This window comes from the organism of the source record quoted next, unplaced genomic scaffold (assembly GCF_019419815.1).
Source record: "Pyrus x bretschneideri cultivar Hongxiangsu unplaced genomic scaffold, Pyrus_bretschneideri_v1 Contig13, whole genome shotgun sequence".
NCBI classification, from domain to species: Eukaryota; Viridiplantae; Streptophyta; class Magnoliopsida; order Rosales; family Rosaceae; genus Pyrus; species Pyrus x bretschneideri.
The window spans coordinates 1,524,763-1,646,658 of record NW_025999424.1 but is presented as its reverse complement, the minus strand read 5'-3'; the positions used below and the strand labels follow the sequence as shown (position 1 = coordinate 1,646,658).

The following is a 121,896-nucleotide window of genomic DNA, read 5'->3' as shown; positions in this document are numbered from 1 at the left end:
CTCTTCATTTGTAACTAAGAGATTTTAGATTTGATTCTCACCAAAAGAGAATTTGAACCCACGTTATTGCTAGGTCATTGTAAGACTTTGTCCACTCTTCCACCACCTTATTGTAGATAATATCATTTGTTAAAAAAAAAAAAAGGAAAACTAGTAACAAACCACAGTTATCCACCCCTTCCGTGCCCAGAGGAAGCTAGTTCGAAATTACATCCTAGCTATACCTGGCTACAATGAAGCAGATTCACAGCTTACAAACTTTTAAATATCTACCTTTTTTTCCCTGCTACGGTATAGTTTGCACTAATAGTGAGGTTAAAACATTAACTCCTGTCAAAATTGTTTCCCACTTTATTTAATTTTTTTAAACTAATGTATTCAAGTCTTTGACTCAACTAATCATTAGAAACCCCCCGCGCCTAACCCCATAATATTGGAAACAAGAATGCTCTTAACAATTGCTATGTGGGTCGATACCCAGACCACTTGAGAGCAAACCAAGAGCCTGACCGCTAGACCAACAACTCTTAGGTTTCCCCCCTCATATCAATGTCAAGGACGAGATATGGTGTAACCAGCAAGACATATGATGACTTCCAGGGTATCGGAAAACTCACATCAAGACTCAATCAATTATATAGAACATTCAGGCACAGTTACTGAAACACATCCGAATCGAAACATATAAATACTAACTGAGATTTTACAAATACAAGTTGAATGTGCGTTGTGTTCTGAAAAGGTGGTAACAGATCAACAGAAGCACATTACTGAAATTATTCTACTTTACTACTAATTATCCAACTATCATCGAACTTCCTTAAGCAGAAGTTTTGGCAACAGCTCCGGCTTGAGTCAGCAGAGGGACCAATTTTCCTTCCTTGTGCAACGCCGTTGTTTCTGCACAACGACATCAAATAATATTATTCAATAAGATAAGATAAGATAACAAAGTAATGTCAAAGACATACAATTCCAATAGCCATGGTTAAGGCGGGATTTGGCTCTGTTATGGGGTATATCCTCGGTTGTATGTAAGAATCTATTGTGATTAAGGGATTCAAAATCTTACTGTCACATCCACCGATGTGGTTTCCACCAATGAAAACATTGGGCACAGTCCGCTGGCCAGTCCACTCTCCCAAAGCTGATTGTATCTGAGCTCCGTCACCTTCAAAATGCAAGAACAAAACCGGCGTCAATAAAACTCGGATAAAATTTATACTTCAAAAATAACACATGCTGCATTAGATTGAGAAGGGAGATGTCCATCTCATTTCACAAAATATAACGTGAGCAATCGGTACTTAAAAGTGACATAATCAAGAGTTAGTCCCAACTTTTTTCAGTTGAGCGATTTTCTAATCTAGTCTAAACTACGTGAGGGGAAATATGAACTTGGGTGCAAAGGGTGCGAAATTGTCCCATTAAACACAAAGAAAATGGAACTCGTAAAACCACCAATTTCCAGTTAACAATTTGACTTCTTCCAACAACACGTACATTTGGGAGGTAGCTCAAAAACAAACTTTACATCGAAATATCGAATACAGATTAGCAACAGCGAGTGATAGTTTTGACCGGCTATCATATGTAATTAGCAAACAAAAGAAAAATTCACCCCGTAATGGAATACCGAAAGATACAAAGGGACATGTTTATAATTCTTCAAATGACAAATCCAAAACAACCAAACAAGGAGGACTTTTATATGTATGTATGTAAACCAATTATATGATATGCATACAGAGCCGGCACTGAGGGTAGCCGGGGTAGGTGGCTCCCAATGTATAAGACCTTCTTCAACCTTGGGCTAAAACTTAAATTTCCACTTCTATTCGCCCGTGCCCACCCCCCCCCCCCCCCCCCTCTTCTCTTCAACCCAATGCTAAAATGTGGCATAATACCTAAAACTCAAATGGAAGCTAAATTTAACCTAGGATTAGTAGGGTTGCCCACTATATATATATTTTATATTTATAAATACATTAAATCTAACGGTTAAGATTTAATTTGATGAAATTCAACGATAAAAAAAAATAATTTAACGATCCAAATTTAAATTTAACGGCCGAATAATTAAAAAAAAATCTTCCATTTGTTTCATATTTTTTCATAGTGTTTAACGAGTTTCATAGTATCGATTAGTGATTTTTCAGTATTTGTCAGAATCTAAATATTTTTAGGTTAAAATATTCATAAAATTAAATTATGATAGTCTACATAATTTTTATTTTAACAAAGTTACTTTTAAGAAAAAAAATTAGTTTAAATTCATTCTTTACTAATAATGAGGCTAAAATTTCAGAGCAGAAAGGTTGGAGACGGTCTAAAGGGTCCGCCCCACTTCGAAGTCTCGCCAAGGGCCGCAAACTCTCAGAGCTGGTCCTGTATGCATATCATACATGCATAGATATGTATATACACATACGGATACGAACAATATGTTATTACAGCTAAAAATAGTTAGAGAGAAAGAGAAACTGACTTTCTTTGTCCAACTCAATGGCCTTGTAGGTGGCTCCCAATTGAGTCAAGAGCTGCTTCACGTTCACGCAGAACGGGCAATACGTCTTGCTGCAATTACAGATCCATATATATATAACAATTAGCATTTCTTAAATGCGAGATTTACTAACCAGTAATCGTGATTAAATTACAATGAGAAAAATTAAGAACCTGAAGACGACGACCGAGTCGGAGGACACGAGCTCCTGCGCCTTTGTCAATGCCATAACGCTATCTCTAAATCCCAATTCGCAAACCCTAAATTCTGACTTCCTAACAATCTTCTTCTCTCAACTCTCTCTCTCTCTGAAAAATGCAGAGAGTGTGTATATATGCATGTGTTGTGGGTGGCGCCACGTCGTACTTCGATTTTTCCATTGGTTCTCGTTGGACACGTTATGGCCTTTTGTTGTCTTTTTTTTCGAACCACAAGATTGACGTTCATTGCTGTCGCAAAGTTTTATCTAATACCACTCTGCCGACGTCATGGCGTCCGTCAATGACTGTTTGCCAAACCATCATGCTTAGGAGTGCAAATTTTTTTATTTTTTTTTAATAAATGAGATTATCTACTTTACAAGGATAGAGGTAATTTAAATTTTACATTGGGATGCAATAATATAATTTAAATTCATCTTTGGAAAGAATTAAATTTAAAACCTCTCATTTACAATTGAAGAAGAATACCAATAGATCGTAATACTAAGTTGAATAGGAATCTTCAATTCCGACCAATTCAAAGTCGAAATATTTTGTCCGGTTCAAATTAGAAACGAAATTCCAACATCTGAAAAAGTCCGAAAAAATATGGATAGAACTTGAAATGTATTTAATATTTTGAATCCGATCTGAAATTCTGAAACCTACATAACTCTATTACATACAAAATATGTACTCAAATGTGTAACTATTTTTATAATTACATATAAAAAATGAGAACTTGAGACTAAATTTTATATTATGCACAGAGAGTCATGAAGATGACATTCTTTTATATTGGTATTGATAAAGTCATACAACTCCCAGAATTTTAAAATCCTGAAATAATCTAATCTGAAAATACCGAATTCGGCTTGAGCTTATGAATACCCCAATTCCGATTCCAAATTGGATTGGAATTGGAATTGGAATTGGAAACATGTATTTCCAATTTGATCCGACCAAAAATTAAGTCTATACTCACGGGCGTTGATAAAAGAATGAGGATCCTCTTTGTAAGGATTCCGAAAATCCTTAAATCACGTCCGTTCATCATACATCATGCAATCATAAATCATTGAAAAAAATCCAAATTAAAGCGTTAAGTGAAGTGTGCACGCTTCGTGTATCTCGGCTAGCAAAAGCAAAATCTACCTTGTGTAAGCTGGTATGGTATTAGTTGGAACCAAATCCCCTCCAAATTCAATAAAACTGAGCCTACTGAGCAGACCATCCGGACCGTTGACAATTGATCCAACAACTACAAACATGAAGCTCTCTAAAAGTTATAATAATTGTAACCGTTTGATCAAATTTCAATTGTCCGAATCGTTTGCTTAACAGACTCAGTATATATGGATCCGGAGGGGATCTGTTTCGTATTAGTTTACTAGCAAAAGCAAAATCTCGTTTTTGTCACGGGAAATAGTGGTCACACAAAATTAATCATCGTTGGGCAATGAAAATGCACACACCATTGTAATCGTTCTTGTTAATTGATGAAATATTTCTATCGTTTCTTGCCAAAAAAAAAAGAGGAGTCAACTTTATGCATCATGTGTACGAAAAATAACTTGTCTGAAACAAACAAAAAAAAAACTGCAAAAAAGGATGAAAATATTCAGTTTAGTTGAAATATATGTTCTGCTCGCTAACCCAATGATTAAGGGAAGGAAAAATTCCTTGTCGAACAGGTTCTCTTATTTCCATGTACCGGGTCACAACCACAAAACTGCAGCTATTCATGCCAAAGAACTTTTCCGACATGGTCATCTTGTAGATTAGCATCGATCTAGTTAAACTGCTACAGGTTCCAGAAGCTTTTTCTTAACATTCTTTGCGACAGCGTCAATGAATTCTTCGGTGTTCAAGTAATACTCCCTCGATACCCTGCAGGTAACACAAGCATCTTAGTTTAGTCCCCCAAGAACAATCCCGTCTGGCAAATTCCGTCACCACCATCAGATGAACTGATACAGTTCCAAAAAGAAAACTAAGGAAGAACAGTGGTATTTCATTTTCCCTTTTTATTGCACAATCCAACTGAATGTAAGTAACCTTGTTAAACAGAGCCAAGAATCGACTTACTTGGGGCCATGGATCAAAAGGGCGAGATCCTTGGTCATCTTTCCACCCTCCACGGTCTCAATGCACGCAGCCTCCAACTTGCGAACAAAATCCAGCAACCTATCATTTTTATCTAATTTTGCCCTGGAAGCAGTAAATATAGTCAGGTTATCTGGCGCTAAGAAAAAATGCAGGCCAAAATGATTTATCTGACAGTTAAATAACGAAATGTCATTCTTACAAAAGGCAGATTGCCACTGTAAAGCACGTTGTCACACTTCATTATTCCGAAAAGTAACCATAGAACACTAAGATACAGTGAACTTTGGCTTGCAAAGTGTACCTGTGTTCTAGGCCTCGTGTCCATGCAAATATTGAAGCAATACTATTTGTACTTGTTTCTTGTCCTTTCTGATGTAACCGAAAATGACGAGTTACTGTCCCATGAGCTGCTTCAGCTTCTATTGTCTTGCCATCTGAGGACAACTGCACAAACTGTGGTTAGTTTTTGTAGCATACAAATGAGGAAAGTTAATGGTGATACGTACCAACACAGAAGTCATGAGGCCCAAAGACCCAAATCCTGCAAAAACCAAAACAAACTATTTAACTTCAGAAAGAGAGAGAGAGAGAGAGAGAGAGAGAGAGAGAGAGCAATTCAACCTCACCTTGAGCAAGCAAATCACTCATAACATCTCCATCATAATTTTTGCAAGCCCAAACATATCCACCCTCACTTTTGAGTGCATAAGCCACCATGTCATCTATTAGCCGGTGTTCATACCTAAATGCCAATACAATCATCAATAAACAATTTCAAAATATGCCACACAACATTGGATGAATCAGTATTTACGATAAACAATACAAACCATATAGAATTTTCTTCAAACTTCTGCTTCCATTTCTCAACATAAACCTCCTCAAATATGTCCTTAAACCTGTGGCAGTCCGAGAACTCAACATTTTGTATAATTTCTACAAAATAATAAATTAATATAGAATTGATAGTTGGATGTTGACAGATTCTTCCAACAAATGTAAATTTACCTGCCATCGTATTTTTTAAGAATAGTGTTTTTAGTGCTCAAGTATAGCGGCCACTTCTTGGAAAGAGCCAACGACATTGACGAGTCAGCAAAAGCTCGAATAGACTACCAAATAAAACAAGGTTTTGTTAGCAGAGTTTATCAGCCTAAATGCACAAAAAAGGTATGTTATGCCCAACGTGGTAACACAAACCTCATCAACATTATACATAGAAAGGGCCACACCAGGCCCTTTGAAATTATAAACATCAAGTTCCACAGGGGCATCTCCTCCTTCTGGGACTGAGCATTAGAAACAGATAGATGTCAAGCAAAAACCATATCCAATGGAAAATTACTTCACCAGAACAATCATATGAGCTAGAATGTTGAAATCAACTTACCGAAAACCATTTTAAGTTTTCCTGGTCCTTTAATAACCGTATCAGTGGCTCGATACTGATCGCCAAAGGCATGCCTACCAATACATATGGGTTTCTTCCAACCTGTAAATCAGACATGTATTCAGCACTTCCCACAACATTTTACTCACAGTCAAGTTTAGAAATGAGTTCAAGCCATTACCAGGAACTATTCTAGGGATGTTTTTACATAGGATAGGTTCACGGAAAACAGTACCTACAAATAAAGCATTGCATTTCAATTAGAAACTGTTCAAACAGTAAGGTAACCTTTCAGATGCTCACTCAAATATTTGCAAGTTGTAACTCATTAACAAAATGAATGAATAACGAACTATGAGCATTATAAATTCCGTTTCATTTTCAAACGAGAGAACTTTATTTATTCGATACAAACCGTCTAGAATGTTTCTAATTGTGCCATTGGGACTCCTCCACATTGATTTCAGCCCAAATTCCTTCACTCTGGTCTCATCTGCAAGGTATATGATAAATTGAAATTAGATGAAATACAACTATTCTTTCCATAAGATAACAGTTAAATGTCCAGGCAGAGCAGCTAGATCATCTGATCGCTAAGGAAAGTATCCAAGTAGCCAGAATGTCTGTTATAAAGGGTTTAAGGTCCTCGTGATTGTACATACAAAACCAGCATTGTATAAAAGTAAAAACAACTAACCAGGAGTAATAGTAGCGCATTTCACAGCAACGTTATACCTGCAAGGCATTAAATGTTAAAATTAAACAAATAGAAGAAGCAAATACCAACGATTCAAGGTTCATTTGGAAGTGCTTTTAAAATAACTGATGCTTCTTGCAGGAAGAACTTCAAGTGTTTTTCTAGGATTCACTTGCATTTTTACTAAGGATTGGTTCCAAAAATATGTTTACCAAAAAGCGCTTTTAGTCGTTTAAAAGCACTTCCAAACGAGGGTAAGAAACAAAAATGCACCAAATAAATTCTGAATTAAACTACTTACTTAAGAGCTGCTTCAGCACTCTCTACTGTAACTCTGTCATCGGTAGCATCACGGTTCAAAATCCCTAAATCGTAATACTTTATATCCAAATCCAGATAGGGAAAAATAAGCTGCAAGAGCACACGACCGAAAAAACTCGGATTAAATCAAATCAAATTCGACATAAAATAGCATCAGTAAACTGAAATTCACACCGAAATGAATCTTCACACTTTGTCTTTAATCGTTTTCCATATGATCCTCGTCATTTCATCACCTATTGACAAAATAATACCATAATTAATACAGTACACAATCACAACGTCAACAATTAAGCTCAAGAATTCGCTTCATCCTACTCCTACAAGTTATGATCCGTTTGGTTGCTGCTAAAATTCATGAAAATATGAAAGAACAATACGGATTTTCACACAAGTTTCCATCATCTTATGATTTTAACTCTGTTCATTATCTCAGTGCTTTCTCATTAATCAAACAGAGCATCGGTTAGGAAACTGACCGTCCATTTCGACAATCGGATTCTGCACCCGAACTTTATCGAAGCCGGCGGAAGAAGCGAAGCACCGCAGCGAAGTGCGGCTGCAGCGGGCGGCGAAGGAGACGCGGTTCCCGACAGGCACTCCATTGAAGAGCCTCGGTGACGAAGAAGAGGACAATCTGGGGTCTCTCATGGCCGCGGACGACGTAGCCGACGATGACGACATCATTGCAGTGCCCGACATGGCGCTCAGTCGCGGCCGCGCTCTTAGCATTCAGTTTTTGTGGGGCGGGCGTAGCGAGTTTATTTTAGTTCGCGTGACGAGCCTGCGACCGCGACGAAGATTGTTCGATGTAGTTCTGGAATTTTGATCTTTGGGCTGCGTTTGTGTGAAATGAGTAGGGGTGGGCACGGTGTGGTTTGGTGCGGTTTCACCCCTAAACTGGAATCGGAACCGCAATATATTAACGGTTCGATTCGGTGCGGTTCCACTTAAATTTATTACTAGAACCTTACGGTTCGGTCTACACCGGTTCCGATTCGGTTCTCGCCGGTTTACGGTTCCTAATAATAAATTATTTGAACACCAAATCATTATGCATTCAAATTTCAACTTGCTGCCACATTTCAACTTGCTGCAAATTGAAGAAATGTGTCTAGTGTAGTTTAATGTTTTGGTTTCTAGGTTTGCTGCAAATTTGATGTAATATGATAAAGATGTCTGCTTGATTCCAGCTGAACATGTTGAAATGAATTGTTGCCCTGTTATATGAGTATTTATTATACGATTCAATCTGTAGGCCGAGACCCCTATTTCCGGGGTGTGTGTTTATAAAGTGTGTATTGGACAAGGAGATACATGACTTCATAAGAGAGTGCCACCAAATCATTATGCATTCAAATTTCAACTTGCTGCCACATTTCAACTTGCTGCCACATATTTAAACAGAATATGCTGACAAATTTCAACTTGCTGCCACACACAAATTTAAACAAAATCTTATGCATTTTTACTGCCATTGATTGAAAGAGTAAATTATAAATTCCACTAACTATCAATAGATTCAATACTAACAAAAGGGAAAATATAAAAGTGAAAGATTAAGGAGAAAAGGTGATAAGGAAGGTGCTAAAAAAATTAAAGTTACATACATACCATCACTAGTAAAAGGTGATAAGTTAGGATTGAATAGTTTATGAATCCGCAATGCTATTGCTAGAAGTGCCACCATTCCTTTTTTCTAGAACATATAAAAATTAAGAACTCATTAGCAAATAAGAAAGTAAGCATGCAATAAAACAAGAGAAAAAACAAAAACAAAGTAATGAAAAATAAATATTCATACCTGTTTCAAGTGCTTCATAAAACTCTATATCTTCCAAGATTGTCTCATCGTCTAAAATTGAGATGTTATCTGACATCAACCAATTTTGAGTACCAATTTTGTGTAAGTGAAAATGAACCCTAATTGGGATAGGATTCTCTGCTTTGCAATTTAGTGAAACCAATTTTTTCAACTTATTATAGCACGACTTGTGTGTGTGTATATAATTTATTTATTTATTATTAATAAAACGGTTCGGTTCGGTTCGATCGGTTCTTGATTATTCGAAACCGGAACCGGAACCGGTTTGAACGGTTCGGTTCGGTTTTTCACTCAAAGTTGACTTTTCCGGTCAACACGGTTTTTTTCGATTTTTTTTCTTACGGTTTGATGCGGTTTTGCGGTTTGGCGGTTTTTATGCCCACCCCTAGAAATGAGCTCACAGCTTTCAGCGCTCAACTTTTTTGTTACCGTTTTCGGTCCACGGGCCGGGGGTTTGAGTGTTTTGAGTACTCTCATCGGACGGATGATATATTGGACGCGTTGGATCAATTAGAACGGTAGGATCATCAAGTTAGCCTGGGAGAAGTGACTGCCCAACTTTAAAGCACAAAGCCGTGAACTCATTTCATACGAACCTTGAGTGCTCCAATGTGCCAATGTCTTCGTACTTTCGGTTAATATATATGTTTTTGACATATATATTATAAGGTGATGCTATTTATACATTTATTTTTATTTCTTACATATTCTTCTTAATTTTTTATTGTCAGATCGAATGAACATAGTTGATGAAAAATACGTGAATATTCATGTACTAGCCCTTATTTGTCTTGAGGGACGAAGGAGGCTAGGTTAGCCGAAATATGGTTAAAGGTTCAAGGACTTGGGGACCATGGTTTTTCAGGATAAGAATAAATTAACAAGGGTGTGTGGAAGGTAAAAGGAGGTGTGTGAATAACATTATTCTATCTTATAACGTTCAGACAAGGATTGCCGTTAAATCGTGAGGTGACAGAAAATCCATAAAAGTTTCACTTTTGAAAGACTCCTCTTACCATTCCTCAAGTGAGAATGTTCAAATGTCAAATTAGTGAAAGGTTTTTTTAACCAAAATGTCTTTGAGATGGCATAACTCTTAAATTTTGGTCATTGGCATTGAAATTTGATAGAAGTGATCGCTGGTTTTGTCCACCGTGAATCATTTTGGTCACTCTATGAAAAATCTCCGTTAAATGGAAAAACAAGTAGAGGGGTTTATTTGACAAAACTACCTAAATTTAAAGGAGATTTTTCACAACAGACCAAAATGATGGACGGTAGATAAACTCAAGGACCACTTCTATCACTTTTAAATTTCAAAAATCAAAATACACAATTATACCACCGATTAAAAATCTAATTAGTGAAAAATTGCTATAGCATTTCTCAATAATCTAGTAGATTGAGTCGATGATATAGGGTGAGCTGGCATATGTAGTGGTGGTCCCCAAGTCCAGTCGTGGTCCCTGGTCCGTAGTCCCGAGTCCATGCCAACTTTACTGGGCTAAAAGGTCTCCCTGTAAGCCTTGGCCTTAACAATCACTATGCCCACACTAACCAATCCGGTGCCTGACTTACAGGGTCCAACCTATTTTCACCTATTATTTTTTTGTGGTAGGGCCTACAATTTTTTCAGGTTTTGTCTTTATATTTTTATTTTTTAAACAAACGACATGAACTACATTAAATAAGAGAAAGTTGGTTTAGCCTCATATGAATTATCAATAATTGGGTTCAAATTCGTTTTTGACGAGAATTAAATCTAAGACCTCTCACTACCTCAATCTATTGGGTTAGTTCATGTGGAAAGGGACTGGTGGGATAATAAACTAAGATTATGATAGATTTAGAGTTCGATTTTTTCTAATATAATTGAACAAAGCAATTGCTTATACACCAATCACGCATAAGTCCATAAGAGCAAACGGCTTGTTGGAGTTAAACTCCTAGTCTGTATTACAATTATTGCAGGGTTGCTTATAACTCAGTTAATTAAAATTATGATTTTAACTGGAAGGGTTAGAGTATCTAAATTATTGGTCTACCATATAGGTGATGCATCTCAACCTATTAAAGGGTTAGTTTATATACCTAAGTATTAAGTGCAAATATTAACAAATGACTTATTTGATGGTGTAGCAGACCAAACTTGTAGTGCTGTCTCACCACACCACTCATTAAGTCAAATACGTCACTCGATGGACCATATTTTTAAGTGTTTGTATTGAGTACGTGTTTGTAGTAAGACTGGTTAATTTTATCTCAATTAGATTTGACAATCTTTTAGCCCCACCTATAAATACACTTGAACATGCTTGTATATGCTTGTGTCTAGAGAGAGAGAGAGAGAGAGAGAGTTATGAGGTACACTAAATCAAAAATTGCAGTTCTCATTGTGTTTATGCTATTGGAAGGAACTTTGCTGCATTTTAGAACCAACGCGAAGGAGTATTCTGTAAGGTCGTCAGGCTCACCAGAAGGAAGGGTTTCCTTCAAAATACGGAACTTCAACTACAACAACACTAGTTCTCGGATTAATGGCAGAAACTACAAGTTCTTCAAGCACAGAAGATTTAGCAACCATGGCTGCCGACGACCAGCTGCTCCTAATCATGTTCCTGACGAAGAACAGAAGAGAATCACACCGTATGGTGCAAACCCGCTTCACAACAGGTGATCAAACATTCATTTTTTGACGATTCAAGCAGCTCATGTGCAGGGCTCCAGCTGGTCCTTCAAGCAGTTCAAGTTCGCCGTCCAGCATATGGTGTAGCTCACTGTATGGCTCCACTTTATTTACATATTGGTGTGGAGCGCTGTTGGTTTGAAGAACCTCCGGGATGAATTTATGATGTGCTCTATGCTGATATGTAATGTGGGGGCTCTCTTTTTCCTCATCTAGGGTTTTTTTTTCCACCGGGTTTTCTCCGAGAAAGGTTTTTTTCAGAGGCCATTTCAATTCCCAACCTTGTAATTCTTTCTATACAGTAATGGAGTTACAACCTATATGTGTTTCTCAAAAAAGTTATACTCTTTTTGTTTAAAATAGATTAGATGTCAATTAAAACATCGCTACAAAAATCCTTTTTTTTTTTAACAAATTAATTTCATCGCGCAAAACTCGTTGCTCAAATTTTTGTCCGTCGAAAATGAATTCATGGATTAAAGTACATCGACCAATTAACCCGACGAATAAAACTTGCCCGACAACAACTTTTCGTCCGGCAAATAGTATATTAGTGTAGTGATAGCTATTTTACTTCCAAGTTCATTTCTTTTTTCATATCATACGTAATTTTGTTGAGAAAGAAAAAGACACTGTGCATGGAGTCTGAAACGGAATATTTGAACCAAGGATGTCCTGTGAACCATCTTTCAAAAGCCCTGTTGACAACCAATCTTCATTCTTCCCGACTTTGACATATGATAAGAAAGAACCAAACCAAAGACAAACTAAATGAAAATTTTATAAAGAAAAGGTAAATTTTCTAGTACGCAAGTTTCCTTCCAATGAAAAATGAAATATATATCGTGTTCTTGTCTCATAAGGTAAAAACGCGGCACGACAAAAACTTGGGCGTTACCGGAATTAATATAACCTCATCATCTAGGTAGGGTTAGTGAGACAGATATGGTGATATATGGCAAAAAAAAACCTTCGGATGTAACCGATCGAGAATATATATAACTCCATGGTCTCTATCTCTCTAGCTAGGGTTAGTAAGATAGAAATGGCGATATATCTCTGGCTACACGTAAAAATCTCTAAGACTCGAACAGAAAAATCTGAAAAGTTGGGCAATAGGCAGCTGCCAAAAAAAAGAGTGACCTGTCACACCCAGCTGGAGATTTCAACTTGGTTAGAGAAGCCTTATAGGAATCGAAAAGGACATTAAACAACAAGATGCCAAGAAAAAAAGCTTCCTCTTTGGTCTGTTTCACAAGCAAAACAACAAATCCAAACCTCTCTTTTGTTCATCTGATTGTGTGAGATATCACAGCAGAGGAAATCTCCTTTTTTTTAATCTGATTTTCCCAACTGTGGCCCGTTGATATAATTACTGGGTACTGCAAGGGGCCGGCTTCTTACCCTCATAAAGCTTGGTTGATGAAAAACAGTATTTTTCTTTGCACCTGAGGTTTCGAGTTTGAATTATCCTTCCCATAATATTGCTTGTATCAAAAACTATGGATATATCATATATTTACTCTCTGTAACCGCCAGCTGAGAGGACAGTGACTGATTATATATACCACACGAAAACCCAGCAAATCAGTAAACCCAGCTGAAGAGTCAGTGTTATGGAATGTAATGGGACAAAGTGAATTCAGCAACAAAATGGGCTTTTAGGGTTTTGCTTTTTAGGGTTTTTTGGTGTTTAGCATGGTACGCTGAGAACCTAAGATTCCTTTTTTTATCCCCTTGTTACTTGTTTGAACCTTGAATGTGCATGGTGTGGACCATAGTCTAACTCCCAGATATAGCTTCTCACATTGTCAGCCTGTCAGCACGTGAAAGAATGATTTATATGAAACAAATCATTACAATGTCTCAAATCAATCATATTACAAATCTAAGAACGTAAATATTTATGTGACTCGTGTTAATATTGGTACGCAATGTTACACTAGCGTTTTGAAGTGCGTAGGGCAAGTCCTTATCCACCGCATATCCCTCACTTGTTTTTTCAATTGAGTAATACTAGAAAACCTACATATTTATCATATTAATGTATTATCTTATGTGGCAAGTGATCCGTACGACCAACATTCAATGAGATAAATTCACTACCTGACGTGACATATACATATCACTTGCCGCATTAGATGGTACACAAATGTTGTAAAAATTAAAATATAGTCTCCATATCATTTTTTTTTATATTTGGATTCGGTTTCTAACATAACCCAAATAGCATTGCTCATGTAGCAAATAGTCTAGTTATATCGATATCATCTCGAATAATAAGCAGATGGTCATAGCCAATTTTGATATGACGTAATTTGAACGTATGTGGAATTGTTCCTTGGGTTTACGTAATATGTAGCTACAAAAGTAACATTTTATTAATTTTACTAACGTATACAATTTAAGTTATATGAAATGCAAATAATATTCCGTAACCAACGTAAATAATTATTTAAAACAATAAGGTTCGTTTGCCAAAATCAGCGGGCTCATTCAATTGTCTCAGATCCATATTACTTTTGGGCCTTTTTCATAAAATACAGGCCCGTTTTCAATAGAAATCACTTCCATTTCGACAGCCCGTTCCGAAACATATCCAAACACAAAACCCTCTTCCCATTATTTTTGGTAAAGAATTTTCCACTCTCCACTTCTCACTCCTTCCGCCTTCGATCCCGCGCTAAAAACTCTTAAACCCTAAACCCTCGACACCTCTTCTCTCTCTCTCTCTCTCTCTCTCTCTCTCTCTCTCTCTCCTCATTTCCAGAACAGCCATGTCGTCCATGGCCAACCGCGCCAATCCGCTGCTCAACAACCTCCCTCACTTCCTCACTTGGCGAGCCTTAGGGTTCCGCACCATCTGCAGCGGCCGCATGGGATTCTCGTCTCAGTCCGAGCGGCAGCCCGATCCCCAAACCCCCGTCGCCGGTACCAAGGTGCTCGAGACTTTCAGAGAAGAATTTGAAGTCGGAGATCGGTTAATTACACTAGAAACGGGAAAGATCGCTCGCTTCGCTAACGGTGCCGTTGTTTTGGGCATGGAGGAGACCAAAGTATTATCCACCGTGGCCGCCGCCAAAGGCGACGCCGTTCGCGATTTTCTGCCCCTAACTGTATGTTTCTAATTCAACTTACATTTGGGTTTTTATTTCTTTCTGTTGATTGCACAAATTATTCGGTTGTTTGAATTTCCACTGATCGTATGAACTGAGCCATGTAAAGCAGTTAGTTGTTTGATAATTTAACCATTTAATGTGATCATAATTTTTAAGATAAGTAATTAATTAATTAATTATAAATTTGTAGCTGGTTCGAAATGAAATGTCGGAACTCTGGCAGAAAAAGATATGCTTGCTAATTGTTATGGGACATAAATGTGAGCATTGTATGCTTGTTTGTTGACTATTTTGTGTGTTCTTATTGGATTTTGGTATTTTACATGTAAGGTTGATTATCAAGAGAAGCAATTTGCCCAAGGAGTAATTCCGAACACATTCATGCGAAGGGAGGGTGCGCCGAAAGAGCGTGAACTCTTATGTGGTCGTATCATTGATCGACCAATACGTCCGCTATTTCCTGCTGGGTTTTTCCATGAAGTTCAGGTATGATGTTAATCTTTGGGTTGCCTTTTTGGTTTCTGATGGATACCCATTTGTAGCAATCATGCGCTTATAGTCTTATGGCCCTGAATATTTATTTCCTGATATTCATTTATAGGTAACAGCAAGTGTTCTTTCCTCTGATGGAAAGCAAGATCCAGATGTACTGGCAGCTAATGCTACATCTGCTGCGCTTATGTTATCAGATATTCCTTGGGGTGGCCCCATTGGCATGATTCGTATAGGCAGGATTGCTGGGAAGTTTATTGTTAATCCAACTATGGACGAGGTAATGCTTAATATCCATTCTTATTTGTCTTTCTTTTGCCCATATCGTTTTTATGTTTCTAAATCCTTTTGTTTCCTCACAGATTGTGGACATCTAATTGTTACTTATTGTGTGTAAATGCAGCTTAGCTTAAGTGATCTCAACTTAGTGTATGCCTGTACGAAAGACAAAACGTTAATGATTGATGTGCAGGCTCGTGAGATCTCAGAAAAAGATCTAGAAGCAGGGTTAAGATTAGCTCATCCCGAGGTAAGTCGTGAAACCTGCAACTATTTTGTGGAGTATCTTTATTTGTGGAATTCTACTAAGCAACTGGACTGTGATATCAGGCAGTTAAATATATTGAACCTCAAATCAAACTGGCTGCTAAAAGGGGTAAGCATAAGAAGGAATATAAATTGTCAATGATGCCAGATAGAACATTGGAGAAAGTCAGTCAATTGGCAGAAGCTCCAATAGAAGCTGTTTTCACTGATCCGTCATATGGAAAGGTGCGTGCCATTTATACGTGGATATTGATATTTTCTTTTTTCTTTTTTCGGATTTCTGTCTCCTCTCTGTGTCTCTATGGTGTCTTCTTTCGGGTCTCAAATTGTGGACTACTTCAACATCCAGTTTGAACGTGGAGAGGCCTTAGAGAATATTACACAAGACGTGAGAAAAGTACTTGAAGAAGAGTGTGATGAGGAAAGCTTGAAACTTTTACCAAAGGCAGTAGATACTGTGAGGAAAAAGGTAACCATACCAAAATGAAGCTAAACAGAATCCAGCATTTTAGCAATTTTTTTATTTTATTTTATTTATGTTTGATATGATACTGACTAGGAGATATCTTTTTATCTTTTTTTATAATTCTTAGTTTTTTTTTTTAAGGATAGATTTCATTGGTGGCTACATCTTGTTTTCTCCTCTTGGTTTTCTTTCATAGTTATACATCTGCGTGCATCCTTCACCTTAGTCAAAACTTTATCTTCGAGAACCTATACATTTTCCAATGTAGTCGGTTACTACCTATACATGATAAAAGGAATATGGGCACATGGAAAATTGATTTTGGGGGTCACATTATTCTGAATTGGGGAGTTAGGTTTTCTGTTAGGAGCTGCTGGCTTCCTCTCTTTATTTCTCAGCAGTATACTTCTGGCACACAACACATTATTCATAGGCTCTTATTTTATTTTGGTTCTCACTTATTTTAAAATGTTTCATAAAAAAATTAGGTTGTTCGTAAAAGAATTATTGCGGAAGGAGTCAGACTTGATGGGAGGCGTCTTGATGAAGTTAGGCCTTTGTATTGTGAAGCTGGTAATTTGCCTATGCTGCATGGATCATCACTTTTTTCTCGTGGAGACACACAGGTCAGTATTGAATATGGATTTAGAACACTGGAGTTGGCAGTATTTAAAACTTTTGCTTCAACTCATGGTACATATCTGGTGTCATAAACAGGTTCTTTGTACTGTAACACTTGGGGCGCCTGGTGATGCTCAACGATTGGATTCTCTGGTTGGGCCTCCAACAAAACGTTTCATGCTTCACTACAGCTTTCCCCCTTTCTGTATTAATGAAGTTGGTAAACGAGGTGGCTTGAATAGGCGTGAAGTTGGTCATGGTAATCATTGCCTACTCTTTAAATAGGACACATTAAAATTAGTGAAATATGATTTTATATGTTCACATAGATAAGTGGCTATGGTTTGTCTGGGATCATGAATGTGAGATAACATCATCCTTTCTTAAATTTTGAACTTGATTTATATTTTTTATATCTAGTCCCAGTATCTAAAGCTCAAAGTTTAAGCTTGATATGTAAACATGTTAATAATTATAACAATTTGTAGTGGGTTTTAAATGAATTGTAGGGACTCTGGCAGAAAAAGCTCTTCTTGCTGTATTACCTCCAGAAGATGATTTTCCATATACTGTTCGTATCAATTCTGAAGTAATGGCCTCTGACGGTTCAACATCAATGGCAACTGTCTGTGGAGGTATGCTTTTGAGTTTACTTTTCTATCAGCTATCATCAAACTAGTTTTCGTTACAGTTATATCCTTGCAAACTAGTTTTTTTGTACATTTTCTGGTGCTAAATAATTGACGTGATAGAAAATGATATTTTCGTCAAGTTTCAGGTTCATTTTGTGTATATGAACACCATAAGTCTCTTTCTTTAACCTTCAAAATTATGCATGATCCTGAATATAGTATCGGCATAGCTCTAAGTTATCATATGTTCTGTAGGCAGTATGGCTCTGATGGATGCTGGCATTCCATTGCGTGAACATGTAGCTGGTGTCTCGGTGGGTCTTGTTAGTGAAGTTGATCAATCAACTGGCTCAATAAAGGATTACCGTATATTGACTGATATTCTGGTGAGAGTTTTACTTGGCTTTATGTTGAGTTTTGCCTGTTGCATGGTGATCTTATGAAAATGCTCAATGGTTTCCTTTATTCTCGAAATGAATACATCTTTAAACCCCTAACGCAAACCTTCTCTTTGTCATCTTCTTTCTAAATTATGCATGTATTTTTATTTTATTTTTTTGCTTATTTTCTTCATTGTCCTTTAATTTGAACATTTTATAGCTACTACTTGTGGTTATGAGATTCCAGATTTTACGAAATGTACCAATATATTTATAAATTATTTACATTATTAGTCGTCTTAGAAAGATAATTTTTTCAGGGCCTGGAAGATCATTTGGGGGACATGGACTTTAAAATTGCTGGCACACAAAATGGAGTTACAGCAATTCAGTTGGATATAAAACCCGCTGGAATTCCTTTAGATATTGTCTGTGAAAGCTTAGAACCTGCACGCAAAGGTCGCATTCAAATTCTTGACCACATGGAGAGAGAGATCAGTACGCCACGCACTCAGGATGATAGAAATTCTCCTCGATTAGGTTGAGTTTTCAATTTATGTATTTTTGTCTTCTGTTTTTAATGAGTTGACATCACTTGGGCAATAATATATATGTGTATATTGAGCTTCCAAGTCTAAAATTGATGGTGCAGTTACCTTGAAGTACAGTAATGATGCACTTCGTCGCTTGCTTGGGCCTCTCGGTGCTCTAAAAAGAAAAATTGAAGATGAAACTGGTCCGTTTATTTTTTCTTTCCTTATCAACAAAGAACAACAACGATGTTCTGCACTTCTTTGTACAAAATGTTGTTTATTTAGAACTATATTTATTCTGTCTCTGATTGATACTTCTGTCAATCTCACTGCAGGTGCACGGATGTCTGTAAGTGATGGAACACTGACCATAGTTGCTAAGAATCAGTCTATAATGGAGAAAGTACTAGAAAAGGTATTTCTGCCACTCAATTCGCTGTTATATTTCTTGAGTTGATTATAATGTTGTTTTTCTATGCCTGGAATGGAAGCCTTATATATCTGATGGATCTTTGTTTATTCTGTCCTTCAGGTTGATTTTATACTTGGGCGTGAGATCGAAATTGGTGGGATCTATAAGGGAAGGGTAACTTCAATCAAGGAATATGGTGCATTTGTGGAGTTTAATGGTGGTCAGCAAGGCCTTCTGCACATTTCTGAGTTGTCGCATGCACCAGTATGTACAACAAATGCATTTTCCTTTAGAATACCAATTCCTCCCTGCGCCCGCTCTATATAAAATGTTTATGGAACAACTTTATACATATCACTGGAGATATCTAACCTCTCTTCTGTGATCGATATCTTTCTGACAGTTATAGCATTCCCTTTATCAGGTATCTCGGGTTTCAGATGTGGTAGCTGTTGGAGAACAGCTTTCCTTGATGTGCATAGGTCAGGATGTTCGCGGTAACATTAAACTATCCCTTAAAGCTACTTTTGCTCGATCTGGATCCAAGACAAATAATGCGGTTGAGGAATCCATTTCATCAACCCAAGAAGAACCTATTTGGGCAGCAGCTGGAGACCTTTCGTCTAATGGACAAGAAAAGCAGAGCTCGTCATCTGAGGAATTGCCAGCAAACAAATGTGAAGTTGGCGGGATAAATTCATCTGCTTCCTCTACTCCGATTCTAATTCGAAGTGCTGCAGAGTGCGATGAGGTGGAAAAAGCTGCTGGTTTGGTTCAGAACTCTGATACTACTAAGTCAAAAACTAGTAATGTGAAGACGTCAAAGTCTTTCTCACAGAAGGGGGGAGATAAGGAAGCTGAAGTTGGAGGCTCTGTAACTGAAAAAAGTCTGAAGATAGGAACAAAAGTGACTGCCAAGGTTTATCAGATCCGTACAGGAGGGTTGGTGCTTGACCTCGGTGGGGGACTTCGAGGAATGTATCGGTTTGAGGTACGTCTCGGCTTGTTTTTTATACATGACCATGAACTCAACCAAAAGAATGACTCCTTTTAATTTGTAAGCCCTGTATTCCCTAACACTGTTCTGTCATGCAGACAAATGGTAGGACGGACTTTGAAGTCAATGACGAGCTGCGAGTTGAATGTGTTAGTTTTTCAGTCAAGGGGATTCCAGTAATGTCTCCGGTGGATGATGAAGAGTAGCATTTAACAGGCCGTTAATTTTTTGACAATTTTGTCACGTTGATGACTCGTGGTAAATCATTTTGAGGTAGGTAATTCTGGTCTCAGTGGCGGGAGCTCACGCAGGTTTCATATAATCCGGTTGGAAGATTTTGTTACTTTCGAGTATCATATCTGGAAACGCCAGTGGCGGTAGCTGGGTTTCCGATCAGTCTCCGCCAAGCTTTTGAACTTATTGCCACATTTTTTGTTGCTTACACTTTCCTGCTCTAGGTTTATTTTTTCACTTATAGTGCCTCTACGGTTCGATGATGTGAGATGAAATTTGGGCCAGAACATGTAACTGTAGATTTGGGCCAAGCCCTGTATTCTGAAGCTTCAACGTGCCAAAGTGGATGGGCTGGCATGGTCCAACAAGGCTTCTCTAAAGGGGAGTGGGCTTTGCCTTATAATGGGCTAGTAATAATGTGATTCAATCAATTGTTTGTTAAATATTATTTTCTCTATTCTTAATATAAATTCAATAGACACCGATTTTATATGTGGATTCATCTACTTTAATTGATTTTATGAGGGGTTTCTTCTGGCATAATCTAAGATTATTTATTTACTTCAAATATTTGACTTTTCTTTTGTCAAATTACGCATATAAATACATTTAAAATGTGTAAGTCACGCGTAGCATGTCGTGATTTAAAAAATATCTTCTGCACGCGCGTGCATGAAGGCTAGTGAATCATAAACTAAACACAATAGTTTGGTTGTAGTTAGACGCGCGTGAGTGCTTGGTGAATCAAGAAACTTCATGGATTTGGGATACCCAACAATCAACACGCATACAATATAAGTTAAAAATGAAGACTATCGTATCAGTTGGTTATACCAAAAGATTTTTTGGCATCCGGAGGATTATTCTTCCATAGAAATTTCAAAAGATGAGAAAGTTGAACTAATCAAATTTCAACAAGTTTGAAAAATTAACCATTTATATGTACAAGGATCTTGATTGATGTGTTACATTGATTTGAAAAATGGTCTTGAAGTTATGGAGTGAGACATTCATTTAAAATTAACAAAAAATGTAATAATTAGAAAAATGGTTGTCTAAATGGTGGGGTATTGATTGACACATGACCTAAAATAGAGGAAAAATCGTACAGTACCAGAAATGTTTCGTTAAGACTTCCTAAAATTTTAAGTGTAACTTCTGGACTCTAACAATCAACTTCTAGGGTATGTTGCGGTGACGGATTTTCAAGACTCAAGAGATTGATGTTGTTTAACATTATAAGGAAGTATGTAAACATTGAGGGATTTTTCAGCGTACTTGCAAGATGGGGTGGTACATCATATGTAATACAAGTAGAGGGATTTCTTATAAAGTGTTCTTTCACTAATATAATGACATAAAACGTATATGTCTTTTTTGAGCACACTGAAAAATTTGTTGTAAACACTGGCCTTCGAATTTAATGAAATTTTCTATCGTTTGACGTAACGTGGGAGATGATATTTTATTGACAGCATAAAATCTTTGAAAGTCGGTGTTTTACTAACAGCTACGTGAGGGATGGTGTTTTACTAACAGCACAAAATCTTTGGAAGTCTGTTGAAATCCCACCAAATTAAGAGACGTTTCTTGTCACTGAATTAAACCTGATCCTGATCTGAATTGTGATTTTGAATCATAAAGCCTGAAAACGATGTGATAGAGAGAACCAATTTATAAATGTTTTTTTTTTTTGGAGGGTACCAATGTCATTTGACAAAGCTATTGCCTAGTGTAAATTTGCAATGATGAACGGAGTCATTTTTTTTGTCCCTTCTTCGGCGGTTTTTTTATTGTAATTATGCAAAACGAGGGTGCTAAAAATGTCAAATGGTTCAAGACTTTTGTACGCTAACTTTTTAAGCCATACATATGATTAGTAACAATTCCCTTTCCTAAGACGGCTGGATACCACATGATCATTTAGTCCAATATCTTAGGCCATCTCCACTTGGGGAGGCGAAATGTCCAAAAGTTGATAAATTGTCATATTTGTCAAGTGTAGCCTCCTTTTAGTTCCTTTTGGAAATTCATCTTTTCGATTGTAATAATTGATTTAAATTTAATGATTAGAGTTGAAAACAATCAATAGTAGTTTAACCTAATTAACTAATAAATTTAAAATATAAACTTAAAACTAATAAATTGTTGAAAGGGCTATGTTTAGCTCATATGGTTGGAGATGGTATATGAGTGACCTGACACTATTACTTTAAAAATAATTTTTTGTAAGGTTATAATTTTGATAGGACTATGTTTAGTCTTTTCAATTGGATGTGACCTTAGTGGATAAGGTATTGGGTTTCTGCTCATGCCTCACGTATTCAAAACTCCCTCTCTTCTATATTATTGCAATAGTTTTGGACCATTCTTCATTCCCTTACTAATAAATTTGGTGTATTCGTCACTTTATTTTTATTTTATTCAAAGAGATATTGAGTTTAAATCTCATGGGTTGCAGTTTATAACTAAAAACAAAATAATTTCCACATATTGTCAAGATTCTCTAAAAAAAAAACTCAGTAATGTTTAGATTTGAATTTGTAAATGACAGATTCAATACTATTTTTTTTCCACTCATATAAATATACTACTTTCAAAAGCCACTTTTGTCCTTTTATTTATTTTTTATTTGAAAACAGGTAATATATAGGTTGGCAACCCAAAAATTGTCTTGTAAAGGAAATAAATATTCAAGCTTTGATGATTCTACCGATATCTGCGGTTATCAATCCACGTGCATAGAGTCAACAACATAATTAAATTTCAAAAACAAAATATATAATAATAACACGAGTAAATTGATAACACTGATGTCGTTGAAAAACTATATGGTAGTCGCATAAGTCCAACACGACCTTTATGTGAAAAGAAAATTCAAATCAAACTCAAAGTGAAAAGGAGTTGGTATAATTCCAAAAACAAGCACAATCTCTATTACTAAATTCCACAATTGGGATGATTACATTTTTTATACACGTTTCTCAAAAGTTGTTGAATTCTCAAGTCCAGCCGTAAAAGACCTTTCTGCGTTCATACATGATTATAAAAAAAACTAATGAAATACCTTAAAAACTAATAAAAAAACTAAGAATTGATTTTTTAGTGTAAAAATGTGATTTTTCGTTAAAATAAACAGTACCGAGAACTTTTTGTTGAAACTCCCATGATTATATGCTTCAATGTCCATCTTTGTCCATCTACCAAAAGGACCATGACCATCCTTTCTGATATGGAATGTAAATTACAAGGTCATGACAGCGTGCTCGTCTTTTTACAGGTAAATGTTTTTATTTTTAACATCTTTTTTGTTCATTTTGTGCTTTTCTAATTGTTTATTTTCATTTGTTTGTTTAATTCAAAACTGTTACAAAAGAGGGTGTGGGGAGTGAAAATTACTACCCTATTTATATTTGAGCCAAATCTTCATCTGTGTATTGGAATAATGTCTGTGTATTGGAATAATTTTCTTTAGGGTGAATTTGTAACACTATTTTTTTTATACAACGTTTGACATAAGTTTTTTTGAGGTTCACTCCATAATATATTTCAACGATCTAAACTATCTAACTTTTAGGTCTTCTCTAAAAGATCATGTTTACCAATAAAATCACTAAAATCTGAAATCATTTGACCGTTGAAGTATTCGTTCATTTTCTTCACTACAAATGAATGTTTTAATGGTTTTGGATTTGTCTATTTAAAAAAATGATCTATGATGATGTTTTAAAAGAGAAACGATTCAGATCGTTGAGATATATTATGACTGAGAATAAAAAAAATGTGTGTAAAAAATTATGTAAAAAAAAATTGTGCCACAATCCACCCTTATTTTCTTTTTCTTTTTTTTTTTTTTTGTCAAGGGGAAGATGTTATTCCAACCAAACACACAGATACACAAACTTACAAACAGACATAGGCCCAACAACACCTACAAACAACCAAAAAGGCCTAAATAGAAAGAAAAAAACAACAAAAACAGAAAATGAGCCCAAAACGAAAGAACATCCGAGAAGCAACCACTGCATTCTCTATTGTTGATCCGAGGACCTTCCAGCCAGCTGATTCTCCGACCACCGCCGATCATCTCCTTCTCTGACGCTTCATGTGCACAGCCATAAGCAAGGGGTAATTGGCATCCAAGCGAAAGAAGCCAATCACCAGTTTGATGCTTAGAAAAATTCCCCAGCAACACAGCCGAAAACAGCAGACACAAAGGTGAACGTGGTGGTGTTGAAAACACCATTGCCAGTGAAAGCGCTGGAACTCTACACACGAACTCCACAAAGGACATGGCTGAAAATTGAAGCAAGAAAAAACCAGGAAAATGAATACCCACGGAGTTGGAGGAATTAGATAGACCGAATTGAAAATCGGGATAACCAACAATAGATGTAGGGAGAAAAGAAGGAAAAAATAGAGAAAATGACACAACAACCAACCCTAGCCTAAGCTAGAGCCGGTGCCATCGGAGATGCTGGAAATTGAAAGTCTCACATAAGCTCTCTCACTTTGAACAGAAAGAACTCTCACACCGAAGAGAAAGAAGAAAGTTTTTACCCTTCTTTTCTTTATGTAGCAAACACGTATGTGTAAATTAAAATTCGTAATCTAACAACTAAAATATTAAACATAATTTACATTTTAAATAAGTAAACATGCATTTTAAATACAATTTTACCCCATGAAAAAAAACAAGCCGCACCTTTTGGCTTTTACTCAAAGAAAGAATTTAGGCACCCAACAAACCCGGAGCACACGTGGCAATAATTATGACCGACCCGTAAAATAATACAGATGCAAGTCCAACAAATGGCCCCACCAAAGACGGTGCCTCCTCCGCAAAAGCTTTCAGTCTTTCAGACGAACACATCAAAATAAATTTGGTTTATTTATTTTATTAATATTTTGGACCCAAAAGTTGTAGCCCACGTGGCACTGGTGGGTGGGAGCGGCAGCCTCCATGCCTGCAACTACCGCCCTGGTCCAGCATTGAAAAGGAGGAGAGATTTTTATCGGCACAAAAGATGGTACGTTACATGTTATTATATGAATAATGAGATATGTGTGTTAAAAATTTAATAATTTAAAAAATAAAATTTTTCACTATTTACATAAAAACAAATGATGTACCACTTGTATTCTCGTCGCAATAAAAAATTTCTCAAAAAAAAGGAAGAAAAGTAAGATCTTATCCACTCACTTTCTTCCAGTAGTTACACCTCTTTATTTATTTATTGTACCCAACAAGTCTTACTCTCTCTCTCTCTCTCTCTCTCTAATGCAATCTTACGCTCTGCATCTTCCGATTCCGCATTGTTCTTCGAAGTTGGTCTTGTGAAATTCGACATATTTATCGTTAAATAAGTTTTGTTGCTGATAATTTGGCTCGTTTGAGTTCATCTACCAAGCTCCTCCGTCTTGTTGGCGGTGTTTGGTTGGTGATTTTTGTCACCAAAACGAGTCATGTGTACCAAAATCTTGACATGGGTCTTCTTCCTCCTCTCCATATTCTCCTCCGCCGTCTCCGATCCCAGAACGACCCAAGCTGACCTCTACTGCGGCAGCCGGAAACCGGGGCAGAACCCGAGCTTTATCCCAACTTTCGTCAAAGAAATGGAGAGTCTTTCTCAGCAGATATCGACCCACCGTTGGGGCACCCACTTTGTTAATTCCACGACACCCATGTACGGCCTGGCCCAATGCTTCAATGACCTCTCCCACACCGATTGCCTCCTCTGCTATGCCGCCAGCCGCACCAAAATCCCCCGCTGCCTCCCCTCCCTCTCCGCCACCATTTTTCTCGACGGGTGCTTCCTCCGTTACGATTCCTACAGATTTTACCGCCAATCCACCGACCCTTCTCGCGACACCGTGGTCTGCGGCCCGTCGAAACAGGACAAAATCGAAAAGGAGGAGTTTGGGAGGAATGTTGGGTTTGCGATCGGGAATGCGACGGCGGCGGCGGCGGGAAATGGCGGGTTTGGAGTGGCGGAGGTGAAGGGGTCGGTGTTTGCTCTGGCGCAGTGCTGGAAGACTGTGGGGAGTGCTGGGTGTCAAAGTTGCCTGGAGAAGGGAATTAAAGCGGCGATGGGGTGTGCACCCAGCAAGGAAGGGAGGGCTTTGAATGCTGGGTGTTACCTGAGATATTCGACTGAGAAATTTTATAACGATGCCGGAGGAGCAGAGCACGTTGCAGATCAAGGCCATGGTAATTATAGTTAAAGTTTTTATTTTTATTTATTTTAGTTTAAAGGGTTTTTTATTTCATGGGTTTGTGAATTAATTAAATATACTTGAGCTTTTTGATTGGAATTTTTTATTTTCATAAGTAAGGACTAAATAATTCCGCAATCCATAAGAACTTTTAACTTTTTCTGTTAAACGTAAATGCTTTTGGTACGGTTGTGTGAAAGCGTTTTTGACCTTCCTAAGCAATTTTAAAGGAAGTGTTATTTTCTCGCTTCTTTAGAAATTGAACCTCACTTTCTATTTTCTCACATTTTCTGGGAGACCAAACAGAATTTAAAAGATTAAACATTTTCAACTGACCTGTTATTTTATTATATTTTAATTTTATAATCCAATTGTCTTAAATTTCAATTTTCCATTTTTGTATTTGCAGGGCTGTCAGTAAGCAGAGGAATCATCATAGCAGTAATTCTGGCAGCAGCTGCCTTCCTGCTGCTCTCTCTCTCTGCTGCTTATGCAGGCTACGCAAAATTGGCAAGGATTAAACAAGGTACAATTTGGCGGGAGTTGAATTAACGATACAAACGATATTCTCTTCAAATTAATATTTAAGACGGGAGTTGAAAATTCAAACTCGGGTGCATAAAGGAACCGGATCTGCACTAGTCAATGCGGCTACGGCCACGTCTGCATATTTAGATTTAGATCTTAAGTTATGAGAATTACATACCAGATGTTTTAACATATGCCATTATTTATCCAGAGCGCAGCAATGCAGGCCTGGCTGCAACAAGCATCAACAAGTACTCTAGCTTGAAGTTCAAGTACGAAACGCTCGAAAAGGCCACTGATTATTTCGACTCCTCGAGAAAAATCGGGCAAGGGGGAGGCGGTTCTGTGTTCAAGGGGACGCTTCCGAATGGTGAAACAGTAGCTGTTAAAAGATTGATCTACAATACGAGGCAATGGGTCGATGAGTTCTTCAACGAGGTGAATTTGATCAGCGGAATCCAGCACAAACACCTCGTGAAGCTTTTGGGTTGCAGCATCGAAGGCCCCGAGAGCCTGCTGGTTTATGAGTACGTGCCTAACAGGAGCCTCGATCACTTCCTTTTCGGTAATTGTCATCTCTCTAGCTACATGATTTTTCTTCAATAGAACAAAGGAAGTCGAAAAATGTAGTTTGTGTAGCATTACTTGCGAGTCAAGTCAGAAAATGTGATTCGTCTAATTTATGCAGATAAGAACAAGGTGCAGATTCTGAACTGGAACGAGCGGTTTGATATTATTGTTGGAACAGCTGAAGGGCTTGCCTATCTTCACGAAGGATCCGCAGTAAGAATAATTCACAGGGACATAAAAAGCAGCAATGTTCTTCTAGATGAGAATCTCAGCCCGAAGATTGCAGACTTTGGCCTCGCTCGATGTTTTGCTTCCGAGCAGTCTCATATTAGTACCGGCATTGCTGGAACATTGTAAGTTTTTAGCACTTGATGAGAATTTGCAAATTCAGAACATTTTAGTACTCGAGTTACTGCAAGTCTTCCTGCCTTAAGGAGTAGAATGTGTTCCCAATTCTTAAAATTGTATCCAATTCTTTATCTCGTATCATGTTACAGTGGTTATATGGCGCCAGAATATCTTACTCAAGGGCAACTTACGGAGAAAGCAGATGTTTACAGCTTTGGAGTTCTAGTTCTTGAGATTGTGTCTGGCCAGAGGAACAACACCTTCAGATCGGAATCTGACCCAGATTCACTTTTACACAGGGTAAGTTTTGAACCATTTGAATTTTGAACCAAAGATCTCACCAGGTCTTCTTTCCGTCAGACAAAGATTGTTTAAAACTTTCATTTGATCTCAGGTTTGGAAACTCTACAGATCGAACGAACTAGCCAAAGTCGTTGATCCCTGCTTGGGAGAAGATTTTCCTGCAGGAGATGCTTCCAATGTCCTTCGCATCGGACTTCTTTGCACGCAGGCTTCGGTTGCTCTGAGACCATCCATGGCCGAAGTGGTCGAAATGCTAACCGATAGAGAAATTATGGCAGCAGTTCCGAGCCCAAAGCAGCCTCCTTTCCTGAACTCTACAACCCTAGAGCCAGTTAGCACTAGATTTAGATTGTACAGCGCAAACAGCTCCGTGTCAAATGCTCTAACAAAACCTGAAGCCTCCTACACCTCCACGGAGTCCTCTGGCACGCCAAGCTCGGATGGGAATTCAAGAACTCAAGAACTTTCGCAGAAGAAGTAATTTCCAAATTTCAAACCTGAGTACCCATTTTTCGTCACCAGCTTACTCCACAGCAACTTGTTCAGCTGATCTCTCTTGATCTGAATCGTGGAAGTCGCGTCAAATTGATAGACTAATCACGTGATGAGCGATGTAGAGAGACGAGATTGCCCGGTGACTTATAAGATTCTCCGGCAAGCCTGTTACGGCTAACTTTGGCAATGCAGATTGCGGCATGGTGTATTAGGCTGTGCATTCCTTCTTTAATTTCTAGCATTTTTCTGCCATGTAAGTTTGACAACGCCGATTGAAATCGCAGATATTCCGAATTTCGGATGCTACATTTTTGTTGTGACGAATGGACGATCCTCTCTGATGGGGGCGGACGTCAACATTTGTCTCACATCGAAAAGTAAACAAACACATATAACCCGATTAACCAAAAATATTACTCCTTAATTAGTTAGTAAATTAATACAGCGTCAGCCTACTTAGGCAAGGCTAGAACAGTTAAAAACAAAATAGAGCTTAACAATTAAAACAGTCTCTCCTATCGATCTGAGCGTAATTAGTAATTAACATGGTAATTAACAAACAAATAGATTAGAGCTTAATTAGTCACCAACATCTGCAACAACGGTGCTGATTTCACCTCGATCAAGCAAGTAGATCATAAAACTCTGGTCCTCCGCTGGTTATTCCCGTGGATCTTTTACCAAAGACATCCAACGGCCAGCCCAAGTCCTACCCCACATACTTTCTCCTTCACTGTACTTGGTAATGTCCGTCTAAATTCTGAATCGAGCTGTGTTGGCCGACACCAGGAATGTGACGAAGCCACAAAATGTGGTGATGTGTAAAATGTGAATAAATTTAAACCTGAAAATGACTAAATACAAAAGTGCGCATGTGAACGGAATTGAACTCATTTCACACGTGATGTTAGAATATACGTAAAGTATAGTAAAAGTAGAATAAGACTTATACCATTGGAAATAATCTCCTATATCACTTTTTGTTAGAAATCTTCATCAACACAAGAACTCTGTCACTAATTCTTGTAAGAGCGAAAAATAAGGGTAAGTGAACTTAAAACTAAAGTTTTAATAAAATTTTTTGAAAAACGCACAATCTCTCGCCGTAAAATAAGTATAGTTTATAAAGGATCTGGCGAGGATCCTTTTCTTGGGATCCAGGTCATTTATCGAATATCGTACGGTCAGAAATCATTTGAAATTTAAAATTTAAAATTAAATATAAATAGTACCTAACGAAAATTAATTGTACGATATACGATGAACGGTTTATATCACAGAATCTTCTTAATTCCTGTAAAAAGGATCCGACAATGATCTTTTTCCGTTTCCAAATATATACATAGACACCTTAATTTATTGGACGTAGACAGATAGATGAACAATGGGGAGGGAGAATGAAATTAAAGAGGACAAAGAAAGTACCTAGATTTGGCCAAGAGAGCATTGGAGGTGCAGGGTAATGCAATCAACGGTCCCGATATGATGAGTCTTAGTCTGATGCATTCAGCAGGGGATCCTAACCTTTATGGACTCCTACGTCAAGCACGTGATTCGGGTTTCAGAATTGCGCCACGTCGTTGCCATGTGTGGAACCACGTCGTCAGCCGTGACATAGCAAGTCCACGTCGTCATTTTTATAATATTAAACTTAACAACTCAAATTAACGCTCTTGATTGCTTGAGCTTTGTCGTTAGTTGGTGACATAACAAGTTGACACGTCGTCATTTCATACTTTTTATGTGGACTTATGGAGAATCATTACGGGGTTGTTTGGCGATGAAGATGAATTCTATTCACGTATGGCATACGTCACATTTTGTATTCAGTTTTTAACATTGATAAATGATAATAGTCACGAAAAATTGAAATATTTCTGTAAATTTTCTTAATCCATAAAAATAAACTGAATTTGTATAAAAAATATTGATTGACGGATAATCGAACTTGACACTTTGAGCTCAGTCGTCAATTCGTGACAATTTCTTTTGTATTTCTATGTTGACTTGTTGAGAAGGATAATCGAACCTTATACCTCAATGAGTGAGATGTAGGCCTGGTAAACTGGTATTGTCGTGTTTGTATTATTTTCATGTCATGCATATTATTTTAACGAATCGTGTTAAACCTATTATCTTAATGATACTTAACAAAAGAAGTAGCCCTGATAACAACCAGATTCGTTAAAGGATCTTATCTTTTTCGTGTATGCTTAACGGGTGCAAGAAATTATCATGTCAAATGTCTAGTTCTCGCAAATAATATCTTATTAGGTTCTTAACAAGTAACCTGATAACGATTCAATTTCAACTCGTTGATGGGTTCTCACCGATAATGCGATAAAGACACAACTCGATAAGAGGTTTATCCCAAATCTGTTATTTTGTATCATTTTAAGACGAATTCACGAGTCATTCAGAAAATTACCAGGCTAGTGAGTAGCCAAATCAACACAACAATCAAATAAGTGAAATGAAACCTTGTGAAAACTACAGGGACGAAAAACCTTGTGTCCTACATTGAATTAATAGCAAACTGATAACTTGCATTTTAAAAAAATTAAGAAAAAAAATGACAATTCCAAAACTAAAGATTAATACATTAGCTAATTAATCAAGGGACTAATCAAGATTAACAAACCACAATCACAAATTCACAATGGCATGGCCTAATGCTAATGGTGTTCTTCCTTGGGAACAGAGAACCTGCAAAGCGGGCAGGACGCTCGCCGGCACAGCCACGCTTCGATACAAGGCGAGTGAAACCTGTGCTTACAAGGCATTTCTCTGGCTTCACCGCCGATCTCCAAGTCCCCCATGCAGATGGCGCAGTCGGCGCCGACCTCCGTGACCGTCACTCTCGGCATGGCGTCTATGGACGCCTTGGATGCCGCCACCGCAGCAGACGACGGCTGACGAAAACGATTGCCAATGTTATGGTTGAAATAATTGAAATTGGCATGGATGAGATTGTCGTCTCTTGCTTCTAAATAGCGCCTTATGTGCCGTCGTGCTACCTCCATCTGCAAACGACGGAGATGAAGTGGGATCTCGAGGAGATCATCAAGGTGGTGGGAAGAGCTTGATCGGGGCATGCCTACCATTGGATCGAACGGTGCTTCCTCGTCACCGTCGCTCATCGTCTCTGAGACTGACTCCGAATCCCGATGCTTTTAGTAAAACTGCTTTTGCTTAAGTTGCTGGCTGTGCTGGTGGTCGTTGCTTAATGCTTAAGGGAAAAATAAGACATATGTTTGGCTACTCAACGCGAACTTCTATTCAAATCTCTTAGCATTTGAATCACAGAATTTTGTGTTTATAATCACAATCGTTCATTTATTTTTATACAATTCAAATGATTAAACGATCTTAGTTTTAATTGATTGTCTTTGTACAATGATATATAATATGGAATGTTCATATCATTAATACGAATTGACAACGAATAGTTTTGAGTTATAACTCCTATTTTTTCTTTGAGTAGGCATTTTTGCTCACCATTCTCAAATAGTGGTAATGCTGACGACCGTACCAATCACTATTAAATGAATTTGAATTTTGAAATTTATGTTTATCCACTACACGAATTTTGAAATTCAACTCATCTAATGACGATAAATAAGATGATGAGCATACATCATAATTTATGATGATACTCTCCTTAAAAAATAAAGAGCAATAAGTTCGTGGTGATTTCCACAACAGGGCCTTGTGTTCTAATGCATGCATCCCAAATGGATGTCCACACTCCACACCATTGGGATTAATTTGCGCATTTTTTTTTTTTTTCTCTTTCGGAATTTTGTTTTCCTTCTTAAAAGAAGGAAAAATATTTCCATAAAAAACGAAGAAGATAAAAAATACCCAGAAAATAGTAATAACAACCTACAGTTACAGACTTGAACGTATCTAAATTGGATGGCATATTTCGTGCATTTAAGTCTTTTTTGGTACGCCACACTGACTTTTTTGTCAGATACTACTAATTGTAGGACTTGGATCGTAGCCGGATCCCCTCTCTTGGGATCTTATAAATCAACGAACACGGATTGTTGATAAAAAATCATGCAGTCTCAATTAAATGCATTTTATATTTTAAAAAGTAAAGCACTATCGTTTTGCTTGAAAATAATAAAAAAGGAAAAAATTGTGGCCACATGATTTTTTATCAAAGGTCTGTGTTCGTTGATCCCTAGGATTCTCAGGGAGGGGATCCGGCGAGGATCCAAATCCCTAATTATATTGTCAAGTGGTCGGTGCTTGGTAGATTAATATGCATTTTATTGTTTATTGTGTATTATAATGTCCGAAATAAAAAATTTCAAATTGTATACACTAAAATATGTTATTTGCGCCACATTTACTAATCAATTATAAGTACGGTAGTGTTACACATACTATCTTTTGTATAGAAAATGATTTTCCCACCGCATTTTCTCTGCATGCACTTCTTTTATTTTATCTAACTTTAGAGAGAAACTAAAGGATAAAAACACTAGAAACTACGAATGTGAAAGTCACTTCTCATGCCAAAACATGTGACACAACTTCCATTTAGAGAATCTTGGCAAGGCAAAAGCTGCTACAACTCTTAAATTGTAGTTTGCAATCATCAGGCTCTAAATGCTATCAGAAATCAAGGCTGCGACTCGATGCTCGCGTTTTCATGTACCGGAAGAAGAAAAATGCTAAGGAGACTCTCTCAAAAGTAGAAATCGGCATGTACTCTCTGTCACCTCTTATTTTTTAAACAATTTTTTATAATGTTGACACGAGAATTAACGTCAAACTGTGAGATGATAAAGAGTAGATGAAGAGTTCCACCTTAAGAGAGCATCCTTAGCATTTCTCATCGGACGAAACATCATAGGAACGAAAATATACTCTCTCAAATCCAAGAAATGTGTCTACTCCCCTGGTTCCCGAATATGAGACGAGTGAAGTGTCTATCGGAACGGTATTTGACTTTGTTCCTACTAGCATGCCAGTAGTATCGACACTCAACTCAGGAGGATGTTCTTCTTTCTTGGTTGAATAACCAGAATCCGCCACCTTCGATTTATTGGTCACCGGAAAACTCTTAGCTTTTGTTCGAATGTGTAGAATTGTATTCTCTTGATTTCATTGATATCACAATAGTACAAATATATGCTAGTCAAGCGACTTATAGTACAAGTAAACTTAGGTCCACAAGGATTTACAAAACCTAGCCCAACAAAATCGTAACCGGATTCTCCTACTAACAACCCCCCTCAAACTTGGCCGTCTTAGAGTGACAAATTTGGACCTCAGAAGTTCGAAGCACGGCTTCAGAAGCTCTTTGGTGAGAACATGCGCAGGCTGGTCAACAGAAGGGATAAAACTGTACCTTGTGCTCAAATATTGTTCCTTCTCTTGAAGTTTTGAAAGTTCCATCTTCAGGTTCAAGAGGAAGACCAGCTTCTACATCCACTTTACATATATAAGGACTAAAGAGTGATAAGTATGTGTTTGAGTGTGTATTCGGGTAACGATCCTACCTCTGTCATCCATCAGGTTCGCGGTAGCTGATGAGCTTCTGGGAGTAGGGAGATTGTTCATGTTATGTTGCTTTTGTTCTGCCTCTTTGGGTTCTGAAGATGGATTCACCGCAGTCCGTCTTGGAATTTTTATTGCATTCCAACTCTTCCAGAACCTTGAATTCGCTATGGGGTTCGAGCTGCTTCTCACGAGCACGTTTTCTTGTCAAAACCAAGCGCTCTGAGGATGCAGAATGCACACCATTTGATGCCACCAAGACAAGGAAGTTCCCAAGTTCTTTGCCTTTTCACGTACGTGATCAAATACTGTTTGATGTGTGATGGTTTTGCTTTCATCCTCTTCAGCTTTGGCACCAACCTCATCTTCTCGAATGTTGGCAGCAACCTCGTCTTCAAATATTTGACGTTTGGTATTATCAATTAACCTCTACCTTCTTCAAACTCTTCATCAAGGAGAGATGATTTTCATACAGTGTTTTAACCTGTCACGTGCCTCTCTTTATTTTTTTCCATCAAACTAATAAATCAAACTGAAACGAAATTAAACGATGGTGGGTGAGAAGTTAAACAATGCAAACAAGAAATTGCATTATTGCTAGCCCATTATAAGGTTAAACTCATTTCCTCTTTTTTAATGTAGATAATATCGATTGTTCATAAAAAAAAATGTGTATAAAAATCTCCATCGTCAATCAAACCAACTTGTTCATACTAGAGTTGTATGTCTCCTTGTCAGCCCAGGAAAAACGAGTCGTTGGCTCAGTTCGCTGCACGTGGGTGGGGCCGGGATGTTGCTGCGCGACGTCATTGACGTCGTCAACCACTGTCGTCAGGCTCAAGGCCCAACAGCTTATGACTAGGCAACCCAATGGGCTTCTACACTACATTGTTGAGGCCTCGAGGGCAATTTAATCCAATTGCCCTGCTAATTGGGCTCCCACTGGACTTACTCTAATATGATGGTTAGAAAATAAGTGATATTTTATATTGCTACATGAAAATTATTCTGGCAAAAGAAAATGAACAAAAATTTAGATGTCAGGTGAGTTTTATAAAGGCTGTGCATTTAGGCCCAGAGGATTCTCTTTATGAGGATTCTGGGAATCATCTAATCACATTTGTTCATCGTACATCGTACTGTCAAAAATTATTGTAAATTTTTTATTTAAAGATGAATATAAAATAATACTTGACAAAAACTGACCGCACGATTTACGATAAATGGATGTGATTGGATGATCCCTAGAATCCTCACAAAGAGGATCCGGTTAGGATCTCTCTCCATTTAGGCAATAGGCATACAAAAGTTCAAGAAGAGATTCTTTTCGGATCTCTTCCACTAAGACCATCTCTAACCGAGGGCTGGCCAGATGGCTCGTTTTAGCTCTCTGGCCCTTCAAGAAATTAATATTTTAATGAATAGTACAAGGCCATATTTGCCTCCGTCTCCAACCGAGAGCCTAAGGGCCATAGGGCTCATTTTAGCCATGTCACAAAAAATCGTCTCCAACCGAGGGCCAAATAGTCATAGGGCTAAACATAATTTATTATTTAAATTTAAAAACCGCAACAACTTAAATTCAAATCCAACAACTTAAATTTAAAAATTACAACGATAATTGGCCCAAAAAACCAAAAAAATTAGAACTTAAATTTAATGAATGGTTTAGGTATTTGAGCACCTTGGTGAATTTGGACGAATTTGTGCAACAAATTGAATCAAAACACTTATAAACACAAACTAAGACACTTTATAACTAATTTGGACAATAAAGTAAAGGGGGATTGGTTTTGGATGAATTTGAAATTAAAATAGAAACTTGGAAACAAAACAGATTGTAAAACGAATTTGATGGAATAGAATGGATGGGATGGCTAGCTAAGGGGTTCATCTCCACACATGTTACACTTGCATATAAAACGATTTCCAATTGCTTTTCAATAAACCATGATGCTCAACACCCCAAGTTAACCGTGATGCACTAATTAACTCTCAAATTTTCCTTATGTTATTGAATTGGATGATGCATGCGACAATTCAAATCATTCTCCAATGGTTCTCAACATGAATGCATAGAAGAGATACAATGAGAGATCATTATGCTCTATGAAAATTATAAGTGTTGATGAGACAATTGTAACTATGAATGCATGATACTCTTGCCAAGAATTCATTTAATGCGATTGTTTATAAGCAACCTCTACTACTTGTGAATATAAGTTCATAACTATTAGGTGAAACTCACTTATATTCTAGCGTCATATTCATGCATGAAAATTAAGCGTGCACTCTCAATAAACATACATCAATAAGTTATCAATCAAACAGTTAAACAAATTGAATTCACAACTTATGAAACGTAATTAGAAGTAATCAAATCATATTGCAAGCATAAACATATATTTCGAATCCCCCTAGCCAAGGGGGGGTTTAGTTCCTCATACGTACAAAACAAAGAGAATTGAATTCAAACATTGAAATCAAGGAAAATAAACACCTAAACATTCCAACAACTCAAACTTGAATTGTATGAACGTTTAGGCCCTCTTCTCTTCCTCTTTGTTGCTGCACAAGGTCTAAGGAATGGTTGTGTGATGGTGTGAATGGTTTGGGGAGTGGTGGAAATGGAAGGATGGTGTTTGGATTGTAAGGGAGACACGACAATGAATTTCTGGTGTGTGAATTGTGTATGAATGGGAATGCCTTTTGTGGCTGCAATGGATGCTTATTTATAGGTGAATGAAGGAAGAAAAGAGGGAATATGACAGCTAGGTTGAATGATTAAAGGGGTGTTGCTAGGTTGGAAATGCATGTGGAATTGCAAGGAGGAAAGCTGGAAATATGGATGGGAGTGCACGGCATGGGCTTGTTGTTGGTGAAAATGTGGCTAAATGGTTGAATTAATTAATGGGAGTGCATGTGGCTTAAATGATTAAAGGGGGTGGAAGATGGCTGAATGATTTCTTGGTGAATGGTTGAAATATGGATGGAATGCATGGAATTAGGCACAGCACAAAAGGATTTGATTGCTGGAATGAAGTGTGTATACACGGGTTGGCTTTCTCCCTTTGGTGTTGAATGATTATGGGTGCATGTGGGTGAACATGTGGCTTAATGATTAAGTGGACAACCTGGAAAGTTGCAGCAAGGTGTGTGGAGGTGCTGGAATTGTGGAATGCACGACAATGATGGTGTGTTAGGTGATGGGTGCATGTGTTGGCTGAATTATAGTGCAATGATGAAGGAATAAGTGCATGTGGCTGAATTGGTGGTGCAAAGTGAATGAATAATGAAATGGGAAATGCATGTGGGTGAAATAATGAAGGAAATGCATGTGAAATGGCTGGAATGAACATGAAATGCACGGCTAGGTTGGTTGAATGATTATGGGTGCATGTGGGTGAATGTGTGGCTGCATGGTTGTGTTGGTGATGAATGTGAACTCTTTGTTCTTCATTTTCATTTCTTCATCCCTTTATTTATTCCTAGCCTCCTTTGGTCTTCAATTTCGTTTATCTACTTGGCTTTAAGCATATGCAATCCATTTAATGCCCCAAACTACTCCAAAATGCACCAAAATGCACTTTCTTGCTCCTTTAGCCCTTTGGACCTACAAACACACGAAAATAGCTTAAAGTACTAAAATAACTAAAGAAACACAACGTAAATGCACGAAAACAAGCAAACTAAGGCGCATAAATATGCTCCTATCAACATACATTCATATGAAGTCAAATTATACTATTGGATTGTGTATGATTTTGCCCGCAATTCATTTCACACTCTTTTTAATTTCTCACATACGCATATTTAATTCGAGCTATAAAATTAAATAAATTAAACAAAAAATAACAAAATTAAATAAAAATGTGTGAAAAAAAACTAAAATAGATGTGCTTTTATCATTTTCCAATGCATTTTTGCTCATCACCCTCATCAAGTGCTGATAATGCTCATCATTCTTAGGTGGTGGAGACATTTTTTAGTAAACATAAAAAACAGCTACACCAAGTGTCATGATACAAGTGGTTGAAAGTTTTTCTTTTCCAAATATCCAACCACTCGTATTATGATACTTAGTGTATCGGTCCATATTTCCATCATGCTGAAATTTTTTTCCAAGTGGTGATAATGTTCACCACTATACTTACCATTAGATGAGTTAGTAATTTAAGGGTGTGTTTGTTGCACCGGATTAAATTGGACTGGACTAGTTTCAGGGACTAAGCTGGACTGGCTTAGACTAGACTAAATTGGATTGATTTAATGAAGCATTTGATGTAGTGTTGGACTATAAATAAATAAGTACTTTATAATTTTTATTAAATTAAATTTCTTTTCTATCAAAATTCATTTCTTCCTACAATCCTTCTCCCAGCAAACTCTGGTCTTCCCCTTCTCAATTTCTTCAGCAAGCTCCTCCACTTGCCTTTTTTATCTCCACAATCTCACCATCTCTCTCACTTATTTTATAGTTATCTTAACTTTTAAAAACTAATTAATTTTCTCCTTCAATCTTATTAGCAACCAAATTACATGAAAAATGAACAGATCTCCCCAACCTGTAACCAAATAATCAAATTGCATAAAATTGAATAGATCTCCCCAACCTTCATCGTCAACTTCTTGTTAGCAACGCTCACCGATGGTAGCATTGCCAGGTCCTCCATCAACTCGCGATTTTGGCCTACAACAGCGCCGCTTTAGCTCTCCCAGGCTTGGGCCGCGGAAAAGAAAGCACCGCCGACGAGCTGGCCATAATGACGATGCAATAGAAGAAGAAGGTAGAGTGGATGTCAGGGTGTAGCAAGCATTGGCCTCATATTCCATTTTAGTCCCGCTTAATACCAAGCGAAAGCTCCGAACTAAATAACGTGCTTTAACAAAGCGCGTATGGACTGTTAGTCGAAGCGAGTCTCATTTATTCTAGTCCAGAAACATACCAAACGTAGGATTATAATCCTACTTAAATCAATCCAAGCCAATCCCTTCTAAAAAGATGTAACAAACGCATCCTAAAATTTATAATTTATATTCTACTAAGATTTCAAAATTTAAATCTATTCAACAGTAAATACTCCCAACTGGCATTCTATATTTGGGTTTATGGAGAATTGCAGACTAGACTGTCATTTCACAATTGAATTTTGTTTTTGCTTATTTTGTCATTTCGACAGCATAAAGTCTGGGCCGTGTGAATTAAATGCGACAAAAATAAAGTAATACGCGTTGGCTGGTTGTGGTCATCCCATTTTTGGCAGTACCTGCCATTTTTTTATTTGATTTCCATTTTTCTTTTACTTTTTTTGGCTTAATTTTAACTTGGACTACATATGCGGCAATTGAATCTCATCCGGATCAACTTTACGAAGATTTTAGGGATTTAGGATTTCCATATCTTAATCATTTATCATGTATTGTATGATCAGAAATTATTTAATTTTTTATTTAAAATTAAATATAAGTAGTAATCGACGAAAATTAACCTCATAATATATGATAAATAACTAAAATGTAGTAATGTTTATAATCCCCGTAAATCCAAAGATGATCCTCTTCCCAGATATGGCCAGTGAAAAATGCAAAAATAGTAGCCTCTGTTAAGTGCCATCAGATTCTCAGAAATATGTCAACTTCCTTTTCGCAAATTGCTTTATTTACTTTCCCCTTCTAGCTTTCTTTTATCTTTTTCTCCCTGCCGGCCAAAAATTTACAGGCATCAAGAAAGAAAGTAGAAAAAAATATGAACAAAGCTTGACCGCTCACAATTAACAGCATCTCCTGCTAAAGAACTAATGTGACTCTTCCTTAGTTTGACGCTTTGCCAATCGTTTGGTTTGCGGGAAAAGAAGATTTCGAAATGAGAAATTTTGTAAAAATGTGGTTTTTCGTTAAAATGAACAGTACTATGAACTTTTCGTTAAAGTTCTCTAAAACTTTTCATTTTCCATCTCCTAGGAGAAGACATATGAGAATTATTTCCCATAAATTTAATTTCTAGCCTAAAGGCAAATTTAGGATGTGATCAATTATACTTCTGTTGTTATTGTAATATAATATGTGGATTACCTATTTGAATGGTTTGTTACTATTCATCCAAAGAAAAAGCAAACTATTCATATGATGAAAGACGGATGAGTTACTATTCATGCACAGTATTTTTACTATTCATTTGAAGAAAATTTGTAAAGTAAATAGTGTTGCTACAGTAATCTTTTGCTTATAAAAATGAATAAGAAGAAGTAGAGCTGACACACACAGCTCTCCGCAGAGAAGAGAAACAGAAGGAAGAGAGAAAAGAGAGGAAGAATAGATAAAAAATAGAGAATTATTTTTGTACTTCTATTATTTCAGATTATAAATGAACACACCACTAATGTTCTGCATACTCCGTTCATTAACTATAGAGAAATCTCGTAAAAACTCAAAGAGAAGGTACCCAAAAATAAACGAAAAAGCATGAGTGTCAAGCCTTTGCCTTTCTTCCTGTAATGGCAAATACGAAATAACAAAATAGAAAGGGGTCATGTTTATCTTGAAAAGAAAAATAAAACTTGTTTAATTACCCTATAAAAAATAAAACTTGTTTAATTAATGTATAACTTCCATCACAAGGAAAGCAAAAGGCGTCAACTTTGGAATGTGCCTCTGCTTTTTCGGTACACAATACACACTTTTTCATCTCCCACTAAACCTTCATGCTTGTCAACCGGAGTTTTTCATTTGGTCTCTCTCTCTCTCTCTCTCTTCCTCTCACTACAGTCTTCCACTCAACCCCTCATTCCATTTGCGAACTTCCTGGTGAGCTATTGGGGGCCTTCGTTTCCTGGGTTTTAGCTGCTCAGACTTATGGGCTTTCTTTCAAATCTTGTTTTCTTCCTTCTTTCCGGGTTGGGTTTCTTCCTTCTTCATCTTTGAGCTTTTTCTGATGTGGGTTTTCAGTTTTGAGCTTTCTTCGATGTGGGTTTTTTGTTTGTGCTATTTTTCTACATTTGTTTTTTGTTTTTTAAGCGCTAAGCTATTATTTATCATGCGTTTTTAGCAACTCCCGTTTCATCTTCTTATTCATGCGTGCTTATTTTGTGTATCTTGAGCTGGGTTTTGATTATCTTTGGTTCTGCCTCATAGTCACTGCTGTCTCTCTGTGTATCCGTTTCATGGCCTTAGATTTTAGCAATGCAGCTCACAAAATTTATCTTGCTTGATTCTCTGGATTTTGGTTTTTTTTTTTTTGCTGGATGCTCTCTTTTCTGCATATATTACTCTCTTGCTGCGGTCATTGTTTGGCAATCTTCAATTTCATTGAGCATCACGTTGAAAGTAGTACTCCTCTCTTTAGTTGCATTAGAATTGTTGCAGCTGCTCATCCTCTCTTGGCACCGCCGTCGCTTCTTCTTTGCACTTTTTGTGCGCTTTTGGTTTGTTTGTAGGATATATGCATACATCTCTCACACATGTTTAATCAATATGATCCTAGTGAGAATTATTTGGGTTGAGTCATTTTGTGCTAGTTTTCTTCTCTATTGGGTCCTGGATTTCACTCTATTTGTTTTGGTTTGCAGATCAGAATGAGCACTTCAGAAATCATAGATTTATGCAGTGATGATGAATTGGGCGAGTCGGGTATGGAAAACTGCAGAAGGGAGGCTGAGCCTGGCTTTGAGTCTGCACCCTCAGACTCGGTATGTCCAACACCGATTTGTAAGCAATTTTGGAAAGCGGGAGACTACGAAGTAGGGAAGGGAAAGGGGAACCAAGCTGCAAATCAGTGTAAAATATTTGACTGCTTTTATTGTATCTATTCATTTTGTTTTCTCATCATTACTTTGTTTTGAACTTCTTGTATCACACCGCCTTCTTCAATTGTGTCCCTTGCTTCAATGGCATTCCGCCAGGGCAATCATCTCTTCACAATATACCGATTACTAGTATCCTTGAGGTATTTGCATTTAACCATGCTTGGGCATTTAAAGCTGTTAACTGGACTTTGAAGAGATTAAAAGTTGTAAAATTCATTGATGTATTGAATCCCAGTTTTGACTCCTCTTGAATGGTTGACATGGAGCTGTCGAATTTTTTACTAGGAAGAGTAATTATCTGGGCTGAAAAATTGAGAACTAAAACATTTGCTGTTTGTGAAATGGGCAAGAAATGATTACAAAAGAAAAATTGAAGAACCCATATATGAAAAATATAGTTGTTTGCATGCTCCCAACAATGTTCTACTTTTGTTGCAAAAAAAAAAAAAAAAAAAAAAAATTCTAAAATCTTCAGACCATTTTATTTACAAGTTTTGGTTTGCAGATGGAATAAACCGTATGCACATACATCCTAAGTTCCTTCACTCAAATGCCACTTCACATAAGTGGGCTTTTGGAGGTATTTTCAGTTTATATGTGTAGTTGGCTTCCCTTTTCTTGTTTCTCCATGTACCCCCTTCTTTGTGCTCTTTCTGATCACTTGTTTGCAGCCATGGCAGAGTTGCTCGACAATGCAGTTGATGAGGTAATTGCCCAAATCCCCTTTACCATTATTATTCTGATTTCTCTGTTTTTGCCTTTGCAATGTTCATCAGTTCCTTTCCATCTCATGATTCTCTTCTATATTCTGGTTGTGGGAAATAGACAGAGTAAATTGATTAGGGAATCACCCTTGCGTTCGTTATTTTCTTTACACAATGTATTGATTGCTAGTATTCTTGCATTTGAGTTTCAGTAGAAAGTTGAAATGATTTGTCTTGTTCACCTGTATTGTACTTCGATGAAAATTTGCTCTATTGCCTAAAAATATATATATATATATATATATATGTATATATTAATAACAAAAGATTCTTTGAGTGTGCTTATTTATGGTTCCTTTGATTTCTGTTTAACCGGGGAATACAATTATTTAGTAACAACCTTTGTTTGTGTGGATTAGATACATAATGGAGCTACTTTTGTTAGCATAGACAAGATGTCGATCCCACGGCATGGGAATACAGCTTTGGTAATTCAAGGTAGGCCTATGAATCCTTTTTACCTTTTTTCCATTAATATATGGACCAGAACAACATCTCATATGCAATATTGGATTATGATACTTAATGGCCAACAAAAAGATGATGGTGGCGGAATGGACCCTGAAGCTTTAAGGCGCTGCATAAGTTTTGGATTTTCAGATAAGAAATCAGAGTTCACCATTGGACAATGTATGTCTTGTACTTCGTTTTGTTCACTGAATCTTTTGCATGATGTATTGTCTCCTTTGTATTAATTGGGAACCCTTTCGCCTTTCAGATGGAAATGGCTTCAAGACCAGCTCTATGAGACTTGGAGCAGATGTTATTGTCTTCAGTCGCCACATGGAGTCAAGGTCTGGCCCAAGAACATATGTTTTCGCTTACTCTGTAGGACATTTTCGTTGTTATTAAATAACCATTGCTGGTATAAGTGAGAAAGAGAGAGAGACCGGTTTACAATTCAATAAGTAAGGTTCTGTTTTGATTGGTTTATGACCTTCGCAGGAAACTGACTCAAAGTGTTGGACTCCTTTCTTATACATTTTTGACTCGAATGGGCTACAACAAGATAGTTGTTCCAGTGGTGAGTTTGATTTCATAGCATCCCCTTATATGTTGACAAAATCTTCTGCAAGTTCACCCAAACTAAGATTGGTGATATTCATGCCAAACTGTGGAGTCTACAATGGGAGAAATATTTATATTTTTTTTGTTGGTTCATCCAAATGGAAGGCATTGATCAACTTTGATAGCATTTTCAGTTTCTCTAACAGACCATTATTGGAATCCCAATAACTATTTAACTCAGAACTCAGTGTGGTTCTTCCACTACTGCAGGTGGATTATGAGTTTGATTCATCAGCTGGAACATTTGGCCCCATAATTCTGCATGATGACGACCATTTTTATTCTAATCTGACCATGCTGTTGCAGTGGTCTCCTTATTCAACAGAAGAGGAGCTGCGGAAGCAAGTAAGCCTGTGAAAATAATTTGTCATTAATCTTAGCATTAGACAAAAATCTCATGACAAATACTGCTGCATTCCTATGTGTTGATTCCCTTAAAGTAGAGTGTTCTTTATTACAGAGGTTATTTAGACCCTACATCCTTGCATGTGTATACATGGATTCATGCAGACATGATATGCACTTAAGTCTATATATACGTGTGTGATTTATTAACCCAATTGTCAGTTTGATGATATAGGGGATCATGGAACAAAAATTGTCATTTACAATCTTTGGCTAAATGATGATGGGGATATGGAACTAGATTTTAATTCTGATCCTGAGGTTATGTTCATCCCTTTTCGTCATTTCATTTACTTTGAATCAAATTGGACGCATTGCTACTGTAGTCTTGTTCTTGTTCTTGCAGGATATTTGTATTAATGGCGACAAAGAACTTGGCAATTTGAAACGTCATGTTCAGCATGTTGCTCACCTGTATCGGCACTCTCTCCGTGTAAGTATGGTGTTCACATTTTTAAGTTGACCACACAAAGTTTGTCTTATTAATGATGGCCTGGTTTCATGCTCCACAGGCATATGCATCAGTCCTGTATAGGCAGCTACCACAGTACTTTCAGATAATTTTGCGTGGACAAGATGTTGAGCGCCGTAATGTTGCCTTTTATCTCAATTTTGTTGAGTTCATCAAGTATAGGCCGAAAACTGAAGGAACTATCAAGTATAGGCCGACAACTGATGGAAATCTGGAGGTTTGTGCTGTCTACAATACCTCCACACCTCCATGCTAATTTTTAGCTGCTACTAATTGCACCCTGTAATTTACCAGACGCATCTGAACTTATGCATCACGTCAGTTTCATTTTTCCGTTAGTTAAAGTGGTTGACTTGATACTTACCAATAGAGCAAGTTATACAGATTACATCTTTTCTTCTTACTACTAGAGACAACATGACCATACATAATTCTGTAACATCATGAGGAAGTTGGTTCACTTTTCTTCTTAATAAAACATGTCTGAAGAGTAGTTGTGGACTCGTGTCTTCTAGTCTATATGCGTAATGTGTATCCAACAGCTTCATGGTTCACAATTTTCTTAGGGTTTTAACCATTATACTGGTAGCTTATGGTTTGAGAGTTATAACTCAAAAAGTGGATCTGTATTAATAAAAATCTTTTGTGATCAGCAACTCTGTCTCAATCCTTTTCATCCCCACATGCGCTTGTGAGCATGCATTTTTTTGGTATCCAGTGGCTTTACCATGGGTAATTTCTTAAATTTTCAGCTTGAATATATTACCGCAATAGGATTTTGGAAGGAAGCTGCACGTGCTAATATTCATGGTTTCAATATCTACCATCGGAATCGCCTGATACTGGTACTTTTGCTCTCTTAAATTGTTCGTTACGCATGTTTTGGTAATAAGACTCACCAACCTATCTCTGATATTTTACATAGTGCAAAGAGTGTTGCTGATTTATAGTCAGTGAACTGCACTAACTATTTCTGCTACATGTGCTTTGTAACCTCCTTAGAACCCTCAATGTTCCATGTAAGGCTCTACTAGCCTTCAGTATGTAGTATAGAGTTCTAAATTATGTTTATGAAATGCCATGGGATGGATTGCTGTTTGCAGATTTTCGGGAAGGAATGATACTATAATTCGATATGGCATTTGTATAAATTTGAGTATTGCACTACAGGATTTATAACGACGGGGGATGTGTGCATGTAATCTTGTTCCTCATTCATTAATATTTTGCAGCCATTTTGGCGTGTACTTAAACAAATGACAGGCAATACCGGGAGAGGAGTTGTCGGTGAGAACTCCTGACTGCACTTATCTCGTTCTCAAGATTTTGTTTAAAGGTGTATTTAGTTCAAATCGTTGTATGTGTTTGTTGATTTATGTGATAATATTGTAGGTGTCCTGGAACCAAATTTTATTCAGCCTACTCACAATAAGCAAGATTTTGAAAAAACTTCCCTCTTCCACAAGCTTGAAGATCGTTTAAAGCAAATGACGGTGGAGTACTGGTGTGACATTAATCGGATTTTTCTTAGTTCTGTAAATATTGTCAGGCTCAAGTTTGTATTACTTCAACTTTAGAGGAAAATTTTGGTTCATAGAGCAGTTTATGAGCCTATAATTTAACTTTGCGAACTGTCATGTATGAACTCCGGTGTCTATACAATGACAAAGAATTGTAATTTCCTGTTTGATGCATTTTCTGTTTACCTTGGCAGGAAGAAATATTCCAAAGTCGCCGGTTATCAGACTGTGAAAAAAGTTCGTTCTAAGAGACTGCGTCGTCCAAAATCACCTTCTTCAAGAACTAGAAATTCTTTGCACCTAGCTTTGTTACTGAATCACGGTTCTCATGAAGCATCTTCTGGTGCAGCGGGATCCTTAGAAGATCCCCAAGTAGCCGTATCAGATGCTTCATCCAGTGGACTGCAAATAACAGCAGATATCTCCTCAGAAGGTGAAACTATGCAGTCAATAATTTTTGAACGATCGGAAATTGCATTAATTTCATATTTTGCTTGTCTACTAAATCCGTTTCCTGTGTTAGCAGGAAACGTCAAAAAGAGGAAGGATCTTGATACGCCATTGGAACCACAACTTGCGAAAAGGCACACAGGACATGATGGAACTGATGTCCAGTACATTACTCAACAGGTTTGCTGAACCAAAAACTCAGAATCAAACTTATTACTCTAACTAGCATATACTTAGTACCGGTCCTCGATGTATTTTGTTGGCAGTCTGAGAATAGCATCGAGAACACGAAGCAAATTTCACAGAAGATAATTTTGATTCGAGAAAACAGAAGGCTTCGGTCAGAGTAAGTAAAAAGCAAATACGGTAGTTCATCATATACGTAAACATTTCTAAGGATGGATTTAGGTGAGCTACTGGTGACTTTGGTTGCTGCATTTGTAACTTTAATCTGTAAACCACTTATGTTATTCCGACCTGGCTTCGCGGAAGACCAATTGTCATGTCGAAGAACAATTCTGATATGTGTACATTATAATTTGCGATTTCTCAGTTCTTTTGTCACTTGCAGGATGCTCGCGGCGGAAAAACGGATTGAAGAACTTAACTTGAAGGTAGTTCAAGTTATGTTGCATTTAGTAATTTGGTATTTCATGTAGTTATAAGTCTCTTAATTGACATGACATTGCAATTTGTGCAGATGCAACAACGTATGCGTGAACTCAAGGATGTACGTACTGCTCTCTCTCTCTCTCTAGATTTTTACCCGATTTGGGAGTTCATATATTTATGGTCGTTAATCGAGATGAAGTTATAATTGTTGCAGGAGCAGCGACGCGGAGGTGAACTGGAGAATGAACTTACTCAGTTTTTGATTCAATCATACGCATAGAGCAACATTTGTGCCAGATCGAGGCGAAGGAGGAGGACGGTGAAACACTTGTTTCTGTAGAGTTGACTGGAATTTACATAAACCCTAACCATACACACAAAGAATGCGGCAGTTTCTGTTCTTTTAGATTTGTATATTGCAGTAGAATCTCACCCCTAATGAAAGATATTTCCGGCTTGAATTAATCGGCGTTCAGTAGACGCTAGCGCACTTAAGGTATTTGGTAGATTCTCTTCTTCTTCACTCCTCGATAGCCAGCATTTCAACTCGTAGAAGTTGTAACAGATCGTAAATCGCCGCTAACTGACAGTGAGATGCTTCTTCTGAATAAAAACAGTGGACTTCATTTCTCACCTCAACCCAACTGCATCCACCGCTCGTCTTCAATCCTCTATCCCTCTAATCTCCTAATGTCCACAACATCGGTCCATTTTCCGGCCAAAGCGTAGATATTCGACAACATTATGCAGCCTGAAGAGTTTCTTTCTGCTAATTCTGAAAGCTTTTTGGCTGTCCGTTCCGCTATCTCCTCGTTTTTATATCTATTACACCCACTCAATAGAGCAGCCCATGCATTCCTCTCGGGTTGAAATGGCATGGATTTCAGAAGCTCTTCGGCTTCAACAAGTCGTCCTGAACGGGACAGCATATCGACCACGCAGGTGTAGTGCCTTCCCTTTGGCTTTATACCGTAAACAGCCTCCATCGAATTAAAGTACTGCAATCCTTCGTCGACTAAGCCGGTGTGAGAACAAGCGAAAAGAACAGATAAAAGCATGAGCTCGTTAGGAGCAACAATTGAAGTTCTTTTCATTTCCTCAAACAAAAACAGAGATTCCGCAGCAAAACCATTTTCTGCTAACCCCTGAATCATCACAGTCCAACTGATTTCATTCTTCTCGGGCATTCTATCGAACACACTCTTAGAACTCTCAATATCCCCAGATTTCGCATACATATCAGCTAGGGCCGTACCTACAAAAACATCATATTGAACTCCATGTTTAACTGCTTTCCCATGGAGGTTCTTTCCTTTCTCCAACGAGGCTATGCTCGCACAACCAGAGAGCACACTTGAGAAGGTGGATATGTTTGGAGTTTCACCACACAAAAGCATCTCATTAAACACTTCAAATACCTTGTCAAATTGTTTGTTCTCTAAGTAACCTCCGACCATAATATTCCACGATATATTGTTTGGTGCGGGTATGCTATAGAACAACACCTTAGCCTCTTCCATTTGTCCATTCAGACAATACCCGGCAACCATAGAATTCCATGAGACCACATTCTTCTCTGGAATCGAGTCAAATGCTGTACGTCCATCCTTAGTTTCTCCACACTTGCAGTACAAGTCGATAAGAGAGCTACTGATAAAGACATCTTTCTCGAATCCAATTTTCACAACGTGTGCATGGATGTTCATTCCCACTCTTAAAGCCTCAAGGGTGGCCAGCGTGCTAAGAATACTAGCCAAACAAGACCTATTTGGGATGAATCCACTTTGAATCATCTGAAGAAACAGTTTCAAGGCTTCTTCCGGATGTCCACTTTGACTGTACCTTGCAATCATTGCACTCCAAGAAACTTCGTTTCTCTCTGGCATCTCATCAAAGATTCGACGCGCTTCTCTCAAGTCTCCTGTCCCAACATACATATCTAGGATTGCGGTCCAAGATACAACATCTCTCTTTTCCATCTGATCAAATACTCTCCTAGCCAAGGCCTTTTCGCCCATCTTCAAACATAATGTAATTAAGGAATTAGAAACCGATAAATTGTGTTCATATCCAGTCTTAACAATCAACCCTAAAACACTCATCCCCAACCGATCTCACCAAACCCGGCACAAGCTCTAACAACAGAGGTAAATGTAACATCATTAGGCCTGACCCCAGAACCAAGCATCTTCAGGAAAAGCTTCAGTGCTTCAACATTCAACCCGTTCTGCACCAACCCGCTAATCCCAGCCTGTCCAAGAAACCACATTATGAAACGGGTTTCTCTCAAAGTACCACATTGACTCGTCCACCCTTCCGCATCTCATTAACCCCGATATCAACGCAGTCCACAAAACCTCGTTTCTTTCAGGCATTTCATCAAACAGGCGGCGTGCTTCGTTGAGATTTCCCCATTGAATGCTCGCATTGATCAAGCAATTATGCACCGTTGAATCAAACCCATCGAACCCCTTAACGATCTCACTAACTTCATCAGATTTTCTCGAATCCAAGTACATAATTAGAAGCCTGATGGCTATAAATCTCTCCGATGAAAGACCAATTTTGATCAGATGGCCGTGAAGGGCCATTCCGTCGGCGATGCGCCGGTTTTCGGTTAGGGTTTTGAGGAGGGAACCGCATGTTTGCAGGTCAGTTCTGAGATTTTTGATTGCGAGAGTGCCGAAGAGGGTTTTGAATTTGATGGCAGTTCTCATGCTGCGAGCGCGCGAGCCAACTTCAAATCAGCCGACTTATATAGTGAGTAGGCAAGACAGGAGAGAGAAACCTCAGACCATGGTTGACGTGTACTTGTGAAGTATCGACACGTGTCTCCAAGACACATGATTTCAAATTAGCTCGAGAAGAAATTTTTTATTTTGACAGGAATATAGATGGTATAACACATGTTATTATATAAGTGATGAGAAATTTTATTTTTTAAATTATTAATTTTTTAACACACATATCTCACCATTTGTAAAACAAAGTACGGTATACCACTTTGTATACCGATCACATTAAAAAATCTCTTTAGCTTGAGTTATTAAATAAAAAAGTTGTACGGTGATATGAGCTGAACCCTTAGACGAATTTCGGCAAAATATACCGAAAGGAAGAACAGGTTCGACGCATACATATCGAATTCATAGGGAAGACTTCGGCAGTATAACTAAGTCCCCACCTTACATCAACCCAATCTAAAACCAAGCAATATATTCACATCCAAACTCCAACCATTACATAATCGATTAAAGCAATATATCTATGTCCAACCCAATTTCAAACTAACTATTATGGGATGTCTCATTGATTGAAGATGAATTTCAAACTCGTATTCTACACGGCACGACTAGGGTTCGATTCATGACGCTGATGAATTACACGATATGGTTAGAAAAATGTTAAAATGTTTATGTGAGTCTTTCTCATTCAAAAAATATAAAATGTTGTGACGAATTAACAAACTAGCGTCGAATTTGTTTGCATTACACATGCTCGTTCTCTCTTGCTAGCTTCGCTAATTCTACCCTATAACACGACAAAGTTAGTTGTCGATCCCTACCAAGGTTCAATGATTTAAAGGGTGTTTTAGTCTTCTTAGTTAATTTTGTCGCTGTTATATGATGTGAGGAAATTTCCATTTACTGAAAAATCTCAGATCATAATTTGGACTCAAAGGGGGTGTCGCAAGAAAGGAAATGCCAAATAGTAATCTTTCCTCGTTGTATCATTCTTCTACACATATTTTATGTCGGCAACGACCACAAATCAATATCACTCGAATGTATCTTTTACTTTGATCAATCATGAGTAGGGGAAAACCGTGTTCATTTACCGTTTGTGAGAATAGTTATGAATTAATATCAAACGGTGAGTGATTAATTTTTTCTTAGCGTTTAGAGAACCGTTATAAATGATCAGTTATTGTTAGATTATGATTAAACAGTGAGTAACCAAGTTTTTCTTAGACCCTAGAGTATGAGAGAACAGTTATGAATCTCAAGAAGGTCGGGGTTCTATCATAAAACCAATTGGTAATATAGGGAGTGGTCAAATTACTTATGAGCACATGCAAGATCCCACATTTTCCTAATGTGAGAGTGATTCTCTCAACACACTCCTCACGTGTAACGAATTTTCCAGCCTAGCAAGTGCGACTATTAAACTTCACACATGAGACAAGTTGCTATGATACAATGAAGCATGGAGTTCCACCATAAAACCAATTGGTAATACGAGGAGTAGCTCAACTACTTATAAGCACATGCAAAATCCATATTTTCTTGATGTGGAATGATACTCTCAACAGAATCAATCATCTTACTTTCACTTAAGATATGATTTTTTTTTTTTTTTATGCAAAGAATTTTATGATTAAGAATCCTCAATTTACATCTTTATCATCTTTTACACAATCAATATGAGAGAAATCGAACTTAGAATCTTGATTACACAGATAAACGCTCCTTGCAAAAATTACAATGTCGTTGTGTCTTGTTTCTTTTTATGAAAAAACAATAAATCATAAATTGAAGGTGAAAGTGAAATTAAGAAAACAAGAGCAGTTGCAACCTTCCCGGAAGAAAAAAAAGACCACGAGCATGCCTTTATTCCAATTTGTATATAGAACCGTCCTGATTAGAAATCAAGGTCGAGACTGACCAAACAAAGTCAAAATTCTGTCACCAATTGAGAGGATAAAACGCGCTATTCAATACATGTTTGTCTCACAATAATCAATTCATCTTGGTTGTAAGCTTAAAACTGTTGTCTTGAAAAAATTCTTGTGTGTCCGATAGTCGGATTATGTAAAGTCTGATCCACTCACAATGGAATGAAAACTTTGCGTTGGGCTTTGTACTTATTTTCTTCCTTGAGAAAAGCTAAGGAGATTTTCTTAAAAGTGAAACTCTTCGTGAAATTTTTGTTACCTCATATTTTTTACACAATGTTTTATAATATTCGTACGAAAATTAACGTTAAACTATAAAATGCCAGAGAATTCACGAAGAATCCAAATTCAAGTGTCTCCGCAACATTTCTCTTCTTCCTTTGCATTGTGTTTTGTACTTCATTAAAATTAAGTGGTACCTAAACATAACTAATTTGTTTCTTTGTGTTTGATTTAATTGTCGGACGCATGAATTTCTCCTTCTTGTAAATTTGAAAGAAGAGATTTTAACAAAACACACTGATCTTTATACGATGGTTGGACAAACGTAATGATTATTGTTATTGGAAGTCAGTGGCCCCTTCTTATCTTGTCCTTGTCCTCATAATTCCAAGAGAACGAATTGAACACTTTGAAAGCAAAAGGTGGAACTAGTGAAAGCACATTAATTTGCAAATTCATACTTGAGAGATTGAAACAAGAAAGGCTTATATAGAACGAGTTCATTGTTATGGTGGTGTTCAATTTAATAATGTAATGGTACGTATAATTGTCCTTCTACATGTCATTGCATTATTAAACTAGAATGTCATGAGATGATAAACTCGTTACATATCAAAGTTGCTCTCGATATGAAAATGCATGTAACTTTGACTAAGGACTAATGTATAAAATAGTGTTATTCACACTTATTTTTACCAAACAGTCTTGTTAATCTTTACCATCGATCTTCTTTAATTTATTTGTACAAACAACCAAAAATTAAGAAGAGTGTGAAAATAAAATAGGTGTATGGATAGCGGAATATATAATTGTGATGAGTACAAGCAAAAGAAACAACATCTTGAAGCACCAAAAAAATATCAGACAGGTTTGCGTGCAATGCTTCTCGTTCTTTTTCTTTCTTTACCTCAATAATTAACAACCGCTGCCGCCACCGCAATGGAAGCTGAAGATGCTGACGAAGAACAAGTACTAAAAGATCATCGTAGTATGTTTGCATTACGAGTAGATGCTGATCAAAAGGCCACAGAGTTGAGGTTATTTCCAACTTCTCCATCCCTCCCCTTCTCGCCGTCATCCGCGACGACCTCAACCTCAACAACACCGACACCCCGGTCACGCAGGCACCGCTGCCTTTCTCGGCTCTATCTTCTCCCGCATTGCCATGGGCCCTATATGCGATCTCCTCGGTCCCCGTATCGCCATCGCCACTCTCTCCCTCCTCACCGGCCCCCGTAATCCTCTCCACATCCCTCGTCTCCTCCCCTAACTCCTTCATCGCCATCCGCTTCATCGCCGGCTTCTCCCTCGCCAACTTCGTCGCCAACCCGTTCTGGATGAGCTGCACGTTCTCGGGATGCGTAGTCGGCCTTGCCAACGGCTTCTCCGCTGGCAGGGCCAACATGGGCTCTGGCGTCACCCAGCTGATCATGCCACTCATTTATTCTCTCATCATGTCATTCAACGTGCCGTCCTTCGCAGCTTGGAGGCTGGCATTTATCGTACCGGCAGTTTTTCAAGTTGTGACGGCCATATTGGTCCTGACGTTTGGCCAGGACCTACCTTCTGGAAGCTACAAATGCTCTCAAAAGGTCAACAATAAGTCCAAAGAGAGCTTGTTAAGTGTTATTTCTAACGGGATCAAGAATTATAGAGCATGGATTTTGGCGTTGACTTATGCCTTCAGTTTTGGAGTGGAGTGTTGACGACTGATACTATCGTAGGTCAATATTTCTACGACAGATTTAACGTGAATCTTGAGGTGGCGGGGATCGTAGCGGCCAGCTTCGGAATGGCGAATTTATTTTCGAGGCCGAGCGGCGGGTTGGTTTCCGATACGCTGGCGAGGAGGTTCGGGATGAGGGGGAGGTTGTGGGGGTTGTGGGTGGCGCAGACGGTGGCGGGGTTGTTGTGTTTGTTACTCGGGAGGTTTTCGGTTAGGGTTTTGAGGAAGGAGCCACATGTTTGCAGGTAAGTTCTGAGATTTTTGCTTGCGAGAGTGCCGAAGAGGGTTTTGAATTTGATGGCACTTACTCATCCTGCGAGCGCGCGAGGCAACTTCAAATCAGCGGACTTATATAGTGAGTAGGCAAGACAGGAGAGAGAAACCTCGGATCATGGTTGACGTGTACTTTTGAAGTTTTGACACGTGTCTCCATGACACGTGGTTTCGAATTAGCTTGAGTTATTAAGATCCCTGATCCTCTCCTGATCCTCAAAAACTGAGCCTAATGATCAAATGATTCAGGCCGTTGAAATTTGATCAAACAGTTACAATTATTATAACTTTTAGAGGGACCCTCTTTGTAGCCATTGAATCAAATTTCAATGGCCTGAATCATTTGATCCTTAGACTCAGTTTTTTAGGATCATGAGAGATCTAGGTTCAGTTATTAAATAGAAAAGATTGTACGGTGATACGAGCTAAACCCTTTGACGAACTTCGGCAAAATATACCGAAATAGAGGAACAAGTTCGGCGCATACATATCGAATTTATCTGGAGGACGTCAACAGTAGAACCAAGTTCGCATGTTGCATCAACCCAATCTATAACCGAGCAATACATTCACATCCAACTCCAACCATTACATAATCGATTCAAGCAATATAGTCTATATCCAACCCAATTTCAAACTAACCACTACGGGGTATCTCATTGATTGAAGACGAATTTCAAACTCGTATTCTATACAGCACAACTAGGATTCAATTCTTAACGCTGGTGAATCACATGATATGGTTAGAAAAATATTGAAATATTTATGTGAGTCTTTCTCACTTAAAAACGTGATGAAGTGACTAACTAACCTCGATTGTTTGCATACACATGCTCGTCTACTCTTGCCACCTTCGCTAATTCTACTCTAACACGACAAAGTTAGTTGTCGATCCCTACCAAGGCTCAATGATTTAAAGGGTGTTTTAGTCTTCTTAGTTAATTTTGTCGCTGTTATATGATGTGATGAAATTTCCATTTACTGAAAAATCTCAGATCATAATTTGGACGCAATAGAGGTGTCGCAAGAAAGGAAATGCCAAACAGTAATCTTTCCGCGTTGTATCATTCTTCTACACATATTTTATGTCGGCAATGACCACAAATCAATATCACTCGAATGTATATTTTACTTTGATCAATCATAAGTCCCTACAAGACCGTGTTCATTTACCGTTTGAGAGAACAGTTATGAATTAATATCAAACAGGAGTGATTAAATTTTTCTTAGACCCTGGAAGACCGTTATAAATGATCAGCTATCGTTAAATTAAGATTGAACAGTGAGTGATCAAGTTTTTCGTAGACCTTAGAGTTTGAGAGAACATTTATGAATCTGAAGAAGATTGGGGTTTCACCATAAAACCAATTGGTAATATGGGGAGTAAGTTCAATTACTTATAAACACATGCAAGGTCCCTCATTTTCCTCATGTGAAAGTGATACTCTCAACACACCCCTCACGTGTAATGAATTTTTCAGCCTAACACGTGTGACTATTAAGCTTCACACGCGAGATAACTTGCTATGATACAATGAAGCATGAAATTCCACCATAAAACCAATTGGTAATATGGGAAGTCGCCTAACTACTTATAAGCACATGCAAGATTTCGCTTTTCCCGATGTGGAATGATACTCTCAACAGAATCAATCATCTTACTTTCACTTAAGATATGATTTTTTTATGCAAAGAATTTTATGATTATGAATCCTCAATTTACATCTTTTTCATCTTTTACACAATCAACATGAGAGAAATCGAACTTAAAATCTTGATTACACAGAAAAACGCTCTTTGCAAAAATTACAATGTTGTTATGTCTTGTTTCTTTTTATGAAAAAACAATAAATCATAAATTGAAAGTGAAATTAAGAAAACAAGAGCAGTTGCAACCTTCCCCGGAAGAAAAACAAGACCACAATCATGCCTTTATAAAAATTCCAATTTGTATATAGAACCGTCCTGATTAGAAATCAAGGTCGAGACTGACCAAACAAAGTCAAAATTCTGTCACCAATTGAGAGGATAAAACGCGCTATTCAATACATGTTTGTCTCACAGTAATCAATTCCTCTTGGTTGTGAGCTTAAAACTATCGTCTTGAAAAAATTCTTGCGTGTCCGATGGTCGGATTATGTAAAAGTCTGATCCACTCACAAGGGAATGAAAACTTTGCGTTGGGCTTTGTACTTATCTTCTTCCTCGATAAAAGTTAAGGAGATTTTTTTTAAAGTAAAACTCTTCATGAAATTTCTGTTGTCTTATGTTTTTTGCACAATTTTTTATAATATTGGCAGGAAAATTGACGTTAAATTGTAAGACATCAGAGAATTCACAAAGAATCCCAGTTCAAGTGTCTCCGCAGCATTTCTCTTCTTCCTTTGCATTGTGTTTTGTACCTGATTAAAATTAAGTGGTACCTAAACATAAATAATTTGTTTCTTTGTGTTTGATTTAATTGTCGGACGCAAGATTTTCTCCACCTCGTAAATTTGAAAAAAAAAAAGGATTTTAACAAGACACAACTGAACTTTATACGATGGTTGGACAAACGTAATGAATATTGTTATTGGAAGTGAGTGGCCCCTTCTTCTCTTGTCGTTGTACTCATAATTCCAAGGGAACGAATTGAACACTTTGAAAGCGTAGGGTGGAACCAGTGAAGGCAAATTAATTTGCAAATTCATACGTGAGGGGTTGAAAGTTTATCTTGCATTGCTAGTCTCAAGTCCGGATGAAGGAGGAGGGGAGGGACATTAGGTAGTCGACAGCCGTCATTCCTATGTTACGTTGAATCCTTAAGATGTGATCATACTAACTCACATGCACCGGATGTCATCTGAACTCCGAAGTTAAGTGAGCTTGGGCGAGAGTAGTACTAGGATGGATGACTTCCTGAAAAGTCCTTGTGTTGCATCTAGCCGACCTCACTTAGTAAGAAAAGACTTTGTTGTTGTTGTATACATGAGGGATTGAAACAAGAAAAATCTTATATAGAATGAGTTCACTGACATTCTGGTGTTCAAATTAATAATATAATGGTACGTGTAATTTTCCTTCTACATGTCACTTGTATTATTAAATTAGAATGTCATGAGGCGGTAAACTCGTTGCATGTAAAAGTTGCTCTTGATATAAAAATGTCTTTAACTTTAACTAAGGACTAATATATAAAATAGTGTTATTCACACTTATTTTTACCTCGCACACTCTTGTTAATCTATGGCCATCTATCTTCTTCAATCCATTACATCGAACAACCAAAAATTGAAAGAAGTGTGTGTAAAAGAAAAATGGGTGTGTGGATAACCCAATATATAACTGTGATAAGTACAAGCAAAAGACCCAACATCTTAAAGCACCCAAGAAATATCAGACAGGCTTGCGAGCAATGCTTCTGGCTCTTTTTTCTTCTTTGCCTTAATAATTAACAACCGCTGCGGCAATGGAAGCTGAAGATGCTGACGAAGAACAAATACTAAAAGATCATCGTGGTATGTTTGCATTACCAGTAGATGCTGATCAAAAGGCCACAGAGTTGAGGTTATTTTCAATAGCGCCACCCCACATGCTGGCCTTCCACCTTGCATGGCTCTCTCTCTTCTCCAACTTCTTCTCCACCTTCTCCATCCCTCCCCTCCTCGCCGTTATCCGCGACGACCTCAACCTCACCGACACTGACACTGGTCACGCCGGCACCGCTGCCTTCCTCGGCTCCATCTTCTCACGCATTGCCATGGGCCCTATATGCGACCTCCTCGGTCCCCGTATCGCCATCGCCACCCTCTCCCTCCTCACCGCCCCCGTCATCCTCTCCACATCCCTCGTCTCCTCCCCTAACTCCTTCATCGCCATCCGCTTCATCGCCGGCTTCTCCCTCGCCAACTTCGTCGCCAACCAGTTCTGGATGAGCTGCATGTTCTCGGGATGCGTAGTCGGCCTTGCCAACGGCTTCTCCGCCGGCTGGGCCAACATGGGCTCTGGCGTCACCCAGCTGCTCATGCCACTCATTTATTCTCTCATCATGTCATTCAACGTGCCGTCCTTCGCAGCTTGGAGGCTGGCATTTATCGTGCCAGCAGTTTTTCAGGTTGTGACGGCCATATTGGTTCTGACGTTTGGTCAGGACCTACCTTCTGGGAGCTACAAACGCTCTCAAAAGGTCAACAATAAGTCCAAAGAGAGCTTGTTAAGTGTTATTTCTAACGGGGTCAAGAATTATAGAGCATGGATTTTGGCGTTGACTTATGCCTTCAGTTTTGGAGTGGAGTTGACGACTGATAATATCATAGCTCAATATTTCTACGACAGATTTAACGTGAATCTTGACGTGGCTGGGATCATAGCGGCCAGCTTCGGAATGGCGAATTTCTTTTCGAGGCCGAGTGGCGGGTTGGTTTCCGATAAGCTGGCGCAGAGGTTTGGGATGAGGGGGAGGTTGTGGGGGTTGTGGGTGGCGCAGACGGTGGCCGGGTTGTTGTGTTTGTTACTCGGGCGAGTCACCTCGCTCTGGGGATCTATACTTGTCATGTGTGCGTTTTCTATCTTTGTACAAGCTGCTGCTGGCCTCACGTTTGCCGTGGTGCCGTTTGTGTCCAAAAGGTACGTAGCGATGGAACGACACTCCACATGTTGTCTAGTAATTAATTAGAATTTATGAGTCATATTCCCCTCTATGTGTTGGTCCCACTTCTACCGTTTGATTCTTGATGACGCGACGAGACGATGATTAGTCATTCCCGTAAGGGTTTTGTTAAGATCAATCGTCAATGCGTTTGGATGATTATTATTGGTGGTGTTGATGGGATCCGTCGGTGACACACGAGCACCAAACGGTCATCTCACCAATGGTCAAAAATCACTCACACTAAGATCAGTTGATAACGTACTTGAGTAGCCGTATGATTGTTGGTGCTGATGGGAACTGCTGGTGACATGCCCCGTCAACACCAACAATCATCTCACACCAATGGGCAAAAAAACACCCATAAACGCAAGTATCACGATTGACGTAGCACAACTCTATTGGAGTGACTAGCTAGATACTTCCCTAGAGAAACAATAATGACTAATTATAGTGCTTAGCACCATTACCATGTAAACATATCAGTTTAATGACTGAAAATCCAAACTTTAACGATGCAGGTCACTGGGAGTGGTATCAGGGATCACAGGCGGCGGAGGTACGATGGGGGCGGTGGTAACCCAGCTGCTGTTGTTTTCCGGCACGGAATTCTCCAAGCAGACGAGCATTTCTCTGATGGGTGTGATGATGATTGTGTGCACCCTCCCGGTCTCCCTCATCTACTTCCCTCAGTGGGGTGGAATGTTCTGCGGCCCTTCCTATAGCTATGGCGATCATCTCAGCGGACCAGAAACTGAAACAAACCATTATCACTTGCTCGAATAGAATTCTCGAATTGATATGAGCCTTGAGTTCCATGGAGAAAGCAAAAGTTTGTAAACAAGAAGCCCTGTAACATAAATTAGCCTTTCTGCAGAATATGACTGGCCTTCATTTATGGTTACATTGTTGTTCTAAAAGTACTGAATAAGACTACAAGTTGGCAGCTACTATACTATAGTTGGCATACCGCCTCTTTCGTTGCACTGAATTTTTCTATGCACTTGGGGGAGGGGGTGGAAGAAAACCAGAAAAATGTTGCAAGTGTGATCGACTGAGATCCCTGAAGCTCGATAAAATGACACTGAACTTACACGGTTTTCTTGCCTTTCAAATATATGCTTTAGTGACCGCTTTATGAGAACATACAAGATGATCCTTGATTGCGTCCAAAGTTGGCACAGACCACCAACCACCAAGAATTCCAACCAAAGTGAACTTCTGGTCTTGCACTTCAACTTTAGCAAGACATAGAAGCTTAAAGTCTTCAACTTCAACCTTATGCGCGTACAATGGCTGTAGAGGAAAGAAACAGAAGCTTTTAGAAGTAGGTTATACTTAAGTATTCTAGTTTTTCGTAACTGGTAATGGACACTTGCCTTGTTATGCAAGTAAGGATCTTTGCGCTTGAGCCGATGACATAACTGCAAAATATCAAGTTTCGAATAAGGTTTTCCTGACAAGAACTACTATTACCATCAACGCTAAAGCATTAACCAATATAATGCATTGGTCACTGTAAAAAATGTTGCAGTAATCATAAACCCATAAACAAAGTGACCACTCTGAGAATTCTAGTCACGGAACAATAGGAGATTCGTTAGTTCCTACCATCTAAACTACAACACACCCCAATCTGATTCTAAAAGAAAGCAGCTCCTGCAATTCTTCGATTACAAACAACAAGACATGGTTTGTCTTCGAATAGGCTAGCAGGTTGACAAACCCCAATTGATTAGGTGGTAAGAGATTAGTAAACACATAAAATTACCATGGGATGGTTCCTTACCTCTTCCACAAAAACATAAACTGACAAAGGATTAGGCTTGGTGCTCAGGAGGAAAAGAGCAAGCTTCAATCCAAGCGGTGTAATATGATGATCCCAGCACGCCAACACAGTAATACAGAAAAAGAAAGGCAGCCATAATTTCCTCATAAACTTCCTGAATTCCCGTCGATCTTCCTCCACATCCGAATCACCCGACGCTTCCAAATTATGATCATTCACCAACACATCCTGGCCTACATTATCGAAATTCAATTCAGGGAAGTTAGTAAAGAGGTATGCTTCGCCATCTAAAGAATTTACAACATCAAAATCGGGTGCTTGGTTTTTTTTTTTCCCTCACCTTCCATAGCATATGCAGCATTTGGCAAGAAGCTGACTGACCAAAACAAAACTGTCACACCAAGAATGCTTCCATATCTCAACTTACTTCCTGAGAGCAAAATATGGAAATTACCAATTAAACACCATGCAAGCTACAGAGAAAACACTTCAAGAGCTCAATTGGAGAAAAAGAAAAACACGATCATCTATCCACTTTCAACGCTCTAATTGATTCGTAGTACTGAAATATCGCCCCATTACAAAGTTAGCTTAGTTGTTTTTCCTCCTATATTTTCGGTTTGAAGTATTTTCTCTCAACCGTAATGTTGGTTTCCTTTTGGATTCGTTTCTGAATGCCATCAACGCATGTTCAAGTTTCAACAACCAAAACCGAAAATTGGCGCCATAAAAGATGATCAATTACCAAAAATTTACAGCTTCCGAATCGAATTTACGGTATGAAGTTCAATTCGAAGCAAAATCGAACCTGAAAACCAGAATTTCTGAAGAGAATTGTTTTGCAAATTCAAGGAACGATGAAACGTTGAGGCGCGAATCCGCAGTACCGGTTCAAACTTGGCATAATCTGAACAATTAATTACACCCAAATAATCAAATATTTGTAATTAAATACAAAATCGGACAAAATTTCATCCAAAAAATTACTTACAGAGTTGCCTGGAAGGAGAGATTGAGGAGCGGGAAGAGATTAGTGAACTTAGGGATTTCCGAAACGGAGAAAGAAGTTTTGTCGCGGACGCCATTTTTGCACTGCTACGAAGCTACTACCATCTCTGAGCGCTTTAGTGCAGGAGACGACGGCGGTTGGCTTGAAATTAATTTCCGCGCCGGCGCGGCGTCGCACTTTTCAAAGAAAAACTGGACGACATCTTCCGAAATAGAGTGACGACTTTGAGCAGGAAGGAAATGCTAAAAGCCAATAATGCCCTTATAGTTGTACGTGATCTCTAAGGGTGGAATCGACATTATGTATTCTTCGTATTCACTAATTTACCCCAAAGTCGTTTGTCTTGTCTAAACTTATTTTCTATTTGCGAATTGGTCCTTTTGCAGTTCAGGACAATTTTTTTTTTTATATCTATGAAAAAATAGACTGGTAGTTTTGCCATGGTATGCCCCTCTTCCGAGGACCAGAGTGACTCACAGATACAAGTATTCAATTGGGATTTTGAAAGATGATAATTTTTTTAATAAATTTAGGGGTATTCAATTAAGATTTTAAGTTTGAAATTCAATGTGTATTCAATTAGGATGTTAAGATAGTTCATTAAAATCCTTAGAAATCCGAGTTTATTCAATTAGAATTTTAAAGAAATTTATAACATTTCAGGTGTATTCAATTAGAACTTGAATTTAAAGAATTTGAAAAAGTTGAGGAATTAGAGGAAATTAGAGAGATTTGGTAGTATATTTTAAGCATCCACAAATCTCACATCTCTCATGAGATTTCGAGTGAATTGAATCAAAATTTTACATAGAATCTCTACAAATCAATTAAACTCTATAAAAACCCATGAATTTATAAATCTATTAAAATCTCTCAAATTTCCAATTAAATACACCCCCTTAGACTCTCGGACCTGGCTTCTCTGCCCTACCACTTCCCATACACTCTCATCCCCTCCTATTTGTACCGTCACAATTAAGCCACGTTAACATTTTATATTACTATTGTCTTTTGTGTTATTATTTCTATAACAAAATCAATATAAAATGTTAACGTGGCTTAAACGTGACCGCACAAAATATGAGGGGTTGAGAGTGTATGGGAAATGAGAGAACAGAGAAACCGGGTCCTAGACTTTCCTAGCCACTAATTTACCAGCGGCAAGCATCAAACCAAATACGTACTATGTGAAATATGGTCTTAAAATTTGTCTCAATCACTGAGTCATCTGGTGGAAAAATTCTTAATTGTAACGGGAACATAAGTGGTACACCATGTGTTTTTATGTACGTAGTGGAAAATTTTACTTTACCTTTTAGTTATTAACCTTTTAACACACAAATCCAACTATTTATATAATAACACGTGATATACCACATTGTGTAACGGTCACACTAAAAAAATATCTCCATCCGGTGGGGTTTAGCTCAGGACAGTATCTGAGAAAGACACTTATCAGTCCTGGGAGGACTCATGGATGGATGGTTAAGAAAATATCTGTCAGAATTTTTACTTACATTTTCATTGAAAATATTAGAAATTGGAGACTCAGGTTACAATCGGAAAATCCAACATGGCTGTCTGGGCAGTCTCCTCCGTTTCCAGATTTCCAGTACCAAAAGCTTTCCAAGTTCATGAGAACAAGAAGCCCATCTGGAGGTAATTAGTTTAATCTCATGCTAATCATAATTAACCTTACTTTGAAGTTTATTAAATCAAATTAAAAAGATTTTAAATTTTCTAACCAGTTGAAAGTTGCATAGTAATTTCTGATATTTTGAGGTTGGAATACTTGAATATTTAGCAGAATCCGATGTAAGAAAGAGGGAGCAGAGGAAATGGCAACGGGAAAGAAGTACAATTACTATGAATTGCTTGGTGTTTCTGCTGATTCAAATCCGAAGAAAATCAGACAAGCTTATAGGAAATTGCAGAAGAAATATCACCCAGATGTTGCAGGCCAAGAGGTAATAATCCCAATCCAATCAAGGGTCCGTTTGAGACTGCTTGTGTAGGAAGCACTTTTGCTCATAAGCATTTCTGTTATAAACACGTCAAAATTAAAATTAAAAACTGGAAGTGATTCCATTAAAAGTACATAGAAGTGATTCCTGGATTTATTCAGAAAGCGGATCTATGATCAAGAAACGCTTTTAAGTCTTTTATGCTAAGCAGGGCCACGAGTATACGCTAATGATTCCTATAAAAGTACTTAGAAGTGATTCCTAGGTTTATTCAGAAAGCGGTTCTATGATCAAGAAACGCTTTTAAGTCTTTTATGCCAAGCAAGCCCATGAGTATACGCTAGTGATTCTTATAAAAGTACTTAGAAGTGATTCCTGAGTTTATTCAGAAAGCGGTTCTATGATCAAGAAACGCTTTGAAGTCTTTTATACCAAGCAGGGCCACGAGTATACGCTAAAGTTGAATGAAGCGTATAAAGTTCTGATGAGAGAGAATCTGAGGAAGGAATACGATGCATCCATTGGTAAAGTCAGAGTAGCTGGATTCAGAGCAGGAAACACACCATCGTCAAGCTTGGGTTCTTCATGGAATGGACCTTTCAGACCCCAAGCTCTATTTGTTGACGAAAATGCCTGCATAGGTATTCAACTCGTATGTCTAATTCGCGTAAAAGTGTACCTAGATTCGCGTTAGTTTCTAAGTACATTGAATCGCAACTGAATTTCCGGCAGGTTGCAGAGAATGTGTACACCATGCAAGTAGCACCTTCATGTTCGATGATGCCCTCGGTTGTGCTAGGGTTAAAGTTCAATATGGCGACGATGAACAAAAGATTGAGGTAAACTACCTGTCAGTAGCGCGCTAATTACTCTATGATGGCCGATAGAGGATAAGTCGGAATTAAACTTACTGCAGGTATCAGTAGATTCGTGTCCTGTGAACTGCATTCATTGGGTGGAGAAGGAAGAGCTGCCGGTGCTCGAGTTCCTGAGTCAGCCTCAGCCGACGGAAGGGTATGGCATATTCGGAGGAGGGTGGGAAAGACCTGCAAATGTTTTCATGGCTGCTAAATCTTACAATAAACAACAACAAAGATGGCAGGAGGAAGCCGAAAACGAAAACAATCAAAGAAAATGTAAGAACTTTCTTGACTCTGATAAATTACCTGAACTTATGTTCCACCATTTTCTGAACACACAAAATAATGAATTGCAGCGCGTGCGACTGCTGAAGAAGAAACCCCTGCGCAAGCCAAGGCTCGGGAGGACGCGAGCAGGAAGATAAACATGGAAGGGTTCTCAAGATTCTGGCAATGGCAAAACAAGCCTTTCTGGGGCAAAAAGGGGGAATAAGAAGCAACCATTTTATACGTACAATTAGCAGCTAGTGAACATTTGTGCATATATATTGTATATACATCATAGAATTCATCATATTCACTGGTAATAGCAGCTACACAGTTTTCTTCTGTGACCTCACGGTCAGATTCAGCGTAACGTCTGGAGACGTTTTCTTTCTGTGATTGGATTGCAAGAAAATCTTTATACTGTTGAAATTACAAAAACGCAGCCTTCAACACATGCAGATTGACAAAATATATAGAAGGGATTCATAATTAAGGTCCTAAGATAACATCTGGAACATCTCTACATCGTTTTATGTTGCAAGATCATCGATCTTTCCATTTGATCCTTGATGAAAAAAATCGACTTGCCATCCATCAAAAAATCAATGGTCCAGAAAGCCTTGTTCCAACTATTTGGGAAGTGAGGAGTTTGTTAAGTGAACCCGGGTCCTCCAACGCAATGCCACGCCCTCAAAATCCCAGCCACAACAACTGCTTAGCTAAGTTATATGATTAGCCAAGTTGAGGAATCATTCTCCTGGTTTAAAGCTGAAATGGTCCCTTGATTGCGTGTGCCATCCTATTTTTTTGTTCGCTTTGCATGAATCAATGGAGCTGACATTTGTTTGTTCCAGCACAAACGGCGCACTCCTCTGCATCTCCAGCAACACGGCTTAAGCAGTGATTGATCCTATCATTCATAACATCCTGCAACCATAGAGTCAGAGACCTCATATTATATGGTGCAAAAGAAGTTCTGCGAAATATAACAAGCACAATCTCCCCTTAATGGACACTCTATACCGAAAAATCTATCTGTTTCTAAAACCACTGATTGATAGCCAAAGCTTCAGAATATTCCGTGACATTTACAAAAAGAAAAAAATTAAGGGAACTCCATAGTCATACCACAAGTAGCGGATGGAGGCCGAGGGGTGCAGTTACTATATACGAGACACCAGGATGCTCCTTTGCAGCTTCAGCTGTCAGGGATGGAATGTCCTGTGAAATAATACACCGATTTTATCATGTTTTCTTAATCATTCATAGAGACATTGTCGAAAACAAAATTCAACTGCGCCCAATAATTAATAATCACTAACCCCCCGTCGATAGGATATTACGTTGTTAGTTGAGCTACCTGGTTCCAATGTCTTCCCGGTAAGAGGAAGAACGGGCTCACAATTACACGATCAGCCCCTTGTTCAACACACGAATTGAATGCATCCCGAATTGATGGTTCCGCCAACTCCTAATCATCGAAAATTTACCAACACAATGAGGACTTCACCAACATAAGAGGATCAAGAAACGCATTGTGAACGACATTCAACTGAAACTATGGAAATCAATTGATAAAAATTAATTATTTATTGTACCATATGAGCAGGCTCCACAATTGGGTACCCAGTTCTCTCTCTAAACATGCTCACGAACTCAACTGAAAAAAGTTCATACATTAATCCAAACTTAAAATTCCAATTAACAAGCTTAAAAATCCAAACTTTCTACATTAATCATAAAAAAATTATAATAATTAAACATTAACAACCCATAATTTTAATTTTTTTATGAGCTTACTTAACATGAGATTTGATTCCTTGCGGCGCGAACCATGGTCGACGATGATGACGCCATCTTTGTCGCCGACCCCATGAGGGGTCTGTCCGAATCCTCCATTGCCGCTACCCATACACAACCTCAAGCTCAAATTTCGACTTCTTGAGGGACCTCTCCGCAAATTCGAGAAGTTGAGGACTGCGCAGCCAGGGCTTGCTCCGATTTCGCCCGCCGGCGAGCTTCGAAAACAAAATGTAAAAACACAAAATACGATGCGGATTGGAAGAAAATAATGGAGGGATTTGAGATTTGTACCTTTTGGCGGTAAATTGGGGGCGGATGGATAACGACCTAACCGACATGTTTTGGGGGCGAAGTGCCGAAGAACTTCAACGGTCCAGTGACAGGAAGACAGAGTTTACCAGTGAGCGGGGCGGCGTCGTTTTAAATTCGTAACCGAGAAGAACATTCCTGGACCTGGAGACTTCTCTCAGCCCATAAAGCCCAAGCCCGATTATTATTGGGCTCGTGGAAATAAGTGTCGATGGAAACAAAAAGGGACCACGTAATCTGTAATTTGAATGGTTTTATTTTTTATTTTTTATTTTAGACGTATTTGTCGGTTTTTTCCTTGAATTTGTATACAAGTGCCAATTTTTCCTTGAACTTTAATTTTAACAGATTACCTCTGAACTTTTATAATTAACCAATTTTCCTCCTGAACTTTTACTTTAGCCAATTATCCGCCTAAAATTTTATAAATAACCAATTCGTCCCCCTAGCGTTAAGATTTTAAATTTTCATCCATCCAATTTTTCATTCCTTTTGTACACATGCAGTTGTCATGTGTTCTCGGATCAAAATGGATAAAAAATAATGAAAATTTTAAAATCTAGCATTAGGGGGAAAATTGGTTATTTATAAAAAGTAAAAAGGGTAACAAGCTATTTTAAGTTGGTAAAGACCCATCCCTTGTTTCAGTCAGAATGAGTCCCCAGGACCTTGAGACATCGGCTTCTACTAATAGTGTACTATTAAGGATTCAGGGGGTAAATTAACTGCTCTATACAAGTTTAGGGAGCAAATCAACAAATATACCTTTATTTTATTATCTTATCAAGAATAAGAAGAAACTATTATTTAGCAGCTTAGTTGCTTACATTTACAAAATGCATTTTTTGACACTCAATACTATAATCTGGTGGTATTCCTTGTCACTTAGAAGCGAGAGATCTTAAGTTCGAATCTCGTGGATGGCGAATTTGATACCAAATTAGGCTACCCATTATGTGGCTTAGCCAAACTCCTTATCCCATAGCGTAAAAATATCGATGTACTAAAAAAAATAAAAAATAAAAAAAGCAATATGTGCGTAATATTAGTAAGAGAATATTTATAGGTCCATATTTGTTCACCACCCTATTTATCATCGTTTGATAACTTTAAATTTCGAGATCTGTATAGTAGATAAACACAATTATCAAAATTTAAACTCATCTAACGATGATAAATTGGGTGGTTAGCAGCACTACTACTTAAGGGTGGTGAGCAAAAATGCATGATATTTATTATCGTTAAATGATTTTAAATTTTAAGATTTGTACCTATCAACTACATGGATCTCGAAATTCACATTATCAATCAATGATTAACATCACCATTACAAAAGAAGGGTGGCAAAAATATTCTTCCATTACCCGTGCATATGATGAAGTCTCACCAAATAAATCATTATTGAAACTAACAACTTTTGGTTGGTGGTGTTATGTTTCTTTCACGGTCTCACTAGTCAATATTCATTTACACACAGACCCTAATAATATTATTGTATTTCCCACTTTCTTTGTCACCTTAAATTATTTTATTTTATTTTTTGTATATTTTCATGGATAATGTAAACAAAAGTAATCTCATTTCTTAATCGACACTTAATTTGTATCATCTTTTAACGTTGTTAGAAAAAAAAAAATAATACGAAAGAAATATTAAGTTTAAATCTTCACTACGTAATTGGTTATTTAGTATTACGATCTGATGATATTTATCTTCTCTTAAAAGTAAGAGGTCTTAAATTTAAATCTCGTGAATGACAAATTCGATACCAAATTAAATTGTCCTACTACATAATTTAACGTCGGTACAAGAAAGTATGACTTTTTTTTTTGTAAAGTGGAGCCTAAAAGGGGCTTAAAAATCATTGTCACCGACTCGCAGCCGTCGCCTTGCTATCGGTTGCAGCATATTCATAGTTGACTCATGTTTTAACTTATACTATAATTATTTTGGTATTAATTTGTTGCTTATGATAATGCTTTTATCGTATTAACTTAATGGTTTGGTGAAGTAGTATCTGAATTCAGATACAGTTTTTATTTTATCAAAATCAACTCCTTAACTTAAACTAATGATTTCTTCAATTTAACGGAAATTTTACACAGAAGTACTGAACTGATTGATGGTAGACAATCTCAATTATCACTTTTATCGATTTTAAATCTCAACGAGAAGTTATGACAATTTCTACCATTTTGTCTAAAAAGCGTTTTAGTTTTGGCAAACAACAAGACATTAATAAAGAAGATACTTGTTATTTGTAATCATATGAATCTTAACTAAATGTCAAACTTAGGTAGTAAACCGTCCCAGGAGACATGACAACAACAAGCTGCAATGAACTACGATTTAATATTAAACTCATTATAAACACAAATTGTTCTCGGCGTCTCACACATGTAACCAAGTAAATGCAAGGATTTCGTCAAACTGACTAATCACATGCAAATTCAGAGACAAATTCGATAAAAGAGTTCTTGCACATGTAACCAAGTGAAGACGAGAATTTCACCAAATCGACTAATCACATAGGAACTCAGACATAATTTTCAATGAAATAGTTCTCGCACATGTAACTAATGAAATAATTCTCGTAACAAGATGATCAAGTAAAGACGAGATATCGCTAAACCAACTCGTAATCCACAATTTAGGCAAAGAGAAAAGGAGAAAACACTATCTTTGGCAGAAATCAAACAAAAGTAAAAGGCACAATAAAGTGTTGCTATTCCATCCCACATCGCACGCAACCCTGTCAACTACCATTAACACTTCCCAACTTCATGACAACGACCTGCGTGCCAAGAATATCACAAAAGTGGAAGTCCCACCTTCCACTTGCAAACGCTGAAATCCCATTCACTCTCTTAATTCAGCTTAATCTCTACTTCTACTTCTTATGGGTCTCTAGAATTCTCTTCAAAGCTACGAGCTTTAAGCATTAAGCAGCTTAATTTAGCTTAATTACGTTGATAGTCCTCCACCGCTACGAAATCCCAGAATCCAGAGCTTGAAGGGAGTGGATCTGGATTCTGGGTTTCACGTGGAAGAACGAAAGATGAGAGCTTGAGCTACTTCTGAAGCTTTTCCTTTGGGAGCTGAGAAAGTGCTTGATGCAAAAACAGCTTGTTAGTTAAGTGATTAATGAAGCGGAAGGCGGGTCCGCAGAAAGCGCAGCACAAATGGAAGAGGAAGCTGTTCACTTTGATTCTGGTGGGGATCTGCTTCGGGACGTTGGTGCTGCTGATGCACACTCAGTACAGTCGGATTATGAAGCTCCCTTCGTTGCGAAATTCTCAGCAAAATCAACGGCCCAAGATCGCCTTCTTGTTCATCGCTCGCAATCGCATTCCGTTGGACATTCTTTGGGATGTTTTCTTTCAGGTATTTAATTTGTTTATCACTTGTTTTTTTTTAATCTAATTACGTGATTAGGAGTGTAATTAGTTTGGCATTTTGTATTAAAGATGGAGCTTTTGTTGTTTTTGTTTTTGGTTGCAGGGAGGGGAGAGTAGGTTTTCGATTTATGTTCACTCAAGGCCGGGGTTTCTGTTCAACAAGGCCACCACAAGATCGGTTTTTTTCCTGGATCGTCAAGTCAATGATAGTATACAGGTGGGAGTTACTATTCTATTTCCTAACTTGAATTCTTAATTTGGAAATGCAATGTCATATGTATCATAAGCGCTTTTTCTAGAAGTGCTTTTGTTAGATACAATGTCGTGTGTATCATAATTGCTTTTCTAAAAGCACTTTTATTAGAAACACTTGAAATTTTAATTGAAACTCCAAGTGGAAGTGCTTCTTGAAAAAGCACGAGGAAGTGCCTCTGTAGAAGCACCTCTCCTGGAAGTGCTTCTATGACCCTGACCCAAAAGCGCTTATAGTGTCTTTAGTTATTCCAGAAGCACAGTCCTAACCATGCTTGTTGTATGCCGGAAACGTTAGAATTTGTTTCTTGGCTTCTTATCGAATAACTGATAAATTACAGGGATTGAGATTAGATAGGTATGACTTTATGAACAATGTGAATTAAGGTGATTTCTTTTTTCGTGACTTTTATTGCGATTGTTATTTTTATTCATTCCATACCAGGTAGATTGGGGAGAAGCAAGCATGATTGAAGCAGAGCGCATATTACTAAGACATGCACTCGAGGATCCTCTTAATCAACGCTTTGCCTTTGTTTCTGATAGGTGAAGATTGTCTTGACGTTTTTTCCCCCTAGGTTGCGGTCGCATAAATTTTGGTCTGCTAGTTTCTTTCATAAATATGGTGATTTTTTATCGTCTAACAATATCTCAGTTACTTGATCTCTTTTCAGCTGCATTCCCCTTTACAATTTCAGCTATATATATGACTACATCATGTCAACGAGAACCAGTTTTGTAGACAGGTGAATAAACCAAGTCAAATATGTATTGTGTATGTTTGAAAGAATTGCTTGTCTGTGGTCTGCGGTTCTCAACCGAGATCTGCATTCTATATAATTGAAACTTGGGTTTCATCTTCAGAGTGTATTCATATTACAAGTGAGCTGCACTTCAATGTGAATCTATTTCGTAATGAATCATTTTTTGTTATCACCTAAAGATTTGTACGGTTCTTTATGTTTGTTTCTTACTTATGACGGAAAGTTTTGAAAGCGTATTTAACCTTTAACTTTTGGGAGCAGCTTTGCTGATACGAAAGAGGCCCGCTACAATCCAAAAATGCATCCTGTTATTCCTGCTCATAACTGGAGAAAAGGATCACAGGTACAGATCGTATGATGGATTAATTGCCTCTTGAATTTCAGTGCAACACTAAATAGAAAACCTAGTAAGTGCTTATTTCCGTTATGCAAGTTTCCTACAGTTCATCTTATTTTTGTCGTTTTATTTTTCCCACTGCAGTGGGTTGTCTTGACCAGGAAGCATGCACAGGTTGTAGTGAAAGACGAAACAGTCTTTCCTATGTTTCAATTGCATTGCAAGGTACTTCGTCTTTTAATTGTTGTATGACCATTTTCAGTTACAGCTTTCTTGGTTATTCCCGTAAACGTGGTATCATTGTGAGATAATCCATATATTAGATATATCATATACGATTATTGAATATAAATATCATAGAACGATGACTGCTTTTTATCAACTAGAAAAGTCGGTATATATTGTTAAACTTTCCATTAAGAACTTCAAATAAAGTCACCTACACGTGTGTTCCTAATGGACACGAAAGCTTTACTCCGTGTTGGAAAGACATTCTTCAATGAGCTTCTGCGTTACCAGTTGACACGTTACCCTATTTTTCCTTTCTTTGTAATCTTATCAAGTTCCTTTTAGACATTGATGCTTTTGTTTGTTTTTTTTTTTCTCGTATTTGACATGTTCTATGTGTGGAAATCATGCAGACAAAATCGCTACCTGAGTTTTGGCGGAATCGTCCCATTGTAAGTGCTCTTATTCATCTTGGAAACAATTAAACTTTTAATTCGACTACCACATCTGCTTCCTGGTCAAAGCAGTAAGGCACCAATACTCACTTCTTGAAATACCAAAAATTCTAACGTAAATTTGCAGACACTGCTTTCAAAAGATGAAGTTTGATTTTGTATTCTGATAATTTATGCAATTATGCAGCCTGCTGATACATCCAAGCAGCACAATTGTATCCCGGACGAGCATTATGTTCAGACATTACTGGCTGTAAGATAAATTTCTCACTCTTTCTTTTGGAGAGATAAAAAAGCGGTGATGGTAGCTCTTTTCATCGCCATAATAGTTTGGCTCTCTAAGAAAGCTATATTTTAAATTTCAGCAACAAGGCCTTGAGGGAGAACTCACACGTAGATCGCTGACACACACGTCGTGGGATTTATCATCCTCTAGAAACCGTGAGCGCCGTGGATGGCACCCTTTGACTTACAAATTTTCAGATGCTACTCCCATGCTTATTAAATCTATAAAGGTATATATCTGTTTTTCTTGTTCATTAGCATTTACATAGTAAAGGTTGGATAAACGACACAATGACGGATCTCATTCCTAACCATTATGTTAAACCATCCAAATCATTAAGAAACCTTTTAGCGGTAGTTATCAGGCACAAAGTTATTCTACTACCTGGCTTAATGGCAGGAAAATAATACAATCAAGTTGACGGAAAGGGACATGGTTGTCCGACAAAGTTTTTAACCTGTTCATTCACTAATTTTCACAAGAAATTATATGAGACTAACGGAATCCAAATGTTTCTCGCTCTTTCACAAGTTTTGAGACCATTAAACTCATGCAATGGTCTAAATGTATGCACATCTTTGATATCTGTAGAGATTTTTCCCCGATTGTCATTTGAATTTCATAGTAGCCTTGCAGCTGATTTGACGGATTTATGTTCAGGAGATAGATAATGTCTACTATGAGACTGAGCACCGGAGAGAATGGTGTAGCAGCAAGGGAAAACCATCTCAGTGCTTTCTTTTTGCTCGAAAATTTACCCGGCCTGCTGCTCTCAGGCTTCTTAACACGGTACGTTTCAGAATTAAGTCGTAGTGATCATGTTGGTTTTCTTCGACCTTACTTTGCCAATACTCATCCTCATCATCCTGATTATGTTTTCGATTTCAGACTGCACTGGAACTTAACCGGAGCAATGATTAAGTATAACCGTGCTTAAGTTATTTTCCGCTAAACCGTGTAGTGGATATACTACGAATATTGACTAGATTTGCAATGAGAGGAATAAAAGAAAGAGGAGGTGGTGTAAATTTTGTGGGGGTAAGGGTGTTTACTGTGGTATGTATTCTTTTTAGAAACAAGAAGGGGCGACCCATGCCAACAAGACTTCCCGCTTTGCTAGGGTCGGAGGAGTGTCTATCGTACAAAATAAAAAGGAAAATAAGAATCACATTGAATAGAATCAACAACAAGAAACCAGTTCTTTCTTTTGTTAAGTAGGAACTACAACTCTCCCTATTTCAGATGTTATGGTATATATTTAGGGTTTGGTCTCTCTTTCAATTTCCTTGGATCTTCCCAATACAACCCACCACGAGGTTCCGCCTCTGCAGCCCTGCAGTTGCGGAGCCACCGTGGATTCCTTGTACTCGGTTAACCCGAATAACTTGTATTTTCACTGAAAGGGCAAGTGTTTGATATGCATCACTAGTTTTCCTTTGTCCGAGAATGACTTGTACTGTTGTACATGAGACCGGAACAGCTCAAAGTGGCGATATCTCAAACTAATAATTCAAACTGCAAACGGCGCGATGCGAGAAAGTTAAAACGACAATGAGTATAGATTTGAGACGCCGCAAAGTCTCATTTGTGTAAGTCTTAATCCTGTTTACCTGCCCCATTGGCCATTGCCACGAACTTTTGCCCTGCCCTCCGTTAATTGGATACGTGTTAATTAGTTGTCTGCCAACCAAAACCAGCAGATCGATAGAGAAAGAGAATTGGTTTGACTGAGACGGTAAAGATAAGTTTGTTGAAGCTGGTCGGTGTGGACTAATCACTTTTGACCGACTCATTTCATATGAAATCTTCAGAATCCACTGTTTTGATTTATTAAACTTTAACCACTACTTTATATATATATATATAACAACGGATAAGCTGGGAATTGCTTCCCCATTTCCGACTAGTAACGACTGACACCTATGCAAAAAGTAGATGAAATTGTTTAATTATAGAATTTGTTTATAAGTACTTTTAAAATAGTGGTAAACATTTTTATTAAAGACGTTTTTCAAACCAACTTTAGTAACACAGGCAAGTAAATCCTAAAAGTGTTTCCTGAAATAAGCATATAATTGATGCTTTTTGCTGAAAGCTTTCCAAGTGTTTTTAGAATCCAAAAAGATTTTCTCTAGAAGCCATTTTCAGTCATTTTAAAAACATGCAAACCAGCCTAAGCTTGTTTATATGGAGAAGTTAGGTGTTGAGTGCCAAAAGAAGCTATTTATCTTATAAGTTTTATGCAGTGTTCAAAATAACGATTTAGATGGGAATATCGATTAGTTGTCTACGAATGAAATTATGAAAATTTGCAATGAGTAACTCATTCAAATTTAGTCGAAATTAGAGAAAATTTTCTTAAAAAGTTCAAAAGTTTGAAATTTGCAATGAATTCTGGCAAAATTGTTGAATATCGTTGATATTTATTGATTTTCCTATATCGCCTTGATATACAAGGAAGTTTACGTTTCACCCCATTTCTATCAATACTTAATTTTTTTGGAGAAATATTAAACACTGATTTTATGCAACGTGTATTACAAACCAAACACGTAGACGTGCGTTTTATAAGATTATTAAACTTCACATGTTAACTAATATGTTATAATATCACAAAGAAAGTTAAAGTTCGACTCGAAACTAATTGCAAGGATAAGTAGTCCACAACTCTCTCTAACTTTCCGATGAGAGATGGAGTGGAACTATTGCTTATTGGATAATAGACGGAATGGAATGGAATAACTATTTCCAAAAGTGCGTTTACCAAACCGGACCATTTACGTGGGAGACGGTCGGCGGTCCTTCCAGAAATTCCGGATTCTCCAGAAACGACGTAGCTTCTCCAACCTCAATTTCTTGCTCAGGAAGTTCGTCCATGGTGGCAGAGTCTAGACATCCCACGTGGCACCAATCAACCATATAGGAGCTTAAGGTCGGTGGAGCTACCGCCTAAGATGTTTACACGTGGCAATAAGGGGCAGTTGGCACTCCATCGGGATTGAATAGAAGGGGGCAGCGCACGCGCTTTCAGTAAGAATATTTTTACTTTTTAATTTTAATTTTGTGAAAACAAAATAAAGAGATGACGAGATAAAGGCATGCACTATCAAAAGAATCGGAAAAAAAAAAAAATTGAACGAAGGTTGTACTTTATTCGGAGAAAAGCTAAAAGAGGGCCAAGATTTTTCACTGTTTTATTTTTTTCGAAAAGTCCAAATAATTTAACTGTTTAAAATTCTGGTTCATCGTAAATTTCAAAATAAAACCTTGTTAGTTAATTTATACTTTTTTTTTATCGATATGTCATATTTAAATTTAGTGTGGAATTCACTTGTCTTTTCATTTAGTGGTTTGTGGGTCCGAATACATAATATACTGTGAAAAATATAATATTTATTTATTTCAAATTCATTCATAATAAGTACACATGCAATTAAAGTACGTACATAATTGCAGATTTATGCTTGTAATGAGTGCTAAAAAAGGGAAAGAAAAAAATAAAGTTGTGAGTTGTGTGCAATTTAAGTGTAAGAAAAAAAACTATGTAAATATGCTTAAGTTTCGAGAAAAAGAAAAACGGAAAAAAAATCAACGGAGTTCTATTAGCCTAGTGATGAGGGTAAATAGAGCGATCGGTGATGCATAGAAAGCTAAGTTTAAAATTCGAAACCTACCTTTCAACGTAAATGGAAAAAAGGAGAAGAAGAAAAACAAAAGGAATCCAAATGTTTAGTATATTGCAAACTCTAGAGCCTAATCACATCTTCTAGTATATGCTGGGTCCATTGGATTGAGATTCACTTCACATTTATATTCGGATCTAGAAGACCGATAGACCTAAACTACTTAATTTTAAACTTATGCATGGTATCCATTAGGTCTTCTTATTGCCCACCTCAAAAAACCTAAAAATTTGAACGGCTTGAATCTCTTTCTCTCTCTTGAAAGACCCAGATTTGGAGTGCTTAGGCTCTTAACACATAAATCCGGAGAGAACCTGAACTCCAAATTTCCAACCATAAATCATGCCAAAAGCACAAAATGTGAATGTATAGACAGTACAACCCAGGACAAATTAAACTCCAAGTTTCCAAATTGAGATTCACTCTAGATTTTTGTGTCCGGAATCCCAAGGACCTAAAGATCTGGACCATATAATTTTAATCATAAAACCTCCATTAGCCCATCGATCTATCCACTTCATAAAACCCAAAAATTTAAACAGCTCCGATCTCTTTCTCTCTATCTTAAATGGCCTAAATTTCGATGTCCTCTACACGTATCCGAAAAGAATCTCAACTCCATATTTCCCGCCATACAGCACCTCAAAAGCACAAAATGTAAAAAGTATATAAAGCATAACCCAGGACAAAACTAAAAGCAAAAACAATGAAGAATATGTTCCAGTTTCCACAAAAGTTCTACAAGGCACGTATTCTCGTTGTTCCCTTAACACTTTACATGCAAAATTCTCTCAGCATTATCATACCATGCATGTACTCTTCTCGTTTTTTTCATGGAGATCTTCGTTTGAATTTTGATTACCATTTGTTTGCAAGCGACAGTCAAGCAATAGATCTCGATGCTTAATTAAGGTTTGGAACTTGGAAGTCAAGAATTCTAAATATATAATTACCTTAAAATGGGTGCTAAAGATTTTCTTTTTGTTTCTGCCGGAGGCTTATGGTTAAAGAGAGATTCGTAAAGATTGAATTTGATATATTCTTGACTAGACTGGTTGCAAAATTATGAAGTGTTGTTAGTTTACATGTTATAATTAATGTGGATGAGAGTTATATAGACAATGGTTAGATCCTAAACCCTAAACTCTATTACATGAGTAAATTAATAATACCGCATAACAATGTCACAATTACACTAAATATCTTCTCGAAAACGTTGATTAAATAACAATATAATGGGATCTGATTAGTGACACTATTTTTTGTAAACAAGTTTTTACATACACTTTTGTGGGGTTCATGTCATTTCAACGATCCGAATCGTCTGTCCTTTAGATCTTCCCTCAAAGATCATGTCTACCAAAAATGACTCAAATCTGAAACCATATGATAGTTCGATTAAGGGTTTAAAGTTTATTTGTAGAACCGTATTCGTCCATTTTATTCACAACAAGTGAATGTCTTAATGGTTTTAGATTTGTCTAATTTTTTTTTGCAAGGATGATCTATGAATGATATTCTAAAAGATAGAGAGTCGAATTGTTAAAATTCATCACGGAGTAGGTCTCACAAAAACACATATCAAAAGTTGTGTAAAAACAGAATGCCACAGATCCGCCCCCAAAATAATTTATATCAATAAATTAAAATACATGACATTGTGACAAAATAAAACTCCAGATAATTGATATCTTTCTCTTTGAACGAGATCTCAATTCTAGCGACAATTTCTTTATATATCTTACAACTTGAAGCTCTTTCTTTTCTGATATAGTCCCTCCACCACTGCGAGCTCTAATTAGATTTAGGCATGCTACACTTTTTATATAATTTTCTTATCTAGTTGAGGGTCACAGTTGTTGTCCACAAAGTGTTCCTCAATCATTGAAAAAAAAAAAAAATAGTGTTCCTCAATCATGGAAAAACAGAAAATAATCAAATATGCGTACATATGGAATGAATGCCGACCGTATTCAATTACATTAAATCATATTATTTATGTTTTCGATCGTTGAAGTTACATTGTCGTTATGTCTGTAGAAACTTTGACCCCATTTTGCCACTAGATCGTTACGCTACAAACGGTTTAAAGACAGTATATTATGTTTTTTTTCCTCTTTGATGGCAATTTAAAGACAAATTAAGGATGAAATATGGACTTATATTAAAATAAAATAAATATTTACGCCAAGAAATTGATGTGAAGCAGCGACAAGTTCTTGGAGGATAAACCGTTTAATCCATAAAAGAAGACACTAATTATGGCATTGATTGATGTTACATTTGTCGGTTTTTAATTCAATGCGTACCGAGATCGATTATTTTTAATGCGTTAGGAACACACTTTGGTACGTTAAGTGTCATAACAAAATTCATTGAATTTTTTTTTTTTTTTAAGTTTCTAATTAATTGTATTATGGTTTAGTGTACCAAACCATGCTCCTTGTACACTGAATTTTTTTTTTTTCCCCAAAATTAGGAAGAGATTTTTAAGTGTGCTAATACAGAGTGGTATATCATATGTCATTATACAAGTGAAAGAACAATTGAAAAATAAAACTTCCTCTATTTACGTAAAAACATATGGCATATCAGCTCATGTCGTAAGAATACTAAAATTTTCTCAAAATTAGGAGGTTCTTATGGATAATCTAAGAAAATCCCACTAAAAAGTATCACATAAAACCTTATTAAAACTTTCATTTATTTAAATTAAACAAAAGTATACCCCACATCGACATCACTCGGTTGATTTAGTTAATTTCTGTTTGAAATGGCGAAGAAGAACTTTAATATATTATATAAAAAATTATTAAATATTCAAACCAAAACTTGGACACTTGCCATTTCAATGGGAGCCATTGAGACCGACCAACTTGGCACTGCCTATAAATCAACCCTAAATATTCACTCAGCCATACACCATCACTAAAGTAGCAAGTTTTGGATTTTCCTTCACAAACAAACAATTGATCACAGATTCTTTCCAATATCTTTCTCTGATTCTCCGCCTTCAAAAACCCTAATCCATTTCTCTATATAAACCTCACTCTTCTATCCATCTCACACTAAAACCTAAGCCTAAGATCGATCTCGTCACAAATATATATCGTTCTCGCCCTGTTTCGTAGTTATACGTTCTTCAATGGCTCCAAACTTGAGCAAAGTGATATCCGACGTCAATGGCTCTATGCCGACGTCTTGTTCGTTTAAGCTGGAAAAGTCCAATTTCATGGCAAATGGCCACGTCATCCTCTCCGACGTACCCGAAAACATCACTGTGACTCCATCCCTCTCCACCGCCGATGGTTGCTTCGTGGGATTCAATGCTCTCGAGGCAAGCAGCCGCCATGTTGTCCCCGTCGGCCAACTGAAGGACATCCGGTTCATGAGCATTTTCCGGTTCAAGGTCTGGTGGACCACCCACTGGGTCGGATCCAAAGGCCGAGACCTCGAGAACGAGACTCAGATCGTTGTTCTTGAGAGCTCGGACTCCGGGAGGCCCTTCGTCGTGCTCCTCCCCATCCTAGAAGGATCTTTCCGCGCTTCCATCCAGCCCGGAAACGAGGACTTTCTCGACATATGCGTCGAGAGCGGCTCCACCAAGGAAACCGCCAGCACCTTCCAGAGCGTGCTTTATCTACACGCCGGTGACGATCCGTTTACTCTTGTCAAAGATGCCGTCAAAGCCGCAAGGGATCATCTGGGAACTTTCAAGCTTCTCGAGGAGAAGACCCCACCTGGCATCGTGGACAAATTCGGCTGGTGCACTTGGGACGCTTTCTATCTTACCGTGCACCCTCACGGCGTCATTGACGGCGTGAGGAAGCTCGTGGAAGGCGGGTGCCCTCCCGGCCTCGTCTTGCTCGACGACGGGTGGCAGTCCATCGCCCACGACTCTGACCCCATCACCCAAGAAGGGATTAATCAGACGGTCGCTGGCGAGCAAATGCCCTGCAGGCTCCTGAAGTTTCAAGAAAATTACAAGTTCAGGGACTATGTGAGCCCCAACAGGGGTGAATCTAGTAAAGGCATGGGTGCCTTTATCAAAGACCTCAAAGAGGAGTTCAAGAGCGTTGATTATGTGTACGTGTGGCACGCGCTTTGTGGGTACTGGGGTGGCATCCGCCCCCATGTACCCGGCTTACCTGAGGCAGTGGTGGTGGAGCCCAAATTGTCCCCAGGTTTACAGAAGACGATGAAAGATCTGGCCGTTGATAAGATCGTGGCCACCGGAATTGGCCTGGTCCCACCAGAAATAGTTGATCAGATGTACGAGGGGCTCCACTCGCACTTGAATTCTGTCGGGATCGACGGTGTAAAAGTTGACGTTATCCATGTAAGTTGTTTGTTTTTTCTAGTTTTTAATTTTTTGTGACTTTTATTGCTAGCTAGATTTTGGTCGTTGTTGTTTCATCGTCACGTAAAATCTGCTAGGTGTCATAATATCTGGGTACAATCTTATTTAATTCTCCTGTATTTTTTTCTTTATGAATAACTATTTGCTTGTTTTTTTAGTTAGTTTGGAACACTGGCATACACGTCTTATAAAAAATAATTTCTTCACTTATATAATATAGTAAAACATATCATTTTATATTTCGAATATGTTGAAAAATCTCTCGTCTTTATCAGGATTTTGGTTTAATCTTTTACTTTGGGAAATGATGGTGTGAGTATTTTAATTTGGTTAGTTTGACTTGTTGGTGGCACGTTCTATCTACTTTTCCATTTTTCTTGTCATAAGAAATTTTCCTTATCTGCGTATTAATTTTGCCTATTAACTAATATAGATGACTGATAATGTTAGTGTAAAACACTAAAAAACAACTTGACTGGCGTGTTTTTTTTTTTTTTTTTTTTTTAAATTGATGTCTTCCAGGTTCTCGGGATGAAATGAAATGAAGCTTATTTCTAAAGAACCCTATTACATATACACGTTTTCAGACTTTGATTCCAAATTATTTTTTTATTTAACTCTTGTATAGTGTTTTGATAAGTTTTATTTATTTATTTTTTAATACGAAAAGAAGCTTATTTCTGAAGAATCCTATTAGTTGCACAAGTTTTTAGTCTCTAATTGTAATTTATTTTGTATTTGTATTTGCGTTGTAAATAGTTGTTGGAGATGCTTTGTGAGAACTATGGTGGGCGTGTGAAGCTAGCAAAAGCATACTTCGATGCCCTAACATCCTCAGTGAGGAAGCACTTCAATGGCAATGGCGTCATTGCAAGCATGGAGCACTGCAACGACTTCATGTTCCTTGGAACAGAAGCAATCACTCTTGGCCGTGTCGGTACGTCTTCTCGTAATTTAATTAATTTAATTACATGTATTATCTTATAATAGTTGATCAATTCCTTTGCGTGTTAATTTAGGTGATGACTTCTGGTGCGCGGATCCATCTGGAGACCCAAACGGTACGTTTTGGCTCCAAGGGTGCCACATGGTGCACTGCGCCTACAATAGCTTGTGGATGGGGAATTTCATACACCCCGACTGGGACATGTTCCAGTCGACCCACCCTTGCGCCGCCTTCCATGCCGCCTCTAGGGCCATCTCCGGCGGTCCTATTTATGTGAGCGACGCCGTTGGAAAGCACAACTTTGACTTGCTCAAGACCCTGGTGCTGCCTGATGGCTCTATTCTCCGGTGCGAGTACTATGCCCTCCCTACTCGTGATCGTCTCTTTGAGGACCCTCTTCATGACGGTAACACCATGCTCAAAATATGGAACCTCAACAAGGTAACCCTAAGAAACCTATATCTTCTTAATTATGTAGAAAACGTTATTCGTTAAATGTTTATGTTGTTAAACTATGAATTTGAAAAATTAATATTCTCTATAGACATAACTCGTCAAATTCATAGTTTGAAAAGAAAAATACGACAAAAGAACATTACTATTTTTGCTAGTTTATCGATATTCTAGACTAGTCACGCACTGACCTAATAGTCCTTTTGATACGTATGTAACAGTACACTGGCGTTCTAGGGGCATTCAACTGCCAAGGAGGAGGGTGGAGCCGGGAGACCCGTCGCAACCAATGTTTTGCTGAATTCTCCCACCGGCTGACCACCAAGTTCAACCCCAAAGATATCGAGTGGAAGAGCGGCAAGAATCCGATCTCCGTCGAAGGAGTCCAGGCCTTTGCCATGTACTACCATCAGGCCAAGAAGCTAGTCCTATCCAAGCCAAACGAGGATGCAGAACTCTCACTTGACCCCTTCAACTTTGAGCTCATTTTTGTGTCCCCAGTGACTGTTTTATCCGCTAGCAAAAACGTCCAGTTTGCCCCCATTGGCTTAGTCAACATGCTCAACACCGGCGGTGCCATCCAGTCATTCAACGAGGAGGGGAATTCCGTCCAAATTGGGGTCAGAGGCGCTGGAGAGCTGAGAGTATTTGCGTCTGAGAAGCCAACAAGTTGCAGAATTGGTGGAAACGACGTCGCCTTCGAATACAAGCAACAAATGGTCGTAATCCATGTGCCATGGCCTGCTTCTTCCAACTTGTCTAATGTGGAGTACATATTTTAATTAATCTAGATTAAACCTTGATTATTTATGTTATCGAGTCTTCTTCGAATTTGGAACTATAATTAAGACCAGTGACTTGGTATATTTTGAGCAAGCATTTGCTAATTAACGACTGTTTACAATAATTTCAGATAATACAATACTTTTTCTTGTCATTCTTTGGGTAATCTTCGTTGCCACAAACACTTTTGATTTGATAAAATTCAAGGTATGTCGAAAGTGAAAGTGAATATATGAAGAGATTAGTGATGAAGAAAACCTATTGCTCCTAAATATTCCGTTATGTGGGGAGTGGAAGAGACAAGTTTTTAAATGGATAATCTTGCTTTAAACAAAATGGATGAGGATCCTCTCCAGATCCTCCTTATGGGGATCATATATATCTAGCCGTTCATCGTTTATCGTACGGCTAGTTTTCTTTAATTACTATTTGTATTTAATTTTAAATAATAAAATTTAAATGATTTATTACTGCACGATAAACGATTAATGGTTAAGACGTGAGGATCCCTAGGATTCCCACAATTTGTGTAGGGCTTGACTTGCCAATGAATTTTATTGAGTGGCACTACAAACAACTCAAAACTCGACACGTGATAAGTCTTAAATATAATTTTTTATCATTATTTTATATTTAACATTCTCATAGTTATTTTTATATTAATTAATATACAATATACACCATGAGATCAATCTAATGCTTCTTTTTTTCTTTTCTTCCTCGCTCTCATTTTTCTTCTCAAAATTTTCAGATCTTCTTAAAACTTTGTTGTCTCAGTAGTCTCCATCAATTGAAAAAATCAAAATTAGACTAATTAACATATTCTTAAAATACTTATAATAAAGATGAAGAAATAGGGAGAGAATAAAATGGATGCCAATATTTTTTTTTTTAAAGAAAAGCAAGAAATAGGGAGAGAATAAAATGAAGAGTCCTACAGCAAAATATAAATTAGAGGTAACATATGGGAAGAAAAAAAAGGGGATAAGAAGAAATTGGATAGATTTTATGATGGATATTAATTAGTATAAAATTAATTATGAGAATGTGAAACATATAAAAAAAAATGATAAAAGACTATATTTAAACTTGTCATGTGACAAGTTTTGAGTGGATTGTAGTGCTATTCAACAAAATCTAGTGGCAAGTCAAGCCCCACACAAGTTTTTCTCCCGGATGGGATCCAAATCCAAACAAAACAACTTCATTTGTTCTGTCAACATGCCTAGTTAGTTTCTCAAATCCAATCTTAGAAGAAGCAAAAGGAGGCGGATATTTCAGAATGATGCCCAACTTAATAAATCAACTCTAAACATTTATATAGTTTCTCAAACAACGGCCACAACATCGAGTCCCATATTAGCACACTATCCACATTTTGTACGTATTCCTCTCTTATCAATAAATATCGTATTTTCCTTCACACAAAAAAAAAAATAAAAAAAACAACGGTCAAAACATTAGTCAAACGTGATTGAAATAGTTCAATTCAAACCGAACAACCTGATATAGGATCGTAAGACACGTCTTTTGATTTTTAAGTTTTTGGCCCAGCACATGCATGCAAGTCTCGTACGAACACCAAAAGGGCTTTCTGGCCCAATAAAAATCCCAAAGGCTCAAGAGAAACCATGAAACAAAATAATAAATAAATTAAAAGAAAAATAATAAATAAATACAATCGTTGGCTGGATTCTCTTTATGAGAATCCTAAAAATACTTCAATTATATCTATTCATTATATATCGTATATATTGTTTATATTTAATTTTAAATAAAATAATTTAAAATAGTTTTTTATCATACAGTGAATCGATGTGATTAAAAGAACTCAAAATCCTCACGGGAATCCGACAAATATCCTCTGGACTCGTTAAGAAGCAAGTTAAATCATAGCTTCGTCGAACTTCAATATAATATCAATTTCCCAAAAGCCGAAAAGGAGCATCCAAAATCTCAGCCCGCGGTTTGATTTCCTCGATGAGCACGACGTCGTTTATGGACAAGCAGTAATGGATCTGTCGCAGGAATCAGCGCAGCAGCAGCACCACCAGAACGACGACTTCATCAACCTGATGAAGATTGGCAGCAACACCAGCAACAGCCACCGCGAAGGCGGAGGAGAAGAAGAGTATCAGGTCGGCGGGGGCGGCCATGGAAGTGGGATTTACAACAAGGAGAATCAGGAGATGCTTCCCAGCTACGATTTCCAGCCGATTCGCCCCGTCGTCGGTGCTTCTTCTCTGTCGCCGAGTTTCGACTGACGCGCCCAATCTTGGAGGAGGAGGACTGACCAGGGCGTGGAACTCCGGCGAGTCCAAGTCGAACACTGCATCTCCAATTAGAGTAATAATTTCTTCCATTAACTGCTTAATTTCATGTTTGTATTTGCTTGTAAACTCGTCGTGGTGATCGGAAGTGAATCGGAATCCAAGAGCCTCTTCTGCTCCTCGATTTTTAGTTGGACTTGAATCTAACTTTTAAAGTTGGCTGCTCAGTAGATTCTATCAGTCACTAATCAACGTTTAAGTAAGAATTATTGACCTAATTGAATCTGCAGTTTCTGTAAACCTACATTAGTTTGCTTGGGAAATTAAGTGATCAGTCAGTTGAGTAAGAACAATTTCATAAGTAGGCAGTCAATACATCATAGGGATTCGACGTAAGAACGGAGTGCCGGTTGTCAAATACCGGACGCACTCCCGGTCCTCCTTTATCCGGGCTTGGGACCGGCAGCGTAAGTAGGCAGTCAATACATTCATTAGTATTGAAGATTGGGAATTTTGTCAGTTCCTGGCTGTTTTTACCAGCCAAACTAGCAAGGACCAAGAGGTTATTACTTACTTAAAAGCTACAAAATGTTAGGCAACGGAGGCTTTTCAGTTAGTTATGTTTGATTTCTTTCGGAAGTGAGATTCTGTATGGTTGTGTTTGATGTTAGCATATTGAAATTTTGTGTTTGTTGTTAATGGAGGATTGTACCGAATTTTCCCGAGGGCAGAGTATGTCCTAGCATGGCAGCTTTTTGATTGATCTTGAAGCTTTTTGGTTGATATTGTTTCCGTTTATGTTATTATTTAGGACAATCCGAAAGGGATATATGATCGATAACTGTATGTGGGCTTTACCATGTGGTTTATTTGCATTTACATGGTGCTACTCTTTCCTTGTTTTCTACAGAATTATGGGTCAATGGATTCCCTTGAACCTGCAAAACTTGTATTAGAGAAGGACCGCAATGCCGTAATTCAGTCAGAGATTGACCAGACCATGAAGAAGCATGCTGATAATTTGCTACATGTGCTGGAAGGTGTTAGTGCACGACTAACACAACTAGAGAGCAGAAGCCGCAATCTTGAGGATTCTGTCAATGATTTGAAGGGTATTCTTAGAGATGTATGTTGCCGCTTTACCCTTCTTTTTGGTGTGAACTTAATGTATGGTTGCATTTGGGTTTAGTCAAATATCTTCTGTTCATCCGGAATTCTTTCAATTAGCATTGGCAGTATGATTGATGCATATGCAGGACCACTATTAGTTTTTACCCTGTCTGTGTGCCAGTGCATGTCACTTGTAATCTCAGAACTAAATAGAGAGGGTAGAAGCAAAGTTGCGTATCCCCATGCTTTACTAAACCTGAAATTCTTAAAAACTTTCGATCTTCTAGGCATTTAAATTGATTGGTTTTTGCAAACATTTTAACCTAACAAGTTTACCAGTGAGTATGTACTGCTACATTGAACATTCTTCTTTCTTTGGTTTTTCCAACATCACACACAGGTGCAAACAGATGTTAAGGATTTGAAGGACGCGCAAGAAATGGTAGAACTGAATCTTGCAAGGATACAAGTATCGAATACAAAGATAGACCCTCAACTGGAACCTCAGAATGCTGGACAACGACACACTGAGCAGACAGCCGCCTCTGCTCCTCAACATTCTCAGCAACAAATTCATCCCCCCATGAACCTTCCTCCCTCACTTCCTGGTGTTTCTCATCCAAATGCTCCTCCCCAACCTATCCCCCAAAATGTACCACATGCAGTTCAACTTCCAAATCAGTTTTCTCAGAACCAGATCCCTCCCGTCCCTCAGAGAGACCCTTATTTCCCAGCGCCTGGTCAAACTCAAGAAGCCCCAAATCATCAATACCAAGTACCTCCAGGTCAGCAGCCTGCTCCCCTTCCTCCAGTGCCACCGCATCAACAATTTCAACCTACCACTCAACCACAGTATTCCCAGCCGCCACCCCAGCTGCCTCAACAGCACCCTTCGCTTGCACTGTTAATCCCTCTCAAATCCAGCCTACATTAGGCCACCACACTGAAGAGTCGCCTTATATCCCTTCCCAGAACTACCCACCAATTCTTCGCCAGCCACCTTCTCATACACCCAGCGGTCACCCTCCTTCCCAACAGTATTACAGTCCAGCTTCAAATGCATATGAGCCACCTTCTAGCAGACCCAGTGCAGCGTATCCTTCTGGGTATAACCCTCCATCTGGGCTTGGTGAGTCATACCAATACGGTGGACCACCTTCTCAATATGGCAGGTAGCTCCTCAATGAAACCACAACATCACTCTTCTTCTGCTACAGCTCAAAGTGGAGGCAGTGGTTACCCACAGCTCCCAACTGCTCGGGTGCTACCACATGCCAACCCTACGCCATCTGGGGCGGGTGGCAGTTCACCTTCATCCGGTAGTGGAAGCAGGGTAGCCATTGACGATGTGATTGACCAAGTGGCAACTATGGGTTTCTCCAGAGACCAAGTTAGGGCTGCAGTTCGGAAGCTGACAGACAGTGGCCAGTCAGTTGACCTCAATGTGGTGCTAGATAAGTTGATGAACGACGGGGATGTTCAGCCGCCCCGAGGTTGGTATGGCCGATAGTATGGTGTGGGTTTCGGACCGATGTACATGAAGTATCACTTGTTACTTGATCACCTATCGCTCGGAACTTGGGAGACTACAACCCTTTATGTGCTTTGCTTTTTGTCTTATATTTTCATCTCTTACTCTATATAACTACCTCTCAATACACAATTTCTTTTTTTGGTGTGGGTGCAAATATTAGTATTGCCGATTTTCCCTTTTCTATTTTTTGTATTTTTTTGTAGATTTTTTTTATTATTCGTAACTATTCTAATATATACTAGAAGGGGTCGAATTCGATTGGAAGGAAGGCTAGGTGTTCTGATCAACTGATTTAACTCTAACCGGAAGGACGGAGGCACAGTGTGTTTTGGTCAACTGACCTAACTCCGACGAGAAAACGTATGTATTAAGGTGCCATTAAGAAAACAAGGAAAAGAGATTCCTTGGTTAGCAAAATAAAGGAAGAATCATTGTCCCCAATTTTTATCCTGGGCGATGAATGATGAGATGGGCCGCCGGTGTTGGTGGGACTGAAAGTTGTTTTCCAAGAAAGAAGAACAAGTTACAAAGTAATGATAAAATATGAAAACGAGAGTCTCGATGCCATGAATAGTTGGTCTAGTAGGAGAATATTTTTAGTGTGATGGAATCACGATCTGAAACATTAAGTGTCATAATATAAGTGATTAAATTTTTTCTAAGTTTTCAACTAATTACATAATTACACTTGGCGTATCAACTGTATCTTTGACACACAGAAAAATTTCTCATCTAGTAGTATATGATCTTCACCTAATTAGCGTAAATCTTAGTTTGATTTTCATGGTTATGATAACGGAGTAGTAGGTTCGATTTTTTTATTTTTTTTATTTTTCAAAGGGGCTAAAATTTGAACCCGAGATTTTAAGTGCAAAACTGAGGCTCTATATGCTACTACTTTTGCTATGGGTGTTTTGTTACATCTGATTTGTCAAAAAAAAACGTTTTGGGACACATTCATAATTTTAATAAACATTATGGTAGAAAATTGCAATTTTGCAACTATTTTTCGTCCCCACATTATTTCACGTATTCCAAATTTTGGTACAGTGTCGTCTCTCTCGGAAATTCTGTTTGCTCGACAGAAGCTCTCCAAACCCCCCAATCAAGTCACAGTCGCAAAACCCCTCTCTCCCCTCGCATTTACTCCCCCGCCAAATCTCTCTCCTCTCTCCCACTTGATAAACCCCCTTCGATTACCACTTTTTTACGATCCTTGCCCCTCACCCCCTTGCTTCTGCAGCTATGTATCTTCCGTAAATTTTCATCCATGCCCTCGGCGCATTGCTCCCCGCTGCGTATCGTAGCTGAACCAATCCCTGTGCGTGAAGCTTCAGGAGGCATTTGTTGCTCGATTCTTCTGCAACAATCTGTAAGATTTTATGCTTATTTATTTGATTTTGTTTTGCTGTTCGTTCTAAACCTAAATTTTCATCGCTTAATCCAATTCGCAGGGTTAAATTGTGTTGATTGTATTGGATTACGTATCGTTTTGTTCTAATTGTGAAAGCCTCTGGGTTTTAGGAGCTTAATTTGGTAGCGCCTACCAATATGTATAAAATTGCATTTAGTTATTGGTTGGTGATTGTTTTTTGGGTGTTCGGTATCTTGATCGTTGCTTTGGGCATCAAACATTTCGTTAGAATGTCAATTGTCCGACGATCATCGCTCATTTTTTGAATGATTAGTGAAGGGAAGTACTGAAATTGAATGCAATTCTCGTCTATGAAAGTTCGATTATTTCAGGGTGGCAGTTAAGTAGCTTATAAATTTGTGCTGGCACGTGTATGTCTATTGCACAATGTGTATTAAGTTGATATGATTATGGTGCAAGGATTTCAGTGTGTGGGCACTTCAACTGTTTTTCGTGTCTGATTTGTATTTTCTGTTAAATGGGGATGATTGTCCGTTCTAATTACTTTCATTTTTATTTTTGTATTTCTTGGAAAGTAAATTTAGGTTCTTTTGCTGGAATATTTGTAGGCAAGCAAGTGATTTGGTTTCTGCACTGGGAAACTGGAACTATTGGTGGCATGAGCCAACGTTCTAGTGATTTTGAGGGATCAATGGAGTTAAAAGTTTCATCTCCAAAACCTGGGGGTCTTTCCCCTTCTGATTGCAGTAGTGATCCTGAGGAGAAGGAAGTAAGTGATGATGATGATGACGATCGAAACCACAAGCATCGTAGACGAGATACTCGCTCTCAGTCTTCGGAGAGAGATACTTTTGATCAAGTCACAACAAGGCCATTCAGAAAGCGAAACAAACCTTTTGTAAATGGGAACTCTTTTAGAGATAATGACTCTCAAGCAAGTACGCCATGGAGAAATCACAATTCCACTGACTTTTCTGTAAAATTTGATAAAAGACGCCCGGGGTCAGCATCACTGCCTCGAGCACCTTTTGATTTAAATCAAAGAATCCGGGCAAACCAAGCATTTCCTGGTGACCTTGGTCCTGGTAGGGGAAGAGGACGGGACTTTGGATCATGGAGCCAACGCGGTCCTAGGTTCAACTCAGATCTTGCTTCTCAAATGGTTCATCAGGGCTCCATCCGTCCGAGTCTTTTTGCTGGACGTGGATTGCCAAATGTTTCCGGTGCACAAAGTGGATCCTGGAATGCATTTGGATTGATTCCAGGAATACCAAATGGTTCCATGGACACACTACATTCCATTGGCTTGCAAGGAACACTCAGACCACCAATCCATTCTTCATTAAATATGGGGATTCCTCGCCAAAGATGTAGAGACTTTGAGGAGCGTGGATTTTGTCTCAGAGGGGATGTGTGCCCAATGGAGCATGGTATGAATCGGATTGTTATTGAAGATGTCCAGGTACATTTACATCTTTCCTGTTACTTGAACATCTGTTGCATATTTGACACTGCACAATGACTTGAAAAGTAGGGGAAAATTATTTTGTGGCAAAGCATCTTTAGACTGAGGATCACTCCACATCTACTGGGGTTCATATTCACCTTAATGTAGCACTTTTTTCTTGGCAAATTATAATGTGTTATTTATCAACTTGGCTGCAACTTGAATGATTCAATTTCATGCAAGTACTTTAGAGAGAGAGATGACATGTTTCTGCATTATGTACAGGGACGGAGCTAGATATTTTTTTTGAATGGGGGCATCCTAAAACAACAAAGTAAAATTAAAAAGTTCAACCCAGTATACAAGCGAACCACTTGTATGTTATGTCGTAATGTTTTATGTTCGTGGAAACCACTGTTCTTTATCAAAAAACAACCAACATTGATAAATCAAAATCATTTTAAAATCCAGTAAATAATATGCACAAACAAGAAGAAGAAACACGACAAATAGAGCAAGTAAACAAAAATGATAACATAAATCAATTAGAACGAAAAACTCCAAATTACAATACTTACATATATTTAATACAAATCACCCACCTCGACATTTAGATAGTGATTCTATTAAATACATTTAATTACATGAATTATACTCATCGTCAGATGGTTATTGTATTAAATACATGTAAGTATTGTAGTCAATGCCTACAATCAGGTCCATTATGCTTCTTTTCTATTGTGTATGGCGTAAAATAATGGGTGGGGTGTTGTTGGCAAAATGTAAGTGAATATTCTATTTCAATAGAGTGGTTATTAAGTGAGGTTTTAGCTTGAAAGTTGATACTACATGTACTCTTTTTTGTTTAAGAACCAATGTGAGTGGGGGCTGCCGCCCCCAGTAAGCCTAGGGTGGCTCCGTCTATGATTATGTTTCAATATGGTGGACAAGCAAACTTTATCTCTTTTTGTCTGCACCATCAACCGGCTTCTTCCAGTCATTATACCTGACTGTTTAATTATATACTGTAGAAGCATTGGCATGTGCATGCCATATTTTGGCTCTGAAATCTAGTGACTTGATGATCTTTTTTTTTTTAATTATTTATTATTTGTTTTATGTTGTATTCTTTTCTTTTTACAACACAAATGAATCACTTGACTTGAACTCATTCATCATTTAGTTATGTTGGGATTTCTCTTGGATGGAAGTTTCATTATTTTTAAACGTTATTTCTTTGTTGGTCTGTGTTTTTATTGATGTCCTATGTTCTCCCTATTACAGAGTCTTTCCCAGTTCAACCTCCCTGTGTCGATTCCAAGTGCACACTTACTGGGAAAACCCACAGGCCCGGGATCTCTACCATCAGTGAGTGCATCCTCAACCGCATTGATGAATAGCAAAGGCTTACATGTAAAAACAAGCAAGACTGCTGTCACTGATGATGGCTTGGGCTTGAGTGGTTCATATTCTGGTACTGGTTATGCAGGTGGTGCTGATTTGTATGACCCTGATCAACCCCTGTGGAATAATAACTGTCCTGAAACCTCAAATGCACTTCTAGGCCTGCGATCACCCAGGAATGATGAAACTGAAACCTTGTCGAATGATGCTGATAATGAATTCCCAATTAGAAGTGTTGGGGCAGCTGCCAGTTCACAGAGTACAAGCATGTCTGTGTGGGGTAGAATTGGTAGTTCAAAAAGTAGATTAGATGTGAAGGAGAAAGTTGATCCTGTAATAAATTCTTCAGATTATATTGAGAGTGATACCAAGGAAGCTAAGGAGGCTGTCAACACTCAAACTCCACCACGTCAAGGAAAGCGTATAATTGCAGAAGACTGCCCAAACACCATGGATTCATCACCCCAGACACCTTTTGATTCCACGCGTAACATTCGGAGATCATCTCAAAAAGCACTCCGTACTCTATTTGTTAATGGCATTCCTCAGAAAAACAACAAAAGGGAGTCTCTTCTTTCTCATTTTCAAAAATTTGGAGAGGTCATTGACATCTACATTCCATCAAATAGTGAACGAGCTTTTGTCCAGTTTTCAAGGAGGGAAGAGGCTGAAGCTGCTTTAAAGGCACCTGATGCTGTAATGGGTAACCGATTTATCAGGTTGTGGTGGGCTAATCGTGATAGCATTCCTGATGAGGGGACAGGCACTCCCAGTATTTTTCCGGAACTCCCCATGGTGTAACAACTGGTTCAGTGCCACCCCATTCATCTGATGCTAGTATTAGCAAGGATAATCTTCAGTCTGCAGCTCTAAAGGGTAGTATTGCCCATGCATCTGATGCTTCTCTACCGGCCACTGACAACTCCAAGCCTATCACCTCAAATGGTCCCAAGGCCCCACCTCTGCAAAAAAAGCTAGAGAGTTTGGAGCAGTTGAAGGAGGAACTTCGCAAGAAGCAGGAAATGCTAGCCCAGAAAAGGAATGACTTTCGTCGCCAGTTGGACAAGCTTGAGAAACAAGTAAACCAATAGCCCTTGCCTTGAATGTTTCATTTTCTTGCTAATGTTTTTTAGTACGAGGCATATAATATTTTGGCTTGCTAACTTTCTTATGTTATAAACTTATAACTTATACTACTATATCAATGTGCATTACAATTCTTCTTTGCCAAGACAATCTGTTTTAATGGTTTCGAAGAGGACCCTGAAAGGGGGTTTGAAATTGATGGGTATAAAGATGTCGGCAAAGTTATTAGTGAGGCAGTTATAAAACTCTTTTCTTTCATTTATCAGTGATTCTCAAGGTTTGACCTTTTGCAGGCTACTGGACCCAAGAGTGAGACTGACACAGAGCAAGCTGCTAAGAGACCCAAAGTGGGAACAACAACCGAAGCTGATAAAGCTGCTACTCCAAGCTCCTCAAATCCTGCTCCTGCGGATGCAATGCATGCTGAGATGACTGATAAGAACAAATCAGAGGAGAACATTGTGTCCTGGTAGTCCAAAAACTCGTACACCTGTGATGCTGCAGCAATCTCCTAGCTTGAAGCTGCAGACTATCCGTCCATTGGGACCACTCGGGCCACCTTCTCCTTTCAATAGATATAAATTAGACAACCGTCCTACTGGTTTTATAATTCTTCCTCCTTTACCAGTTGGATTTGCAAATGTAAGTCTCTCTCTCTCTCTCTCGAGATATTCTCTTTTATGGTTGCAATTTCTAATAAGAGAACGCTATGCTCTTGGATGTCTGGTATTATGTAGACATAATCATGAGCAATAAAGCAATGCGTGTGTTTTCTGGTTAGTATGGTAAGATTGAAAGATAGTGACATGAAATGTGGCATTAGGAAAGAAATCAGGTTAACGTAGCAGATGCATAAAATCATTTCTATCAAATGCAAACATGCTAATTTACAACATAAATTCAAGTCATCAGAGACTACTGTACTCATTTACTTTTGGTCTTTGTTTTGTTTAACTTGTCTATTAAAACGAGTATTTTCAAGAAAAAGATTATCTTAGTAAAGATTTTTGTACAGAAAATGTTAAAAAGACCCCATCGATTAAGGGGAACTTGTTACAGTGAGAGCCTGCAGTTTTTCTTTCAATTAGGAATTGAAATGTCTTTCACTCTTTCCTTTCCTTTAAGTAGCCGACGCCATGCAAGATAGGCTTCTTTTTGTTTCTCTGTTGATACCTTTTTTTCGATATATCCTTCATATTTTCACTTTTATCACAATGCAATGGTCTGGAATAAGTTTGTCTTGATATATTTTATCTATGTACCAATGAAAGGTAAACTGATGTTTTGTTCGTTGCAGGTTGCTATTATGAAGGAACACTTTTCACCCTATGGCGATCTTTCTACTGTGGAATTAGAAGATATGGAATCCCGTGATTGTGGAAGTGAGTTAGAGGAATCAAAAGATTGCTCAGCTCGTATAACTTTCACTACACGCCGTTCAGCAGAGATGGCATTTCTCAAAGGTAAATGCTGGGAAGGGCACGATCTGAAATTTACGTGGCTGACATCTAGTATTTCCAGCAATGACCATAGTGGCAGAGAAAACTCTCCATCTACCACTCCTAAGGGGCCATTACTAGCTGATGCTCAGCCTGTTGCAAATAAAGAAGCATGCATTGTTTCCCAGGAAGCTGCTGCATCAGGAAATGGAGAACCAGAACATTCTGAACGAATAAGTGGTGTTGAGCAGGTGGAATCGGATGAACGTGCCGAGTCTAGTCCAAGGGCAGCATCAGGCGAGAAAGAGTCATCTCGAGGCGATGCATTGTAATCTAAACGCGGGCTAATTTTCGGACTTGTACAGTCAGGTAAATGCTAAATCGGAGAAATTCTAATTCTTCCAGGAAAACCCTATGCAAATTAGCAATTGTTTAAATTTTTATTTTTCTAGTGTTTATTATTGTACTGCAAGGGATCTGTAAAAAGGGAATTGCCTTATTTTTGACATTCACCGGAGGATAGTTGAGTTAAATTGAGTGGTGTATCATGTTCGTCGGTCGTCGGTCGTCTTCTCCGTAGATATGTGTAGGATCAAGCAGCAGCTTTAAAGTTGAAAATTTGTGTTGAAACATCTAAATTGTTACATAGAAAAATTACTAGGGATTTTTATTCCCTTTCAGTTTTATTTTACGCAAGTTGATAGATCCACTTCTTTTACTAATTTCTCACTTGGATTCCGATGCTATTGCGTTTCTGTTTCTATATATCTGCTCTGTGAAAAAACTACGCTTTTAAAATGAAAGCGTTTTTGATGAAAATCCACGTGTCTTACGTGTGAACAGACTTTGACATAAGGGGTTTGAATCCTAATGTTTTTACTACAGATGATGTCTTTCGACTACCTTATCACCATATATACTAATAATCCAACTAGGCCAATCGTTTCTCAATTTTTTTTTTTTTAATTTTTTTTGGGAAAATGTTGAGTTCTTCGGATTACAAGAATTTGACTAACTCCCCCTACGTGAGATTACTGAGGGGGTAAATTGGCTGAAAAAATAGTTTAAAGGAATATTGAAACTAAAACTTATTGTTTGAGGTGAGTAAAAAAGAAGATTCGAGCTCAGGTGAAAGAGACAAGCAACCACCACACATCAGATGCCGATAACTCTCATTTTGGCTTGCACAGCCACAACAGACAATGTCGGTCATATGTCAAGAAACCGCCATATTGGCAAGCAGAAGCTGCTTCTCAAGAGGCAGGTAATGCTTCAGAGATACACAGGTACTATGCATCACTGTCAATAGGAAAACAGCCATGGAACTCTCACTTTGTCAATGGCTTGCATGTCAGGCGGGATATCCTCACCACTGCGCGATATGTGTAGTCCAATTGTATATGCGTTCTGTCGATGCAAAAAGAGATGGAAGGATCAATTCCTCAAGTCCTCCCCAACTAACGTCTGAGAGAAGAGAGGAAACGGTGACTGGTAAATCGCTCAGCACGGCATGTTGGTCCAGAATCAGAAGAGGCAGATATTTGCTCCAGCTACCAGATAGCAATCCAAGAAATTGTAAGCGCCTGTCGGAGAATTAAGGTCAGAGCAATTAATTATCAGAGCCAGATGCTAAGGAACAAAAGTCATGCACAAGCAAAGTCCATCTTGAATTTGCACAAGAGTGGACATTGAACTTCATCGAAGGGAAGTGAACTCTGTGTCTCAACAAGGGAAAACGAATGCTTACACCATACCGTGGAAGGATAACTCAATACACAACTGATTTCAACTGCATCAACAAGCCACTGTCTTTTGACACTTCCATCTGCATGTTGCAAAGCTGCTACAACCTCAACGAGCACATCCCATATAACTGCAAATACGTAAATTTCAAGCAAAGTCAACGGTTATTAAAACTTCCCTAGTAAGACTTTCACAGTACATCCATTTTCTTATGTTGATTAACCATGACATAGAGAAACTAACTATATTACAGTTTTAAGAAATGAACAGATAATTAAAAAAATCCTAACCATTTGATTGAATGTTAAATATCCAAGGCTTTAACCTTCCCAGCTCAGTCAATGAGATGGAGCCGACGCTAACTAGCTTAGCTTTGGTTTGAATCTTTTTCAGAACTTCAATAAGCTGTCCATCTCTCTACTGCAAGTCCTCCTGGGTAACCTGTAAGGTCCATGCAATTAAATGACTTGAACATGTGTGCGGCAGCAGGTTCAACTTAAACATTTGTATCTTAATGGCTTTTAATATGAATGAAGCCGTACTGACATATTGATAGCGTTATAACTTTCTAGATTAAACTTCTACCGAGCTTGTAAAGAAACAGAAAAAATATCATAGGATTTTCTGAAGGTTGCAAGTTGCAACTCATTTTTGTTTGCATGTTCTTCAAGCAGCAAGCTATAATAAGAGTTGCTGTAGGAATGCACATTTATAGAAACGTGCATTAGTAAGTATATGGTTATAGTATACCTGCAGGAAGTTCAACAACCAACTTTTCCGAGCCTTCCCAAAGCACCTAACAGCTTCAGACCACTCCTCTACGAAATGCTTTCCTACCATGGCAGCTAACTGCGTCACACGCATCAAGGAAAAGAGCACCTCCATGCAATTTTCTATGTGAGATATGTACTCTAGAGAGTCAAGGGAAGCTTCATCTAAACACTGATAGATACCCTTCCAGCATGAAATCCGTAATAAGCTTGTCTCATTGGTGTCATATGATTGATATGAAGTAACTGAAGAGAAGTAGCTACAGACATCATCAAACATTTTCTCAAGCCTTGAACCTGAGAATACTTTGACGAGATCTACAAGATGACCGAGAATACAAGATTGCAGCTTTAACTCAAGTGTTCTGAATCTGGACAAGTCAGAGAGATCATCAAGGAAACTTAGAAGTGGATCAAACTTATTTGCATGAACCAATGAGAACTTTACACGTTCCTCCCTAAGGGATCCCTTTTCAAGAGATACGTCTGTTGGAAACAACTCAGCAACCTGAGCTTCGTATCTCATGCAGCGTCTGATGATAGCACCCCAATCCAAGGTTGGAAGCCTAGGAGCTTGTGAAAGGCACCTTATCACAGTCACTACCGTGCAAACATAAGGGGCATTGCCTGTCTGAACACAATAATTCAATATATCAGAAAAGACCCATAGTTACATCAGCAATCAAATACCTGATGTCGGTTTGTCTCACATTGGGATGTACTTCATTATCATCCATCAGTTCTACTCTTTGGCAGAATTCCACTATAATTGGAAGTGCAAGACAGGACCCTACTGATAAGACTATCTCAGAACCCCGAGAGCAAGACGCAGACCCTTGAACCAGAGTAGTCATATGTGGAATCCATGAAACAATTAAGCCCTTTATCTTAAGAACAGCATCATGTGCCCCAGCCCTGTACATTGCACCAACAGTACTCGCCAAACCAAGAACAAGTCCAGCAACACCCCAGATATCTTCGAGGAAGTCATCAGAGTTCTCATGTGACAGTTCAGAAGTTGTATTCACATCTATACCAAAAGTGCTAGGTGGGAAATATGCAGACAGACTTTCCAAAACATCAGATGGAAACTGAGTGAGCTGACCTATCACCAGGGATAACGCCTTAACTATCATACCAAGCAAGTCTGTTTCCGACATCTTGCCTGTTTCCTTTTCCATGTTAGATTTACCAGCAGCATCAACGCTGGTCAGAAGATCTTGGCAACAAAAACCCAAGGCAACCCCACAAGCTCCTCTAACAAGGGTGCTACTGCTTCTACACATAACCTAAAATCATGCACTAACAGTAAAAAAAACATGCAGACAATAGCACCAAAATATTCCAGTGCTTATTTATCAAGGTAACTATAAAAATTATTTTTCTGATCTCGAATGATTCATAGGCGGGAGGTCAACACCAAATTAAAAAAAAAAAAAATAGATACAGAAGAAAGAAACAAGAATAGCATCAATCAGAACTTACAAACCTCGACAAGTCCAGTGATATTCTCAAACTTTTGCTTATGATCAGTTACATGTAGGCAACTTGAGATCAATCCAAGAGAAATTGCAGCAGACCATCTGCAGTGTTCATGTTCAGGCTGGACCAACCACTTCAACAGAAATTTTGAGGCAGCTGATTTAACAGTATGAGCAGATGGAGGCAAGACCTAACAAACAGCAAACATAGGTAAAACTTAAGGCTGAACAAAGCATGTGAGACATAGTAAAGAGGCATAGTAACCATAAAATTCAAGCATGAGAGACCTGATCTTACCGCACAAAGTGCACCAGCAGCCAGTGCAATATTTTCAGCAGATCTAGGAATAACCTCTTCTGCTGCTTTTATCATACTCTGGACATTAGATAAAGCAAAAAAGAAGGAAATTCAGCACAGGCTCAAATAACCAGAGGTAAAATTCTGTACACATAAAGCAAAACAAGACAGTGTACCTTCAGAATGTCACTAGCAGCTTTAGCGGTTTTATCCAAGACAACAGAGGAGACTTGAGTATCAAAGGATAAGATATCCGCCCCCAGCCAACGTCGCATAAAGGACTTCCAAGATTGCAGTGAAATAAGGGCAACAAAAATATTTCTTGAAAGCTGAATGGATGAAGCTAGTTCCACCAATGCCTTCTCATATCCAGCATGTGTATCTCGGAATCCCTAATATACACAATAATAATGGAGATTTAAAGCACATCAAGGAGAAGAATAAGGGTGATAGTTGCATACGGGTGATATTATCTTACCCTTGATGTCCTTACGGTGTTTACATCTTTAGGAGTAAAGGAAAGACATAGCAGGGCTGCACCAGGTAGCTCTCTAGCGTTACTTTTTTTCCCTGAAAATGCAATGTCATATGCTCAGAGCCTCATACTCAAGAGAAAGATGGAAATATGCTATTCAATAACAAGAGCACATCAAGATAATTAAGTTTGATAAATCACCATTAACAATAAGGTAATAACTCTGCTCAGGACATGGATTTAATGAACACAAGGAATCATGTTGTATTTTCTTAAAGTACAACCTTCCATCCAAAACTTATCCAAAAAGACAACGGATTAAAGTAAGTTTGACATTCTCTTTACTGAACAATCCAAAAAAGTAACCAGGAGTCGTGTGTGCCAATTGTCTGTATGTGTCCACCAACTTCTCTTTACAAAAACTCATATAAGACACCAATGTCTTTATACCTGAAGAAAAGATCACCTGTGGAAACACATCCAGTAGCTTCTCAATCTTACTTCCTAAAACTCTGTTCTCCTTGACTAATCTTCGCCTTGTACTAAAGCATAAAAGAAAATATTCTCAGCACTTAAACGGAAGTGACAGATTAGACAAAATACTTGGACAAGTGTAGGATTAGAGAAAATGTATTGCTTACAGATGCTCGTAAGTTATGACCTTGACTTGAAGTTCTTCCAAAGCCCTGAGTACAGTTATATTTGCTTCAGAAAAAAGTAACTCTGTGCTCATGTTCTTGAAATCTTGAACGTTTTGTTCAACATACGATATCTAGGAAGACATTGCATAACATAAAGAAAAAACTGTAAGAACTATATGCCAAAGATAAAATATATAAAAAAGATGATGGTATCAGATAATTTGCCAACAAAGCAAAGATATCACAAGATTTATGATAACCTGGTTATCAGATCTGGACAAGATTAATATATAGGTTGCATCCATCCAGAAAACTTACCTCATATTGTGCTAAGGCCTCTAAGGAAGAGGCCCTTGCCTTTTCCCATTGTGACTGCAGACCAGGGTGAGCAGACAAGCTAACACTCCACAGGATTTGCAAGACATTCTTTGAGACTTCAGGATGTGCTTCGGCACCCATTGAACCCCACCTCAGAAGAAGGCAAACGCTGCCATCAAGCAGATATTAAAGAGCTATAAGTATGTTTACATTTCAAGAGATAATTGAAAGACTCTTGAAGACTATCAAAACTTTAACCCTGTATCCACAAAAATAAAAAAGCAGAACTGAAAGAAAAATAACCAATTTTGATGGTTGGATAAAAAATGGATTGTCATTAATATTGGTGATATTACCACTCCCAACATTTAAGTATATACAAGTCAATTTCATCTAGATTGGAAAACAAGAGGGACTCCTTCTAGGAGTTGAACTCAACATCTAGCCTTAACTTTCCAGGGAAAAAAAAGGTAGTTCTAGCAACAAGGTGGTGCTTTATGCTATTGTCAAGCAGACGCACAATGTAATGTAGGACTCTGTACATGTGAGCTTACCTATGAGAAAGAACTGAATCTGCACGGTAATCCAGAACATGCTTTGTGATGACGTCCCAGGCTGTATAAAAATCTGAACAGAGATTTGTCTAGAGTTTACAGTAATTCATTTGAAAGAGAAAAATAGTTTAAAATGAGGTAAATTGCACTAATGCCCTAGAATATCTCTTGCTAGTGCCTGAACTTTAAAATGTGAATCTCATTGCCAAAAGAACTTTTAAATCAGTCTTGCCCAAGAAAATAATTTTGCACGGATCAGTCATTTTTGTTAGTTCAAGAACAGATATAAACTAGTTAACAGACAACATAACTACCAATTACATCAGCTTCACAAAGGTGGGCAAGAGGATCAGTCATTTTTTGTTAGTTCAAGAACAGAAATAAACATGTTAACAGACAACAGAATTACCAATTACGTCAGCTGCACAAAGGTGGGCAAGACTTTGAAAACCAAGTGCTTGAATTATAGGATCTTTGTTCTCAATGCAAGCCTGTTGATTCAAGGACAACGAGAAGACACCTTAGAACTGAATGCATAGAGAAAATAAAAAGAAACAGCATCCAGAGAACCATACCGAAACAGACAGGATGAGGTCCACACCCCTATCAGGATTTTTTCTGCAAACATCCCGAATTGATGCAGGCCATACTGATGCATATGTCTCTCTCATACTTTAATTCAGTGAGCAACTTTGGAAGCAACACTCCCTAAAATTGAGAAGAAGAAATGCAAAACCATAAGAACAAATCAGCAATAGAAAATGCGAAATAAAATAGAAAAATTTAACCTGCAAACTCCCAAAGGCACGGTCATTGGTCTCCCAAGTCTGGCAAAGTAAACGAATGGCTGTCGCATACAAAGTTCTGAACATCAAATGAAGGATTTCAAAAAAAATTAAAATTATTAATAAAAAAGAAAAATCCTCCAGAATGGTACATAGTACGTACGGTTTAGCATCTTTCTGAAGCATTGGCAAGATAGTCTGAACAACAAGAGGAATCATCATAGAATGTGAAGCAGGTGCAGGAAGCGTTGTCAAAAGTTTGGGCTGCAGCAACAGTTCAATAAAGTAATTATGAAAAAAATTGAGAAAAAAGAGCCACATAGAAAAGTAAGTGTGCCTCTTTTAATAAGACAAAAGGAATCCAGGATATGAAATGAAAACTCACCACATACCACAGCGACTTATATCTTTTCTAGTGAATATGTTATTGTAAAATAGGACAGCCAGCAATAGTTGAGCTCCTACTTTAGGATCCATTGTAGCAATGGCAGCCAATGAATCTAAAGCAGTACTCCCAAGCACCTCATGCATCACTAAAACCCCAGCAATTGCACAGAGTAACAAGGGCATTCCTACAAGAATGAATAGTGGAATACGTGAATATGATGCAAATGTTAAGTAATGATCAAGACAAATGCACCAAAGTTGGAAGAGGTCCCAAAGTATTTACCAGTAACGAATCTCTCTTGAGACTGGGAGAGAGGTAGAGAAGACTTTCGTCTGTCAACAATCCATAAAGTGTACTCTCGTAATTGAGATGGCCAAGATCTTGACACATCATGAATCTCTTTGCCATCAGTTCTACCACTAGAGGCAAAATTTAAGAAGAAACTCGACAATGAAGGATCCTGAAAAGCAAAAAGTAGAAATTTATAGAACCCAATCATCATTTGCTAGAAAAGAGTTGCAGTTTTATGTAACTTTTATAATAATTTCAATCTACATATGTTGTGGACAAAAAATATTTTCTTTCTTATTTTAAGACGGGGCTATGAAGACTACAAGATAAAAAACGAAGGATACTTTGATTTGCAAGAAAATTACAACACCCTTACTTCAACTAAGAAAATAACTCCAACAATGAGAGAGAAAATGAAAATACACCTGAAACCATTGACGCTGTAAGATTTAAAAACAATAGATCCAGGTGTGCTTAGAGATGGATATCCTGCTTCAATTGCTGGTTTATCCCTTGGTGCTATCAAAACTGTTACTAAGATCTTTTGTAACAGGACAAGCACATCTGTTGCTGCTCCTTTGACATATTTAGAAGTAGATGACAGTAGGCTAATGACAGGGAATATGAATTAAAGCTCCTCGCTCAGAGGACATGCATTTCTGTGAACAACATATTCTACAAGAGGAAAAAAATTCATATAAGCAAAAAGTTCAAACATTGAATGTGGGAAATGGAATCCAATTGAGAACACAACCAACAAAATGAACATTCTTTCTTAGTACAAAACAAATAAATACATAAATAAAAGTTAGATCCTAGTCAATATGAAGTCATTCAAGAAGAAATGCATAAGCTCTTGCTCAATGAGTAACACATGACAGTGATAGTAAAATAAGCTGGCTAACAATTCCTAATAGATTCTTACATGCACCAAGACCTATTAAAAAAACTGCAAAACGTAGATATTATCAAAGTTTCAAGAATAAACTAAAGCATACCATCTCCATACTTCCACTTCAAAAGAAGGTGGAGAAGTTTCAACTGTAGATAGTTGGTCATGCTCGAGCTCTGACTGAACGAGGATAATAAATAACGTAAGCATAGCTGATGATGCTTTAGGCACATAAGGCAACCCAATATCTTTCTGGGTAATCAATAAGTGCTTGGACATTTCAACTACGGGCTCAATCAAACCAGAGTGCATGTGGCCAGCTGAAGAAATTAAAAGAATTTTATCTAGACAGTTCCAAACCACAGTGATGAGCCTCAGCGATCAGCTGCCAACAAGGACAGGAACAAATGTGTTAGTATTTAATTATATAGGAAAAGAGAAAGGAAAAAATCAACCAAGACACAAAAAAGAATGATGAAACCACATGATTAGAACGGCTAAGAATATACCAATCCAGTTCCAGCCAAATTCCTCAGAACCACTGTATATGCATCGACCATACATTCCGCAAAATATATGAAATTCCTAAAATCCTGCAAATTGTCAATAATTAACCTAATGAGCATCGAGCCAAGAGGAAACAGTCGCCCCCCGCCGCCCGTCTCCAATAAAAGCAGAAGAAACCAATATATACCACAATATGCCTAACAAGTAAACTTACCTTTGAATTACTGAGTGGAACATAAACGAGAGAGTCTGTCAACATTTTCAAGACAGGCAGTGCATCAAGAGGAATTGAGCAACAAAGAGAGGCCATCGACGATATTAGATGCCTTGCAAACAAGGCCGAAGTCTCTGAGAAGGTATCCTTAAAATCGAATAATTCAAAAAGGGTCTTAAGAAGTCACAAATTCCCACCATTCCCAACTGCTTATTCTTTGCCATAAACAGCAAAACCTGCTGCACAAGTTCCGACTCAGCATCCGATCGGCATGACAGAATCTGTCAACCATTAAAACACACCATCAAGATTCCAACTCCATCACTCACTTACCAGCATTCTTATAAAATTCAAAAAATGGGCACAATCAAAACATTCAGACAGTAAGACTCTGTTTGGTTGCCTCAACTTTCCCAATAAACCAGAACTGAATTCGAATTACACTAAACCGTTAAATTCCAAAATTCATTCCGCAAAGTAGAATGCTAAGAAAGATTAATTCTTTTCAACCAAACACGGTCTTAAACCATTGAATCCAATGCACCTTAACAAACTGGATGAGTCTCCGCCGCGGAACTAAACGAGCACTTGCCATTGCTCCTCTGAAACCCAAACCGAACCAAAAAGCCCAAACCTTTGACGAAAAGGTCGACGAATTTCGGGGCGGACCCTTCGAGTGCGGACTGGAGCTCCAGAAACCCGCGGGAGATATCAATTTTGGAGTCCGCTACGAGGCTGCATAGCTCGCGAACCGATTGGTCGACGACGGCGGGGGAGGTGGAGTGAAGGCATTGAGAAATGGCTTCTCTTCCGGGTTCGGAGTCGGAGTCTAAGTACTTCGGGGCGGATCGGAGCTTCGAGAAGATTGAGATCACAGGCGTATTTCTGGAGCGACGGTTGGGGAACCCGCGTTTTCTCCAGCAGTGGAGTGTACGAGTCCATCGAGAGAGATGCAGAGAGAGACGGAGACGCAGCGCAAGTTACCGTTTCAGGGCGAGAAGCGCTAAGTTGAAACGACGTCGTGTCCATCTGCATGCCCATAAGGGCCATATTGCTGTGCCTTCTGTTGTCAAAATAGGGCCCAATTCCATTTTTCATTTTTCTTTTTGATTTTCTAATGCACTCCTTCTGTTGTTAAAACTTTTCATTTACTTCCACTGTTCGAAAAGAAGTATCACAAAACTAAAAACTAGTTGATAAACTATTTATTTAATTTAGCTTTACATGACACGAGCCATTCTAGAGTTTTGTCAACAAAAAAAAAATTAAGCATACTAGAGTCTTTTACGTAATTGTACTCGGTTTTTTCACAATAGTTTATGTTGATTTGATTTTCATATATAGAATTCAAATTACCTGAGTTCAATTCTTAAAACACGATTCTACAAAAATCTAACTCACAAGAATTATATACTATACTCAACTCTCTTCTACTGAACTCAAATTTTCCTGACTCACATAGTGAGTTTCGATTTTAGCTTATACAAACTAGAGTTAAAAGTTATGATCCAGAGTGGAAATCCTTACTACTTTGTAAGTTTTACGGTTTACTTAAAAGAGAAGAACGTGCACTCTTACAATTGGATTCATGTTCGAATTCCCCATCATGGCTCTCATGCATCAAACCAAGAATCTAGTTCACATCGAAGAAAAGGGGGATCTGGTCAGAATTTTGGCTTGTATCTCTTGGCATATGGGGAAGAAATCAATAAGAATCCCACATGATCTTTCTTTTATGGTAATGGAATATCCCTAAACATGTGACACATAACGAATTTCAATAAAATATCCCACTTAGTTCCTTTTTCAAAATTTGATGCGTGACACAATATAGAAAGTCACCCAAAAATGTCCAAAAAAAAGATTTACCTTGTTCCACAAGAATCCTTTTAGGAATTGTAGTATTTTTTTAGTTGTTCATGCCTTGTATCAAAGGATATTTTGGTAATTTAAGGCCAAGTATCCCCGTGCAAAAAAAGTTTCTATGCATTACTTGCAAAAACAAAACACTACAATAAATAAACTTCAATTTTGTCTGGGGATCGATCATACATAATTATACCTTATTTTCAACAGTTTCTCCAATATTCTGGTAGTCGATCAAGGTATGCTCTTTGTTTCAAGGTATGCTCTTTGTTTGTTTGTCCTTGTCTTAGATATCTCTCTGCAAAGTTTGCCTTATGTGTCTCGCTTTAGTTCTCCATATATGTATGTATGTTGGCTAGTATGCGTGTACCTTTTTTAGTTCAATACTGAAATAGGTCACAATTCGAAAGGAGTTAAATTTGTGTTGAGACTAGTATGCATGTATACATCAAGACTCGTATGTCTGGATTGATCGTTTCAAAACTTGATATATAATCAGCTGCTTAATCTATATTTTGTATGTTCTTTGTGTGTTCATCCTGTTAATTTCTTCTGGTTTGTGTTTTGTGGGAAACAGATACAATTTGTCAGTGAAAGAGAATCTGAGAGGAAAAGAAATTAAAGATCATATACATCTATGACTGCTGCTGGAATCCATAGTTAACTACATCCGTGCAGAATCCTCTTTTCTTTCCCATTGAAAACAAATCATAAGTAAATGTTGGGGCTTTTTTAGCTTCATGGTATATGCTCAGTAATTAGTATGCATGCGTAACATGTCGCATAGTTAATTTTGTGAGGTGAGGGACCAAAGCATGCAAGGGCTTATATGAGGTTGAGTTACTTCTCAAATTGTCAATTGGTTTTATAGTGGAACTTCAATTTTCTTCATGGTATCAGAGCAGGTTGGTCCATGTGTGAAGCCCCAATAGCCACACGTGCTCCACGTCATCCCGTTTGTTTTGTCTACGTGTTAGGCTTGAAAATTTGCCACACGCATGGAGGGCGTGTGAGGTGACGGACCAAACCATGCAAGGGCTTATAAATGGTTGAGCTACTCCCCATATTACCAATTGGTTTTATGGTGGAACCTCAACTTTCTTCAAATTTATGCTTTAATATTGCAACAAAAAAAAAAATTATGCTTCAATACCAAATTTTATGAATTTGTGATTCTGAGATCTATTTGGATTTTCGAGTGAACATATGGCTTAAAGGTAATTATGGAAAATTCATTAAGACAGATTGAATACTAAATGTCGAATTAATTAAGCGTGACGTTGGTATTTAAGTGCCTATATAGGTTTGACAAATGACAGCATCAACGGGTTAAATATGAATTATATTTCACTAGCTTTCTATTGTTTTTGGTAGTCTTTGTGTATAGCTAGGTCTCTACTAGCTGGCCGGAATGGGATACGTAGAGGAAATGGAATCCTTGTCCAAAGCAATTAGATACGACGATCATGGAGAACCAACTGTGGATTTTTATACTTCATGGCTGGTAACTTCATGTATACTAATTCTGTCTTAAGTTTAATTAATTAAATACGATCTGTGTTTAATATGACACTGGTTCAATGCTGCAGACAAAGCATCCGTCTGCTTTGGATGCTTTTGGACAGATGATGAGCGCAGTGAAGGGAAAAGATATCGTTGTGTTTCTGGATTATGACGGCACTCTCTCCCGTATCGTGCAAGATCCTGATAAGCTTTTATGACGGCCAAGGTAATCTATCATATAATTGAAATTTCCCCTATAAAACAAAGAACCGAAAATGAATTTTGAAGTTCGAATAACAGTTACTAATTAGTTGTACGTACATTTGCGGAGTTAAATACTATGCACATTCAAGTTTATTAGTTTATTGTCTTACAAGTTACTTGTTATTTGGAATGGATATAACTGCAGATGCGTTTAGCAGTGGATGAAGTTGCCTGTTGTTTCCCGACTGCAATAATCTCTGGAAGACGTCGAGATAAAGTAAACTTTTCGTACCTATATTTTGTGTTAAAAATTCTTTTCTTTAATGTTTTTCTTACATATATCTTGCATGTGCATATAAATATTATTTTCGCATGGCTTTAGGTTTATGATTTTGTGAAATTAGACAATATCTACTATGCTGGAAGCCACGGGATGGATATATCGACCCCTTCAGGCTCTTCAAATTACAGCTATCACAAGCATCAATCTAGAAGCACTGATGCAAAAGTAGGTCAAAATTAATATTTCAGTACATTTTTCCACTTAATTGCTTTATTATATATAATTTTCTGTTAATATTTTAGGGAAATGAATATGTTAACTTTCGTCCAGCATTCGAGTTTCTGCCTACCATTGCAAAGGTAACTCCATAGAAATAATAAAAGTAAGAAATTAACTTGTTTGGAAGTGCTTTTAAAATAACTGAAATCATTTTTAGGAAAATATTTTGGGAACTAATCATCTATAAAAATGTCATCCTTTAAAAAACACTTAAAAGTGCTTTCGCGAAGAAGCACAAAACTGATGTTTCTTGCAAAAACACTTTAAAGTGTTTTTGAAACCCATAAATATTTTCTCTAAAAGTGCTTTCAGTCATTTTAAAAACACTTTTAAGTGAGCCCTTAATTATTTGGTTCACATGAATCACATCCTAAAGAAGCTCATTTCTTATTCGATATATAACTTGCATGCAGATAATAAAGCTGTTAAAAGAAGAAACAAAAGGTATAAAAGGTGCCGTGGTTGAAGATAATAAATTCTGCATCTCTGTTCACTACCGATGCGTCAAAGAAGAGGTTAATTAATTAACACATTATATCTCGTAATACAGATAATTATATATTTAATTATCAAACAACTTCCACAGAGTTAGATAGCTAATTGTATTTGCATGGTTAATCAAAAAATGCAGGAAGTAGACACACTTAAAGGGATGGTGGAAACTCTGATGAAAAGTTTCAAAAACTTTCGCATATCAGGAGGAAAAAAGGTATATTGATATTGTAATTTTTATTTTGTTTGATTAATTTGACGATGTTTTCTTTCCCAATTAAAGCCTTTTAAATTTTGATAGTTTTTCGAATAGGTTGTGGAAATACGCCCAAAAATTGACTGGAACAAAGGTCGAGCCTTGCAATATTTGCTTGACACACCAGGGTTCTGCAGCTCCACTGATGTCCTCCCAATCTATATTGGAGATGACAAAACTGATGAAGATGCTTTTGAGGTGCATATATATATAGAGACATTGTGGGAACAGCCGGTCGTCCGGCTATCCTTACCGGCCAACCAGCCTTCCCTGTCCGACAAGGCCTTGCAGATTGAATACATTATTTAAGCTGTGATTATTGACAACAACTATGTGCTAATTAACATGATTAACTTGATGTGGATTTTTTTTACAGGCTATTAGGAGAATTGGAAGAGGCTTCCCTATTGTTGTTTCATCCACTCCAAAGGAGACCAAGGCTTTGTACTCGTTGCGTGACCCAACGGAAGTCACGAGTTTCTTGTCATGCCTTGCTGCATGGAGGAAAGACACCTGAATGCATAAAGTTGCAGGGATTTAGTGGGGACTAATTTGGATTAGGTACTAATTAATGGTTGGCTAACGATTCAAAGTTGGGATAATTTGAAAGAAGGTGTAAATAGCTTCTTTGAAAATATCAGAATAATAGCAGAAGAAAAAAAAAAAAAAGATAGATGTTTTTTTTTTTTTTTCTTTTTTTTTTTCTAGAAGGGCTAGTGTTGTATTTTTTTTTCGCTTGTTCATATTGGTTCTATGGCAATTTCATTCTTATACTAACATAAAAACCTTCATTATTTTTGTTTCTACCGTGTCTAGCTTGTAACATCTCATCTAGCGAGTGATGTGGCATCGCTTGTTAGCAATGATTGGATGTGGTTTTGCTTGTTGGTGATGATATTACGTGTGCCTAGTTTAGGTTCTTTGTGTTTATTGTATTTTGTGGTGGATCTAAACTTGTGGGCTTGTGCTCGTATCAGTAGTGCGCGCTTGGGGTAGCCAATTAGGAGATTATCTTTATACTTGTTTGTGTGAATTATCTCCAGATCATTGGATTGATCACTGAAGAGCAGTGGTGAAGCCAGAAATTTTCGAGGGAATGGGCGAAATTTAAAAGTGTATACAATGTTCCAAAAAAATGTAGACAACAAAATCCTTTTATATAGTAAAAAATTTAAGTATCGTTCATAATGTATCAATATAAACAAGTTACAATTGTTGCTGGCAATGTTTTATGTCATGAAAATGTTGCATAATAAGCTTATTATCAATAAAAGCAAAAACACCTCTCTTAGACCTGGTTTGGTACTGAGGTGATTCTGAAAAAAGCTGCTATCAAAAAAAGCTGGGAGCTGTTTTTGTGTTTGGTAAACACTCAGTTTCAGCTTTTTTTCACAGTTTTGGATGAAAACAAGCCAAAAACAAGAAGCTGCAAAACCTAGCTTTGAAAAACCAGCTTTTTTTCACATCTGTTTTACATAAAAGTTTACCAAACACTCTAATACTACTTTTTTTTTTTCAAAAGCACTTTTACAAAAAAGTTTACCAAACACTCTGCTGCTTTATTTCACAGCTGCTTATTCTCACAGCACAGCAGAAGCAGTTTTTTTTCAAAGCACAGCAATACCAAACCAGCCCTTAATGTAAACAACAAAGCTATCATCATTGATCTCCTTTTTTGTTATGCAGTGGTGTTTTGAGAATGCTTACAGCAAAAAACATTTTCTCTACTAAAACGGTTGGAACCGAGAATACCAAAGTCAATGTAAGAAGTTTATAAACCAAAGTAATCACGAATCTTTTGAGTGTCAAAGTCTAGTCGGAATCTCTTTACGTCTCCGAGTGAGAATAATTACCAAAAAAATGTGCTTTAATTTTGTTGACATGTCGAGACAAAAGTATTGAAACTCGTCCTTTTGTAGTTGCCCTCTTCCTGTTATTGCTTCAACCCCAAATTGCCCTCCTTTTTCTCTTGTGGCTGCGACTCAACCTTTTTTTATATTTTATTTTATATCCACTAGCCCAATTTTTGGGCCTAACGCCATGATTGCAATAGCCCAGGGCCTTATTCTTTTCTTTTATTTTTTTAAAAGCTTCTAGCCCAAAATTACAATAGCCCAATGCCTCTCCCATTTGCTCATGCTTTCACACACCCGCATCGCCAGTTTTCCTTCGAGCTTCAAACCCCATATGCATATGAGATTTGCGAGGTGCAGGGGTTCGAATAGGCAGAGGAGAACAGATCGCGAGTTTGGGTTCTGATGGCTGAAATTCTTCTTCCTCCTCTTTTAAGATTTTTGGAATTTTGTCCCTCACGGCGCTGCAAGTTTTCCGGACGAAACCGGAGGGGTGGACCATAGCTCCTAGGCTTAATTTCTGGCAAAGGGAGGGGCAACTGCCCCTCCTTGCTCTTATGTAGCTTTGCCAGTGCTGAAAAGTAGAGTGTGTGGCAACCTTGTATTCTTGCCAATCGCACGAATGTTACTATTAACCCATGTAACTAATATTCAACTTCCTGAACATTTTTATTTGTTTGGTTGTATATATGTTTTAGGGTAAAGTTCTAACATTATCCATATCGGTTACCAAAGTAGTGAAACTGTCACCATGACAACCAACCTATCCACGGCAACATCTAGGCCCCAGTAGCATCGTTGGAGCTCCACAATCAAATGCCTCTTGTAGCTACATTTGTAGGATCCTGAAGCACTTCAACAATAATGTCACGTCACCGTATAGCAAATAGTTTACGATGAACTCAAAGTTTACCGGGACAACAATAGCAAATAGTTTGGGCGACAATAAATTTCTCACTTAGTAGGTGGTATTATGATGGAATTCATCCCACCATGCCATAAGAAAACATTCTTTCCCATAAATTATGATCACCATGAGTTTCTTGGTACAAGCTCGTAGAACAAAAATATAGGTTGGGCGACAATAATGATGGATAATAACAATTTTTGGGACAGTGACACTCATGAAATTTCGCGAAAGGTATGCGACAAAGAAGCTACCACGGGAATTCCGCGAACGATGTGGGCATCAAGACATATGGGACAGTCATGCTGGAATAAAGTTGTAGTGAAGGAAGGTGTAAGGGCAATTGGGTGTTAATTGGCCGGATTGTCTTGGATCCCAACTTTCTTCATAAGTATTCTTTGAATTCTTTTTTCAGTTTCCTCAAATATCTTAACATAAACAAAGCAAAAGTGATAATTAATCATAAATGTTTAGATATAACACAATTTTCATCTCACTTTATATGCATTCAATGATTAAAAAAAAGTAATAGTTGAAGTACAACTCGATATTTATTTTCGATTTTGTAAAATAAATCTGTGTTTATTTTGTTAAATAACTTCATATAATTTTCATTTTCAAAGTACTTCATGAAATATTTGTCTACAATGTACCATGCATGGTCATCATTTAGGCACAGAAACGTCTTGCGGTGTTAAATTACAACTTAGGGCCACAGAGCTTGGGCCCAATGCACCCCGCTTTACCCAAATAATTCGGCCCATTTTTAGAACGTCCACGTCCACATAAAGATTCGGGTTTGAAATATCGTGACCCGTTTATAAACCTGACAAAGTATAAACTCGAGTGAGACTCCGTGACCTCCCGTCACAAGGATGAAGACGTCGATGACAGAGTTCGACGACGAAACGGTGCGCAGCATGGCCATTGACGCCGGTTGATGATTTTGTTTTTACATTGGAATATTTGCTTACGACGGTTTTGTGTTGTTAAATTGAACCTGTTGTTGTTAAAGAGCGACCTCAAGCCAACAAGATTCTTTGCTTTGCGAGAGTTTGGAGAGCATGTCTATCTACGCAACCTTACCTTTATTTTGTAAAGAAGTTATTTTAACTACTCGAACCCATGACCTTTAGATCATAAAAAAGCAACCTTTCTGTTGCACCAAGCTCGCCCTCACCTTGATGTTGTTAGTTGAAGAAATATATATTCGTTTGTTTGGAGTTGAATGTTGGACTGCACGACCGTAGTAATATTTCTGTACTGGTTTGATTGCATTGCTTTGATGTACCGCTGTTATCAGCGATGTATGGTATCTAAGCGTGTTCCATGCCATGGTTTGTTGTAGCGGATTTCATTGATATTAAACAATGAGCATGTCTTTGTGCATGGAACTGACTATACTTAGTGCTTGTCCACTTTCAAGTTGTTTCCTTTAATCTGAAATTTATGTTTTATTCATGAACTTCAGGTTGATAAAGACCACAACTCATAAGAAACATGGAGCAGATCGAATATGCTTTACCCATCAGGCCATCACCCAAGTTCTGTTACATGCTCTTCAAAATACCATCTGGATACCGCCGGAGGTGACTTTTTTATTTATTTTTATTTATTTATTAATTTATTTTAACTTTTCATTCATTATTTAACTTCTAATTTCTGTGGCATTGTTTTCTTAATGATTCCGTCTGTTTCTCTACCAGAATCACTGCGTTTATCTGTCAATATATGATAATCGATGCCTTCGCTACTTCAAAGGACATAAAGAGAGGTTTGGATCCTTTGAACTTCTAGTACTTTAACAGTAAATATAAGGATTTGGAACACTTTTCATATGTTTATCATATAGAAATGCTTGTTGTCGTTAGTTGCCTATTAATTAAGGCAGTAGGATCCATACGTTTAACTGAATATCACTTTAGATGCTAGTATTTCGCAGTTTATCTCCAAAACTGCCAGTATTTTAGTTGCTTGAATTCTCAGAAACCCTTACGTGATGAAACCATGTGAGAGGAGTCGGTTTAAATAATCGAATAATGGTGAGATAAACTTATCGAATATGGACTCTTATCAATTGGTATTCTCTGTAGGTGGCATGCTGGAACAGTTACATCGGAGTTCCATCGTGCTTGAAGTGGGCACCTCGCAGAGCCATGTTCGCCGCTGCATCAAGCGTTCTCAAGGTTTGGATACCTAACGAAGTAGCCATGTTCGTCACTGCATCAAGCGTTCTCAAGTTTTGGATACCTAACGAAGCAAACGAGCCTACTCACATGGAGACCGAAACTGGTGGTGCCGGATCCGAGCATCCTCCTCAATGAAAACCCTTTGGTCTGCCCTACCACCGGAAAACCGATTTCATCGGGTTCCGATAACTTCTCGAATTTTGTATTCATTTGTAGCATAAGAGTATAGTCTAGCATACTGTAATGAGTTCGAATTTAAATGTAACATGACAAATATAACTTCTTAATTGTGGTTTCAGAGGAGTTATTGGTTCTCTTTATTTATCTAGCTCGGAAATCGGACGGGTTCATTCGATCGATCGATCGATCGATCGAGAGAGAGAGAGAGATTGCACAAACGGATATTTGCAATACAATAGATTGGAGAGCATACGATAAACACAACAATGCAAACACACACAAGAACTGCCAGTCTACAGGCTGCCGGCTACGTACATCAAATTACAGAAAAAACCAGAAGTTTTCCAACATTATTTCCCTTCCATTTTCATATACAAGCAACCTCGTTCGTAAAAGTCGAAAACCTCTCAAATATCTTCCATTCCATTCCCTTCAACGACTTTCAGTATGTCCGGTTTGCCTCTTTGTTTCGTGGGACTTACTCTGGATGTCCTGCCCAACCTCCTTTGTCTTCTGCCCCACGTACTCTCCCATTTCCGCCGCGCGCCTCTTCGCCTCGTCCAGGGTCTCCGGCACCACGGGTGTCCTCCTGATGTAGTTGGTGATCCAAGACAGCGCCGACAGCCCAGTCAGCCCAAAAGCCCCGGAGGTCAAAAATCCGGTGACAGCAAGCCCGATGACGAAAAGAGCAGGGACAAGAACCGGGCTGAAGATGATGAAGAGCGGGGTCGCAACGAGAGCACTAATGACTGTCCCCAGGAGAGTGAGACCAGCAAGCGCTAGTAGGGTTCCACCTAATGGAAGGCCGGCTATCACTGCAAGAACTTGGCCGGCTGAGGGGCCACCGCCACCAAATCCTCCATGTTCACCCCACTCGTGCTCGCCATAGCGCGGCTGGGCGGGGCGAACTTGGATATGGTGTGGCTGAGGACGGTCTGCCATTGTTGACGAGAGGTGGATGGAGAGAGAGAGAGAGTTTAAGAGAAAGAGAGCTTGGAGAACTGTAGTGGAAGGATAGAGATGGAGGAAGAGGAGGTGGCGAGGTGGTGGTTTTATAGGAGATGAGGCGGTGACACGTAAGGTTTGAGAGGGTGAGTTGGGGCTTTGCATGAGGAACAAGTTTCACTGTTTCGAGAGATTTTTCAATGTAACCGATACATGGAGTGGTACATTTCATATTATTATACAAATAATGGGATATGTGTGCTAAAATGTTAATAACTTACAAAATAAAATTTCCCACCACTTCTATTAAGATAAGTGGTGTACCACTTGTGTTTCCACCACAATTGAAAATTTCTCCATTGTTTCAGTGCAGTTTTGGGAAATTAGAAAAACAAAAATTATATACTACTGAACCGGCGTTGTCTTTGTTGCCATGTTTTGCGTTGGGTAATATCAAGGAGGACAAATTTTTTAAATTAAATTGCAAATTAAATAATGTGTCATTAATAAAAAACAAGTACGTTAATCGACATTTAATTAATAATATTATCATCTACAACCACATCGTTTAATTTGCAAATTTAATTAAAAAAATTTGACCTCCCTAACATTACTCTTTGACATTCGGTTCTACCACTTTATTTTGGTGCCTGTTGTTTTATGAACGGGCGTTACTCGCTCGAGTTTGCCTGTGCGTGTTGTATATGTGGAGAAATTTTTAGTTGTGACGGGAATACGGATGGTACACCATGTGTTTTTAAGCAAGTGGTGGAAAATTTTAATTTTTAAGTTATTAACCTTTTAACACACATAACCCATCATTTATATAAGGCCACGTGGTGTACAATCTCGTGTGACGGTCATACTGAAAAATCTCTTGTATATGTGCACCGAATTGCTTTTTTATTTTTAATTTATTTTTTGAGTGGAGAAATGCAATTTCAGTTGCAAGTTTTCAACTCATAAATTTCCAACAAAAAATAATTAAACTCATAAAAAATGCGAATCCAATGTTCACATGCAAAAAAATACAGAAGATCCACATACTTGCTCTACGTAGAGCATAGCATTAGCATACACGTGAATCAATTCATCTATTTACTCATTATGCTCTAATAATGTTATTTGTAAAATCATTTTGTGTTATTATTCACTTTGAAAATTATTAGGCTTACGTGACGTGCAAGCTGAGTAATTATTGAGTTAATTACGTTCTTCTAGTGAACGCAACCAAACTCGATTGAGTGAGTAGAATAGATGTGGTGGCAGTGTCGAATGCATTGTAGACTTCTGCACTTGAGCAACTACGCTCGAGGAAGGAATGCCTATCGACCTTGGGTTCTAGAACCTGAAGACAAGGTGTCTTATTCACTGCGAAGTTCATGATCTTGTACGCCAAGTTCGGTTGCTTCAACTATATTGGTGAGAATATACGTGTGTCGAATCAATAGCATGCTGAAAGGGCAAAGATGCTCAAAGGAGATGAGTGTTTATATGATGAACGTGGTCCAGCCATCTGAATGCTGAACTATGAAATGCACTGAGAGTAATCGATCATAGAACGCTTCACTTTGATGAGAAACTAATAAATTGACCTCTTTAAGCGAAAGAATAGATAACTCTTCACCGGAAGAGATTTGGATAGATAACCAACCAGCCAAAAGCAGTATTGCATACTTGTCCAGACTGAAAGTGTTGCTAAATCGTTTGATTCTTGCTCCAGCTTATTCAAATTGAAGATGTCGCCGGTTGTCAATACAATGTTGTTTACTTATTCAAACCGAACCGAAGACGTGTTGATGAGAAGGTTAGGATAATTAGTGTTTTCGTGTAGAGCGTTTTGAGTTGTTTGTTGAGTTGAAAGGGCTTCTCACGTTGCATAACATTTTCTATTTATAGGGATGACTCATTATAAATAGGCATGTTGAGGTAGAGTCTTGATAGGACTGTGCCTACTCAGCATTTACCTCGATATTCCCTAATTATCCCTTCCTTAGCGGAGATTCAATATTTATTCAGTCTTGACTTCTTTGATTTGAACAAGGATTCTGAGCCTAGTTCCATTATGCACGTGATTCATCCTTACATGATCAAGCATGAATTATGATTCTTTGGATAATTCACATTTATTAGAAACACATCCTGATCCTTTCCTTAGTAATTCTAATTCATCTAGGACTCGACCGAATCATGCTTGAGCTTTATCCTTTCATAGTCATATTTCTATAGGGACTCGATCGACAAGTACTTTCTTGCATTGAAAGCTTACAGACCTGAGAAATCATTAATGGACTGAGAATTATGGCTTTTTCAAATCAGATTACTTATTCTTAGCCCAACCTGTAGTTCAGGCCAAACAATCACACTCGCTTAGTAGTGAAAGTGAGTAAATGACGGTTGAGAGTACGATAAGTTTAGTGTTGAAAATTCTTCAAGGTCCGATAACTGTCATGTTATCAAAAGCTTACATGCAAAAACACATCATCTTTCAATTTGAGTGAGTTTGAGCTGAAATGAAACTTGAAAGTCAATACTGCCCTTGCTGTTCTGCATAATCAATAAGGGTAGAAACGACATTGTATATTTTTCATATTCGCGAACAAACCCCACAGTGGTTTGTCATATTTGGCATTCCAAGCGTGCCACGACTCACGTGCGTCAGAGGACACGCTTCCCCCTACGCCGCCTTCTCCCCTCACCTGCAATGGCGAATCCAGCTGAAAACCCAGCAATGGAAACTCCGTACCCAGCAACTCCTTCTTCTTCTTGTTCCTCTCCTTATACTCCAAAACCAGAGAACCCAGCACCCCAAAGCCCCTCACCGTCACCGGCACTAGCATCAACGGCGAGGCTGTGGAGACCCACCGCGCAGAGAAACCTGAGAAATCAATGGCCCAAGTTATCTTCTTGCAGACAGCAATGGGCTTCTTCTTCTTCCACTGCAAGATCACACGCCACCTCTCTCGTAAACTCGTATCTTTCTCTCAAGTAGGTGTTTTACTGCGTCTGTAAACATTTGATTTTCTAGGGCATGTTTAGGAATTCAATTTCACGCTTAAATTCCCATGCTTTTTTTGTTTAAGTTTTAAATTTTCATGCTTTTTGCTTAGAGCTTCAATTGTTCAGAGTGAGTGTGACTGACTGACTCTCTGTGTGTGCGCGCGCGTTTTGCTTCAGATACATGCCTTCAATGGAGTTGGGAGTTCTGAGTGATATGCCTAATATACGAAAGAAAGCTTCCAGAAATTATTTAAGCAGCAGGTAATGTTAACAAGCATGCAGCTTTTAGCCTTTTACACGACCGCTTTTACAACACTTGCAACATTGATCATGATAAGCACTGCTCTTGTGTTGTAATACTTTCTTAATTTCGTTTCAGGAGCTTCATCGAAGCGGACTTTTATCCTCGTACAAGGACTTGGTATGCATCTTCATCATTTTACTAGTATTTTTAGTAAATTGTGTTATCTGAAATAGACAGCATGTGGTTTGTATTGACTCAAAACGTCGACGACATTAATTTTAGATGAATGTCAATACAACATATGAGTTTTCAGGATCATGTCAGACTGATTCATATAAGCAATTTGGACTTATAAGTTACTTAATAACATGTATGGTTTGACTTCTCGGGACGGTTATCAAATTTTATGATGTATAGTTGCATACTGAATGAAGAAAGGATTTTCATTTTTTAAGAGATCGTTTGGTGCTTTCATTTTTTTTATTTTGTTTGTTTTATCACTATTATCTCCAGGTTTCAGTTGTAACTCACATGGTCCAAACTAGTAGATCCATGAGATGCTTTGTCAAGGGGCAACCAATAATCCACTCGTACAATCTTCTGGCTGTTCTGAAGATAAGAATGATCCCGGAGATGGTGGCGGAATTCCAGTCTTTGCATTTTGGTCCATCTCTTGCTTTGGTTCGTTAAATTAAAGACCCTCTTACATCTTTTCATGTGATATTGATTGATCATGTGCATATGCTTGGTTTTAGTTTAAGTCTATACATTTTTTTCTGTCACAATGGGGTGTGCCTTTTCACTGCCCGATCTTACAAATGTACATGAACATGTTCGTGGTTCAGAGATTCCACTTTTGTGATGAGTTTCTCTGGTCATCCAACATTTTTTAAATAGTTTGAGATGTTAAGGGAACTATGCAAAATCTCAAGTGAAAATACAATAGAGGTTAAGACAGCTAGAGAAATAGAGTATATCAGAGGTCCTTTGACCCAACCTGCCTTTACTAGCAACAATGTCCTTTGGTATTGTACGGTTGGTAAAGCACTAAACAGCCACCTAAATCAGTAAAAAAAATGCGTAAAGCTAAGATCCTATAAGTTTCATATGATTCTAAACTCTGATTGTGGAAACAATCTCAGAAAAACTGGCGGATGAGCTTGTCCAGATGTTTATATTGGAGCTAAATTTGAAGGTAAGTTGTCACTCCTGGGCTGCTATGGTATCTGGTCAAATTTCTGTATGTTCTATGTTACATTTTATGTCATTGTGTTGTTTTGTCCATGCAGCGTTTGGTTGTAGTGGAATTACTTTCAATTAGTTGTGATGTTCCAACAGTAAACAGTTTGGATTGGTCGGATGAGCTTTATCCGGGAGAATTTGGTGAGTTGAGTATATGCAACTTATATGGTGAGGAGACTTGTAAGCCAATCTATCCAAGATTGGATGATCAGAAATTCGAAATGCGAGCTGCACGATGTAATCAGCAGCCAGATCATGATGTTTTGCAGGTATGGATGCTATTGATTAATGCAATTGGTAATCCTGAAAAATATGTTTGTGCTCAAATTGTTTCTCATTATCTTCGTATTTCTCCAATACATGTGGAATTTCCTAGTCAGGATATACAGCATGAGGGATACGGGTTGGTCTGAAATGATTTCTTTTATCGATTTTAAGAACTGAGACTGACACAGATAATTCGTAACATGTTTGAAATAGTTATTCACTTTTCATCAAAGTGAAATAGAATGGAGTCGCACATTATAGTCGAATAATAAATTATCAAAGCTTGGTATTTCCCTTCATGGATCTCAGTACCTCTAAATCAATTTGATTTTTCAGGTTTATCTAACGACGTGGATTGCAGAGGTGAATATAGACGCACACAGGTAAGAATGATCTCGGTGTCAAAGTTTAGTTCAGACATTTTACTTTTGTTTTGAAAATTCATTTATGAGAGGTTTGAATAGATTCTTCTTTTAAAAAGGGTGGACGAAATATTTGCGGAAGTTGGGGAAGAAATGCATGTTAGGATTTCATGAACTGGCGGTCTGGCTAGAAACAGAACGCCGGAAAATTTGTTAAGGAGGTACTTATGCTGATAGACTGAAGATTCAATACTCATTTGAAGCGTCCCTCACGACTTATAAAGAAAGAGAAAGTCCTAAAAGACCCGGACTATGGCCAAAGAAAGAATCTTCAAATGATGGAGGCATCTACAGATAAGGAATCAGTGCAGAGAAATGCTGAATTATATTTCTCTAGTTGTTTATGTGCATGTTGGTAGGTAGCACGACTCGCCAAAAACCAGAGTAGCACTTGTAATTTTGGTGTTATTGACTTGATTAATTTTTGTATTGGTTTTAATCATTGCTTAAACGTCCTTTGAGTTGATCGTGAAGGTATATTACCGGTGTTATAGGCACCGGGATGATCTCTAGAGGCCTCTCCTACTGTTCATTGGGCATGCTTAAGTTCACTGTATGACTTGGAATATCGATAAGTGGGGACCCCAAACTTGGGTAACGCAATAGCCCCTTCTCCTGCCGCACTTTCTCTCACAGCAACACACACACCCTTTGTTTTTTATTAATCAGACTTCATTCATGTTAATATGACAACTTTCTATCCGTTAACACCACCTCTTATCCGATAGTTTAACATGTCTGATTATGCATCACTCATAACGTGTTAAAATTCTAACAAATTCAAATTTATACATGTACAAGAAGTGATGAGAGAAAGGATATAAGAAAAAGAGAGAGCTTGTAATTTGTATTATATAATTTTATATAACTAAAACAAGAAAAATAGGATTAATGACTAATATATATGGTGGGCCACATTTCAAGATCAATGAAAATATTATTTTTCACCAAAAGCTACTTTGGATATAGCCTAAGGTAGCCTTTAAAGTCGCTCCGCAAGTGCATACAGTCATACCCAAGATTCTCTGCTCTTAGCCGCCTTAAATACTTGAGGCTTTGCCACGGTGACTTATTGACATCGTAGAGCGTCTAGGTGGTGATGAATGTGAGATTGAGATCCTCTTTGGATCTCACACTCTGAAGCTGACGGACGTAGTAGTCTGTACTGTTCAAGAGAGAGAGAAAGGTGTTGGAGAGAGAGACGGAGGCGTGATTCTAAATGTGAGGTGAGCTAATGAAATAAGACTAATGGGAACTGCAAGATTTAAATTAAATAATCAGAATAATGAGGTCTGTCAGTTTAGAGGGTGAGATCCAAAGGTGATCTCAATCCACGAATGTGTTCCATGTAAGCTTTGATGCACATGTCTAATCAGTCTGTCAAAGAGACTGCGATTTGATTCGGCCGAACGAAGGCTGGCTTGTCAATTCTTGATGTTGGGCCTTTAGGATCACTTTTTGGGCGGTTTGTGGTGGCCCAAACATCTGGAGAGCGATGGACATGACCTGGGATAAGAGCTATCTCACTGCCCCAAAATAGAACGATTACGACGTTTTTTTGACGCTTTTCTTCTGTTACGCGTGCTACTTTTTGCAATGCTAAATGAGAGACATATCACATATGAAGTCTTCTTTTCATGTCATTTTTCTCATTAACCTATAGCTTTCGTTGTGTCATCGTCTACAATATTTCCTGTCACGGGAATGATACTCTCCTTCTCTAAGTCTCTCATCAACTTTCACTACGAGAGAACGAGAGGTGCATAGATGGAGGTTTTTCCGTGACAGAGAAGTTTAACCGCACTCTCACATGTCAAAGAGTGCGATTGTCACAGTATGTATGCTGATATTGTACACAGTCGTCCTTGTAAATATATACTATACTATGGAAATCTTATCCCAATAATGTAGGTAAAATGAAAAGATTAGACAATCTTTGGTGTAAAAGCAAAAACCCGACATCAAAATCTTTGTGCCTACTGCTAGTGCTATTCAAATATATACGTACTACTGTCGAACCATGAGCAGCTACTAGTG

General features: G+C 38.0%; 16 protein-coding genes, 1 non-coding gene and 4 pseudogenes across 20 annotated transcripts; 13 read left to right on the top strand and 8 right to left on the bottom strand.

The window, feature by feature from the left end:
• Positions 1-633: 633 nt before the first annotated feature.
• Positions 634-2,847, bottom strand: LOC103965832 (glutaredoxin). The gene is made up of 4 exons (XM_009378922.3): positions 2,680-2,847; positions 2,489-2,577; positions 1,073-1,171; positions 634-900 (listed from the first exon to the last, which is right to left on the bottom strand). The coding sequence occupies exons 1-4, from the start codon at positions 2,733-2,735 to the stop codon at positions 821-823; spliced, it is 324 nt and encodes a 107-aa protein (XP_009377197.2). The 5' UTR covers positions 2,736-2,847; the 3' UTR covers positions 634-820.
• Positions 2,848-4,231: 1,384 nt separating this feature from the next.
• On the bottom strand, positions 4,232-8,064 carry LOC103963975 (isocitrate dehydrogenase [NADP]). The gene is made up of 15 exons (XM_009376855.3): positions 7,703-8,064; positions 7,416-7,459; positions 7,204-7,313; positions 6,903-6,940; positions 6,621-6,698; positions 6,387-6,440; positions 6,206-6,307; positions 6,016-6,104; positions 5,824-5,927; positions 5,646-5,714; positions 5,442-5,557; positions 5,322-5,356; positions 5,117-5,259; positions 4,795-4,917; positions 4,232-4,596 (listed from the first exon to the last, which is right to left on the bottom strand). Exons 1-15 carry the CDS (start codon positions 7,953-7,955, stop codon positions 4,503-4,505), a joined length of 1,452 nt encoding a protein of 483 aa, XP_009375130.1. The 5' UTR covers positions 7,956-8,064; the 3' UTR covers positions 4,232-4,502.
• Positions 8,065-14,459: 6,395 nt separating this feature from the next.
• Positions 14,460-20,658, top strand: LOC103965829 (polyribonucleotide nucleotidyltransferase 2, mitochondrial). Its single transcript, XM_018652025.2, has 16 exons — positions 14,460-14,850; positions 15,184-15,339; positions 15,455-15,625; positions 15,749-15,874; positions 15,955-16,116; positions 16,241-16,360; positions 16,846-16,983; positions 17,075-17,237; positions 17,488-17,613; positions 17,866-17,996; positions 18,311-18,530; positions 18,643-18,726; positions 18,859-18,938; positions 19,056-19,199; positions 19,360-19,926; positions 20,031-20,658. Exons 1-16 carry the CDS (start codon positions 14,512-14,514, stop codon positions 20,136-20,138), a joined length of 2,835 nt encoding a protein of 944 aa, XP_018507541.2. The 5' UTR covers positions 14,460-14,511; the 3' UTR covers positions 20,139-20,658.
• A 4,767-nt stretch (positions 20,659-25,425) lies between these two features.
• On the top strand, positions 25,426-28,932 carry LOC103965828 (cysteine-rich receptor-like protein kinase 42). 2 transcript variants are annotated; one of them, XM_048578880.1, is made up of 6 exons: positions 25,426-26,377; positions 26,792-26,908; positions 27,122-27,475; positions 27,599-27,833; positions 27,978-28,128; positions 28,240-28,403. In XM_048578880.1, exons 1-6 carry the CDS (start codon positions 25,633-25,635, stop codon positions 28,264-28,266), a joined length of 1,629 nt encoding a protein of 542 aa, XP_048434837.1. In that variant the 5' UTR covers positions 25,426-25,632; the 3' UTR covers positions 28,267-28,403. The 2 variants fall into 2 exon arrangements, with proteins under 2 accessions (XP_048434837.1, XP_009377193.2); XM_009378918.3 differs by having other exon boundaries at positions 25,427-26,377; positions 28,223-28,932.
• Positions 28,933-31,123: 2,191 nt separating this feature from the next.
• LOC103965827 (E3 ubiquitin-protein ligase RING1-like) lies at positions 31,124-31,860 on the bottom strand. Its single transcript, XM_048578657.1, has one exon. The coding sequence runs from the start codon at positions 31,764-31,766 to the stop codon at positions 31,302-31,304; it is 465 nt and encodes a 154-aa protein (XP_048434614.1). The 5' UTR covers positions 31,767-31,860; the 3' UTR covers positions 31,124-31,301.
• An 8,963-nt stretch (positions 31,861-40,823) lies between these two features.
• On the top strand, positions 40,824-47,701 carry LOC103965825 (protein MICRORCHIDIA 6). The gene is made up of 21 exons (XM_048578879.1): positions 40,824-40,947; positions 41,709-41,916; positions 42,451-42,525; positions 42,617-42,651; positions 43,069-43,147; positions 43,250-43,339; positions 43,428-43,503; positions 43,655-43,733; positions 43,988-44,122; positions 44,345-44,443; positions 44,529-44,615; positions 44,695-44,871; positions 45,407-45,499; positions 45,887-45,941; positions 46,047-46,158; positions 46,369-46,607; positions 46,701-46,804; positions 46,891-46,970; positions 47,196-47,238; positions 47,325-47,354; positions 47,451-47,701. The coding sequence occupies exons 2-21, from the start codon at positions 41,715-41,717 to the stop codon at positions 47,514-47,516; spliced, it is 1,956 nt and encodes a 651-aa protein (XP_048434836.1). The 5' UTR covers positions 40,824-40,947; positions 41,709-41,714; the 3' UTR covers positions 47,517-47,701.
• On the bottom strand, positions 47,473-50,017 carry LOC103965860 (annotated as a pseudogene).
• A 2,856-nt stretch (positions 50,018-52,873) lies between these two features.
• Positions 52,874-54,618, top strand: LOC108868592 (annotated as a pseudogene).
• A 2,318-nt stretch (positions 54,619-56,936) lies between these two features.
• Positions 56,937-57,055, top strand: LOC125475062 (annotated as a pseudogene).
• Positions 57,056-57,493: 438 nt separating this feature from the next.
• LOC103965822 (high affinity nitrate transporter 2.7) lies at positions 57,494-59,709 on the top strand. Its single transcript, XM_009378911.3, has 2 exons — positions 57,494-58,737; positions 59,281-59,709. Exons 1-2 carry the CDS (start codon positions 57,581-57,583, stop codon positions 59,543-59,545), a joined length of 1,422 nt encoding a protein of 473 aa, XP_009377186.2. The 5' UTR covers positions 57,494-57,580; the 3' UTR covers positions 59,546-59,709.
• Positions 59,613-61,785, bottom strand: LOC103965823. Of its 2 annotated transcripts, XM_009378913.3 has the most exons (6): positions 61,540-61,782; positions 61,357-61,455; positions 60,889-60,978; positions 60,549-60,781; positions 60,139-60,183; positions 59,613-60,055 (listed from the first exon to the last, which is right to left on the bottom strand). In XM_009378913.3, exons 1-6 carry the CDS (start codon positions 61,631-61,633, stop codon positions 59,870-59,872), a joined length of 747 nt encoding a protein of 248 aa, XP_009377188.2. In that variant the 5' UTR covers positions 61,634-61,782; the 3' UTR covers positions 59,613-59,869. The 2 variants fall into 2 exon arrangements, with proteins under 2 accessions (XP_009377188.2, XP_048434835.1); XM_048578878.1 differs by lacking the exons at positions 59,613-60,055; positions 60,139-60,183 and adding an exon at positions 60,206-60,457 and having other exon boundaries at positions 61,540-61,785.
• A 1,254-nt stretch (positions 61,786-63,039) lies between these two features.
• Positions 63,040-64,990, top strand: LOC103965824 (chaperone protein dnaJ C76, chloroplastic). Of its 2 annotated transcripts, none has more exons than XM_048578876.1 (6): positions 63,040-63,216; positions 63,362-63,524; positions 63,961-64,162; positions 64,254-64,360; positions 64,438-64,657; positions 64,738-64,990. In XM_048578876.1, the coding sequence occupies exons 1-6, from the start codon at positions 63,131-63,133 to the stop codon at positions 64,872-64,874; spliced, it is 915 nt and encodes a 304-aa protein (XP_048434833.1). In that variant the 5' UTR covers positions 63,040-63,130; the 3' UTR covers positions 64,875-64,990. The 2 variants fall into 2 exon arrangements, with proteins under 2 accessions (XP_048434833.1, XP_048434834.1); XM_048578877.1 differs by having other exon boundaries at positions 63,042-63,216; positions 63,365-63,524.
• Positions 64,991-65,108: 118 nt separating this feature from the next.
• On the bottom strand, positions 65,109-66,884 carry LOC103965821 (sirohydrochlorin ferrochelatase, chloroplastic-like). Its single transcript, XM_009378910.3, has 6 exons — positions 66,743-66,884; positions 66,449-66,666; positions 66,247-66,308; positions 66,009-66,119; positions 65,777-65,869; positions 65,109-65,575 (listed from the first exon to the last, which is right to left on the bottom strand). The coding sequence occupies exons 1-6, from the start codon at positions 66,787-66,789 to the stop codon at positions 65,474-65,476; spliced, it is 633 nt and encodes a 210-aa protein (XP_009377185.2). The 5' UTR covers positions 66,790-66,884; the 3' UTR covers positions 65,109-65,473.
• A 2,642-nt stretch (positions 66,885-69,526) lies between these two features.
• LOC103965820 (glycosyltransferase BC10) lies at positions 69,527-73,921 on the top strand. Its single transcript, XM_009378907.3, has 11 exons — positions 69,527-70,144; positions 70,262-70,375; positions 70,856-70,956; positions 71,085-71,156; positions 71,436-71,517; positions 71,656-71,736; positions 72,153-72,191; positions 72,382-72,447; positions 72,560-72,709; positions 73,141-73,269; positions 73,369-73,921. The coding sequence occupies exons 1-11, from the start codon at positions 69,905-69,907 to the stop codon at positions 73,399-73,401; spliced, it is 1,107 nt and encodes a 368-aa protein (XP_009377182.2). The 5' UTR covers positions 69,527-69,904; the 3' UTR covers positions 73,402-73,921.
• Positions 73,922-79,009: 5,088 nt separating this feature from the next.
• Positions 79,010-82,859, top strand: LOC103965859 (probable galactinol--sucrose galactosyltransferase 5). The gene is made up of 4 exons (XM_048578875.1): positions 79,010-80,502; positions 81,283-81,460; positions 81,543-81,910; positions 82,144-82,859. Exons 1-4 carry the CDS (start codon positions 79,309-79,311, stop codon positions 82,702-82,704), a joined length of 2,301 nt encoding a protein of 766 aa, XP_048434832.1. The 5' UTR covers positions 79,010-79,308; the 3' UTR covers positions 82,705-82,859.
• A 1,746-nt stretch (positions 82,860-84,605) lies between these two features.
• On the top strand, positions 84,606-87,595 carry LOC103965819 (vacuolar protein-sorting protein bro1-like). Its single transcript, XM_048579343.1, has 5 exons — positions 84,606-85,051; positions 85,886-86,101; positions 86,486-86,870; positions 86,939-87,214; positions 87,258-87,595. The coding sequence occupies exons 1-5, from the start codon at positions 84,860-84,862 to the stop codon at positions 87,593-87,595; spliced, it is 1,407 nt and encodes a 468-aa protein (XP_048435300.1). The 5' UTR covers positions 84,606-84,859.
• Positions 87,596-88,644: 1,049 nt separating this feature from the next.
• LOC103965817 (zinc finger CCCH domain-containing protein 41) lies at positions 88,645-95,056 on the top strand. The gene is given in 7 exon segments (XM_009378904.3): positions 88,645-88,991; positions 89,579-90,456; positions 91,726-92,611; positions 92,614-92,924; positions 93,225-93,398; positions 93,400-93,573; positions 94,229-95,056. Coding segments are annotated over 6 exon segments (2,823 nt in total). The 5' UTR covers positions 88,645-88,991; positions 89,579-89,652; the 3' UTR covers positions 94,703-95,056.
• Positions 95,057-95,417: 361 nt separating this feature from the next.
• LOC103965816 lies at positions 95,418-104,792 on the bottom strand (annotated as a pseudogene).
• Positions 104,793-106,183: 1,391 nt separating this feature from the next.
• LOC103965858 (probable trehalose-phosphate phosphatase 2) lies at positions 106,184-109,670 on the top strand. The gene is given in 10 exon segments (XM_009378948.2): positions 106,184-107,097; positions 107,183-107,303; positions 107,306-107,322; positions 107,506-107,577; positions 107,683-107,808; positions 107,886-107,942; positions 108,276-108,377; positions 108,494-108,571; positions 108,668-108,808; positions 108,987-109,670. Coding segments are annotated over 10 exon segments (948 nt in total). The 5' UTR covers positions 106,184-107,004; the 3' UTR covers positions 109,128-109,670.
• A 4,278-nt stretch (positions 109,671-113,948) lies between these two features.
• Positions 113,949-114,762, bottom strand: LOC103959749 (oleosin Ara h 10.0102). The gene has a single exon (XM_009372110.3). The coding sequence runs from the start codon at positions 114,679-114,681 to the stop codon at positions 114,172-114,174; it is 510 nt and encodes a 169-aa protein (XP_009370385.2). The 5' UTR covers positions 114,682-114,762; the 3' UTR covers positions 113,949-114,171.
• A 2,611-nt stretch (positions 114,763-117,373) lies between these two features.
• Positions 117,374-120,371, top strand: LOC103959748. The gene is made up of 8 exons (XR_007256215.1): positions 117,374-117,672; positions 117,862-117,945; positions 118,064-118,105; positions 118,442-118,609; positions 119,071-119,123; positions 119,218-119,439; positions 119,774-119,820; positions 119,919-120,371. It is a non-coding gene; the product is annotated as an uncharacterized LOC103959748 (transcript).
• Positions 120,372-121,896: the final 1,525 nt, after the last annotated feature.

Coding starts and splice junctions, on each gene's coding strand:
- LOC103959749 (XM_009372110.3), bottom strand. CDS start 114,681: ATGGCAGACCGTCCTCAGCCACACCATATCCAAGTTCGCCCCGCCCAG.
- LOC103965832 (XM_009378922.3), bottom strand. CDS start 2,735: ATGGCATTGACAAAGGCGCAGGAGCTCGTGTCCTCCGACTCGGTCGTC. Junction 2,578..2,679: donor GACTCGGTCGTCGTCTTCAG/GTTCTTAATTTT, acceptor CTGTAATTGCAG/CAAGACGTATTGCCCGTTCT. Junction 901..1,072: donor CCACATCGGTGGATGTGACA/GTAAGATTTTGA, acceptor GTCGTTGTGCAG/AAACAACGGCGTTGCACAAG.
- LOC103965859 (XM_048578875.1), top strand. CDS start 79,309: ATGGCTCCAAACTTGAGCAAAGTGATATCCGACGTCAATGGCTCTATG. Junction 80,503..81,282: donor TAAAAGTTGACGTTATCCAT/GTAAGTTGTTTG, acceptor CGTTGTAAATAG/TTGTTGGAGATGCTTTGTGA. Junction 81,461..81,542: donor AATCACTCTTGGCCGTGTCG/GTACGTCTTCTC, acceptor GTGTTAATTTAG/GTGATGACTTCTGGTGCGCG.
- LOC103965825 (XM_048578879.1), top strand. CDS start 41,715: ATGAGCACTTCAGAAATCATAGATTTATGCAGTGATGATGAATTGGGC. Junction 43,734..43,987: donor ACAAGATAGTTGTTCCAGTG/GTGAGTTTGATT, acceptor CCACTACTGCAG/GTGGATTATGAGTTTGATTC. Junction 44,872..45,406: donor CAACTGATGGAAATCTGGAG/GTTTGTGCTGTC, acceptor TTAAATTTTCAG/CTTGAATATATTACCGCAAT.
- LOC103965824 (XM_048578876.1), top strand. CDS start 63,131: ATGGCTGTCTGGGCAGTCTCCTCCGTTTCCAGATTTCCAGTACCAAAA. Junction 63,525..63,960: donor CAGATGTTGCAGGCCAAGAG/GTAATAATCCCA, acceptor TATACCAAGCAG/GGCCACGAGTATACGCTAAA. Junction 64,658..64,737: donor CGAAAACAATCAAAGAAAAT/GTAAGAACTTTC, acceptor AATGAATTGCAG/CGCGTGCGACTGCTGAAGAA.
- LOC103965819 (XM_048579343.1), top strand. CDS start 84,860: ATGGAAGTGGGATTTACAACAAGGAGAATCAGGAGATGCTTCCCAGCT. Junction 85,052..85,885: donor ACACTGCATCTCCAATTAGA/GTAATAATTTCT, acceptor TGTTTTCTACAG/AATTATGGGTCAATGGATTC. Junction 87,215..87,257: donor TAACCCTCCATCTGGGCTTG/GTGAGTCATACC, acceptor TCAATATGGCAG/GTAGCTCCTCAATGAAACCA.
- LOC103965820 (XM_009378907.3), top strand. CDS start 69,905: ATGAAGCGGAAGGCGGGTCCGCAGAAAGCGCAGCACAAATGGAAGAGG. Junction 71,737..72,152: donor TGTTTCAATTGCATTGCAAG/GTACTTCGTCTT, acceptor GAAATCATGCAG/ACAAAATCGCTACCTGAGTT. Junction 73,270..73,368: donor CTCTCAGGCTTCTTAACACG/GTACGTTTCAGA, acceptor TTTCGATTTCAG/ACTGCACTGGAACTTAACCG.
- LOC103965821 (XM_009378910.3), bottom strand. CDS start 66,789: ATGTCGGTTAGGTCGTTATCCATCCGCCCCCAATTTACCGCCAAAAG. Junction 66,667..66,742: donor CCCCAATTTACCGCCAAAAG/GTACAAATCTCA, acceptor TTGTTTTCGAAG/CTCGCCGGCGGGCGAAATCG. Junction 65,870..66,008: donor CGGGAAGACATTGGAACCAG/GTAGCTCAACTA, acceptor ATTATTTCACAG/GACATTCCATCCCTGACAGC.
- LOC103965828 (XM_009378918.3), top strand. CDS start 25,633: ATGTGTACCAAAATCTTGACATGGGTCTTCTTCCTCCTCTCCATATTC. Junction 26,909..27,121: donor ATTGGCAAGGATTAAACAAG/GTACAATTTGGC, acceptor TTATTTATCCAG/AGCGCAGCAATGCAGGCCTG. Junction 27,834..27,977: donor ACCGGCATTGCTGGAACATT/GTAAGTTTTTAG, acceptor ATCATGTTACAG/TGGTTATATGGCGCCAGAAT.
- LOC103965822 (XM_009378911.3), top strand. CDS start 57,581: ATGGAAGCTGAAGATGCTGACGAAGAACAAATACTAAAAGATCATCGT. Junction 58,738..59,280: donor GTGCCGTTTGTGTCCAAAAG/GTACGTAGCGAT, acceptor TTAACGATGCAG/GTCACTGGGAGTGGTATCAG.
- LOC103963975 (XM_009376855.3), bottom strand. CDS start 7,955: ATGCTAAGAGCGCGGCCGCGACTGAGCGCCATGTCGGGCACTGCAATG. Junction 6,699..6,902: donor ATGCGCTACTATTACTCCTG/GTTAGTTGTTTT, acceptor TATACCTTGCAG/ATGAGACCAGAGTGAAGGAA. Junction 5,715..5,823: donor CTTAAAAAATACGATGGCAG/GTAAATTTACAT, acceptor GGACTGCCACAG/GTTTAAGGACATATTTGAGG.
- LOC103965827 (XM_048578657.1), bottom strand. CDS start 31,766: ATGAGCGACGGTGACGAGGAAGCACCGTTCGATCCAATGGTAGGCATG.
- LOC103965829 (XM_018652025.2), top strand. CDS start 14,512: ATGTCGTCCATGGCCAACCGCGCCAATCCGCTGCTCAACAACCTCCCT. Junction 17,238..17,487: donor TAGGCGTGAAGTTGGTCATG/GTAATCATTGCC, acceptor AATGAATTGTAG/GGACTCTGGCAGAAAAAGCT. Junction 18,531..18,642: donor TAGAAATTCTCCTCGATTAG/GTTGAGTTTTCA, acceptor TTGATGGTGCAG/TTACCTTGAAGTACAGTAAT.
- LOC103965823 (XM_009378913.3), bottom strand. CDS start 61,633: ATGGCGTCCGCGACAAAACTTCTTTCTCCGTTTCGGAAATCCCTAAGT. Junction 61,456..61,539: donor CTCTCCTTCCAGGCAACTCT/GTAAGTAATTTT, acceptor TTAATTGTTCAG/ATTATGCCAAGTTTGAACCG. Junction 60,979..61,356: donor TCAGAAATTCTGGTTTTCAG/GTTCGATTTTGC, acceptor TTTTGCTCTCAG/GAAGTAAGTTGAGATATGGA.